This window comes from Oncorhynchus nerka, linkage group LG13 (assembly GCF_034236695.1).
Source record: "Oncorhynchus nerka isolate Pitt River linkage group LG13, Oner_Uvic_2.0, whole genome shotgun sequence".
Classification (NCBI taxonomy): domain Eukaryota; kingdom Metazoa; phylum Chordata; class Actinopteri; order Salmoniformes; family Salmonidae; genus Oncorhynchus; species Oncorhynchus nerka.
In genome coordinates this window covers 37,957,011-38,101,189 of record NC_088408.1, presented here as the reverse complement: position 1 = coordinate 38,101,189, position 144,179 = coordinate 37,957,011, and the positions used below count along the sequence as shown (strand labels likewise).

The window sequence follows — 144,179 nt, the reverse complement described above, 5'->3', positions numbered from 1 at the left end:
AAGCCACTCCTGCGTTTTGGCTGCGTGGTTAGGGTCATTGTCCTGTTGGAAGGTGAACCTTCACCCCAGCCTGAGGCCATGAACGCTCTGGAGCAGGTTTTCATCAAAGATCTCTCTGTACTTTGCTCTGTTCATCTTTGCCTCGATCTTGACTAGTCTCCCAGTCGTTTCCGCAGAAAAATATCCCTACAGCATGATGGTGCCAGGTTTCCTCCAGAAACTAAGAGTTCAATCTTGGTTTTATCAGACCAGAGATACTCAAAGCGGGCTACCATGTGCTTTTTACTGAAGAGTGGATTATTTCTGGCTAATCTACCATAAAGGCCTGATTGGTGGAGTTCTGCAGAGACGGTTGCCCTTCTGGACTTTATCAGAGTGTCACCTCCCTGACCAAGGCCCTTCTCCCCCAACTACTCAGTTTGGCCGGGCAGCCAGCTCTAGGAAGTTTCTTGGTTCCAAACTACTTTCATTTAAGAATGATGGAGGCCACTATATTCTTGGGGACTTTCAATGCCGCAGAAATGTTTTGGTACCCTTCACCAGATCTGTGCCTTAACACAATCCTGTCCCGGAGCTCTATGGCCAATTCCTTCGACCTCATGGCTTGGTTTTTGCTCTGACATGCACTGCCAGCTGTGGGACCTTATATAGACTGGTGTGTGCCTTTCCAATCAATTTAATTTACCACAGGTGGACACCAATCAAGTTGTAGAAACATCTCAAGGCAGATCAATGGAAACAGGATGCACCTGAGCTCAATTTCGAGTCTCATTGCAAAGGGTCTGAACACTGCAATATACAGTTGAAGTTCGGAAGTTTACATACACCGTAGCTAAATACATTTAAACTCAGTTTTCCACAATTATTGACAATTAATCCTAGTAAAAATTCCATGCCTTAGGTCAGTTAGGATCACCACTTTATTTTAAGAATGTGAAATATCAGTGGGTCAGAAGTTTACATACACTCAATTAGTGTTTGGTAGCATTGCCTTTAAATTGTTTAACTTGGGTAAAATGTTTTGGGTAGCCTTCCACAAGCTTCCCACAACAAGTTGGGTGAATTTTGGCTCATTCCTCCTGACATATGGGTCATTGTCCATTTGGAAGACCCATTTGCCACCAAGCTTTAACTTCCTGACTGATGTCTTGAGATGTTGCTTCAATGTATCTACATAGTTTTCCTGCCTCATGATGCATTCTATTTTGTGAAGTGCACCAGTCCCTCCTGCAGCAAAGCACCCCCACAACATCATGTTGCCACCCCCGTGCTTCACAGTTGGGATGGTGTTTTCCAAGCTGTTTAAAGGCACAAACTTAGTGTATGTAAACTTTTGACCCACTGGAATTGTGATACAGTGAATTATAAGTGAAATAATCTGTCTGCAAACAATTGTTGGAAAAATTACTTGTGTCATGCACAAAGTAGATGTCCTAACCGACTTGGCAAAACTATAGTTTGTTAACAAGAAATTTGTGGAGTGGTTGAAAAACGAGTTTTAATGACTCCACCCTAAGTGTATGTAAACTTCCGACTTCAACTGTATATATGGTATTTCTGTTTTTATTTTTAATACATTTTCTAAAAACCTGTTCTCACTTTGTCATCATGGGGTATTGTCAGTAGATTGCTGAAGTTTCTTTTTTTTTTACTTAATCCATTTTAGCTTAAGTTTATTTATTACATCCACATGCTAATCAAACAAAATATGTATTTTACCTTTATTTAACTAGGCAAGTCAGTTAAGAACAAATTCTTATTTTCAATGACAGCCTAGGAACAGTGGGTTAACTGCCTGTTCAGGGGCAGAACGACAGATACCTTGTCAGCTTGGGGGTTTGAACTTGCAACCTTCCGGTTACTAGTCCAACGCTCTAACCACTAGGCTACCCTGCATCCTTAGGGTTAGCATAATAAGTCCTGTTTGTTTCTGAGCAAGTTACATTTCAGGAATCTGGTATAGACAACGTAAAGTTCGATATTCATCATATTTCGCTATTTCAAACAAACATTACGAATCTAGCTAGTCCAAATAATGGAGGGCCCCTCACTCACACAGTCAGTTGAGTTGTTATGAAGGAACTGCATTTGTAGCATTCTTCGCATGAAAGCACAGCCACCTGCAAAGGCTGCCTGCCTGCCTCTCACTGAAGAGGACTGAATAGTATCCAGGTTACTATGGTAACACAGGGAGCAGCGAAACTGAGAGATAAAGGGACTGTGCTCAGCAGCTCAGTACTTCTCTGGGTGACAGAGAGAGAGTGATACTCTTTGTAGAAGGAATGCTAAAGGAAGCCTCATTCTGGTGGATGTATCAACCCAAAGATATCCTATGCATAATTGTTGTCTCCCAAGGCTACCTTACATGGAGATAAATTATCTCTTTCCGCAAACCCCTCCGCCCCTCAGCTCCATTTAAACTTCAACACTCAAAATGAAACTCTTCCTGGACAATTAGGAGATAAACCTGAGAACTGGTCTCAGGTGGAGAAAAAAAACCCACCTCAAGATCCTCACACACCATTAAGTCTCATAATGAACTGTCTAACTCTCTTCCCAGAGTCATTCATTTTGATGGCTAAATGTGGTATTATGAAAAAGTGACTGTGCAGCTAATTGTGGTGTTATCCTGAGCAATGAGTTTGTCATATGGACACAGACTGGCTGCTGATATTACACAGGCAGCCCAATTCTGTTAATTGTCCCACTAATTGGTGTTTTGACCAATCACATCAGATCTTTTCACATCAGATCTTTTTCAAAGCTGATCTGATTGATCAAAAGGCCAATTAGTGAAAAGAAAAGATAAGAATTGGGCTGCTTGTGTAAACGAAGCCTTTGTTATCCAGATGTGAGTCACATTACACACTCACCAGCCAGATACTAAAACCCCAACATACTATAGTATGGGAGGAATCGGATTGGACGATGAGCTGCATAGTTTAGACACCTCTGTTGGCACACACAAACAAAAACAGGGAAGTGTCAAAACAACTCACGCTGACGCTAATGAAGATCAGTTGACTGTTTTATTGTCTCTGACAATATCACAGGCTTGCTGACTGTGACAAATGACACATTATGGATACTATCTTAAATTGATATGATATGTAGTACAGTGTACTATAAAATTGCGATCATTCCAAGAAAGCATATTTACCAAAGACACTTTAAAACAACAAATATTTTGTTGAATAACTTTTGTTATTGTTAATAAGTATTGTAAAAGCATTCATTCAGACTATTTTCTAGGAGCTGTTTTTGCTTTCTTATGTATTCATGTTGGGCTTGAGAAATGGGGGAAAGTTAAAATGGCATAAACAGCATCATTACATTAACATGTCTGCAATGAACTCTGCGTGGCCACGAATCTGTCAGGTTGGACTTCACAACCATCAGCAAATCAAGGAACACGTCTGGTGTAACCTGGGATCCTGCTCTAGAGTCTGGGGGGAGGGGGGGGGGGGGCTGGGACTGGGAGTAACTGTGTGTGTATTGCGTGTGTATTAGCTATCTTGGCTCTACATCTTATTATTGAGCTTGCTGTACTCGCCCACTAAACATCAACAGGCTTAGATTAAGATATGTTCTTGTTGATCATAAACACCCCCAGCCCCTCGGCAGATATTATGAAAACATTCTTATTCACGCTCTGCTCCTGTCAATCAGCGTCTCGCTACGACAGCCGACACATGAAAGACACCTCATCGGCGATGAATGCTTGTGCACATGCAAACTAAAAAAATGGTGAAACCAATGTGCCAAGCCAAAACAAACAAGCTATGAGTGTGGCCCTTTAAAGCCGTGCTTTGTCTGTGAGAGGGTCAAACGATCCTCACATGGCCTCTGATGAGTCCCTGTAAACACGGCCCGAGGGAGACGAGCCGGCCGGCAGAGGCAGAGAGGAACCCACCACGAAGAGACGTTAAACAGGAACTCATATTCATCCCAGTGATAATAGAAGACAAATGCCTCGAATTCCAAATATTTTCAGTCTGCTGGATTAATTGGCTCCATTGACGCCGGGGGAGCCAGTCATCTCCTTCATTGGAGAGAGAGTTGTTCTATGGAGCTGCTGTCTTCAAAACTTAAAGACCCTAGCCCCCTCCCTCTCGTTTCCTCTCTCTCTTTCTTTCACTTTCCCTCTATCTCAGCCTGTAGTTGACCCACGGGGTGAATGGATGACCCCTCCACTTTTTTGGGACACAATGGCCTTTGATACCTAGATGGTGGGAAAGGGAGTGAGGGGCTCATTGCACATTCAGTTGAGTTTGAGCAGCCCGGCCAGACCTCTAACAAATCTAAATGGCTGCTGCCATTGATGGTTAAATCAATTTGGAATGGTGACAGCGTAGCTAGGCCACAGACTTTAACAATTGCAGATTACAACTGCGCTAGTTACACCCCTCCCCCCACCTGCCTGCGCCCGATCACGTCCACCCCCACCTCTCCTCGTTTTGTTTTTAGGAGGGGGGGGACTTTAGATTGTAGAGGGTGGGGAGGGTTTGGTGAAAACAATGGAAATAAATCTCCCATGAAAGAGAAGAGGGCTACTAGAGAATAGATACATTCGGCGCAGCTGACTGCACAATGCTGTTTCGCCTTTTTCTGAAAGCCTATGGGAAACATGACAGAGTGCTGAGGGAGAGCTGCCTTCTCCCTCTCTCATTCTCTCACTCTCTCTCCTCCCCTCTGCTCACGCACAAACGTCAAAAGCATGCATACGTGCACACACACACACAATACAGTTTCCTGTGTTTCTGAGGGAGATTCGAAGGGTTTAAATCACGGCTAGAGAATATTGGTGCTGAATGGGTGGTCTTGGGTTCAGAGAAGTGTTTGTGACACAGCAGGTTTGCATGGTTTTGGTGAGGACGTGAGGAAGTATCCACACGGCTGCAACAGAAAGGATCAAGTCTGCCCTCTTCAGGTGGTGCGCATGGCACCTGAAAACCAACTGCAAATTGTGCAAAGACAGAGTAGAGCCCTCAGCTACAGTAACATCTCCAACCGTATCTAGTGAAGGTGCAGAAATAAAATGGAGGTTTGTGATCTATTAAACTGACCAATTTTCCACAGCACTAGCTTTCATTGAAAACCATGTCGAGTGCAGTTCTTGGTTTGTGGGAAATCTAAGGTCTTCATAATCAAATGAAGGTTTAACTACTACAGTATACTACAAAGTGTACGGTGAATGGAGCTCCTTGCCTTCTGTTCTCTGTGGTAAGGTGGGGCAGCATGGTGGCGGTGAGCACGGGTGGGGTGGGCAGAGGGAGTAGTGGGGGAAGGCTGACAGATGCACTGGGAGCCAGAGGTGGTCCACGGTTGCCATGGCGACTGTGTGGTCTAAAGGAGCTGCGAGCATATTGAGTATGCAGAAAACTGGTCCCCTGAGATCTCTGAATGGATTTAAGATGGCTGTCAGAGAGTGGGGGAGAAAGAGAAAACTGACTGAGCTTTCATTTGCCATGACTGTTCAAAAAGACAGTATGAAGAGTCTAACCCAGAGAAGCATTGCCGGCTGAGGACATTTTGTTTTGTGCTTTCATTTTGTCTACTGAAGCTTGGATTGCACGGCACATTTTCATTCAAGCACTGAAGATAAAGCTGAACTTTATCCAAGGAAGCATAACATAATTGACTTATATTTTGGACATTTGTTTCATTTTTAGGTATTCAGCACTACTCATAACTACAGTTGAAGTCAGAAGTTTACATGCGCCAAATACATTTAAACGCAGTTTTTCACAATTCCTGACATTTAATCCTAGTAACAATTCCCTGTCTTAAGTCAGTTAGGATCACCACTTTTTAAGAATGTGAAATGTCAGAATAACAGTAGCGAGAATGATTTTTTTCACCTTTTATTTCTTTAAATCACATTCCCAGTGGATCAGAAGTTTACATACACAAAATGTAGCATTGTTTGGTAGCATTGCCTTTAAATTGTTTAACTTGGGTCAAACTTTTCAGGTATCCTTCCACAAGCTTCCCACAATAAGTTGGGTGAATTTTGACCCATTCTTCCTGACAGAGCTGGTGTAACTGAGTCAGGTTTGTAGGCCTCCGTACTCACATCTTTTTCAGTTCTTCCCACACATTTTCTCTAGGATTGAGGTCAGGGCTTTGTGGGCCACTCCAATACCTTGACTTTGTATTCTTAAGCCATTTTGCCACAACTTTTGAAGTATGCTTGGGGTAATTGTCCATTTGGAAGCCCCATTTGCGACCAAGCTTTATCTTCCTGACTGATATGTTGAGATGTGCTTCAATATATCCAGATTATGCAGCAAAGCACCCCCACAACATCATGCTGCCACCCCCGTGCTTCACGGTTGGGATTGTGTTCTTCAGCTTGCAAGCTTCCCCTTTTTCTTCCAAACATAGCGATGGTCATTATGGCCAAACAGTTCAATTTTTGTTTCATCAGACCAGAGGACACTTCTCCAAAAAGTACGATCTTTGTCCCAATGTGCAAACCGTAGTCTGGCTTTTTTATGGCGGTTTTGGAGCAGTGGCTTCTTCCTTGCTGAGCGGCCTTTCAGGTTATGTCGATATAGGACTCATTTTACTGTGACTATAGATACTTTTGTACCCGTTTCCTCCAGCATCTTCACAAAGTCCTTTGCTGTTGTTCTGGGATTAATTTGTACTTTTTGCACCAAAGCACCAAAGTTTATACTTGCGTACTATTGTTTGTACAGATGAATGTGGTACCTTCAGGCGGTTGGAAATTGCTCCCAAGGATGAACCAGACTTGTGGAGGTCTACAAAAAAAAAAGTCTGAAGTCTTGGCTGATTTCTTTTGAATTTCCCATGATGTTAAGCAAAGAGGCACTGAGTTTGAAGGTCGGCTTTGAAATACATCCACAGGTACACCTCCAATTGACTCAAGTGATGTCAATTAGCCTATCAGAAGCTTCTAAAGCCATGACATCATTTTCTGGAATTTTCCAAGCTGTTTAAAGGCATAGTCAACTTAGTGTATAGAAACTTCTGACCCACTGGAATTGTGATACAGTGAATTATAAGTGAAATAATCTGTCTGTAAACAATTGTTGGGAAAATTACTTGTGTCATGCACAAAGTAGATGTCCTAACCGACGTGCCAAAACTATAGTTTAACAAGAAATTTGTGGAGTGGTTGAGAAACAAGTTTTAATGACTCCAACCTAAGTGTATGTGAACTCACGACTTCAACTGTAGCTGTCTGCCTTGTCTTGTGCCTTGTTTCCATGACCACTGTAACTAAGTGACAAAAGCAAAGGGAGTGGATGATATCTTTTCCAGATGTCATCTTTTTCTTACAGACAGGAAATTAAAAGGAAACATTTCAAACGTGGAGATTTTGAATATAAAAAAAGGCACTGTAAGGATGAGCCAAAACTATTGACCTTTAATTTCATTTTCATCTCTTAACAAAACAATAAGTCCTATTTTGGCCCTTACCTATCTTAGATCTGGCAAACATAAGACGCTGTTCAGATACAATCTGCTTAGATGCTTATATTCATATCAGCATGTTTTACTTGGGAAGCAGACCCAGTCCAGACTTGTTTAATATAAAGGCCAATCAAAATATTTTAACAATATTTAGAGATATCAACAGTACTGAAAGTGAAATCTCACTGTCTGTTAGCACAGACTACTACTCTAAGGTATGGCCACTCCCCCTGGGTGAGAAGGAGCACAGTCTTTCAGAACCTCATTACCTATGTTACAATGATGGCCAGAGACAATTTGACGGAAGCCGAGAAGATGGGTGTGCAGTCGTTACTTACGACAGCTTCAGCTAGCCGCTGACAAGAGCTCTGCTGTCACGGAAACCCAGAGCAGGGTAGCAAATCCTGCCCCTTAAACACAACCTCTGCTCTGCCTTGGCACAGGTCAGAGAGAGAGAGAGAGAGAGAGAGAGAGAGAGAGAGAGAGAGAGAGAGAGAGACTCATCAAACAACCTGCTACCATTAACTCTGTCGGGGTAGAGTACCACTAGTGTTATGAATTAATTGACCTATTCATTCATCATAATGTGTTCCTACAACTTCACATGTACTCTAGGGATATTGCCACCAGATCAAATGTGTCTGCTTTGAGAGGGGACCAGGAACAGATGTGCTTGTGGTTTGGATATTGTATGAGCAGTACAGTTGAACACGGCAATATATGCTGGAAAGGAAAAGAAAGAAAAAAAGAAAAAAAATCCCTTTGAAAATCTGGAGTGAGTGCTCTTTGTGGAAATGAGGCCCGCTAAGCATCAGAATGTCATAAATGAAGTCCCTTGTGGCAAGAGATAAGTCTGAAAGCACAGTACTTTGAACATGAGACAGCAGTGGTATCTAGCTGAGCAGGGCTGTGACACTTCTGTGGAATGCATTCTACTGCTGTAACTGCTGTGACATAGTTATATACTGTATTTTAGGTTTTTATGTGAAACCATACGGTATAAGCAAATATGTTGTTTATATATTTTGAAATAGTAAGCTGCAACTTCTCCACAGAGAATACAGTACTTGTGTTTGATTTTCAGTCTGCGGTCTTACAGTCTGCTGAACATTTGGCATGTGAGCAGTTTCATTTCCAATTTATATTCCCGCTAAATTAATAATAAAATAAAAAAATGTAAAGCACCTGTGGTAGTAATAGCAGAGTGACCACTCAATATAATGTTGAAAGGGAAAGAGCCTGGGGACCAACACAAATGTAAATACAACACTGGTCCACACCAAGTTTGTTTTTCCATTGTGTGCCAGCCGTGACCATCTGGAACCCCCCCCCCCCCCCCCCCCCACCCAAGTTCCAGTCTGCTGCATACAAGTGGCCATTTTGAACACATATAACACCATGAAAGAACCCTTTCATCAGGAGGGGCAAGCCTTGAACATGAAAAAGTTGCATTCTCACTTCTGTCGCATTGTTAAAACAGCTGTTGGCTTAAGCTTCACGCGGAACTTCTTTTCATCATCTCAAAGGCTTCTCAGACAACAAAAAAAAAAAACTCATTGGTCTATTAGAAGAGGAAATGTGGTAGACTCGAGGTTGCCAAGGTGAATGCACTCGCGTAAACCCCTCCGGTTGAACTATTTCTGTCCCCAGATCCTTTGAGAAGTGTAAACTGTCAGCTTTGAAAAATGACGATTGAAGAAAAGCTGTCAAGGGAAATGCCTGAACTGACCACACTGACATACTGTATCTAAATACATGATCAACTCGTTAAAGACTTTTAGAATGAGGTGATGAGCGGGAGATAATTACTGCCAAGTTCTCAGACTTATTACCTGTCAATCCCATGTCTGCCAAGCAGAGGGACAGCACTATGAGAGGGATTACTCTGGCTGTTGTGGTTTTACCAATATGATACTGAGCCCCTTGCTGTTTTCACTGTACTGGTCTTCTCTTCGTCGCCGGGATCCATTACGTTTACCATCGGTATTACCCCGAGGGCAGAGCTAACATTGCCTAAGCTCTTTGAGGTGTATAGGTTTTCCAAAGCATTGTTCAAGGATCATGTGTCATGTTATGGGCGAATGTCTGTTTGGCTTTTCTGTGGAGGGTATTGTGTTACATGTCATGCCACAGTCAATATTGTTTGGAAGGACGACAGCCATCCTAAGAGAAGATCTACCAACTGGGAACACACTGGTCGAGTCAAAGTTGTGTAAAGTAATTTGTAAACATATTTTGCCATGGAATCAACGTAGAAAATACAATGGATTTGAAGTCATTAACCACTACTGTTTTCATCTTATTTCAACCAGCGTTGTAAACATTGAAATTAGATTACAATTACAACTTAAATACATTGACTTAACATGGATAACAGGTTAAGTCCAATCTAATTTCAACATGTATACATTGAAATTGCGCCGAAAATTACACATAGCAAAGTTTTAAATAAATGTCACCCGATATTCAATATACTGTACACTATACTGTATATACAAAAGTATGTGGACACCTCTTCAAATGATTGGATTCTGCAATTTCTGCCACACCTGTTGCTGACATCAAATCAAGCACCCAGCCATGCAATAGAATGGCCTTACTGAAGAGCTCAGTGACTTTCAACATGGCACCTTCATTGGATAGGACACCTTTGGGATGAATTGGAATGACGACTGTGAGCCTGGCCTAATCGCCCAACATCAGTGCCCATCATCACGAATGCACTTGTGGCTGAATGGAAGCAAGTCCCTGCAGCAATGTTCCAACATCTAGTGGAAAGCCTTCCCAGAAGAGTGGAGGCTGTTGTAGCAGCAGAGTGGGGACCAGCTCCATATTAATGTCCATAATTTTGGAATGAGATGTTCGACGAGCAGGTGTCCACATACTTTTGGTCATGTAGTGTATATTGAGTGGTTGAAATTATGAATTTCATATTTGATTAGACATACAGTATGTTATTTGACATTTTTTCCAATGTTAGTAATAAAATGGTATGTTTGAATCGACTTAATTGTTTCAACATCATGCCATCAACCAAAATCAGGGGTTTTCAAACTGTTCTTTCCCCGGGACCCCCACTCAGTTAAATCGGTGACCCAGGGACCCCCATCATATGAAAGCAAAAATATATATACACTATATAATAGATTTTTCACATTTTCACAAGGAAGTGTAAACTGTAACATAGTCTATTAACTAGAAAGGTAAGGGTAACATGTTGCTGTTGTAAAACACATTTTCTGCAATTCTTCAAATGTTTCAATTGAGCTGAGAGACAACTTTGCAGTTATAAAGCACATTTCCTGCAATGCTATGCATTTCGTCAAAGCTATGTTCATCTGCCCACAAATTATATAAAAATCAACAGGCATGTGCCCCGAATCCCCGTTTTTAAATTATTTTTACTAATATTCAATATTTTTTCTGCACACTTTCTATTTGTTTTTGGTTGTTTAAGTTAACACAGAAACTGTTTTTCTAATTCTGAAAATTACCACTTGGACCAAGGGGTCAAACTCATTCCATGGAGGGCCTAGTGTCTGCAGGTTTTAGATGTTTCCTTTCATTTAAGACCTAGACAACCAGGTGAGGGGAGTTCTTTAGTAATTAGTGACCTTAATTCATCAATCAAGTACAAGGGAGGAGCAAAGACTCGAAGACACTCGGCCCTCCGTGGAGTTTGACACTTGACTTAAACGGTCCACTTATGAATTTTCTATACAGAAAAAAAAACTCTGTAATTAGCTCCAATGACTGTAATTTCCTCCATATTAAAAGAATAGTTCGAGATTTTGGCAATGAAGCAATGTATCTACTTCCCCAGAGTCTGGCTTGTGAAACTACCTCTAACTTTCTTCATATTGGACACAGGACACAGAGACATAAAAATGGTATCCACGATGGTATTCTGTTTCAGCTAGCGATATTCATAAAATAACTCTTTCTCACATTTAAAAAATCCCGACAAATATTTGTAATAAAATTAAAATAAATAAATAATTTGCGGACACCAGTTAGAAACCCCCTGACGTAAATAAAGAGGTATATTTAAATAAAATGTGTAGCCACAGTCCAACGATTCCTGCCTGAACAGTAATTCCTACTAGTATAGACCTATAAATAGGATGCTAAATTGATGATCATAATAATACATTTTTTATTTTGGACATTGTCATTCATATATGTTATTCTTAATATACTATCCAAGCAGAAGATACATCTCCTTCAAATGTTGATATTTGGTTGCGTTCAAAATTCAATATCCAGTTTGCCTAAAAATGTATGTTGATATGTTGGATTCACATCTCCATCTCAACCAAAAAATGTAAAGATAATGAATAGCACTAAATCAAGTCAAACTTTAAATGCACTTCAAATAAAATTTGATTCAACCTTTTCTTCAACTTACATTTTTGGTTGAGATGGAGACGTGAATCCAACATATTAATAACTTGCAGATTAAATTTGAAATCAACCAACCATCCATCATATAAAAGACAATATCCAAAGGCAAAAGCGTATATAATATCAGGAATATTGCATATTGCATGACTTCTAAACGTCCAAAGATCCAATCAAGCATGGGCGAATGATAGTACACCTAGCTTCACGTTGAAATGATGTCCTTTAGTCAAATCAGATGTCAATGTAGCCTACATAAATCCAACCTCACTCTGAATTTACTGTCACATACAGCTTGTGTTAGACAAGTTAGAGGAGTTACTTTCAACTAATAAATGTTATTTAGGTAGTCTACAGGTAGTCTACAGAAATAAGGATGGAAGCTGATTAGTGTCTAAATGTGTTGACATGATAGCTCAGCTGAATCGAACACAGCGTACATAAAGCAAAGCAGCTTACATAGAGGTAGGCATCTGGCTAGTAGACTTGTTCTCACTGAAGTGCATTACCCCTCATATACCAGTAGGAGTCACTGTTCAGGCAGAAATCATTAGTCAAGTCAAGTAAATATATTTCAGTTGAAGGTTTACCCTAATTTACAACACTGGTTGAAATGAGATGAAAACAGTACTGTTTATGACTTTTATCAAAGTATTCCATGTCACAATTTGTTTTCAATTATTTTGAAACAACATTGATTCAACCAGTGGATAGTTCCATTTTGGCACCTCTTTGCTGGAGGTGTGGGGAGGGAAAGGTTAAATATTGACAAATGTCCACACTTAACTTTCAGTGTGAAAATATAAAAATGCTGCTTACCAACCTCAACAAATCATCTAATACTTCAGACGTACATTGAACTCTTTCATGGAATCAAATCAAACAAGAATATGTGGAGAATTATTTTTACCACTGACAGTTTCACAGCGGTTCACATTCTGAGCATTACCGCTGCAAAATTACCCAGAATTGAATTAACCAAATGAACAACACCCCCTCTGCAGTTGGGAACCAGTTGATAGCCCATGACCTCAACTCATTAGAGACAGAAATCTCCATGACATTGGAGATTTCTTTTTGTTGCTTTCTTAGCTCCCTGGGGCCATTTTCTTTCCCACTCTGTTCTGCTCAGCTCTCACACAATCAGCCAGTCAGTCAGGTCCTCTGGCCGCCCATTCAGCTGACCTCCAGTCACATCTCCCCAGACAAGGCTTTGTGGCCGTGAAAAAACATGACAGACATCTGCATGTCATCTCACACTTTAGTTCTGAAACACTGAGAGGCCTGAAGCCATCTGACAGGTTTAATGTTTATAGTGTTTAACATTTACAGTAGACACTCTTATCCAGAGTGACTTACAGTAGTGAGTGAGTGTATACATTTTCATAGTGGTCCCCTATAGGAATCAAACCCACAACCCTGGCGTTGCAAACCATGCTCTACCAACTGAGCCACACGGGACCAGGTGACAGGTGACAGGTGATAGGAGGTAGAGAGAAAGCAATAGAGGAGGGAAATATGGATGGACAGACAGATTGCCAGAAAGAGGATCCCCGAAGAGGATCTCTACATCACCTACAGTGGTGATGGCCAACAGGCTGTGGTCGGCTCTGCTGGATCATGAGTCCAGGCTCCTCCCTGCTTCCTGGCCCTGGGTGCCAGAGAAACACCAGGCAGCCTGGGCAGAAAGAAAGCGTTCACCCACTGTGAAATATCTGTAAGGTGTTAGTATGGCCCGGGCACAATGGCAGAGGGCCGCACACAATGCTAGGAAGTTCTGCACAGTAGTGCGGGATGACACATCCGGCCTAGGCCCGAAAGAACACATCATCCCATTGTTCACTGTCATTGTGTGGCCGGGGGTGCTCTAAGGGGAAAGGGAGGCAACGTGTCCCCTTTGTCTTTGTCTCTAACTGTCTTAATCCTTGCTCTTTTCACATGGAGGCTGTGGTTGAGCCCAAGCCCGTGCATGGAGCACTGAACAGGACCTGACAATGAGCGGAGCGGGCGAGACACGGCCGGGCCCCCGAGCCCATTCACCATCTGTACTACTGTGCCTCCTACTTTCACGACCATGGCTGTTTGAAAGAAAAACCGAACCTGGCAGCAATGCTCCAACGTCTGTTATTGGGCTTTAACTATAAGCCAACTTGATCTACTATTTCATGTTCCCTTTCTCTCGCTCTCCTGAAATATTGTATAGTGTAAGGATTTGGTCCCATATCCGGAGAGATGCAGCATATTATGCGATTGCTATTTTCCTGGCGTGCTGGGAGACATTTTGGCCCCAGGTCGACTGGAGATCCTGTTTATAACAAGCTCTGACCTGCCAGTCAAAAAGGAAATTGCCTTTTATTCTCCAAATATCACTAAACAGCAATTACTAAATAGTTTGACTATTGATTCGAAAATTACAGCCAAGAATCCGAGCATTTCACAGATGCCATTTTCTGTTAGTTGACTACTGTTGGAGGGATGGTGTTGAAAGCACAACAATGCAGGACCCCTTAAATGATGTCAGATGACAACAGTCATTAGATTCATGGGAACCTGCCCTACACAATTTCACAATCCCGCTGAGCTACTCAGCCTGTACATCAAATGTCAAATCACTTTGTCTGAGTACAAGAGAGTGGAAGGTGAAACGATGTATCATATAGTGCTGAGCGATTAGTGCTCTTTGAGGTTGGTTTCGGTTTGATCATTAAAAAAATCATCTGGGTTTTCGATTTCGGTTTCAAAAATGTTTTTATTTTGTTACATTAAATTCAGTATGTAACAACACAGAATAAAATAGTTAATAATGTCCCATGATGGTAGTGATGCCCATTGCTGCTGATCACCTATTCACCATCATTTATTCACATTATTTTACCTTCGTCAAATATTTCAGTTGTTTTATTTCATGACTTTATTATTTAATTCCAAGTCATCTCATCTCTATAGAGCTGCTGCCTAATGCTGTCTGACAAAATCACTATTCACTACTAGTTCTTCAAAGTAAACAAGGCATACTTTTATGACTGCTGAATACCGACTATCCATCACTTAGGTCATCATGTATTTTGTAAAGCAATTGCTCTCGATCCCTCATCACGCATTCTTCTGTCTCTTTTACATCGCCCATGTAAAACACTGACCGGACAAGAGGGTGAGCAATGAATTATGGTCATTGTAGTTAATTACCACGTTTTCTGTGCTAAACTATTAAGAAAATATTGGCTTGTTGGAAACTGCAACTCCCTACTACATCATGCAGTTCTAGCTTGAACTGATACATTTCTAGAGAAAATGTGCACATAAAGGTCACAGGGGAAAAATGAACAAAATGGAATTAAAATAACTGAACTGACATACAGTGGCTTCAGAAAGTATTCACACCCCTTAACTTTTCCCAAAAAAATATTGTTACAAAGTGGGATTAACATGGATTTAATTGTCATTTTTTTGGTCAACGATCTACACAAAATACTCTGAATATGAAGGTGGAAGAACAATTCGTTTTTGTATTTTATTTTTTTATTATGGAAAATAAAACACTAATACATCTTGATTAGATAAGTATTCAACCCCCCGAGTCAATACATGTTAGAATCACCGTTGCTAGCGATTTCAGCTGTGAGTCTTTCTGGGTAAGACTCTTGGAGCTTTGCACACCTGGATTGTACAATATTAACAAATTCTTCAAGCTCTCTCGAGTTGGTTGTTGGTCATTGACAGACAGTCATTTTCAAGTCTTGCCATCGATTTTCAAGACGATTTACGTCAAAACTGTAACTAGGCCACTTAGGAACATTCAATGTTAACTTAGTAAGCAACTCCAGTGTATATTCGTGTCACGCTCTGATCTGTTTCACCTGTCCCTGTGATTGTCTCCACCCCCTCCAGAGTATTTATCCCTGTGTTTTCTGTCTCTATGTGCCAGTTCGTCTTGTATGTTTAGTCAAGTCAACCAGCATGTTTTTTGCCGTACTCCTTTTGCTATTCTCCTTTCTCTAGTCCTCCCGGTTTTGACCCCTGCCTGTTTCTGGACTCTGTACCCGCCTGGCTGACCATTCTGCCTGCCTTGACCACGAGCCTGTCTGCCACTCTGTACCTCTTGGACTCTGATCTGGTTTTGACCTTTTGCCTGTCTACGACCATTCTCTTGCCGACCTCTTTGGATTATTAAACATTGTAAGACTCCAACCATCTGCCTCCTGTGTCTGCATCTGGGTCTAGCCTTGTGCCTTGATAATTTGGCTATATGTTTTAGGTACCTGCTGAAAGGTGAATCTGTCTCTCAGTGTCTGATGTCAAGCACCCTGAACCAAGTTTTCCTCTGGGATTTTGACTGTGCTTTGCTTTATTCCGTCTCTTTTTATCCTAACAAACTCCCTAGTCCTTGAAGATGACAAGCATACCCATAACATGATGCATGTTATGCATGCTTGTGTGTGCTTGTCTGCATAGGTGTGTGTGCATATTCGCGCATGTGCACTTATTATTTGTTTTTTCAAAAAAATATGCAAATGGGCTTCATCTCGAATTGCAATAGCATATGTGAGTGTGCAACATCCTCAGTGGGAATGGGACATACACAGGAAGCAAATGGTAAACTTTTCTTTCTAACACGGTACCAGCCATCGAGAAGAAAGCAACTTCCCTAATAAACATTGAAGTTGTTTGACCATCTAGAGATGGAGCAGAGAGATGGAGCAGAGTGTTGAGTGTCAGCAGGGGTGTGGAAGACCTTTAGGCAACACCATGACCATGGGGCAAACACAGAGACACAGAGAAGTAATGGCCTAACATCCCTGTTTTACAATCCTGCCCCTGCATATCTTAGTGCCGATAGATTACAGAGGTTGTTTCTGACGACGGAGATTAATGTGCCCTAGTGATTTGGAAGAAAACAGTGGGATGAGCAGGAGATATTGACCCTCCGCTTGGAATCAAGCACTGTTGGAGTTGTGTTGGAGTTGTGAATGTAATACATTCAATGAGTACGATACTGTCTGATCAAGCAGTAGCCAATCCAAAAATGCATTGAATAAAACACAAGAGTAGAGTTGATACTGCAACTGATAGCCAGTCCTCACTGCTCTAGCATAGTGACTGTATCCCGACTAAGGGCAGTCTGCTCAGACACCGGGCCTGCTGAAAGGAGACTGTCTGGTCAGTGTGGACAGCAGCACACAATGGGGGGTGTGACACCAGTACAGACAGTGGGGGGTATGACACTACCGGTTAGCAGCCATGACTAACATGGTAACAGCTAGAGGCTAGAGGAAGCTCATATTTTCCCTGTTAAAAATCAGTGGCGAAATGGGTCAACTTTTCCTCTTTCACCAAGGAGTACGTTTATCAAAGGTAAGGGTAAAAGACTAAGATGACAAAGATGTATGTTGTCGGGCATTCATGCAGGCGTACTAACTAGCACACATCCTCAAGACATTCCATAGATCACAGCATTTAGTAACATGCACTATGTATTGGCCAGGCAACACTATTCAATAATGATGATTATCAGCAGCAGCGGCATCATCAACATCATCCTCACGTCATCCCTCAACACTCCGTCACTATGCATCGACGTTGAGTTATAGTGCATTGTCTGTCAATCCGGGTTTTGCTACTGTCTTTCTCAGACAGGATGCTCCTCTCTGGTCTTTCGAGTGACATGCTACCTGCTGCCTCTGGCCATTCTCCCCGAGCGTCTCTAAAGCCACAGAAGCAATAATAACAGAATGGATATTGATCTCTCCCAGCCCATGTTTTTCCTTCCATTATGAGGATGTTGAAACTCAACGACACAGAAGAGAGAGGAGAGGGTTCAGTGCGGTGGGTAAATGTACAGGACGATCTAAACGCCATAACACTCCAACGGACTATGTCTTGTATTACAGCCTTTCCAAATACAACTCGTCCCTTAGACTGTTGACGACATTCTGGCGGAAACTGAAACTTGTTTACCGGTTGTTTTGACTTCAATTCCTAGGTAAAACACTGAATGGTTTCGGAGTGGTTAGATAATTGACCAGGCATATTTCTCTTGAGAGGAGAAAATTGTTGCCTCAGCAGGGTGTTCGATTCACTTTGGATCAAAACAGCCCAGGCACAGCCCAGAAAATAGAGCTTAATTGGTCCCTGGTGTTTATGAGGTTTCTGTTCAGAGAGCTCGGAGCACTGGGGCCTCCCCATAGAGCAGCATTTCCCAAACTCGGTCCCGGGGACACCGAGGGGTGCACGTTTAGCTTTTTGACCAAGCACTATACAGCTGATTCAAATCATAAAAAGACTAATGAAGAGTCCATTATTTGAATCAGCTGTGTACCGCTAGTGGAAAAACCAAAATGTGCACCCCTTGGTGTCCCCGGGACCGAGTTTGGGAAATGCTGCCCTAGAGAGGGGCTCCCATATAAAGCACCCCGTACTTGGCACGCTGGCTGGCGCTTGTATTCTGGGTGATAAGACCACAACAAATTTGCTATGTAGGGTATCATTTAGGAATCACACACAGTCTCCCATATAAACCCTGTACTGGGCTGGCACTGTTATTCTGCCTGATAAAGACCACTTAGCTTCTCCCATCTGACATGGTCCAAAACAAAACATCAGGTCATCGAACTACTGCATTCAATTCCATCCAACTGCTTTGTTACATATTTGAGATGGCCTAACAGAACTCTATGGACCTTGGTGTAGAACTGGGAGTGTGCATAGTAGGGTCCATGGGCATGCTGGGAAAACTTGTCACATTTTCAAGGTTTTACATCAATTGTTCCTGTCTACAGCGAAAAGAGATACAATTGGACAAAGTGAAGTGAATGTGTTGTGCATTGCATTATTCTGGCTCCAGGGTAACACATCATGTGTGTGTGCTACTCCTGCTGAAGCATTGCATCTAACCTAGGCAAAATCAACCTGTGTCTTTGGAATGTGGCGTTTATTTTGATGCATTTTGTAATTAAATATAAGGACTGCAGCTGTCCCAATTCCACAAATACCAGAGTAAAACAGAATGTTGTATATGTTCAGATGAAACCACACATCCTAGGCCCTGTCTTTATTTGGACATCACCTTTTAAAACCAACCCAAATAAAAGTTTAGAATTTTGTAACGGCCAAAATAACGGAAACACTTGAGTAAACGAGGGATATAAAGTATATTAAAAGCAGGTGCTTACACACAGGTGTGGTCCCGAGTTAATTAAGCAATTTTTTTCAATTTAATTTTATTTCACCTTTATTTAACCAGGTAGGCTAGTTGAGAACAAGTTCTCATTTGCAACTGCGACCTGGCCAAGATAAAGCATAGCAGTGTGAACAGACAACACAGAGTTACACATGGAGTAAACAATTAACAAGTCAATAACACAGTAGAAAAAAAAATGGGCAGTCTATATACAATGTGTGCAAAAGGCATGAGGAGGTAGGCGAATAATACAATTTTGCAGATTAACACTGGAGTGATAAATGATCAGATGGTCATGTACAGGTAGAGATATTGATGTGCAAAAGAGCAGAAAAGTAAATAAATAGAAATAAATTAAAAAAAATAACATCCCATCATGCTTAGTGTCATGTATAAAAATTCTGGGCCGGCAATTATTTTGGCTACTATGGCTATGCCCCCATAGGATGACAATGCCCCCATCCACAGGGAACGAGTGGTCACTGAATGGTTTAAGGACCATGAAAACAATGTAAACCACATGCCATGGCTGTTTCAGTCACCAGATCTCAAACACTTATAGGAGATTCTAGAGTGGCACCTAAGACAGCATGTTCCCCCATCATCAACGAAACACCAAATTATGGAATTTCTCGTGGAAGCATATTGGTGTCACATCCCTCCAATAGAGTTCTAGACAAATGTAGAATCTATGCCAAGGTGCATTAAAGCTGTTCTGGCTCGTGGTGGCCCAATGCCCTATTATGGCACTATGTTGGTGTTTCCGAAATTTTGGCAGTTACCTGAATGTATCCCTCAAGTGGTGGGACAGTGGTGAATATAGCCTTTCATAGTGCTGGTCTGCCTGCCTGCCATGGGTTAAGTTACAGCAGCACATTCCCAGTAATGCACAGCTGATGTGGCCAACAGACCTCAGAAACACTACTCCACCATCAGCCGGTTGCCGGGTAATTTTCTAGCGTACACATTTACACAGCAATACCACGAGACAGTAAATTGTTTATCATATTGGTTGCACGGTCAAACTATAAACTAAATGGTGGCTTTTAACAAATAAGGGACGTCATCTTAGGTAATCATAACTGCATGTTTACTGAGTTGTTGTCTGTGATTATGCAGTGTGACTCTATACCATCCTAAACTATAAACTATTCAAATGTCACAAAGTCACATTGTGTAAATGTCACGGGGTGGGAAGTGACAAGTTCTAGGTATGGGTTGAGCAGGCATAGTGAACCAGAGGCAGACAACAAAAGTCAACATGTATTTCCTTAAGGCATGGTTCTCCACATGTTAAAATCAAAGTTCATGCTCGTTCTCGGTTAAGTTCCATAAATCATTTCCGGGCCTCCGAGGTGGCACAGTGGTTTGAGGCACTGCATCGCAGTCCTAGCGATTCTGGGCTCGAGTCACAGCCGGCCGTGACTGAGAGACCGATGGGGCGGCGCAGAATTGGCCCAGCCAGCGTCGTCCGGGTTAGGGGAATCGCGCTCTAGTGACTCTTGTGGCGGGCCGGGCGCAGTACACGCTGACACAGTAGCCAGGTGTACGGTGTTTCCTCCGACACATTGGTGTGGCTGGTTTCCGGGTTAAGTTGGCATTGTGTTAAGAAGCAGTGCGGCTTGGATGGGTTGTGTTTCGGAGGATGCACGGCTCTCGGCCTTCGCCTCTCCCGATTCCATATGGAGTTGCAGCGATGAGACAAGACTGTAACTACCAATTGGAGAGAAAAAAGGCGGTGAAAAATAAAAACATATTTCCACACTTTGTTACATTTTCTTATACTTTTAGCTTTTAGCTTTAAAATACAACAGAACAAAGTAACACAAAACAAACCAAACGTGGCACAGTCCAGCAGGCAGGTAACCATTTCATCATACATTCTATTTGATCATACTAACTCCATTTTAGCCATATACTCTGACCCATTGCCGCCATTACATGCTCTTCTCAACCACACCTCCAGACCGCATCACTTCCTGTGGGCGGCCGCCAAGAAACACAAAACAGGGGGGGTTAAATACATACAGCTCAAGTCACATGACCAGGTAATTAACCAATATAAATTATTGTTAGGTAAAAAATGTGCAAAGGAGTCATATAAGCTACATGTATGTGTCGTATTCCTACTGGTAGACAAACACACTAATCGTTGTTAGTGTCAGGGCCCTGAACAGAATGCACCCATGCACAGTCGTCTCACCAGGCTGGTGGATGAAGGATGGATGAATGGATAAAGATCAGCTGGAATACACCTAAGAGCAGTGACACAGTGAAACCTGGGAAAGATTGAGGAAACTCTGAATGGACATACTGTATAGTGTTCTGGCCCGAACTTGTGAAGACTGTGAGAACAGTAAATTGACCGTAATATCATCTTGTGTGTGTTTTACTTTTTTTCTCTACCTCCAGTATGATATATCATTAAACATTTATTTTCCCTTCCTTCCCTCCCAGCTCTGGAAATATTTTCTCTGTTGGAGGAATGTGGGGACAGAGTGGGCTGACTTCCTGAGAGTGAAGCCACAGCAGTGTGGTCTGGTGTGGTACTGGTCCACCTCCAGCTCTGGCTCCAGCTCAGGCTCTACCTCCAGCTCTGGCTCTGGCTCCACCTCCAGCTCCACCTCCAGCTCCACCTCCAGCTCCACCTTTAGCTGCTGGTCAGTGTGTCGACTGAACCACCCAAGCTACAGTCACTACCCCCCTTCTATACCATCCACCCCCAACCAACACCCACTCTCCTTACATCATTAACCTTTCACTCCATCCACTTCCTTCATCCAACCCTTACCCAAACACTGTCTACGTTCCTCTCAGCGATGTGATCCCTAGGAGGGGTGCGTCACTTGAGTGGGTTGAGTAACTGATGTGATCTTCCTGTCTGGGTTGGCGCCCCCCCTTGGGTTGTGCCGTGGCAGAGATCTTTGTGGGCTATACTCGGCCTTGTCTCAGGATGGTAAGTTGGTGCTTGAAGATATCCCTCTAGTGGTGTGGGGGCTGTGCTTTGGCAAAGTGGGTGGGGTTATATCCTTCCTGTTTGGCCCTGTCCGGGGGTATCATCGGATGGGGCCACAGTGTCTCCTGACCCCTCCTGTCTCAGCCTCCAGTATTTATGCTGCAGTACTTTATGTGTCTGGGGGCTAGGGTCAGTTTGTTATATCTGGAGTACTTCTCCTGTCTTATCCGGTGTCCTGTGTGAATTTAAGTATGCTCTCTCTAATTCTCTCTTTCTCTCTTTCTTTCTCTCTCTCGGAGGACCTGAGCCCTAGGACCATGCCTCAGGACTACCTGGCATGATGACTCCTTGCTGTCCCCAGTCCACTTGGCCGTGCTGCTGCTCCAGTTTCAACTGTTCTGCCTGCGGCTATGGAATCCTGACCTGTTCACCGGATGTGCTACCTGTCCCAGACCTGCTGTTTTCAACTTTCTAGAGACAGCAGGAGTGGTAGAGATACTTTAAATGATGGGCTATGAAAATGTACTCCTGAGGTGCTGACTTGCTGCACCCTCGACAACTACTGTGATTATTATTATTTGACCATGCTGGTCATTTATGAACATTTGAACATCTTGGCCATGTTCTGTTATAATCTCCACCCGGCACAGCCAGAAGAAGACTGGCCACCCCTCATAGCCTGGCTCCTCTCTAGGTTTCTTCCTAGGTTTTGGCCTTTCTAGGGAGTTTTTCCTAGCCAACGTGCTTCAACACCTGCATTGCTTGCTGTTTGGGGTTTTAGGCTGGGTTTCTGTACAGCACTTTGAGATATCAGCTGATGTACGAAGGGCTATATAAATACATTTGATTTGATTTGATCCCACCGCCCTCCACCATCCAGACCTGAGCCCAGGGGAAATACTTGTCTCTAGCCGTGCCCCTGCTTCCTCTCATCCACCCACATTCCAGATCCCACCAGGCAATTCCCCTGTGCACCATGGGTTAAACATATCATATCAAGGGAATGACCGGATGCACTTCTCGTCCCACCCACCCCACCTGTGTGAGCTATGTTTCTGCTCTGTGGTCTATCTATGTGTTCGGTAAGCATTCCGACCTCAGCTACGGCCTCTCCCAGAGCCGCTCTCTGCTTTTTGACAGTTTGGTCACCTTCGCTCAGTGTTTACTTGACGTATCAGTTGACGTCCTGTCGATTTGCTCTATGCACACTACGGCTGCCTGATACGCAGGGGAAATTAAGTGGGGACCGTCTCTCTGTCAGTCTGCTCTGCGCCGTTCACATCTTGACAGGGGAGTAGTGAAGCTCCTGGCAGTTTTATTACACCCGGTCGATAGCTGTCTTTTGACTGTCAGCCGGTGTCATGCGTCTCATTACCAGAAGTGTCTCTTTCGGTTTCTGTTTGGAAAACCTGTCTGAGGTACACGCCTCTGGTTTTTCATCAGAGGAAGGAGAAGGAGATCCAAACAGGTGTGAGTTAGTGGTGTGTTACAACAAATAGTTCTGACACGCGTGCTGTTGTGGGGAAAAAAGACGATGTCATGCAATAACCGTCATACAAGTCCACGTTTCAGATATTCCCTCTGAATGCAGGTTGTGTGTTAACCAGGGGTCAGTCCTGCACTCAGACATCATCCTGACTTCATCCCAGGTCTAGTCTGTCACATCCGTCAAGAGAGGTCACCTCCAAGGTCACATAGGCCAGGAAGCAGATGGGCAGAGGCCTGAGATATTGCCACATGCCATGCTCTGCTATGATTGGCTGTGTGCCTGTACTGGCCTATGACTGGCCAGTGGCACAGCAGAGTGTGTTATCTGTGTGGAACGTCGACCGTAAGAGGCCCCGCTGTTCGCCTTTGGCTGTGTAGAGGCCAACCAGGAGCAGCTGGGCCATCGGACAGGGTTCCTATTATTCACGTGGGGTCTGGCATCACCCATCACCACTCCTACTACACTGCTCCAAGGGGGGTCGGCACCAACTGCCACTTACTGTATATTGTGTACTACAATACACACTGCTACAAAACACACACTGCTGAAGGACGTGGGAAGGAGGGAGGGAGGGGGGGGCGAAGCCAGATAATATGATCTCTTTCATTCTATGGGAGAAGCGCCCTACTGCCAAGAGCCCTGAAAGAGGATCATTAAAGGGGATCATCAGGCTGATACTGTATCATGCGAAAGTGATTGTGCTGTAGCATTATAGGAGCAGAAGGGTATCATTGTATAGCCTGCTATCCATCCTCTTGTGTCATACTGTGGTCTAGACACTAGATTCATAGCATTACCACCCTGCATACCACTGCTGGCTTGCTTCTGAAGCTAAGCAGGGTTGGTCCTGGTCAGTTCCTGGATGGGAGACCAGATGCTGCTGGAAGTGGTGTTGGAGGGCCAGTAGGAGGCACTCTTTCCTCTGGTCTAAGAAAAAAAAAATTCCCAATGCCCCATGGCAGTGATAGGGGACACTGCCCTGTGTAGGGTGCCGTCTTTCGGATGGGACTTTAAACGGGTGTCCTGACTCTCTGAGGTCATTAAAGATCCCATGGCACTTAATCGTAAGAGTAGGGGTGTTAACCCCGGTGTCCTGGCTAAATTCCCAATCTGGCGCTCAAACCATCACGGTCACCTAATAATCCCCAGTTTACAATTGGCTCATTCATTCCCCTCCTCTCCCTTGTAACTATTCCCCAGGTTGTTGCTGCAAATGAGAACGTGTTCTCAATCAACTTACCTGGTAAAATAACAGATAAAATTAGCATTATCTTAGTCTTAGAAAAAAAGGGTTCCTTCAGCTGTCCACCATAGGAGAACCCTTTCAATAACCCGTTTAGGTTCGAGGTAGAACCCTTTTTGGTTTCAGGTAGAATTGTTTTGGGTACCATGAGGAACCCTTTGGGAAAAGGGTTGTACATGGAACTCAATAGGGTTCTACCTCAAACCTAAACAGGTTATTGAAAGGGTTCTCCTACGGGGACAGCCGAATAACCTTTTTAGGTTCCAGACAGCACCTTTATCAGTTAGTTGTAAATGCTTCTGTTCAAGTAGTACAATAGTTAAACCTGTCTGAAGCTTATCACAGCAATGATGTCCTACAAAGGCACTACTTCCACAGTACAGCTCCACTGCCATTCTTCAGTCCATTTCATAGGGGACTGACTACTGTAGTTACTTCACTTTCCTCTCGGTGGGGCACCACTGCTTTTTGGACTCATCATTCCCTCCCTCCCTCCCTCCCTCCCTCCCTCCCTCCCTCCCTCCCTCCCTCCCTCCTCTTCTCTCTCTCTTTGTACTTTCTCTCCTTGTGGACTGATTAGAGCTGAGATGTGGACACCAGGGGCCCTAATCTAGCCTAATCACCTCCCATCTTTAATTCTCTCCTCCTCTCCCTTCCTCCATCCCTCGCTCCCTCTCTTCTCCTCCGCTCGGTAGCTCCTCCAGTGATAATAACCTAGGCCCTCCTGCCAGGAGTGATATGGGAATCCAGTTTATCTGGCTGTGGTAGTAGTTTAATCCCATTAAAAGGCCAGTGAGCCAAGGAATTAGTGGAGCAGGAGTCCTTCACACCGGCTAATCACAAGTGCAACTTGTTGGAAACTCTGTATCTGACTGCTGCTCTAATGTCATTTTCTAGTTGGGCATGGCTTTATTACATATAGCTTCAGGTAGCACTGCCGTCATTTTTGTGGGGTTAATCGTCAACGACAGCAAAAGATACTGGGTGCACAATGTCAGGTTGACGTGAGTGAAGAGAGAAGAGGGGCAGCGGTGGAATGCCCAGAATGTGAATAAACATAAATCTTTTAAAAAAAAATACATTGCAGAAATAACTTGGGGTGAATATTTGCTTAATTAATAGAATGTCCATCAGATGCATTTTAACGATGATGTTTGTCTAGAGACAGCGGTGTTATAATAACCAACAGCTGTGTTTGTTTAAGTCCTGCTGGCTGGATCTCACCTGACACAACTAGCACCATGAGCCTCTGCTCTGGTCCATTCTGCATAACATGGGTGTGTCCCAAATGGCACCCTATTCCCTATAGGCAATGGTTAAAAAAAAAAAATGTTTTTAAAGCACAGTACAGTACATAAAGAATGAGAAGCCATTTGGGATTCAAGCCTATACCCAGGCCACTCACTCCAAACACACTTTATTTACTGTCACTAACATTGGACAGGAGCACTCTTTTCATAATTTTTTAAAAGAATGCCTTGCATGGTGAAACTAGGAAGTACAGAGACATTTGAATGTGGAATGTGATGTATTGCATGGAGATATCTTATGACTAACATCCGGGCATTTCAATGTCAGTTCCCATTATAACGTATTACGTGTGACCATGTCTGGATTCTACTGTAACAGATGAGGAAGAGGTGTATGGACTTTCCGTTTGGGAGAAGAAACAGACGGTGAAAGTGTGTCCCCTCCCTCTCTCTACACAATGCAAGGAGAGTAACGGAGGCATAATTCATCCATATTGCTGTGCACTGTGAAGTGAAAAGCAAACAGAGACTGGCTGGCCAACCCAAAGCAGTAGGGTTTAGTGGAGTCTGGCCTCTTTTCAAAACACACGTAATTGAATGACGGTTTCATAAATCTCGAAGCCACATGTTTTGTGGGTATTTTGTAATCATTTCAACATTGTGTTTACTGTATTTTATGACACGTCTCTCCTTTTGAGATCAGGCTCAGCGCTCCGGGGCAAAAACAAAATGGTGTACTGACACAAAGCAGTAGAATGTTCCCGGGGAATAATAAATCAATGGTTAAAGCTCCACCGCAGCTGCCTCCGCTGCACCCAGAGAGCAACGGGCACATTGCTCCTCAGGCAACGTGCTCTCAGTTAGAGAAGTTTCATAAGGAGCGGTGGTCACTTGACAGAAAATTGAAAAAAGTAGACAAAACATTTTTTGCAGAATCAAAGTGTGTATTTTAATACACAGGTAATGACTCTCGTGTGAGATCTGTTTTTTTGGCACTAAGTTCACTCCCCTTTTGAAGTAAGGCAAAGCACACCTTCCACCAAATGACATCTCAGCCATAGACTGTACCAGCAGACAAGTCATCTCGTGGTCGTTTGGGGAGCTGCTGGTCATTTATTTCAGGCCATGCTCTAAAACCTGCATGGTAGGGCGGGAGGGGAACATCTCTTCATCAAGGGGACATGTTTTCGTTGCTTTGCAGTATGTGAGCTGTATCCTGGACATTAGCAGTGACGACCCTGAAGCTATGCGGTGGCTACTACAGTACACTTCCCCCTGCCTGTGTGTTCTTTTGGAGACATCTCATAGAACACTAAACTTCGACGAAAAGGAATTCTGCCTCACACCTCAAAAAATGAGGCGTGGAAAAGTACAGCCTGTTTGAAGTCAAAAGTGAAATTGCTGGCAGACTACGGCTTCTTATTTGAGGAACTCTGATTATTACAGGGGGATTTGGAGGATAATACGGCACCTGGCAATTATTAGAGCAAATATTGACAAGATGGCAGGCAGCGGATGTCTGCCGTTCTACTGCCCTGCCTCGGACTCCTCGCTCTGAGGCTGACTGCTAAACAGGGCTGAGGGGTTCTCGCTCTGAGGCTGACTGCTAAACAGGGCTGAGGGGTTCTCGCTCTGAGGCTGACTGCTAAACAGGGCTGAGGGGTTCTCGCTCTGAGGCTGACTGCTAAACAGGGCTGAGGGGTTCTCGCTCTGAGGCTGACTGCTAAACAGGGCTGAGGGGTTCTCGCTCTGAGGCTGACTGCTAAACAGGGCTGAGGGGTTCTCGCTCTGAGGCTGACTGCTAAACAGGGCTGAGGGGTTCTCGCAGCGTAAGCATTGCTCCTCAACGGTGTGCTTGTTTCTACAGATAAGGACATGGTTTAACTCTTTACTGTCCTCAAGCGAGCCGGTGAGCTGGCTCACATCCAGTTCAGTGCCTTGTTTTTCGAGGTACTGTCATTACATGCACATGCTATTATGCTTGTGTGCATACTCGGACATATATGTGAGCATATTGTCATAGGGCATCTACAATCATCATATCGGTGCATATAACCAGTATGGTCACTTTGTAGCCATAATCACAGGGGAGGGAGGGGTCACTCCAGGGAAGGGACTCCTCTGATTTAATCTGCTCTTGAATATTTGATGCAGGAAATAGAAGTGTATACAACACTAGATTGTTATGGGTGTGAGTGCCCGGCCGTTTCATTTGCAATTTCCCCCATTCTGCTGATGTTTTGTTCTTTTGTTGTTGAACCCTCTAAAGACGGAATATAAAAACAAACAAGACATATCTGACCAAACATGATTGATGATTCAGAATTAGAAACTCAAAAATCATTATTTCATCGACATCTCTGTGCCTGGTTGCCTTTCACCTCAACCTTGACCCTGTTTCCGAGTCTCTCCTGAGACGTTGGAAAAAAAGAGTAGACAGGAGTGACTTTGAAATATGTATTTTTCATTATGTGTCAGAAATGGGAGGCTGGGGGCTGGGGGTGTGAATCCCACGGTATAGATCTTGGAGCTGGAGGACGTGTTTGATTTACAGCTAAGGGCATGAGGAGACGGACAGCTTTGATGTGCTGTGTGGGTGTGTGCTGTTGGGGTAGAGTGGACGTTTCAACCCAATCACACGAGGATAGCACGGCTCTCCCACACCCACACCCACACCCACCCGCTTGCATCTGTCTGACATGGATAACTCCCCCATAATGCCTTGGGGACCGGAGAGATGAAGGCCGTCTGTATTTACATCTCCTTTGTTAACCTTTGACACCTGTCTGTCGTCTTTGACAATAGCATTTAAAGAGACAATCTTGTGCGTATTTTAGGGTATTTCCTTCACCTTGGCTTATTTTCCTTTTAAAATATACATTTTCACATCACAGTATAAATGCGCTTATCAAAAGCGGTGCTTTATGGCCTTCTATATCTTATCTCTCTTTTTGAGTTGCATTTATCATTGTTTGATGCAACCAAACAAATTGACTGCCACTGTGAAATGTTGCAGGTTCTATTATTTAGGCCTACGGAAGGAAAAAAAAAACACTTCCACTTCCACTCTCCAAGGCCAGGAATGAAATGGCACATGCCAGGTCTGACTGCTTGTGGCCTGTATTTTGCTCCATAGGGTTTTCACTCATTCTTCCTCTGCGTGTGTAATATTTGAGAGGAGGCTGGCAGGGGTCCCATCCTGCAGTAACTAGGAAGAGGAAGACAGCCTGTTTTTCTCTCTCTCCATGTAATAGAAGGCCTTAGGGAGATGTTGCAGTAGGTCCGGGCCTGAACCTGTGAGCGGCATTGCCCTCTAGAGTGTCTGGCAGGGTACTGCAGCCTACGGAGAAATGTGGGCCAGACATCCAGTCATCCCAGCCGGTCTGACTGACTGAGAGATGGGGCTAACAGTGCTACACTGCAGGCTTTGTTTGCTGATAATGACGAATCAGATCGTTTATCCTAGGGACTGAGTCAGATTTAGTGTGTTGTTTGACCATGCAGATGTTGATATATGCTGGCGTCTCTGTGTGTGTGTGTGTGTGTGTGTGTGTGTGTGTGTGTGTGTGTGTGTGTGTGTGTGTGTGTGTGTGTGTGTGTGTGTGTGTGTGTGTGTGTGTGTGGTGAAATCTTGCTCATGGGGAAATGGGTCTGGTTGATACACACCATGTGAACATGAGTGGGTGGGTTCAAAGATGGCTGATATGTTTGTAAAATGTCCCGTATATTTTTTTTTTGAGATGTTATTGCTAGCTAACGATGATGACAAAGTTGAAATAATTGGGACTCTGGGTTCAAGGGTTTGACATGTACACTCTTAGTTCCTCTACTTCAAAGACCATTACATCACTCACTGCTTTCACAACCAATACAGACTGTCTCACGGACACACTTATAAACAGATTGCAAAAAAATTGAAAAACTGATAGCGAGTGTGAATAGCTTGCCTTTAGCATGGACACCAGCCATCTCTTTTCATACAATTATAAGCAAAGATTTCACATTTTCATACTTAAATACTTACTTTTTTAAAATTCTCAATTTAGATTGAAACAGCTTCACGGGTGATTAGCATATGAATAGGTGTTATTCTGCAGAGTCCATTGGGAATCAATATGCAGGCTATGGTACTCAAGGTTTATTCTCCAACACAGTTGTGTTACTGGAACATTATGTGTTCTGTTCATCCAAAGCACAAGATGACAGGTCTCAGCTCAGTTCCATAAGCATATATAGACCTACTGGGTGTAAAATAGCCAGGCAACCATTATAGATAGATTCATGTCTCACTTGTACACACAGTTTGCAAAGATAAACTAACCTAGAACTCATATCACATTTTGTGAGTAACTATTGTACAAACAATGTGCATATACAGTTGAGGTCGGAGGTTTACATACACATAGGTTGGAGTCATTAAAACTTGTTTCTCAACCACTCCACAAATGTCTTGTTAACAAACCATAGTTTTGGCAAGTCAGTTAGGACATCTACTATGTGCATAACACAAGTCATTATTCTGTAACGCTCCGGGTGTCGTGGCTGTGGAGTCAGACTCAGGAAACAGAGAGTGCAATGCTGTGCTCTTTAATGCACAAACGCAACACAGGGTGCTCACAACCAAACTGCCCCAAACACGGGGGACGAAAATAGTACAACCGAAATACACGACCAGGAACAAACACGTTCCTCTACTACAGAACCGAAGGTCACAATAATTAATCCCGCACAAAGAAACAGGCGGGCCGGCTGTCTAATAAAGCCCAACTAATGATTCACGAACAGCTGCTAACAATAAACATACAGGGAGGGGGGGGAAAGACAATCAGTGGCAGCTAATAGGCCGGTGACGACGACTGCCGAGCGCCACCCGACCGGGAAGGGAAGCCACCCTCGGTCGGACTCGTGACAGTACCCCCTCCCCCTGACGCGCAGCTCCCGCAGCGCACCGACACCGGCCTCGAGGTCGCCCCGGAGGACGAGGTGCAGGGCGATCCGGATGGAGGCGATGGAAATCCCTTAACATTGATGGATCCAAGATGTCCCCCACCGGTACCCAGCACCTCTCCTCCGGACCGCACCTCACTGTCCTGCAGGGGACCTGCTACCACCGGCCTGAGGAGAGACACATGAAACGAGGGGTTAATACGATAATAGGAAGGGAGTTGTAATCGATAACACACCTCGTTTATTCTCCTCGGGACTTTAAAGGGCCCTGCACACTGCGGACCCAGCTTCCGGCAGGGCAAGCGGAGGGTCAGGTTTCGGGTCGAGAGCCAGACCCTGTCCCCCGGTACAAACACGGGGGTCTCACTGCGGTGGCGGTCAGCACTCCTCTTCTGCCGTCCACTCGCTTGTTGGAGAGATTCCTGGACGGCCCTCCAGGTCTCCTTGGAGCGCTGTACCCATTCATCCACCGCAGGAGCCTTGGTCTGGCTCGGATGCCATGGTGCCAGGACCGGCTGGTACCCCAACACACACTGAAAAGGGGACACGTTAGTAGAAGAGTGGCGTAGTGAGTTCTGGGCCATTTCAGCCCAGGGAATGTATTGTGCCCACTCCCCTGGCCGATCCTGGCAACACGACCGCAGAAACCTACCCACCTCCTGGTTCACTCTCTCCACCTGCCCATTACTCTCGGGGTGATAACCGGAGGTCAGGGTGACAGAGACCCCCAAACGTTCCATGAATGCCCTCCATACTCGGGACGTGATTGGGGGCCCCGATCAGAAACGATGTCCTCCGGCACCACGTAGTGCCGAAAGATGTGGGTGAATAATGCCTCCGCAGTCTGTAGGGCTGTAGGGATACCGGGCAACGGGAGGAGACGGCAGGACTTAGAGAACCGATCCACAATCACTAGAACCGTGGTGTTCCCCTGAGACGGCGGAAGATCGGTCAGGAAATCTACGGATAGATGTGACCATGGCCGTTGTGGAACGGGGAGGGGTTGTAACTTCCCTCTAGGAAGGTGCCTAGGAGCCTTACTCTGGGCGCACACCGAACAGGAGGAGACATAAACCTTAACGTCCTTAGCCAAGGTAGGCCACCAATACCTCCCCCGAAGGCTCCCCACTGTCGTTGTCACCCCAGAGTGACCCGAGGAGGGTAGGACATGAGCTCACCGAATCAGTTGGTCCCGAACACCAAGCGGCACGTACTTTCGCCCCGCCGGACACTGAGGAGGCGCGGGTTCCGCCTGTAACGCCCGCTCGATGTCCGAGTCCACCTCCCATACCACTGGTGCTACCAGTTTAGAGGCGGGAAGGATGGGAGTAGGTTCGGTGGACCGATCCTCCGTGTCGTAAAGGCGGGACAGTGCATCAGCCTTTACGTTCTGGGAGCCCGGTCTATAAGACAATGTAAACCGGAACCGGGTGAAGAATATGGCCCACCTTGCCTGACGTGGGTTAAGTCTCCTAGCTGCCCGAATATACTCCAGATTCTGGTGGTCGGTCCAGATGAGAAAGGGGTGCTTAGCCCCCTCAAGCCAGTGTCTCCACACCTTCAGAGCTCTGACCACCGCTAGCAACTCCCGGTCCCCCACATCATAGTTACGCTCCGCTGGGCTGAGCTTCCTTGAGAAGAAAGTGCAGGGGCGGAGTTTTGGTGGCGTACCTGAGCGCTGTGATAGCACGGCACCCACCCCAGCCTCGGACGCGTCCACATCCACTATGAATGCTAGAGAGGGGTCCGGATGCGCCAACACGGGCGCATCAGTGAACAGCGCCTTCAACTTATTGAAAGCTCCGTCCGCCTCTGCTGACCACTGTAAATGCACCGGGCCCCCATTCAGCAGTGAGGTAATGGGAGCCGCTATCTGGACAAAACCCCAGATAAACCTCCGGTAGTAATTGGCAAAACCCAAAAACCGCTGCACCTCTTTTACCGTGGTCGGAGTCGGCCAATTACGCACGGCCCTAATGCGGTCACCCTCCATCACCACCCCCGAGGTGGAAATGCGATAACTCAGGAAGGAGACGGCTCATTTAGAGAACACGCATTTCTCAGCCTTGATGTATAGGTCATGATCCAGCAGTCTACCAAGCACCTTGCGTACCAGAGACACATGCGCGGTGTGAGTGGCCGAGTAGATCAGAATGTCATCGATATAAACAACCACTCCCTGCCCGCACAGGTCCCTGAGAATCTCATCTACAAAGGATTGGAAAACGGCTGGAGCATTCTTTAACCCATACGGCATGACGAGGTACTCATAGTGGCCCGATGTGGTACTAAATGCGTTTTTCCACTCGTCTTCCTTCCGAATACGCACCAGACTATACACGCTCCTGAGATCCAGTTTTGTGAAGAACTGCGCTCAGTGTAATGATTCCACCGCTATAGCGATGAGAGGTAACTATACCCCACTGTGATGGCGTTTAGACCTCTATAATCAATACACGGACGCAAACCTCCCTCCTTTTTTTTCACAAAAAAGAAACTCGAGGAGACGGGTGAGATGGAGGGCCGAATGTACCCCTGTCCCAGCGACTCCGTGACATATGTCTCCATCGCCAACGTCTCCTCCCGGGACAACGGGTACACGTGACTCTTGGGAAGCGCAGCGTTTACCTGGAGATCTATCATACAATCCCTTCCCGGTCGTTAAGGTGGTAATTTAGTCGCTTTCACTTTACTGAAAGCGATTGCCAAATCGGCATACTCGGGGGGAATGCACATCGTGGAACCCTGGTCTGGACTTTCCACCGACGTGGCACCGATGGAAACTCCCAAACACCTTCCAGAACACTCCTCTGACCACCCCTGGAGAACCCCCTGTCTCCACGAAATTTTAGGATTGTGCCGGGCCAGCCAGGGAATCCCTAGCACCACTGGAAACGCAGGCGAATCAATAATATAAAGTATGATACGCTCCCTATGATTCCCCTGCGTCACCATGTCCAGTGGAACTGTGGTCTCCCTGACCATCCCTGACCCTAATGGCCGGCTATCTAAGGAGTGCACGGGAAAAGGAGAATCTATCGGCACCAGCGGAACCCCTAACTTAAGGGCGAGTCCGCGATCCATAAAGTTCCCAGCTGCGCCTGAATCGACTAGCGCCCTATGCTGGGAAGAGGGAAAAAAGTGAAGGAAAAAGGTTAAGACAAACATGTGGCCAACAGGGGGTTCTGGGTGAGTTTGATGCTGACTCACCTGGGGTGATTGAGAAGCGTTCCGCCTGCCATCTCTACTCCCAGACGGACCTCCCCAGCACCAATCGGCCGTGTGTCCTCTCCGACCACAGTTGGTGCAGAGGGAGCCTCCTCCTCCGGTACCCCTCAGCACGGCCCCTCCCAACTCCATCGGAACAGGAGCGAACGCCCGCGGGCAGCCAGCAGATTGTCCAGTCGGATGGACATGTCAATCAGCTCATCCAGGGAAAGAGCCGTGTCCCGACACGCTAGCTCCATGCGGACGTCCTCCCGGAGACTACACCTGTGGTCAATAAGGGCTCTGTCGTTCCACCCAGATCCTGCTGCCAAGGTCCGGAACTCCAGCGCGTAATCCTGGACTCTCCATCCTCTCCTGCCTGAGATGAAATAGTCGTTCTCCCACCGCTCGGCCTTCTGGAGGGTGATCAAACACGGCACGGAAGCGGCGGGAAAACTCTGGGTAGTGCTCCCGCGCTGAGTCTGGGCCATTCCAGACTGCGTTCGCCCACTCCAGAGCACGACCCGTGAGGCATGAGATGAGGACACACTCTCTCCGCTCCCGAGGGAGTGGGTCTGACGGTGGACAGGTATAGCTCCAGTTGGAGTAAAAACCCCTGGCAACCCGCCGCTGCTCCATCATAAGCCCCCGGGAGCATCAGACTGAGGGTGCTGGAGGCGGGAGATGGGGAGTCCGGAGCCAGGGGTGCCGAAGGTGGAGAGAGGAGACCACTCCTCTCCCAACGGTCCATTCTCTCCATCACTTGATCCATCGCCGATCCGATGAAGGACGGTGGTGTGGTGGAGAACCCGTTCCTCCATCGATGGGAGAGGGTTGGCTGCTCTTGCTGACTGGTGTCGTGGCTGTGGAGTCAGGCGCAGGAAACAGAGAGTGCAATGCTGTGCTCTTTAATGCACAAACGCAACACAGGGTGCTCACAACCAAACTGCCACAAACACGGGGGACGAAAATAGTACAACCGAAATACACGACCAGGAACAAACACGTTCCTCTACTACAGAACCGAAGGTCACAATAATTAATCCCGCACAAAGAAACAGGTGGGCCGGCTGTCTAATAAAGCCCAACTAATCATTCACGAACAGGTGCTAACAATAAACATACAAGGAGGGGGAGGAAAGACAATCAGTGGCAGCTAATAGGCCGGTGACGACGACCGCCGAGCGCCACCCGACCGGGAAGGGAAGCCACCCTCGGTCGGACTTGTGACATATTCCAACAATTGTTTACAAACAGATTATTTCACTTATAATTCACTGTATCACAATTCCTGTGGGTGAGAAGTTTACATACGCTAAGTTGACTGGGCCTTTAAACAGCTTGGAAAATTCCAGAAAATGATTTCATGGCTTTAGAAGTTTCTGATAGGCTAATTGACATCATTTGATTAAATTGGAGGTGTACCTGTGTATGTATTTCAAGGCCTACCTTCAAACTCAGTGCCTCTTTGCTTGACATCATGGGATAATCAAAACAAATCAGCCAAGACATCAGAGAAAAAATGGTAGACCTCTACAAGTCTGGTTCATCCTTGGGAGCAATTTCCAAACGCCTGAAGGTACCACGTTCATCTGTACAAACAATAGTACACAAGTATAAACACAATGGGACAACGCAGCCATCCTACTGCTTAGGAAGGAGACGCGTTCTGTCAAAAAGTGCAAATCAATCCCAGAACAACAGCAAAGGACCTTGTGAAGATGCTGGAGGAAACAGCTACAAAAGTATCTATATCCTCAGTAAAACGAGTCCTATATCGACATAACCTGAAAGGCCGCTCAGCAAGGTAGAAGCTACTGCTCAAAAACCGCAATAAAACAGCTAGACTACGGTTTGCAACTGCACATGGGGCCGAAGATCATACTTTTTGGAGAAATGCCCTCTGGTCTGATGAAACAAAAATAGAACTGTTTGGCCATAATTACCATTGTTATGTTTGGAGGAAAAAGGGGGAGGCTTGCAAGCCAAAGAACACCATCCCAACCGTGAAGCATGGGGGTGGCAGCATCATGTTGTGGGGGTGCTTTGCTTCAGGAGGGACTGGTGCACTTCACGAAATAGATAGCATCACGAGGAGGAAAATTATGTGGATATATTGAAGCAACATCTCAAGACATCAGTCAGGAAGTTAAAGCTTGGTCGCAAATGGGTCTTCCAAATGGACAATGACCCCAAGCATACTTCAAAAGTTGTGGCAAAATGGCTTAAGGACAACAAAGTCAAGGTCTTGGAAGCCCTGACCTCAATCCTATAGAACATTTGTGGGCAGAACTGAAAATGTGTGTGTGAGCAAGGAGTTCTACAAACCTGACTCAGTTACACCAGCTCTGTCAGGAGGAATGGGACAAAATTCACCCAACTTATTGTGGGAAGCTTGTGGAAGGCTACCCGAAAAGATTGACCCAAGTTAAAGAATTTAAAGGCAAAGCTACCAAATACTAATTGAGTATATGTAAACTTCTCACCTACTGGGAATGTGATGAAAGAAATAAAAGCTGAAATAAATCATTCTCTCTACTATTACTCTGGCATTTCACATTCTTAAAATAAAGTGGTGATCCTAACTGACCTGTACATTTCTTGATCGTCTTTCAAGTATCGTCAAACATTACTGAAACATACTCTCTGCTCATGTAGAGCCCAAAAAGACAGGGGACAGCTCAACAGGCCTAACAATAGCTGTACTGGGTGGGAATTCTTTTTTTTTAAACTACTCAGAGCGGAGAAGGTTTTAATCTAATGAATGAATGAAACATAATGAAGTTATTAAAATGCCAGTGACTCCCCTCTAGGTATTTTCATTAGTCTGACAGACCATCACAGCACAATTATTGTCTGCCTGGCCTCTGAAGAAAGAAAAAGTAATTTACTGTCTCCCTGAATGCAGGCTGAGCTGGGCTGCCTATGGAAGGCTGGGCACTGACAGTTCCGGGGAGTGGGCTGCTTTGATCAAGCCAGCTCACCAATAAGATGAAGAGCATTTGTCACACACACACACACACCGCTCCACTGGTCCTCCCGCAAACAAAATAATCACTTTGAAGTGAGGAGCAATGAACCTCAGCGCAGCGGTAGCTGTGTTCCAAAAGTAAATCAATGTAATTTGTCATCTTTCCGTGCCGTGGTGTTCGCTGGTGGAGGTGATGGATAGGGTTTATTGTCTCTGTGGGAAAGTGCTCTGTCAGGTACCATAGGATTACACCTCCTCCACAGACCTGCTCTCCGCAGCACCTGCACCTCACTAGAAGGGAAGGGAACAGATTAATATCCCCTGGAGACTTTGATAGTCCCTCAGAAGATTGCTGCTTTTTTATTTTTCATGGTAGTTGGGGCCCGGCAGAGGAAGAAGGATTTTCAGTGTTTATTGAAATGACCACTACGTGTGGCAGTGTGAAATGTTTCTGCTTTTGAAAATATTGTGGGGAGTTTATATTACTAGATCTTAGAAGCCCTCAACCATGGATGTATTCATTCTGTATTCAAATATATGTTTATATAGTGTGAAGATGCTTTTTGTCAAAAACATGCTCCTCTCTGAATGAAGATGAGGATGGTGAGTCCAAAGTGGGGACTGCTCAGGACATTCTACTGGGGGAAATAAACTGTAGTTTTGTGTATCAACACCAGGGGGCACTCATATAACTAAAATACAATTCCAGGTTTCCCAAAAGCATCTTAATGGCTAAATTCATCTTAGAACCATAGGATCCTATGGTTCTAAAGATGAACTTAGACTGAAGATTTTTCTAAAGATGAACTTAGACTTAAGAGGCTTTTGGGAAACCGGGCCCAGCACAGTTGAGTAGCTTAACTTCATGATTCCTTACATTGGGTGATACATACTTTTGAATACGATCAAACAAGGTTCATTCAAAGATTATCAAGCCTAAAACAAGATACAGTAGAAATTAGGCAGCGTTTTACTCAGACGTTTATCTAATTTACATCATGCAACAATTTTGGGGGGACTGCTTACTCCCACTAAGGATTTTAGGATGGACTAACAGTATTCAAAGGAACTTGGTTTGGAACCAGGAGTGTGAGACCATGATAGGGTGACAGGAACTGGACAGGATATGACACGTGTCCTTGTCAGTTGCTGCTCCAACCGGGCCAGTGTCTCTGATAACAGGAGGACATGGTGTGTGAACACAGAGCAGGACAGGAGGGAGTCCCGAGTGTCACTGCTAGTATCCAGATTGGTTGCTATCCGGCCTTTCACACTGAGATAGTGGAGGAACGCATATCCAGAAGACTAACACTTCCTGTGTGTGTGCTACTCCTGTTGAGTGTTGGGGAAGCACTGTACCCTGTTCAGGGCCCTGACACTAACAACAATTAGTAGGTTTGAATTTCAACCATGAGGGATATGATACTTAGCATACAGACAAGGTCACTAAGTGACATTTTGAATAGTTTATGGCAACATTCTGCTGTCATTTAGGATGGTATAAAGTCACACTGCATAATCACAGACAACAACTCAGTAAACATGCAGTTATGTTCATAGGAGATGATGATTTCTCCTTATCTGTTTAAAGCCACCATTTCACAGTGGTGTAAAGTACTTATGTAAAAATACTTGAAAGTACTACTATTTACTATTTATATTTTTGACAACTTTTACTTTTACTTGACTACGTTCATTAAAAAAATGATGTTTTTTTTACCCCATACATTTTCCCTGACAGCCAGAAGTATTCGTTACATTTTGAATGCTTAGCAGGACGGGAAAATGGTCCAATTCACGCACTTCCAGACGAGCTTCAATGCCATACAACTCTCCTTCCGTGGCCTCCAACGGCTCTTAAATGCAAGTAAAACTAAATGCATGCTCTTCAACCGATCGCTGCCCGCACCTGCCCGCCCGTCCAGCATCACTACTCTGGACGGTTCTGACGTAGAATATGTGGGCAATTACAAATACCTAGGTGTCTGGTTAGACTGTAAACTCTCCTTCCAGACTCACATTAAGCATCTCCAATCCAAAATTAAATCTAGAATCGGCTTCCTATTTCACAACAAAGCATTCTTCACTCATGCTATAAAACATACCCTCGTAAAACTGACCATCCTACTGATCCTTGACATCGGCAATGTCATTTACAAATTAGCCTCCAACACTCTACTCAGCAAATTGGATGCAGTCTATCACAGTGCCATCCGTTTTGTCACCAAAGCCCCATATACTACCCACCACTGTGACATGTATGCTCTCGTTGGCTGGCCCTCGCTTCATATTCGTCGCCAAACCCACTGGCTCCAGGTCATCTATAAGTATTTGCTAGGTAAAGCCCTGCCTGATCTCAGCTCACTGGTCACCATAGCAGCACCCACCCGTAGCACGCGCTCCAGCAGGTCACCCTCAAAGCCTATTCCTCCTTTGGCCACCTTTCCTTCCAGTTCTCTGCTGCCAATAACTGGAACGAATTGCAAAAATCACTGAAGCTGGAGACTTATATCTCCCTCGTTAACTTTAAACATCAGCTGTCAGAGCAGCTCACAGATCATTGCACCTTCAAATAGCCCATCCAACTACCTCATCCCCCATATTGTTATTTATTTATTTGCTCCTTTGCACCCCAGTATCTCTACTTGCACATTCATCTTCTGCACATCTATCACTCCAGTGTTTCATTTCTAAATTGTAATTTTTTCACCACTACGGCCTATTTATTGCCCTACCTCCCTAATCTGACTTAATTTGCACACACTGTATATAGATTTTTTTCTATTGTGTTATTGACTGTATGTTTGTTTAACCCATGTGTTGCTGTTTGTGTCGCACTGCTTTGCTTTATCTTTTCCAGGTCACAGTTGTAAATGAGAACTTGATCTGAACTAGCCTACCTGGTAAAATAAAGGTGAAATAAAACGCTGTTTTTTTTTAAATCAAGAGAACAACCCTGGTCATCCATACTGCCTCTGATCTGGCTGACTCACTAAGCACAAATGCTTGGTTTGTAAATGATGTCTGAGTGTTGGAGTGTCCCCCTGGCTGTCCATAAATAAACAAATAAAAAATAGTGCCGCCTAGTTTGCTTTACGTTTACTTTTGAGACTTAAGTATATTTGAGCAATTACATTTACTTTTGATACATAAGTATATTTCAAACCAAACACTTTTAGACTTTCACTCCACTGCCATTTCATGTATAGTATGATCGTGCAGCCACTCTTCCTGTAGTACAATTTGAGAAACAAATGTACTCTCTCGTGGTATTGCTGTGTAAATGTGTACGCTAGAAAATGACCCAGCAACTGACTAATGGTGGAGTAGTGTTTCTGAGGTCTGTTGGCCACAGCAGCTGTGCATGGCTGGGACTGTGCTGAACTAACCACGCCCATGGGAGGCAGGCAGGCCAGCGCTATGTAAGGATATATTCACCACTGCCCCACCAGCTGAGGCGGTCATACATAACTATACACTTTTATTTGGGTTCGTTTTAAAAAGAGATTTCCAATTAAAGACAGGGCCTAGGATATGTGGTTTCATCTGACCTGATACAAGATGCCTTCTGTTTTCCTTTGCAGTTCTTCTACACTGAACAAAAATATAAATGCAACATGCAACAATTTCTACAGTTCATGTAAGGGAATCAGAGGATCAATGCCGTCGTGCATATCGATCCAGAGCATCCCAAACATGCTCAACGGGTGACATGGGAAAACTGGAACATTTTCACCTTCCAGGAATTGTGTACATATCCTTGAGAAGTGGGGCCATTATCATGTTGAAACATGAGGTGATGGCGGCGGATGAATGGCACGACAACAGGCCTCAGGATTTCGTCACGGTATCTCTGTGCATTAAAATTGCCATCGATAAAATGCAATTGTGTTCGTTGATTGCATCCATTTTTGCTGTAGACAGGAACAATTTATGTAAAAGTAGTCTTGAATGTGTTACACATTTTCCCACCAAGTCAGACCTCTCTACACAATGAAATCCCTCTCCCACTCACCGCTTCTCCTCTCCACCCCCACCCCTCTCTCAAACACCCCCTCTCCTCTCTGCATCTGTTTCTAATCAACGCTAACCGCCAGTGGCCCAGGGATCCAATTCTCTCCTATTCCCCATGGTAGCCTTTTCACAAACTGAGAAACTGCATGACAGACTAGAAACCAGACAATAAATAGCATTCATTTCCTTGGCTCACATTATACAGACTTTACTGTCAACAGATCGGCTAGAGATATAATTCAAATGGTAAAATAATAATAATACATTTTATTTGAGACTTTCAAAATACCGAAGGACAGAGAAAGAAGTATATTGTTATAGTATTGAGATGACTCATGAAAACCATACACTCATAATACACGTACTGAATTTATCTAAAGGAATGTTTACATATATACCAGACAAGTTCAAAAACATGTAATTACACAGGAAAAATATTTATTTCCATGCTGAACATATGTTTAGACCAGGTGGGAATGAATTGCATTCTATCGCAACTCTTGAAACCGGTGATATAAACAAATATGTTTCCTGTTCTTTGATTGGATCCTCGTCATCATCTGGTGGTGATAAGCATGACCCGGAAGTGATGCATACTTTACATCCTCTCCCATGTTGCCTCAGTGGTTGCATCCCAAATGTCACCTTATATTCCCTGTAGAGTGCACCACCTTTCAGGGGCGTAATGCACTCCAAAAATCTGAGGGGGCACAAAACACATGAAGATGGCTGGGGGTGGGGGCTGGGGCGGGTGGTGGGGGTAAATCTGGGGCGGGGCTAAGCCCCCAGTCTGGATGTTGGAGAATGTTGCATTTTCCAAACACCTGAATCAGCCTTTTCCTGCAATCTAGAGCCATAATCATTATTCAGAATTCTATGTAAAAAAATATGTTTCATTTTCTGCTTATCTAAGGATACAGAATTGGTCATCAAATTTGATCTTCATCTAAGTCACAACAATAGACACACATAGTGTGCTTAAACTAATAACGCACATGATTGTATTTTTCTTGTCTATATTGAATACCTCATTTAAACATTCACAGTGTAGGTTGGGGAAAGTATGTGAACCTCGAGGCTAATGACTTCTCCAAAAGCTCATTGGAATCAGGAGTCAGCTAACCTGGGGTCCAATCAATGAGATGAGATTGGAGATGTTGGTTAGAGCTATAAAAAAACACTCACAAAATGTGAGTTTGCTATTCACAAGGAGCAATGCCTGTAGTGAACCATGCCTTAAACAAAATAGATCTCAGAAGACCTAAGATTAAGAATTGTTGACTTGCATAAATCTGGAAAGGGTTACAAAAGTATCTCTAAAAGCCTTGATGTTCATCAGTCCATGGTAAGACATATTTTCTATAAATGGAGAAAGTTCAGCACTGTTGCTACTCTCCCTAGGAGTGGCCGTCCTGCAAAGATGACTGCAAGAGCACAGTGCAGAATGCTCAATGAGGTTTAGAAGAATCAGCTAAAGTGTCAGCTAAGACTTACAGAACTCTCTGGAATATTCTAACATCTCTGTTGATGAGTCTACAATACGTAACACACTAAACAAGAATGGTGTCCATGGGAGGACACCACGGGAGAAGCCACTGCTATCCAAAAAAAACATTGCTGCACGTCTGAAGTTTGCAAAAGTGCACCTGGATATTCTGTGGACAGATGAAACTACAGTTGAGTTGTTTGGAAGGAACACACAACACTATGTGTAGAGAGAAAAAAAGGCACAGCACACCAACATCAAAAGTGTGGTGGAGGAAGCATCATGGTTTGGGGCTGCTTTGCTTCCTCAGGGCCTGGACAGCTTGCCATTATCGACGTTTATGAAGACATTTTGCAGGAGAATGTAAGCCTATCTGTCCGCCAATTGAAGCTCAACAGAAGTTGGGTAATGCAACAGGAAAACGACCCAAAACACAGAAGTAAAAAAAACAAGTTATTAAAAACATACTTTTCCCACTCTGCACTGTGAACGTTTACACGGCGTGCTCAATAAAGACATGAAAACCTATACTTTTTTTTGTGTGCTATCAGTTTAACCAGACAGTTGTCTATTGTTGTGACCTAGATGAAGACCAGATCAAATTGTATGACCAGTTTATGCAGAAATCCAGGTATTTCCAAAGGGTTCACATACTTGTTCCTGCCATTGTACCTCTTGAGCTGTCTGTTTTCTCCAGATTGGTGGATTCCTTTTATTATTATCTCAATATCAATCCTTTCTGGGTAACAATTAAGTACCTTACTGTGATTGTTTTCAATTAAAATGGTAACAAAACAAAAAAAAAAGAGCTTCTTAGCAAACAGCAGTTTCTCAAGCAAGACATTTGCCAGGACTGTCTGGGAGTGAGGAGAGAAACTAAAACTGATTTCATGAGGATTTCCAAATACATGGATAATTCATTTCCTGCAACTTCCTTGTCTATGGTCAACTAAGCAGGCAGCGTCCTCGAGCTCATTTTGAAAACCGTTTGGGTGCTAGACCTAACCCCAAGTCATTTTGCCTGTGAAATGTATGCCTCATTTCACCGTGATAGGGTTAGGCTGAGCAGGGTCACATAAAGTAGGGGGTAATGGGAGGGGCGCAGACTGGCTTTACGGTCTCTCCTGGAGTGCGAGGGAGATCAGAGAGTCCAAAAGCGCCCTGACAAGTCAACCCTCACTGCCCCGCACGCACCCCTGTTTGTCTCCCTCCTTGCCCCTTAAAGCCGTGTGGCTGAGCCTAGGAGATCCTCTTTCACTCTCTGCCACATGGTAAGCCCAGGCAGCCAGGGAAAAGATATATCGTAACAAACGCATCTTTACTTTAAATCAACCACACACTCATGTGCAGCAGTAAAGACTACCTTCTCCATACAGTACCATGTCATTCTCAGCCCATACTGAAGGTTAGACAGGCCAACATGTTAGATAAATGGGAGATTGGGGTTAGATAGCATCTGTCTCTGTCAAAACACCTAAATAATGTGCTAGTAGTAGCCTCTAATTCAAATCAAATCAAATGTATAGCCCTTCGTACATCAGCTGATATCTCAAAGGGCTGTACAGAAACCCAGCCTAAAACCCCAAACAGCAAGCAATGCAGGTGTAGAAGCATGGTGGCTAGGAAAAGCGCCCTAGAAAGGCCAAAACCTAGGAAGAAACTTAGAGAGGAACCAGGCTATGAGGGGTGGCCAGTCCTCTTCTGGCTGTGCCGGGTGGAGATTATAACAGAACATGGCCAAGATGTTCAAATGTTTATAAATGACCAATCACAGGCAGAACAGTTGAAACTGGAGCAGCAGCACGGCCAGGTGGACTGGGGACAGCAAGGAGTCATCATGCCAGGTAGTCCTGAGGCATGGTCCTAGGGCTCAGGTCCTCAGAGAAAGAGAGAAAGAGAGAATTAGAGAGAGCATACTTAAATTCACACAGGACACCGGATAAGACAGGAGAAGTACTCCAGATATAACAAACTGACCCTAGCCCCCCGACACATAAACTACTGCAGCATAAATACTGGAGGCTGAGACAGGAGGGGTCAGGAGACACTGTGGCCCCATCCGATGATACCCCCGGACAGGGCCAAACAGGAAGGATATAACCCCACCCACTTTGCCAAAGCACAGCCCCCATACCACTAGAGGGATATATTCAACCACCAACTTACCATCCTGAGACAAGGCTGAGTATAGCCCACAAAGATCTCCACCACGGCACAACCCAAGGGGGAGCGTCAACCCAGACAGGAAGATCACATCAGTGACTCAACCCACTCAAGTGACACACCCCTCCTAGGGACAGCATGAAAGAGCACCAGTAAGCCAGTGACTCAGCCCCTGTAATAGGGTTAGAGGCAGAGAATCGCAGTGGAAAGAGGGGAACCGGCCAGGCAGAGACAGCAAGGGCGGTTCGTTGCTCCAGAGCCTTTCCGTTCACCTTCACACTCCTGGGCCAGACTACACTCAATCATATGACCCACTGAAGAGATGAGTCTTCAGTAAAGACTTAAAGGTTGAGACCGAGTTTGCGTCTCTCACATGGGTAGGCAGACCATTCCATAAAAATGGAGCTCTATAAGAGAAAGCCCTGCCTCCAGCTGTTTGCTTAGAAATTCTAGGGACAATAAGGAGGCATGCGTCTTGTGACCATAGCGTACGTGTAGGTATGTACGGCAGGACCAAATCAGAGAAATAGGTAGGAGCAAGCCCATGTAATGCTTTGTAGGTTAGAAGTAAAACCTTGAAATCAGCCCTTGCCTTGACAGGAAGCCAGTGTAGGGAGGCTAGCACTGGAGTAATATTATCAAAATTTGTGGTTCTAGTCAGGATTCTGGCAGCCGTATTTAGCACTAACTGAAGTTTATTTAGGGCTTTACCCGGGCAGCCGGAAAGTAGAGCATTGAAGTAGTCTAACCTAATTCATCTCCTTATTATTCAGGACAGTGAAAGGATCCTGAAAGCAGTAGAGCACACAGAACAACATCACTAAACACCAATGAACAATGCAGAACTGAGTGTCTCAGGTGGCGGCAGCCCCACGCATCAGATCTCTTTCAGTCTTTTGATCAGAGGGCAGCAGCGTCATGACTGTTGACGTATTCAGTGGGCGAGGAGGGGCAGGGAGCCTCAATCCAAGCTTTTCATCAGATTGATGGCCTTGCTGTGACTCCTGGGCTCAGTGGGCTGAATGGGGCAGTGTAGACCACCACAGACTGATTTACCCATGAAGGAGGTAACCTCTGTGAAGCCCACAGATCATTGCAGAAGGCCCTGTGAGTGATCTCCCCCTGTGTCTAGACCCTCTGCTGTGCAATAGGGCAAACGGGGGAGGGACTCCCGGGGACCAAGAGGAGACTCACAGTATCCTCAACAGCCTCTTCAACATGCAGCCAGAGAAGTTTGTTTACATAGTGCTCACTAAGTTAAGACAAACCTTGCTGAGAGCTTGCGGGTTTCAGAATGCTGAATTGCTGCTTTTGGTTATAATAACATATTATGAGCTCTCAGCCTCTCCCAAACTTTACATAAGGCAGTGTGTGTGCTGTGTCTGTGTGTGAGAGAGAGAAACCCTATGCATGTTATAAAGGTTGGTCTCCTTTGATGTGTCTCATTCAAGTGGAAGCGGTTAACTGCCATGTCGTTGTGGGGTTGTTTTGTTCGTGCGGGGAAGGAACATCCCTAACATGCATCAATGGAATTTGACAACCTGTTTATTGGTCATCTGAGACATATGACTTCCACATGGTCCAGTCAGGACCAATGGCACAACTCAGCCGCATTTGAAACGGCTTACAACACGCTCTTTGTAGGCAGAGACATGAAGCGAGAACAAAATCACCCTGTGACAATCTAGTGTCCAGCATGACATGTTACTTTATAGTCTTGAGTTTCTGCATTGAAAATGCCATACACATAAAAACAGATACAGAGAACAATACTTCCTTTGTGACTGAAAGTAGCAGTCAGTCAGTCAGTCAGTTACCGGCCTCTTCCTGGTGTGTGGAAGCATCCTGACCCTTACACATTTTTCATAAATGAATCACATTCTTTGACGGTCTGACCTGGGTAAACAAACATAGAGGCGGTGCCGGCAAGGGAGAGGAGTGGAGGAGGTGGGGTGGGAGGACAGCTGGTTTTCCTTCAGCCTGTACTACAGACAGAGTGCTGAGGCTTATTCCGGCTGCCCTCTCTTCCTGGACGAGTGGAGCAGAGGGGGAAGGGATAGGGGTCTGAGGGGGTTGTGTCTGCTACTCAGTCCCCCAAGGTGAAAGGGTGCCACACACGGACCCTGCAAACGGAGGCGACTGCTGCCAGACAACACTCAATGTGACTCTGACAGTCAGCGGTAGATATGTCGTCTGGATGTCTACACTACACTGTCTGTCTGTCTGCTGGACATACACACTAGTCTAGTGAACTCTCTATTGCTCTCTCTCCATCTCTCTCTCTCTCTCTCTCTCCCCCCCTCTCAATTCAACTATCTCCTATCCCACTCTCGCCCCCCCCCGTCTCTCCCACTCTCTCCAGACTTCCCATATGTATGTGATTTAAGCTCAGGCTCTGGGGAGAGGCAGGTCCACTGGGGGAGGCGTAGGGGGGAGTCGAGAGGAGAGAGGGAGGAGGGAGAGGAGGAAGTACACACAGTTTACAGGACTTGGGGCTGGGCTGGCGCAGGCACCGCATCTGGAGGTCGGACCAGTGGAAAAGTGAAACCAACGGGTGCAGTGGAGCGAGAGAGAGAGCTGCCTGTGTCCCAGAGAGACTTCCCGACAGACGGGACAGGGAGAGACAGAGAGGGAGCAGTGCTCCACTGGACTTACACACAGACATGTCTGCTACTAGAGCTCTGCCATGCCTCTGCCTTCTTTTCTCCATCATCCTCTCAGGGATCGTCTGCCCAGCGGCTCCCAACGGTTTAGATTTGGAACAGCGTTCGGTGGTAAAAGTAAGACCAGACTTTTAGTTTTTTCCTCTGCTTGGCTGGTACAGGATGCATAGCAGGCTTCCAGTGCCTTATCGCAGCTAAATTTAGAGGGCCTGTTGTTGTTGCAAACTTTTCCACGACTGTGGAAAGAGTACTGTCCTTTGGACTGTGTCATGTCAAAGACTTGTGCTGAATGCCTCTGTAGCTAAACCCTGGCGGGTTTAGATTTGAGGACCACTGTAAGACAGACAGGTTTGTGAGTTAGTCATTGTGCTTCGTAGACATTTGTGAAGTGCTGGGGTGGTTTGGGTGTGAGAGTATCTTGCTGTGTGGATCTATATCTCTATGGCCGCACTCTGGCCACTCGGTGCTGCCTCTCAACCCTCTCATTTTTCTGCCTGGGGTCGGGCTGTTAGCGGAGGAGCTCCAGCCGAGATCTCGATGAGGGCCGTGCCATTCTCCACTGGCACCCGCTGGCCCCCCGATAGGGCCCTAATGGAAACCAGCTGCCAAGTGTTGAGCAACACACATAGAGGGAACACAGCGGGTAGAAAGAGCATGAGAAACAATACGTGACATGCTGCTGATGTATTTATAGTGGGTAGACTGGATACAGGCTGGTATTTCCTGTTTGTGGGGCCAAATGGGACCCCTATAATGGGCATCTAGCTTAAAGATGCTTTCTTCTATCTCAGGGGGACACAGGCAAAACAATGTGTCCAGAGCTAGACTAATGTAAGAACAATGAGTTGAATAGCTAGATTTGTGTGGGGGAGGGGCAGGGAGCAGACCCCCCATAGTGTTCCAATTGAGAATTGACGATCTTCCGCCTCTTGTGAAATGTGAAGATTGTTTACTTGTTCTGTGAGCATTCGAATACCATTGTCCCATGAGGAGAATGAGGCCTCTCCACTGCAGACATTATGATGAAATTCACATGACCTAACCAGGCCCTTTTCCCCCCAGTGTCTTCCGAGGAGTTTACCACTAAGCTAGGGACCGAAGCCTTCACCAGGGCCAAAGTCAATAAGCTATCTGCCCCTTATTGGTGGGGAGTGGAATAAGGGAGGCATATGGTTTGTTGTTCCCATTGCAAAGAGAGCGAGATTTCACAGCCACACAGTCCCACAGCCTCAGACCTGAAGAGATGTAGATTTTGGACTGTATTCCTGTTTGAAGCCAATTCTTGTTTTTTTTGTTGTTGCCTGAGCTAAAAACCCACCGTATTTATTCAGCGCTGTCCCAGAGGCAGAGATAGAGGCAGAATCATGGTCAATCTTGTGAATCTAATAACATAGGCCTACTACAGCACTTCTGAACACATGATATGAACAGCTAGTGATAAACACATACCATTTAACAGTGTTCAGTCCTGTTAGAAGTGGAGCCCAGTGGCATAGTCTTTGGAACATGCTGCCGCATATGAAACACAGAGAGGCTATACCGCGTGGTGAATGTCATCTTTGTTCTCTACGGTAGTGGGCACACAGAGGAGAAGTTCCGAAATTGCTCACATACCGAGGACATTCATAGTGGACCAGAGGGCTACAGATGTCCATTATTTCAATGTTCATGCCATTTAGGAGCGGATTAGAGCATTCACCATGCTGTGAATTCTTACTGAGGGGTTCATTTTCAGTATCTCAGGATTACTCCCTATGCCCAGGGGAAATATCACCCAAAGTTTGGGCTTGGTTTTTGAATGATAGGGGATTGGAAACTAAATGACATCTTAATGAAAGCATTAATACGAACAGGAAATAATGTAATTAGATATGACGTGGTGTAAAGGCTACTGGGTTGTATACACACTTGAGTCCTAAATGGCACACTATTCCCTACATATTGCACTACTTTTGACCAGAACCCTACTGTATTGGCCTTGATGGTCAAAAGTAGTACACTATGTAGGAAATCGGTTGCCATTTGGACACAGCCTATCCCACACTAAACCATCTGCTGATTCTGCTCCATCTTTCCCAGGAACCTCTTGTCCCACGGGTCTGGTTGTGTATGCATCGTCCAGCTGTTTGACCCGTCACAGGATGTCACACAGCTAATCATTCTAAATCCAGTCATTAGCAACGAAGGGTCATTCTTCAGCACTGTCAGCCACCACTAAAACCGGTGGACTAACATTCTGTGGTGGACTTAGAACCCTTGTCCAATGGCCTCATCTGTGATATGGATCTCTAGACTGCTTATCGTCCCAGTGCACAGTCAGATCATTTTACATCACGTCTGGTCTAGGTTCTTCTTCTCTGATAATTATTCAATCAAAAGTTCAATTTAAAAAAAAGTATGGCATCAATTGTAATGCAAACATACTGTATGTGTGCGGTGCATAAGGTCAGTAGAATTGATTGAACTGTAACCAGGACATCCTATAACATCGTAACAATATGATGTATAAGTCTGTTCTTATTTAGTTTGTGTACTATCGGTCAGGAAAGCCACTGGAAGGAAGGGGCTACAGGGAAAAATCTGCCCCGGTCATGAAAGCAATGCTGTTCACAGGATGTTCCACATTAGTTCACTGGAGAGGCATTTCTCTGTCTCACGGCCTGCTCATGAATAAATCAAGGGAAAAATATGCATCATAACTGGGAGCATACAGTATCTCTGCAATGTATGATGTATTTGGCCCAGCCACTCTGGATGAAGCAAGGGGGGAGGCAAACTTGGCATTCTTTACAGTAGGCCAATATGAACAGAGTGGTATTGTATGATCACTGTGCTCTTTGAATGGGGTGACTGAAGATCAAAGTGATGTGTGTGTGTGTGTGTGTGTGTGGGGAGAGGGGTTACTGAACTCTGACATCACACTGCAGCAGGAAACCACCTCGAAGTGGATTTACATGTACCAGACGTGGGATGACTAAAAGTACTGTCTCGTAAATTCCGTGTCGGCCGTGCGAGGGAGAAACTCTAGATGTGTCGGAGCTGGGACTGTCGTTCCCACATCCCTGCACTTTAGTCCACAGCACTACCAGTGGCAGAAAAAGTGGCAGAGTGAATTTGGCACAAATGTTTTGGTGTAACTGACATTCTGTAAATATATTACAGAGCAGTATCGAGTATGTCATACTTTTCCCCCCCTGGTCATGTACTGTGCTTAACATCCACATCTTACAGTAGCTGAATAAGAGAGCATCTTCTCCCACGAAGGAATGTGAGTGTGTTTGATGAGAGATGTTGTGGAAAACAGTGGAGCGTTTGTATCCCATTGACGACAGACCAACCTAAGCCAGGCTGGCCAAAACGATTCCAGGTGCTCTACTTTCTGAAATTGCTGTTGAATGATAGAGTGCCTCGTTAGCAACTTGGCATTAACGTCAGGAACCCAGCTGCTCTCTGGTCAATGTGTTTCTAATTCTGCAGCCATTAAACTGGTTCATTTCAGACAGATCAGGTAGAGGGGCAAATTTGTACTTGTGGGAAACTGGGGTTGTACTCTGTTTACCAACATCTCCCTCATGTTCCCTCTCTTAGGTGTGTGCGAAAGGATATTTCCTCAGTAACCAGAACAAATGCCTACCATGTAACTGCAAAGGCCATTCAGAGACCTGTGAGGAGATCACTGGTATTTGTATAGTAAGTATTTTCCCATGTATTACCTCCTCTTGATTAATCATAATACTATTATATCAGTAATATATTTATATATATATATATATATATATATATATATATTCAATATCACTCCATCAAGGGAAATATAGTATTCTTTCTCACAAAGATATCTACATATATTTTAGGTTGATGTGTATCCCTGGAAAGAATCAGAATTCATGTAAACATTGCAGTTTTGAAAATGTAGCTTGTCCAAAAAAAAGTGGTCTCTTGGCACAATTTACTCCGGGTATGGGGTTAGTTGAGCCGAGGGATAGGGTAACTTAAACCGCCTACAACTTCCTGTACTGAAATAAATATTACCCCTACCTTTTAAAAACCATGTTTATCTTTATTTCCCAAACACATTTCAACACAATCACAATAATTTTGGTATTTTAATCATTTTAAGCATCTTTTTACACCGGCTTAGCAGCAAACAAACACTTTGTACTTTTTTAAACACTTTTAACATAGGCCAGGCTCTGTTACCTCATATCCCAGCGATAATGCCTTGCATTACACCTGGGAAGAAAACACTTCCATTTGCTCAACCATTGGCTCAACTTACCCCAAGGCAAACATTTAGACTATATTAGCTCACACAGCCACAAGGATGCACTTTCATGCTAGGTTTAGGACCTTAAATGAAGCTTATGGAGACCCCAACTGATGTATAGAACAATCTTAAAATGATCTACTTTGGTTTAGATACAAGCGTCATGAAACCTCTAACACAAATACATTTCTTTGACTTGGTGAAAATATTTTTCTTTTGGGGGACCTAACTTACTTACCACTTTTATATGTGTTTTTTTCCCCTTCACAGGCTCCATGAAAGGATAGGCTCTTCCTAAATATTTGGTCAAATTATGAATTTTGTGTATGGTTTCCTAGAAACAAGGGTAGCTCAACTTAACCCTTTGGCTCAACTTTACCCCACTCTCCCCTACCATACAGTCATGTCAGGACCACACCACTGGGGATTTCTGTGAGATCTGTGAAGACGGATACATGCCTGACGTCAACACATACGGACGTCACTCCTGCCGGCCGTGCGCCTGTCCCCTCTCGATCCCCTCCAACAAGTAAGCCACAGCGCATGTACCTCCAGACCCTACTGTTGTGTCGGCCCTGCAGGGAGAAGCCTCCCACTGGGCAACTGGTTGAATCAACGTTGTTTCCACGTCGTAAAAAAAAAATATATACACAAATCTGATGACGTTGAATCAGCGTGAAAAAAAACGGATTGAATTTGCCAAAAGTCATCAACGTAAAGGAATGTCGTCTTCCTCTCACCCAAGTTGTCATCTAAATCCAATGACATGGTGCCATGTTGTGTTGATTTCATGTTTAATTCACGTTAGTTGACGTCTCAACCAAATGTAAATCAGAACTAGATGTCAAAATGACATCTGTGCCCAGTGGGCTGTGTGTTGGCGGGCAGAGCTCACTGACTGACATTCTTTTCCCTGTGTGTCTGGCCAGCTTTGCACAGCACTGTGACAGAAGCAGTAACATCCTACGGTGCAAGTGCCAAGAGGGCTATGCTGGACATTACTGTGAGAGGTCAGTGCTGACAGGGACTTGGCTTGGCCACAACCATGAGTTACTGCAACTCTACCATGGGAGCAATTACACTCATAACATTAAATCAGCTCAAATAGCCACAAATGAAACTCTTGCATTTTCACCTATTTTTACATGTTGAATATGGGCCAATTTTTCTGAACCTGAAAGGAAAATATTTGGAAATACTTACAAATAATGATGTTTCAGTATAAGTGATAAGACATCCTAAGTCAAACAATTATTGGCAATCACCTTGCGTCTTCCTCACCCAGATGTGCTCCAGGTTTCTCTGGCAACCCCATGATGATTGGTGACTCCTGTAAGAGGTGCGACTGTAACGGTAACTCGGACCCCAACCACATCTTCAATGAGTGCCACAACGTGACCGGCTTCTGTCAGAACTGCTGGGGGGACACGTCTGGAGCCAACTGTGAACGGTGTGCCCCGGGTTTCTACGGTGATGCCATCAGTGCCAAGAACTGCAGAGGTGCGTGCCAACTTGCCAAGAGTACTATTAAACATGACATACCCTAAGGCCCTTGCTCCACTAATACAGGTCAGCCCTACTGTCAATGAAGACTATCCATGGAAAAACATAGAGAACAAAACAGATATTTGTACGTCTGAAGATGATACCCACTTGTCTGGAGGGTGAAGGTGTGTTCATGAGTAGTAAAATGCTTTAACGTTGCACTTGAACCCTGCTCTTACCTTGCTCTTTTGTCTTAAAAGGCTTGCTATGGCGTTGTCTTCAGGTAGAGCTCTGACAATTCCCCCCTGTGTTGCTCCTAATGGGTGTTGTAGACATACGCCGATTACAAAGCTCTATGTGAAACAAAGTCCATTTTGTGTGTTTACATAGTTTGGCGGGCTGGTCCTGCCGTGCTCTAATGCCTCCATGCCTCAGAGACAGTGCAGTGCAACAAAGATCACCTTGTGGCATGTGCACATCGGTGGAAGAAAAGCATCCTTGGAAAGTCAAGCTCTTAGTTAACTCTATGAGACAACAGAGTCGATCTTCTGGTCACTTGTAGAAAACGTCATAGAATACTAATGGGCGTGGGGAACTCCTTGTCAAGCTGTTGCAGGATTAGCATTTGTATTGTCCTCCGCAAGGGCAAAAATAACCTTTTCCATTGTGACCATGTCACGCTTCTGTGACCCGCGCTGTATTACCTATGTGTGTGTGTCCTGTGTTACAGCGTGTGAGTGCAGCAAGTGCGGGACAGGATCGTGTGACGACAGGACCGGGACGTGTCACTGTAAGCCTGGCGTCACCGGCCGACTCTGTGACCGATGTGAGGTGAGTCACTCAGGGGCCTTTTCAATGTGAGCCGTACGACCATGTGGACACACATTCACACTGTTGGACAGTCTTCCCTGATAACTAAAGCAAAGCAGGTGGAGAAGAGAGCAGACAAAATCATTTAGGCTACTGTGAATACACCTGTATATAGTTAACAGCATGAACAACAACAGCAAGCAAAACTAACTAGAAGGCTTGTGTCTATAATGTGCTTTAGGAGGGTCACACGGGTTTCAACGGTTGCCAGGGCTGCCGGAGGTGTGACTGTGGGGCTGCCGGTATCCGGCCTACTTGTCATCCTCTGACCCACAGCTGCCAGTGCCAACCAGGGGCCGGAGGCCGATACTGCGAGCGCTGCCTCCCAGACCACTGGAACTACGGCCCCTCAGGGTGCCAGAGTAAGTCATGTGACCCTACTCCCATCTCAATCACCCACATGCAGGAAATCCTGGAATCAAAAGCTAGTGTCTGTCATAGATGTAAAAAAATAAATAAAAAAAAATCACTCTCTGTGTTTCACACACTCAAGAACATAAACCACCCAGACCAGTTTGGTCAAACATTCGGAACCGAAATTGTTTTCCCCAGAGTTTTTACTGTTACTGCAGCTAGCTAGTCAGTCCACTGTTCTCACACCCACTCAAACATGATGTCAGGCAGGCATCTGCTGCAATCTGCAACCCCGGGGCCAGCTGTACACATTTGTACACGATCACAAGGACAAACTGCAGCTAGCATCCAACTTTCCTCTGACATCACCGCCCAGCCCCAATTAATCTGGCCAGCTGCCAAAATCATCCCACAGCCACAGTATAGAGAACCAGGGAATTAAATTCAAGTTTTATTTGTCACGTGCGCAAGTACAGTGAAATGCTTAAAGCTGCTATGTAACTTTTGGGCAACCCAACCAAATTCACATAGAAATGTGAGTTGTAGAACTGTCATTCTCATTGAAAGCAAGTCTAAGAAGCGGTAGATCTATTGCGCTATTTCTATGCTGCCCATTCTTTACTTTCGGTTTTGTACACCAGCTTCAAACAGCTTGGGTTCAATCATATTTTTGGTACCCAGACTGACTCTCACGTGTCCGGCTGATAAAGCATTCGACTTGATGAAGGGAACTCCACATTGTAATCAACTGTAGCTATATATGAGGTGCATGTGTGTGTCTGTTTCTTCCATCCAGAATGTGACTGCGCTAGCGGGCACTGTGACATGCACACTGGGGAGTGTTTGCCAGAAGCAGCCATGGTCAACCCCTGCAACATCAGTAAGAGGGCCTGGTTAGAAATAAAAAAGACATTTCAGTTCATCGTTAAACAACTATTTATTTGTGTTGGACTGATGTGATGTTGGGGAAATGACATAGAAAATCATTTTGTCGTCATTTGGCTCCTCCCTCCTATCAGGTTGTGATGAGTGTATCTGGCACCTGACTGGTGACCTGAGGCTGTCCAATAAGACGCTGGACCAGGTGAAGGTCAGTGTGTTGAACATCTCCACGGGGGCTGCAGCCAATGACAGGCTCAAGTACTACAACTACACCGCCCACCGTCTGCAGGTAGAGTACAGCCTCTCTTTCTGCTCACGCTGATATAGTCGGGACTCAATCATGTTGATACACACCTATATTATCAGTTCCTTCTGATTTAAACAAGAGAAATGAGCAACTTCAGGAGTTTAACTATTACAAAGCCGCTGGATATTGGCAAATCTCACACACTAAACACCCAACCAACTAAATAACCAACCAATACACCAAACATTGTACAGTGCACATCACACAATTCTCTTCTCACAACCCTAACACGCATAGACTGTATTGTAATAGTATTGTGTAAGTGTATCTAACTTCTCCCGTTTTGTTTTCAGACTCAGTTTATGAACTGGAGAAATAAGTCATCTATGATGAGGACACAGACAGGGCAGCTGGAGGAGGCTAGTGCTGCTCTACTCTCAGACATGAACAATCTGGCAGAGACGGTAAGAGGACACCTTCATCGCTCATCTAACTCACTCGCACTCCTCTTCCTCCCTCTTCCACTGTTTACATTACGCTGGAGGGTGAAATAAAGTCCACCTGCAGAAAAACGTTTCTATTCATCCCCGAAACACAACCAAAACAAACTGCAAATGCATCCAACAAGTTTGTAGAGTTGCAAGCTTGATGTAGTCATTGCATGCTGGGAATATGGAGCAGATTACTAAACTTTTGACTAATTTTAATACACTAATAAGTGAATTTGCCCAAAAATGTATGACATCCTCAAATGGGGGGGGGGACTAGATACATGAAGTGCTTTCATTTCTAAACGGTAAAACAGATATGTATGAAAATACCCTCAAATATAAGGTGACATTCTGTACTGTCGCCTGAGAAAAAACATTTGACCTCAAATACAAAATCCTGGAGTATAGAGCCAGTAAGAATATTTTAGCTTCACTCTCCAAATAAATACGTAGGGGAGTGTAGATCAGTTAGCTTATCTCTCAGAGCAATCACATCTATTTTATTGAGCTGTAGTGGTAGTGTCCGGACTGTGTGATTGATTTGTGAGTTCTTGTGGTGTTTGTCTTGACTATGTCATTGATCTGTCTGGTGTTTGTGGTGGGCCAGGAGAGTGTAGTGAAGTCCACGGGGGACCGAGTGGACGAAGACACACTACAAAGCGTCACTCTGGCTAACGAGCTGACCACTAACCTCACCACCCTCAACGTACTCCTTGAAGGTAATTTTAGGTCAGCTAAAGCTACACTGCTATGCCTCTTTGAGTACTGTCCACCTTCCTTGCGATTATTATAGGCTTTTAGGTATGTTCTAAATGTTGATATGTGATTTCCAATTACTTTTGAATGGCGCCTTGGCTGAAGATTGAAATCCAAATCCCCGTTGCTGTATTTCCTACAGTCATCCATTTATCAGCGTTTGAGTTTTCGAGGGGCGCTTCTGGTAACGCGGCCTCAGTCATATCCCAGCCTTCCTTCACCCTGTGCTCCCTGTTATGTTTGTGTCTCACAGAAATGATCAGTGACTGGGAGCTCTACAGTGTCCATCAGGACCTGGACCCAGAGGTCATCAGAAAGAAGACGGCCATGGCCGAGGGCATGGTGACATTGATGAAGAAACTGGACCTGTCCCCACGAGAGCCCACCGCCACCGATGAGTCCACGGAGGCCCACGACCGTGAGGAAAACACGTGCTTGCGCATACACACACACATTTTTTGATGGTTTGTTACAAAAGGCTGCGTTTGGGGTCCCATTTGTGTGTCGTTCAGTCCTTAGAAACGTGCGTCAGCTGGAGAAGAAGCTGATCAGTACGGAAGGCCGCATGGCCCCGGTACGGGAGGTGCTCTCCCGCTTCACCAAAAAGCTCTCTGAGGCCCAGGAGATCCTCCAGAAGGCTGCCAACACTGTGCAGGAGACGGAGGACATGAACAAAGCCAACACCGTCAAATTCCAGAGGAGTGAGGTAACTTCCCACAACCCCTGGGGTCCGCTTGGCCCAAACCGTGCCGCCGGGAGCCGCTCTCGTCCTGGCTCCCCAAATGTCTCGAGCTGACTCCCTGACTCCCAGCCTCCCTGACCCTCTGACTCTCTGACTGACTTCCTGACTGGCCGGCTGACTGACTGACTGCCTGCTGGCCTGACTCCCTGGCTCTCTGGTTTCCAGCTCTCTGTGTTCGTCCGCTTGGGTTTATTACTACAGTTCACTGTGAGAACGCCCTGCTAAAGGGCAGTGCTAAAGTGTAATGTTGTTGAGTTCTGCCTCAATGCAGTCTACCTCTATCTCTTCTCTGAATGTTGTAGGAGTTCAGCTTGGCTTTATAACTGGAAAGCCACACTGTCCTGCTCCTGCCAAGGAATAGACCAGATATTTCTCTCCATCTGTATGGGGATTGTTGTTGTTCCCAAAGTCTGCCAGAGAACTCAATTACCCGTGGTATTTAGTAGTAGAGAACAGTAACACAGAAACAGCTGTTGGATTGGATTGTTAAGAGGCACAAACTGGGGGAGATACATTACTGCACCACACAATCATATCCCCATATAAAGAGGCTATGCCCCTTAGAGTTAAATACAGCTGCTTGACATTGAATTGGGTATCATGTGTACAGTCATTTTGTAAAGCTCCTTAACATTTCTTTAAGTCTGGGGCGTGTCTGTTCTGTTTATAGATCCGAAATACAATACAACAGGCCTGTTGGTCCTATTCATTACGGTGTGAAAACCTGAGGGATTGGGATTCTTTGTAGCACACAGACTGGCCTGTTGTCATGCCCAAGTTGACATTATGGGCCCAGTGTGGTTCAGGGCCTCTGCTGTAAACCAATGACATGAATGGTGCACTGTCCAAACAGGAGGCCTCCCATAATCTGGGGCTCTTCCTTCCCTAAGCAGATTGGTCAACACGAGTCGTAGCAACAGGAACAAAGCCAGGGTTACTCTGGGGGTAGGATAATGTTACTGTGCTATACTTATATCTTTGTCAACAAATATCTCTATCTTGCCTCTTTGGGGAAAAAACACATTTTTCATCCTTTTCATTTCACGTTTAATATTATTGTTCCTATGATTTATGTGCTTTTGTGATAAGAGTGTTCATATGGGAGACATGCATAACCTGTACTCACTACACATAATGTATAACCTGTCCATCGTATATCTCCTCCCACCAGCCTCCTCTGCTCTGTACTAAAACAAAGGTATGACTGAACATCTCTCTCCCAGGCCAAGCAGCAGATACTGGTGGAGAACTACGAAGCTGTGAATGACACCTTGCAGACAGCTGAAGACCTCGTCAAGGACACTGAGAATACTGTTGCTGAGATGGTTCTCCTGGTGCAGGTAAGGCCTGTTGTCTTTCTGTACAAGCCGCAGTCACCATTAACCTATGCCTGAAAGCTTTGTATTTTGGACCCACTGAATGAGGTCACCTGCATTATACATGTAATTACAATGGATTGGGTTGCTTCAGTGCATGTTTTGGATAGAGTACCTTCAGAAAGTATTCAAACCCCTTTACTTGTTCCACATTTTGTTGTGTTACAGCCTGAATTCAAAATGGATTAAATAGATGTTTTTTCCCTCACCCATCTATCCCATTATGACAAAGTGAAGACATGTTTAAAAAAGAATTGTGCAAATCCTGCAGAAATATCTCATTTTGGGGGCCTCCCGAGTGGCGCAGCGGTCTAAGGCACTACAGACCCGGGTTCGATCCCAGGCTGTGTCGCAGCCGGCTGTGACCCGGGAGACCCATGAGGCAGCAAACAATTGGCGCAGCGTCGTCCAGGTTAGGGGAGGGTTTGGCCAGCCGGTATGTCCTTGTCCCATTGTGCTCTAGCGTCTCCTTATGGAGGGTCGGGCGCATGCAAGCTGACTTCGGTCGCCAGCTGTACGGTGTTTCCTCCAACACGTTGGTGCGGCTGGCTTCCGGGTTAAGCGAGCAGTGTGTCAAGAAGCAGTGTGGCTTGGCGGGGCTGTGTTTCGGAGGATGCACGGCTCTCGACCTTCGCCTCTCCCGAGTCCGTACGGAAGTTGCAGTGATGGGACAAGACTGTAACTACCAATTGGATATCACGAAATTGGGGAGAAAAAGGGGGTAAAAAAAAAATGTTATAAAAATATTTCTCATTTACATAAGTATTCAAACCCCTTTGTCAATACATGTTAGAATCACCTTTGGCAGCAATTACAGCTGTGAGTCTTTCTGCATAAGTCTCTAAGAGCTTTGCACACATGGATTGTACAATATTAGCAAATTATTATTCAAATAATTATTTAAGCTCTTTCAAGTTAGTTGTTAATCATTGCTAGACAGCCATTTTCAAGTCTTGCCAAAGATTTTCAAGTCAAAACTGTAACTAGGCTACTCAGGAACATTCAATGTCGTCTTGGTAAACAACTCCAGTGTATATTTGGCCTTGTGTTTTAGGTTATTGTCCTGCTGAAAGTTGAAAGGACTCCCAGTTTCTGTTGGAAAGCAGACTGAATAAGGTTTTCCTGTAGGATTGCCTGTGCTGTGCTTAACTCTATTCCATTTATTTTTATCCAAAAGAAAACTCCCTAGTCCTTGCCGATGACAAGCATACCCATAATATGATGCAGCTACCACCATGTTTGAAAATACGAAGAGTGGTACTCAGTAATGTGTCGTGTTGGTTTTGCCCCAAACACAACACTTTGTATTCAGAACATAAAGCTAATTTTGTTGCCAAATCTTTTACAGTTTTACTTTAGTGCCTGATTCAGGATGCATATTTTAGAAAATGTGTATTCTGTACAGGCTTCCTTCTTTTCACACTGTCATTTAGGTTAGTATTGTGGAGTAACTACAATGTTGTTGACCCATCTTCAGTTTTCTCCCATCACAGCCAGTAAACTCTGTAACGGTTTTAAAGTCAGCATTGCCCTCATGGTGAAACCCCTGAGTGGTTTTCTTCCTCTCCGGCAACTGAGTTTGGAAGGACGCCTGTATCTTTGTAGTGACTGGGTGTATCGATACACCATCCAAAGTGTAATTAATCACTGCTGAAAAGGATATTCAATGTCTTTTTTACCCATCTACAATTAGGTGCGAGGCATTGGAAAACCTCCCTGGTCTTTGTGGTTGAATCTGTGTTTGAAATTCACTACTCGGGTGGGGGATCTTACAGATAATTGTATTTGTGGGTTACAGAGATGAGGTATTCAGAAACCATGTTAAACACTATTATTGCACACAGAGTGAGTCCATGCAACTTATTAGTTTAGTTTAGTTTAGTTTTAAAAACAAAAGCACACATAAAACTTAAAAACAAAAGCACACATAAAACTAAAAGTCATACATGCACATGAATAAAATAACACACAGTAAAGTCTGGGACTTATTTCCATTGTGGTCCTCTTGTATGTGACTTATGCACATTTTTACTCCTGAACATATTTAGACTTGCCATAACAAAAGGGTTGAATACTTATTGACTAAAGATATTTCAACTTTTCATTTTCTATTCATTTGTCAAAATGTCTCAAAACGGAATTCCACTTTGACATTATGGGGTATCGTGTGTAGGCCAGTGACACAACATCTAAATGGAATCCCTTTTGAATTCAGGCTTTAACACAACGAAATGTGGAAAAAGTCAAGGGGTGTGAATACTTTCTAAAGGCACTGTATGGCATGACAGGGAGAGTACCACGTATTGTCAATGCACTTTGTATGAATCCATGACAAATCTAACAGACACCCAAAATTATATTAGGGCATTTTTTGAGGTAGCATGAGATCAAAAACGCTGCTGCAAACTCTGACGCCCTCTGATGGCATTTTCTAAACGATTCATAATATTGTATACTACCCTCATGAAGTACATTTCGGTTTCAAAACTATAAGTACTACAAACACATGCTTAGTACTGTTAGAAAGGTAAGAACTTCATTCTTATAACCCACCAACATTTGCCAGACCCTGTACAGGACAGAAAACAATCGCTCAGAGTTTAACAGGTTATACAATTCCCCTTTTGAGGGGATACTTCAGGATTTTCGAAATGAAGCCCTTTGTAATTCTTCCCCAGAGTCAGATGAACTTGTGGATACCATTGGTATGTCTCTGCGTGAAGAATGTTGCTAACTACCATTAGCGCAATTGCTAACTAGCATTAGCATAATGGCTGGGCATTAATGGTAAGCATAGGGCTTCATTGCCAAAATCCCTTTAAATCAATTGGCTCTCTATTGGTTAAGTCAGTGGTGAAATAGAATCATTCAGACGTAACTTTGTTAGTTAAGTCCTGGAATGGGGTCTGTATCTGTGTAGAACGTGACTGAGTACCACGCTGCGATCGATGGCGCCAGCAAGCTGTTGCAGGAGAAGACTGAGGCGCTGTCCTTGGCAGACAGAGACCTAGTCCAGAGAGCCCAGGACCACGCAAAGGATCTACAGAGTCAAGCTACAGAGCTGGAGTAGTGAGTAGTAGTGCTGTCATATAGTAATGATCTCCTAATGGCATCACTCTAATGCACATCACATTGTAGAACCAAACAACCAACTGCTAAACACGACTTGATTATCCACTTTATTCCATTATAATGCACACCACATTCAAGAACAAAACCACCACTGAACATTATTCAAAACTGATCAACAATCAATCACACTTTACTTGAAGCACAAATGAGTAGTAGTAGTAGTATCACAGTTAAAAGAAGGCAAACACTACAGCTATGTTCTTTACCCTTAATGCTTTACAAAGATTCCAACTAGACCTTGACGTTGTTGTACGTTTCTTTCCACCCAGTGATCTGAAAGGCAGCGATGCCAACGGATTCGTGCAGAAGGCTCTGGATGCTGCCAATGTGTACAACAACATAGTCCAGTACATCGAAGAGGCCAACATCACTGGACTGGCAACACTGGATTTAGCAACAAGAGCTGAGGATGTAGGTTGTCCAAAATGCGCAGCAGTTAGCTACATTAGCTACATACAGTATTTAGGCTAATATAGAGTGCTTTTCAATTGATAAGCGAAAAATGTGCTGTCTATGGCAGGCCACCAACGGGATCAACACACAGCTGGGGTTCCTGAAGACCCAGAGTGACAACATCTTCAAGGAATCTATTTCATTGCATTCTGAGCAACTTGGTATGACATTTTTTAGATTGGGCAAGGTCTGGTTATTTTTAGACTAGACTGTACGGGTTCTCCTTGATGATTCATGTGTGAATTGTGTCAACAGAGGTTGAAACTGAGGTTCTGGACAATATTAAATATATTGAGGAGACCAAGGAGACCATGGATGACAACACCAAAAAACTAGAGGAAGTACTGAAAGACATCAAGGAAATTGAGCCAGGTAAAACACATTCTTGTTCTGGACCATAGCCTATCTAGGGTCTCTGACATGCACATCATTGTATTCACTGCCATTCACTGCTCTCCTCATCTCGGTACTGAATTTGTTGTTCTGAATTCCACTTTGATCTTCCAGGCAGAACCACCAAGCGTCTGGAGCTCACCAGGGAGGTGGCTGAAGGCACCCTGAACCGCTCTGTGGAGGTCCTGCAGACCATCACCCCCATCCACGAGAAGGTGGAGGAGTGGGCCACCAACATGAAGAACCAAGATTACTCTGCTGCAGCCTTTGACCGCGCTGTAGTCTCTGCTGGAAAAGCAGGTACAGTATACTCATCAACACTTCTACAGTATTTCAATCCTCGACAGAGTAGACTAAATTACTAAGCATTACCCTCAAACTAGTAAATGGTAATCCTCTCCATCCATGGTGGGGTTTTCAGTTGAGAACCTGTCTGAGCTGGTTCCTGAGCTGCTGGACAAGCTGCGTGTCATTGAGAAGAAGCCAGTGAACAACGTGACCACCAACATCATGAGGATCAGAGAGCTCATCGCCCAGGCCAGGAGTGTGGCCAAGAAGGTCAATATTATCACCTATCACCACCAATGAAAAACCCTGTACAGTCTTGTGTTACTATAATCCCAAGTCTTGTTCATAATCGAGTCCTGTATGACACAGATACAGTGCCTTCGGAAAGTATTCAGAGCCCTTGACTTTATCCACATTTTGTTAAGTTACAGCCTTATTCTAATATTGATAAAATAGTTGTTTTCCTCATCAATATACACACAATACCCCATAATGACATTTCTTTAATCCATTTTAAAATAAGGCTGTAACGTAACAAAATGTGGAAAAAGTCAAGGAGTCTGAATACTTTCCGAAGGCACTGTATATCATGTTTTGTTACACCATACTGTAGGTCCAAGTGTCCATGAAGTTCAACGGTCAGTCGTCGGTTGAAGTGCAGCCCCACATCAACGTGGCGGACCTTAAGACAGTGACCACCATCAGTCTGTTCATCAGGGTGGACCCAGATAAGGACCCTATTGAGGACCGCTTCATCTTCTATCTGGGAGACAGAAACGTGAGGAGGCTGGGGGGAGGGGGGTTAGGAAATAGGGAGCTGGGCTGGTGCTGGGTTCAGATCTACTTGTCCTGTATAGCCGACTCCTTTTGTTGTCATGCCACAACCATGGAAGTTGGCCATACAGCATAAACACATCTGGGATCAGGCTAGCATAGACCAGCATATAGCGCAACAGCCCCTGTGATAATGCTGACGTGTTTTTCTATTGTGTGCAAGAAGTGGGTGGGTTGGAGAAGGGGGTTGCAGAATGGCCCAGATCTGCCAATGAAAGTTCCCAGACTTGGACCCTGAGGATGGCTTGAGATAAAAGGGCGAGAGCAGCTTGTGTGCAGATGAATGGTTTGTTGTGATCATGTGAGCAGAAGAGGCCTTTGAGACAGTTGCCTTTTTCAAAAGGTTTCCGGGAGACGCCTGTTGTGTGCGCCACTGCCGCCAAAGTCGGGGCTCATTTACATAAATGCCGTTACCCCCCCACCCACAGGAGCTCTCCTCTCTGGGCCTCTCTGTTCTCTTTAATGATGCTGCTTACCCTGGTGATTCTGCCACTGCTGTAAATTATGCAGTGGTGTTTGTGTAAGTCTGCTTGATGCTTAGAAATGGCGCTCTGTGACCCTTCGTTGGTTTTATAAAGCAAAGATTAGGAGATTTTCCTGAATAAGATCGCAGGCAGGGATTCAATATTACAATACAGGCACTGTGCTGTATAAAACCTGTCACCTTGGTTTCTCTCCTACATATCATATAGGGTAAGAAGGACTACATGGGTCTGGCCATCAAGAATGACAACCTGGTGTACATCTACAACCTGGGAGGGGAAGATGTTGAAATCCCGCTGGGTTCAAAGCCCGTCAGCCAATGGCCTCCAGTCTTCAACCTCATCAAAGTGGAGAGGTACAGTAGTGTGTTACCTAAGCAACAGATCCAGTCGCACAGATAGACTGGCATAGCCTGGTAGCAGATCAACTGATGCTTATTAGACAAGACATCTGTCGTGTCTGTCGTCATGCCATACATGTTTCATGAAGGACAAGCGATGACAAAGAACTTGGCTAAAGCACATACAGTACAGATTTGCAACCTTGCTAAAGACCGTCCGTCCATTCACACAGACAGGACATCTGTCTCGTCTAACCACTCATAGGGATTCATGAGGCTGTTCTGCCCATGCAGTATGTAACGGTGTTGATGGGACTGATTATTCACACTTCTTTGTGTCTTTGTTTTGACAGGCTGGGCAGACATGGAAAAGTGTTCCTGACTGTGCCCAGTCAGACGTCCACTGACGAGCAGAAGTTCATCCAAAAGGGCGAAGCCTTTGGCACCGACTCCCTGTTCAACCTGGACCCTGAAGACACTGTCTTCTTCGTGGGTGGCGTCCCCGCTGACGTCAGGGTACGGTATCACTTTCTAACAGGATATGACATCGACCTCTGATCAGAGTTCTGTGGCATTGGCTAATGCGTAGCAGACCATTTCCATCGTACAATATTGATCTAAACTGTACTTCACTCATGAACCACTGACACAGCAGAATTGAATCAGTATTGCGATGACTCTCTATTTACTTTTTCCTTCCAAGATAAGATTCTGAATGTTTTGTTTTTCCTTGTAGCTTCCACCTGCACTCAGCCTAGCTCCTTTTGTGGGCTGCATCGAGTTGGCCTCTTTAAATAATGATGTCATCAGTCTGTACAATTTCAAACAGACGCACAAGATGGATGTAGTTGCTTCAACACCTTGTCCCAGGTATGACGTACTGTATCTTGTCTATATACGTTTTCTGTTGGGAACATTAGATATTACCTCTGCCCTTAAAGAGTCCACGTCTCCATCTGAGGCTCCTTCAGGCAAGTCGCTTCATTTCGACTTAACTCTAGCATTGTTTTCTTTGGCGTATCAGGTATAAGCTGGCATTCTCGCAGAGCCGTATCGCCAGCTACCTGTTTGACGGAACTGGATATGCCCTCATCAACAACATGGAGAGGAGGGGTAAATTTGGCATCGTCACCCGGTTTGACATTGCTGTTCGGACAGTAGCAAACAACGGCATCCTGTTACTCATGGTCACCGGGGTAAATATAGTAGCGAAAATGTCCCCTTTATTTTTGAACAAGCAACATAGTGTCAGTCAGTGATGCAATGCTATGCCTTGCAATTCTTCAGAGAGCATAGAGAGATTTACCAATACTTTTTCTGCGTCATGTTACTTGGGGGAAAATGACTCTAGAAAAAAACTGTTCAATAATTCATTCCAGGACAAGTTCTTCCTGTTAGAGTTGAAGAATGGCTTCCTACGTCTCATGTACGATTTTGGCTTCAGCGGAGGCCCGATCGTCATGGAGAGTAACTTACCTAAACTACAGATCAATGACGCAAGATACCATGAGGTAAATCTAAATCAGCCCATTGTCTTTCTGTCGGGAGGGGTGTGCCTATTGAGATGTGAATGCAATCCATTTCCTTTCAACAGTAGGCCCAATCCAATCTAAGCTGTGCTGTTCTTTTTATAGGTGTCAGTCATCTATCATTACTCCAAGAAGATCATTCTATTGGTGGACAAGAGTCACGTGAAGTCCATGGAGAATGAAAAAAAAACGTTGCCCTTCTCCGATATCTACATAGGAGGGGCCCCCTCGCGCATTCTCCTCTCCAGGTGAGTCAGTTATCTAATCACACATGTGCACTTCCTCACACCAATCCAAGGACCTTAAGAGGTCTTCCTTTGTAAGCATAGTTGACAATTGTAACACAATATCAACAGATTGTTACATTAGCATTACACTGAGTACAGTTGGACGGCAGGCCCTATGTGACTATGAGCATATTCCCTCTCCCCCAGGCCTGAGCTATCCTCCCTGATGGGGCTGAAGGGCTGTGTGAAGGGCTTCCAGTTCCAGAAGAAAGACTTTAACCTCCTGGAGGAACCAGGCACTATTGGCATCAGCAGCGGTTGTCCTGAGGAGTCCTTTGTATGTACTGTAGTCCATAGCAAATGCTACTAGACAAAGCATTGGTGGTGTATACAGAATCAACTGAACTACAATAGTTGACAATGTCCCTGTTGTGTCTTGGATTCTAACAGATGTCCCGTAAAGCCTACTTCACTGGAGAGAGCTACCTGGGGTCTGCAGCAAAGATATCTCCCTTCGACGCCTTCGAGGGTGGCCTGAACTTCAGGACACTGCAGCCTACTGGTCTACTGTTCTACCACATCGAAGGGGTATATTGATTCTTGCCTGAATTGTATTTATTTGTTTCATAAACTCAACAACAAAAGAAACGTCCTCTCACTGTCAACTGCGTTTATTTTCAGCAAACGTAACATGTGTAAATATTTGTATGAACATAAGATTCAACAACTGAGACATAAACGGAACAAGTTCCACAGACATGTGGTTATCAGAAATTGAATAATGTGTCCCTGAACAAAGGGGGGGGTCAAAATCAAAAGTAACAGTCAGTATCTGGTGTGGCCACCAGCTGCATTAAGTACTGCAGTGCATCTCCTCCTCATGGACTGCACCAGATTTGCCAGTTCTTGCTGGGAGATGTCACCCCACTCTTCCACCAAGGTACCTGCAAGTTCCCAGACATTTCTGGGGGGAATGGCCTTAGCCCTCACTCTCCGATCCAAAAGGTGCCAGACGTGCTCAATGGGATTGAGATCCGGGCTCTTCACTGGCTATGGCAGAACACTGCCATTCCGGTCTTGCAGGAAATCACACACAGAACGAGCAGTATGGCTGGTGGCATTGTCATGCTGGAGGGTCATGTCAGGATGAGCCTGCAGGAAGGGTACCACATGAGGGAGGAGGATGTCTTCCCTGTAACACACAGTGTTGAGATTGCCTGCAATGACAACAAGTTCTATCCGATAATGCTGTGACACCACGCCCCAGACCATGACGGACCCTCCACCTCCAAATCGATCCCGCTCCAGAGTACAGGCCTCGATGTTAGGTTCATTCCTTCTACGATAAACGCAAATCCGACCATTTTTGCCAGTCCTGTCTGGTCCAGCGACGGTGGGTTTGTGCCCATAGGCGACGTTGTTGCCGGTGATGACCTGCCTTACAACAGGCCTACAAACCCTCAGTCCAGCCTCTCTCAGCCTATTGCGGACAGTCTGAGCACTGATGGAGGGATTGTGCGTTCCTGGTGTAACTCGGGCAGTTGTTGTTGCCATCCTGTACCTGTTCCGCAGGTGTGATGTTAGGATGTACCGATCCTGTGCAGGTGTTGTTGCACGTGGTTTGCCACTGCGAGGACGATCAGCTGTCTATCCTGTCTCCCTGTAGCGCTGTCTTAGGCGACTCACAGTACGGACATTGCAATTTATTGCCCTGGCCACATCTGCAGTCCTCATGCCTCCTTGCAGCATGCCTAAGGCATGTTCACGCAGATGAGCAGGGACCCTGGCCATCTTTCTTTTGGTGTTTTTCAGAGTCAGTAGAAAGGCCTCTTTAGTGTCCTAAGTTTTCATAACTGTGATCTTAATTGCCTACCGTCTGTAAACTGTTAGTGTCTTAATGACCATTCCCCAGGTGCATGTTCATTAATTGTTTATTGTTCATTGAACAAGCATGGGAAACAGGATTTAAACCCTTTACAATAAAGATCTGTGAAGTTATTCAGATTTTTACAAATTATCTTTGAAAGACAGGGTCCTGAAAAGGGGATGTTTCTTTTTTTGCTGAGTTTGTGAGTTCCAAAGGAACTGCAAAGGAAATACAACTGTTGTTCAACTCCAAACTCTATTCCTCCTTCAGTCTGATGAGTTTACCATCGCTCTGGAGAACGGAGCAGTGGTATTGAACTCCAGGGGCACCAGAGTCAAATCACACAAGAAGCAGTACAATGATGGAATGACCCATTTCCTGGTAGCTTCAGCGAATAATGACAAGTAAGAATCCAACGTATCGTAAAAAACATCTCCCTTTATCTGGCAATTATTTTTTACGGATTGCCTCGCTGTCAAGCCACATAGATATTTTTTCATATTTAAAAGTGTGATTTACTAGCAAAATGTATTATAATTGTTCACTGTAACAATTGACCGATAACTATCTATCGCCATCAGATATGAGCTGGTGGTGGATGACAAAGACAAGCATGAGAAGAAACGTCCGTCCTCCCCCGCCTCAGCCTCCACAGTGAGGAGCTTCTACTTAGGAGGCTCTCCCAGTAGCAGCATCAAGAACTTCACTGGCTGCATCAGCTACGCCTACATCAGCAGGTGACCTGGCCCCCCTCTCACTGCGACAGCACTCAGATCACATTAAAAGCCTAATGCGTTTGACGTCATGGAGTGTAATGGATTGCATCTAATATTAGCAAGTGAACGAGTCCAAGGTTGTACACACCTCTTCTCTCCAGAGAACGTTGTTATGATAGCAAGCTCATTGGACATCTGGCTCAGGTCGGTTGGTGAAAACCTTGCTGCCTAGCTGTATCTATGAGAGGAAGAAAGCCAGGCAGAGTTGCTGTTGAGAGCCGAGTGGGAGGACATGGAGTGTGTTTCCATGGAGACAGAGTTGTGTGTGTGTGTGTGTGAGTATCTCTATGGCTCTTATGTCTTTGGCACTGAGTTGCTAGTCTCTCTCTCTCTCTCTCTCGCTCTCTCTCTCCAGACAAGACAGGGACATTGAGCCTGAGGACTTTCAGAAGTACACTGAGAATGTCCAGACCTCCCTGCAGGACTGCCCTGTGGAGCGACCGCCCGCTGCCCTGCTCTCAAAGCACAGCAAAAACTCTGCCAAATCCAACCAGGGCCATACTAGGAAGGTAAAGAAATGAAGATCATTTAAATACATGTCATTGAACCCGAGTTTGGCTTCTAAGAGCTTATGCCTGCCGGATACAAAAAAGTCATCAGTATTCATTCATAAAAAATGCCTGTCTTTTCAAGTCTTAAAAGAGTCTATAAACACTTAAAGATGGAATCCTTAATTGGTGATACTGCCACATCCGTTTGGGATAATACATTAACAAAGAAGTCACCCCAAACAACAAACACCTCGGACATCATTGCACGTGTAATTGAACAGCAGAATATGAACTGCAATGTTTTTTCCCCGTGCTGCCGGAGGAGCCATTCCCCACAATAACAAAGGCGCTGGGGCAAACAGTAGCGCTGCTTCCCCCAATTTTGATCGTTAAAGATGATACTGTATACCGAACAATAGGCATGCATTGACCCACTACTAACAGTCAAATAACTTCCATTCTCTCAATAAGGTGGGCAGAGACAAGATCAACCAGCCACAAGGCCTGTTGGGACTGAACAGTGATGACCAGGAGCCAGGAGAGACAGAAGAGACACCATGCTACCTGTCCGCCAGGCCCCATGCCACCCGCCACGCCCACCACTACGGGGGTATAGCCAACAGCAGGCAGGAGTACACTGACATCCCAGAGTCCCTCGCTGAGAGGTAAGGCCAGGAAAGGGAAGAACACCTGGCTTGCATCCCAAATAGCACCCTATTCCCTATATAGTGTACTACTTTTGACCAGGGCCCATAGATGTGGTAAAGAGGTCAATGGAACTCAACCAAAACAATGGAAATGCCATGGAAACGCCTGGGTTAAAGATGCTGTCTGGGAAAGATCCCCAATCTCCTCATTGCCCCCCAGCAAAATGATCCTACATGTAGGCTAGTGTTTATATGTGTATTTCACACTATGTTGAGGTACAAATCAGAGTATAATGCTTTTATGGATGTCAACCCCAACACATGTTCATGTCATCGTCACCAATCAACTGCAGTACAGTTAAAAATGACTTTGACTACCACCACCGATGTATGCTAGCTACTCTATGCTACCAGCTTATATGAACGGGAGTTAGCATTTAGCAGACACATCTCAACCTGAAAAGAGACAACTTCTAAATGTTATGCAAAAACAACCAAATATATCCATATCAGACTTTATTAGCCACATTGTGGGCCTGTTCCAATAAATCAACCATGACGGATTTGACAAATATCCACTTTGTTAGATCAATCCTGCATCCTTCCTCTATCCCCCCATGGTCTGCATTCCAATGACCTCTTCACCGCATCTATAGGGCTCTGTATAAAGGTAGTACATTGTGAAGGGAATAGGGTGACATTTGGGACACAACCTGGGGGTACAACATAGGTGATTGGTCAAGCAGAGGTCGACCAGAGGTCAACCAGAGGTCAACCATGAACCCACTCTACACATGAACTCCACTCTGTTTTCTTGGTCTAAGTACTAGTCACATGCACTTTACTCTGGGTCTCTGAGTAATGGTCTGAGTATAGTATAATTAAGCAATAAGGCACAAGGTAGTGTGATATATGGCCACTATACCACGGCTAAGGGCTGTTCTTAAGCACGAAGCAATGCGAAGTCATCCGTGGTATATTGGCCATATACCATAAACTCCCAAGGTGCGTTATTGCTACCAACGTAATGACAACAGTAAAGCGTTTTTTGTGTCACACTCGTGGGTATAGGTCTGTCATAAAACAGGTTGTTTGGATCCTGGATGCTGATTGGTTGATATGCGGGAGTTGTGGGACAACCATGACGTGTTAATGTCATAATCCCCTCTGGGAAAAAAGCCTCTACAGCTTTATTTTCCCATGCTGCTATTTGGTTTGCAACAGTTGGATGTTGCCTTCCACTGCGCCGATGTCCAGGCACGGCGTCCTGTTGTCATGCCCTGACCATAGAGAGCCTTTTTATTCTCCATTTTGGTTAGGTCAGTGTGTGACTAGGATGGGTGATCTAATGCATTTATTTCTGTTGGCCTGGTATGGTTCCTAATCAGAGGCAGCTGTTTATCGTTGTCTCTGATTGGGAATCATATTCAGGCAGCAATTTCTCCACTGGTTTTTGTGGGATCTTGTTTGTGTGTAGTTGCCTGTGAGCACTCCATGACTTCACATTTAGTTTGCTGTTTTTGTGAGTTTCCTTTATTAAAACATGTGGAACCCAAATCACGTTGCACGTTGGTCTGAGTATATTTCCAGTTCGTACGACGATCGTGACACCTGTATGCCTCTACTACCTGTGCAACAATGTTTCATTTTACAAATGCGGTCTCTCCCGTGCCTGTAAGCTAGCTAGCTAGCCCATAAATGAACGCAAAACTAATAATTCACCATGGAAACCGTAAACACTCTGAATCCCATTAATTCATTAACCAGAGCAGTGCGGCCTATGTAGCCATATTGGATATTTATTAAATAAATATTTATTGAAGTTATTGTCTCATCATCATTGATTATCTGCTAGCTACAAGCCAATGGCTTGTTTAGCATAGCAACGTAGAATGAAACTAATTAACGACTGGGTCAAAACATTAGAAAATAACTAACGACCAGCACGCTTGGGTAGCAACTTCAGAATGCAAAAACGAATGTACCCATGTTTTACTGAGAAAGTTATTCATATTTTTCTAAACCGTATTACGGTAACCATTTTATAAAAGCAATAAGGCCCTCAAACCCTTCTTAAGCCTTATTACTTAAATATACCACAGCTTTCTGCCAATCAGCATTCATGGCTCGAACCACCCAGTTTATAATGCACCTTTTACCTCCCAGGTCTCACTTCTCCCTGTCCCTGAAGACCCAGTCCCCGTTCGGCCTCATCTTTTATGCATCAGACGAGGCAGAGGACAACTACATGGCTCTGTTTCTTTCCCATGGGAAGCTGATGTACACCTTCAACCTGGGTCAAGAACAGGTCAAGGTCAAGAGCCCGGAGAAGTACAATGACGGAACATGGCACAATGTAAGTAAATATACACAAAAGTTTTAGAACACCTACTCATTCAAGGGTTTTTTCTAAATTGTTACTATTTTCTACATTGTAGAATAATAGTGAAGACATCAAAACTATAAATAACACATGGAATCATGTAGTAACCAAAAAATTGTTAAACAAATCAAAATATATTTTATATTTAAGATTCTTCAAATAGCCACACTTTGCCTTGATGACAGCTATGCACACTCTTGGCATTCTCTCAACCTGCCTCATGAGGTAGTCACCTGGAATACATTTCAATTAACAGGTGTGCCTTCTTAAAAGTTCACTTGTGGAATTTCTTTCCTTCTTAATGCGTTTGAGCCAATCAGTTGGGTTGTGAAAAGGTAGGGGGGTATACAGAAGATAGCCCTATTTGGTAAAACACCAAGTCCATATTATGGCAAGAACAGCTCAAATAAGCAAAAGAGAAACGACAGTCCATCATTACTTTAAGACATGAAGGTCAATCGATATGGAACATTTCAAGAACTTTGTGCAGCTTCAAAAACCATCAAGTGCTATGATGAAACTGGCTCTCATGAGGACCGCCACAGGAATGAAAGACTGCAGAGGATAGGTTCATTAGAGTTACCAGCCTCAGAAATTGCAACCCAAATAAATGATTCACAGAGTTTAAGTAACAGACACATCTCAACATCAACTGTTCAGAGGCGACTGTGTGAATCAGGCCTTCATGGTCGAATTGCTGCAAAGAAACCACCACTAAAGGACACCAATAAGAAGAAGAGACTTTCTTGGGCCAAGAAACATGAGCAATGGACATTGGACAAATTTCCACCAGTCTTTTGGTTTGGAGTCCAAACTGGTTCCAACCGCCGTGTCTTTGTGAGACGCAGTGTGGGTGAACGGAGGATCTCCGCATGTGTATTTCCCACCGTAAAGCATGGAGGAGGAGGTGTCGTGGTATGGGGTGCTTTGCTGGTGACACTGTCTGTGATTTATTTAGAATTCAAGGCACACTTAACCAGCATGGCTACCACAGCATTCTGCAGCGATACCATCATTTATTTTTCAACAGGACAATGACCCAACACACCTCCAGGCTGTGTAAGGGATATTTTACCAAGAAGGAGAGTGATGGAGTGCTGCATCAGATGACCTGGCCCCCACAGTCCCCCGACCTCAACCAAATCGAGATGGTTTGGGATGAGTCAGACTGGAGAGTGAAGGAAAAGCAGCCACAAGTGCTCAGCATATGTGGGAACTCCTTCAAGACTGTTGGAAAAATATTCCAAGTGAAGCTGGTTGAGAGAATGCCAAGCGTGTGCAAAGCTGTCATCAAGGCAAAGGGTGGCTATTTGAAGAATCTCAAATATAAAATATTTTTAAATTTGTTTAAAACTTTTTTGGTTACTACATGATTCCATGTGTTATTTCATAGTTTTGATGTCTTCAATATTATTATACAATGTATAAAATAGTAAAAAATAAAGAAACCTTTGAATGAGTAGGTGTTCTAAAACTTTTGACCGGTAGTGTACTTATTCCCCATTAACCATATACTAAAACACATAACTTTTACCTCTGACATCTGTCACACATAAATAGATTGTTCTATGGGATAAGCCACTCATTTTCAGCAGTGACATAGTTCTACCCGACAGTGTAACAGCCCTGTCTTGTCTCTCCTCCTGCAGGTTATTTTTATTCGTGATGGGAATCTGGGCCGATTAATCATTGATGGGCTGACACTGCTGGAGGATAGAGCTCAGGGCTCCAACATCTCCTGGCACGTCAGCAGTACCCTCTATGTGGGAGGGGTGCCACCAGGGAGGGCCCAGCAGAACATACTGGTAAGATACACCCCTTAGTGCCCAGGGCTGCACCCCAAATGGTACCCTATTCCCTATGTAGTGTACTACTTTTCACAAGGGTCAAAAAGTTGTGCACTATATAGGGAATGAGGTGTAATTTGGGACACAGAGCAGGACCTTATAGCCTACTGAAGGAAAATGGAGCAGAATGTTTTTACAGTGGAAACATATCAAAACCCTGGCCAAGAATGTATAAGAAGAACTAAAAAGTCAAGATCCTGACCTTTCGATAAAGAACATTATAAGAGATGTCTGGAATGATTTATGGTCCTCTAGTCTTTTCTGGCATATGTTCACACTGGGAGCCATCCAAGTATTTTCACTTCAGACTGCTGTACTCAGACGAAACGTTTCCCACAGAAAACAATAAACCATCAATGTGACCCCTCTCTGGGGTCTGTTAGTGGAACATATTACCTACAGATATCTGTACTACCACCCATTTACACTTTCCTGTGCTGTATTTGTCTCCAATAGAGAAACTCTGCGTACAGCTTCACTGGCTGTGTGAAGAACTTCCAGTTGAATGGCCAATGGCTGTCCTCCGTGTCCCAGGCCTTCGGGGTGACACCGTGCTTCGAGGGACTCTCTGAGCCGGGGACATACTTCTCTGAAGAGGGAGGATATGTCGTCTTGGGTAAGACACAAACACACTTTGCCAAGCCTCTCCATTTAGCTAGGAATTAAAAAAGTAATGGCATATGATTATCCTCAAGGCCCTTCTGGCTTTATACTGTGGCTGAACCCTACCAGATTCATTTGAAGTATGATACCAAAGGAAAAGCTTGTGAAACATTGATTTTCCTGCAATCTTCAGCACATACTCCACCCTATCATTGTACACGGTTCACTTTGGCAGGGCCTGGAGCTGTTTGGAAACAATGTGTCAGTTATATCACACGCCATGTCAGATTATCTCTGGAAAGCAGACAAAACCCCTGGGTCGCTCACGAATCACCACAGAGACGGGGAAGCAGAGAGGCTCTAGTCAGGATATCGGAATTTGATATGCCCAGTGCAGCTGTGGTGAAAATTTGGCCTGGTGGAAAAGTTGAGGGCGTGGAGGAGAGCTGCAATCTCCAAGGTCTTGGAAGCCAAGCTGCAGCTGTTTGAACGAGTGCAGAGCAATTTCACACCCTACTGTGGCTGGCTAAGTTTCACACGTGCACACGACCCCATTGGGCCGAAGTGCAGTGAAACATTCCAGGTTACAGGCGTTAAAGATGAGGTTCCGAACGGACAGAGGGGCTGGTAGAGCAGACTTTACTTGAATTACTCTTTCTGTCCGTCTCCCTCAAGATGACACGTTCAACCTGGGGCGGAAGTTTGAGCTGGTGGTAGAGGTGCGCCCCCGTGTGGCGTCAGGGGTACTACTGCATGTCTACACAGCAGCAGAGGAGTACTTAACGATGTATATTCATCGAGGAGCGGTAAGCGACTAATACAAAGCAATCAGTCATAATTTGCTATTAGTAGATCTTCAATGCAAGTATTGTTCTATGCTCACAGGTGGTGGTGCTGGTGAACAATGGGGTCCGTGAGTTCTTCACTCAGGTCACTCCTAGACTGGGTCTGTGTGATGGGAGCTGGCACAGGATCACAGGTAAGAGATCTCTTTTATTGCATTGACTGCCCCTGATTTAAACAGTATTGGACCACGGTTCATTTCCAATGATTGGCCCATGTTATGTGCAGTGGCTGACAACAATGTGTTCTGTTGTCCTTTCTGCCTCTGGTTCAGTGATCCGAGATGCCAATGTAATCCAGCTGGATGTGGACTCAGATGTCAACCATGTGGTGGGACCTCTCTACCACAGTACCCAGAATGCCAGGGCCCCTGTGTTCATTGGTGGAGCTCCAGGTCAGTGGCAAAGCCATGCATTTCAAGATGATTGAACTTCACACAAAATAGTTTTTTGCTAGACACTATCTGACATTCCAACTAACAAAACACATCCAAACTGTGAGTCCTTTGGTTACAGGGTGAGGCAGCACTATCAACCTTGAGTTTGCAAAATAAAAGGAAATGTGTTTATAATGTTGTTTATTATATATCTTCCTAGAATCTCTTCTCCCAGAGGGCATTGCCACTAGGAGGGCCTACACAGGCTGTATGAGGAACCTGATGGTGAACGAGAGCCAAGTGGCCTTCAGCAAAGCTGCCCTGGTCAGCGGGGCCGTCAGTGTGGGCTCCTGTCCAGCTGCCTAAAGGCCCTGTCATAACGAATACAGCCCAGCTCTCCAGCAACACGACTGACCAAATTCTGCTTCCTAACAAGTTTCCACACTGTCAATAAAGAATGAAAAGTCATTTTCATTGTGTTTTAAATTGTCTATTCTTGTTTGATGTTAACTAGAACAATGTTTGTTTTCATTTGGAAAAGAAAATGACCCGGCAACGTAACCAACCCTCCCATATGAATTAGTTTCACATTAGAAAATATCCCCCCAAAAGAGTTGGACTGCAACATGATGTGATTAAGGACCACTGCTCATATTATAGCCAACTTAAGAAGGCTTGTAACTGTATCACCCTATGAAAAGGTATCTTCATTTTCTGAAAGGCCCAGTACAGTCAAAATGCATTGTTTATATAATATTGTACAACAGCTGATGAAAATAACACTGTAAAAGTGTGAGAACATTTTTTATCAGTGTTATTTCCTGATAGTTGCTGGTTGAAAATACAATCTACACAAGACCTTCTAATCAGCAGGTTTGCATGGGCGGGATTTTCATTTTTTCATGGTGACATCACCATGCAGTACAGTGATTAATAGACCAATAACAAAGAGAATTCCAAACCTCTCTGCCAATAACAGCTAGTTTCTAGTTTTCCACTCCCAGACAGTACTAGCAAAATTCTTGTTTTTGCTAAAAAAGCTATTTTTGCCCATTTTAATGGAAATCTATTACAGTAATGTAGTTCATTGTTACCCAGAAATGATTTGATATATATATAAAAGGGCTGCATTGGGCCTTTAATCTACATTGGCAGAACTCATAAATCCACACTCCCACTCCAAAGGGATTGGTTTGGGTTTGGTTGATAGGAGCCTAAAGCATAGTTTATATTTTTGTCAGAGAGCTATGATGTACTGTAGGAGTGCAGCCAAGTCCAGTTCCAGACAATGCTTCCACCACCCTATGTTATCATCTCAATGCTGCCACATCTGTATGTAACAAAATCGTCTTCATTGCTTTGTCACAGTGCAGTTTTTCTACTTTTTTTCAGATTAATAAAATGTATATTCTAAAATCCTTGCTGTTATTGGTTTATACCCCTCACACACACAGAAAGAGAGAGGTCGGAAAGGAGAAAACGATGGCACGATTAGGTGTAGATCTTGGAACTAATGGCGGTGAAAGCGAGGAGGATTGGACTATGGTCCAAAAGAATGGGAAACGGGGAGAATTGAGAAGGGGCATATCGAGTTGCCAAACCTGAGGAATACATTTGAGATATTCAATCTGGTGGGAAGAGTGATGGGTAAAGTAAATGCTGGGAGGATTATGAGAAAAGGACAGTTTTTATTTGGTGTACTTCTGAGGATAAGAAAGAGTTTATGTTGTATGGGATTATAATCATGACAGAACTATGTGAATTTTGTATTTTACATTTTGTGGTCGCAAATAGAGTTTTGTGGTTGCAAGTACCATTCGCAAAATGTGTCATTTAATTTTGCACGCTTGGTATCAGGACGTGTGAAATGTTTAGCAACGGTCAAGAAAACTTTTAACTCTACATTTGAATACATTCAATAAGATTTGAAAGCATAATTTATATTCAAAATTACTGCACGTCCATTTACGACTATGAATATTCTGCTGTGAATAAAAAATACACTTGAAGATTTTGAATCTGCGCTCGCTCAGAGTTCTGTCACTGTTGTCACGTTGAAGGAAGTTTTGTCAATTTGTAGGATGAAATTTGCCAGTAAAATAATGATAGAATTAGTTCCACACATGGTGTAACTTTGGAAGCTCATTCAGTAACACAGACTTGGGTGATTTCTGTCCCAGGGGACTAAACTGTGCAAGTTTTTGTTCAATTAAGACCACAATTAGTTGAATGAGGTGTTAGTGAAGTACTGGAACAAAAACCTATACACAATTTCCCTTTGTTAGTCTATGCAGGTTCGTCATATGATTTCTAGGCACGTGGTGGAGATGATTACAACAATACTCCAAGGCAGGCCCCAGTATTCAGTGGTTGTGGCAGCATGCTGCTTTCTAGTGATCTTACTCCCTCTCCACCTAAAATGCAATAACAAAAACATGAATAACAATATGCCTATAAGTCAGTAACTTCGCAAAACTAAACAGTCACACGGAACCTAAACCGGCTGAGCACGTGCACCATCGCGCACAAATGTATTTTGTCCCCCCCACGCCAAACGCGATCACGACACGCAGGTTAAAATATCAAAACAATTATAATATCTGAACCAATTATATTAATTTGGGGACAGGTCGAAAAGCCTTAAACATTTATGGCAATTTAGCTAGTTAGCTTGCACTTGCGAGCTAATTTGTCCTATTTAGCTAGCTTGCTGTTGCTAGCTAATTTGTCTTGGGATATAAACATTGAGTTGTTATTTTACCTGAAATGCAAAGTCCTCTACTCTACCAATTAATCCACACATAAAACGGTCAACTGAATCATTTCTAGTCATCTCTCTTCTTTACAGTCTTTTTATTCTCTTGACGTTATATTGCAATTGGAAATTTTCATAAATTTGATGCATTACCGCCACTGACCTCGTTTGTCTTTCAGTCATCCACGTGGGTATAACCAGTGAGGAGATTGCATGTGGGTACCTGCTTCTATAAATCCATGAGGAGATAGGAGAGGCAGGACTTGCAGCGCGATCTGCGTCAGAAATAGAACTGATTTCTATTTTAGCCCTTGGCAACGCAGACGCTCATTGGCGTGCGCGAGCAGTGTGGGTGCAATAATTGAATAACATAGACTTCTAAATTAATTTTGCAAAGCTCGCGCACGCGACGCCAGCGGTGTGGTCAGCCTGTCATGTAAATGTCCACATCAGCCAAATGATACCCAACCAATACAGCCTATTAGTCTATTTGCAGTGAAATTTGGAGGAACATTTTTCTTTGCAACTTTTTCAGTCACCAATTAATAAATAAACAGGCAGTGGAATTAAGTACTTTGACAAAAAGGGTCTTTAAAATATAGCTATAGTCTTTAAAATATAGCTATAGTTTTTATTTTCTAGAAAACTAGCTAACATTAGCTACACTGCAGTGATTAAGGCGAGAGTTAGCTAGGTACCTTTCCCCCAGCAGTTTCAATTTAGCTAGCTAACGTCATTTTGCATTGATAGCAGGACAGGAAAATTGTCAAATTCACACGCTTATCAAGAGAACATCCCTGGTTATCCCTATTGCCTCTGATCTTGCGGACTCACAAACACAAATAATTCTGTCTATCCGTAAATAAAATTTAAAAAACATTGTGCCATCTGGTTTGGTTATTATAACGAATTTGAAATGGTTTATACTTTTGATACTTAAGTACAGTTGAAGTCGGAAGTTTACATACACCCTAGCCAAATACATTTAAACTCAGTTTTTCACAATTCCTGACATTTAATCCCTTAAAAAAACTGTTTTAGGTCAGTTAGGATCATCACTTTATTTTAAGAAAGTAAAATGTCAGAATAATAGTAGAGAGAATTATTTATTTATTTCGTCATATTCCTAGTGGGTCAGAAGTTTACATACACTCAATTAATATTTGGTAGCATTGCCTTTAAATTGTTTAACTTGGGTTAAATGTTTCGGGTAGCCTTCCACAAGCTTCCCACAATAAGTTGCATGAATTTTGGCCCATTCCTCCTGACAGAGCTGGTATAACTGAGTCAGGATTGTAGGCCTCCTTGCTTGCACACATTTTTTCAGTTCTGCCCACAAATTTTCTTTGGGATTGAGGTTAGGGCTTTGTGATGGCCACTCCAATACCTTGACTTTGTTGTCCTTAAAAGCCAGCTTGCAAACAAGCTTTAACTTCCTGACTGAAGTCTTGAGATGTTGTTTCAATATATCCACATCATGTTCCTCCCTCATGATGCCATCTATTTTCTGAAGTGCACCAGTCCCTCCTGCAGCAAAGCAACCACACAACATGATGCTGCCACCCACGTGCTTCACGGTCGGGATGGTGTTCTTCGGCTTGCAAGCCTCCCCCTTTTTCCTCCCAAAATAACGATGGTTATTATGGCCAGACACTTCTATTTTTGTTTCATCAGACCAGAGGACATTTCTCCAAAAAGTACAATCTTTGTCCTTATGTGCAGTTGTAAAACGTAGTCTGGCTTTTTTATGGCGGTTTTGGAACAGTAGCTTCTTCCTTGCTGAGTGGCGTTTCAGGTTATGTCGATATAGGACTCATTTTACTGTGGATACTGTGGATATAGATACTTTTGTACCTGTTTCCTCCAGCATCTTCACAAGGTCCTTTGCTGTTGATTGATTTATACTTTTCGCACCAAAGTACGTTTATCTCTCGGAGACCGAACGCATCTCCTTCCTAAGCAGTATGACGGCTGCGTGGTCCCATGGTGTTTATACTTGCGTACTATTGTTTGTACAGATGAACGTGGAACCTTCAGGCGTTTGGAAATTGCTCCCAAGGATGATCCAGACTTGTGGAGGTTTACACATTTTTTTCTGCGGTCTTGGTTGATTTCTTTTGATTTTCCCATGATGTCAAGCAACGAGGCACTGAGTTTGAAGGTAGGTCTTGAAATACGTCCACAGGTACACCTCCAATTGACTCAAATTATGTCAATTAGCCTATCAGAAGCTTCTAAAGCCATGACATTTTCTGGAATTGTCCAAGCTCTTTAAAGGCACAGTCAACTTATTGTATGTAAACTTCTGACCCACTGGAATTGTGATACAGTGAATTATAAGTGAAATAATCTGTCTGTAAACAATTGTTGGAAAATGTACTTGTGTCATGCACGAAGTAGATGTTGTTTGTTAACAAGACATTTGTGGAGTGGTTGAAAACGAGTTTTAATGACTCCAACCTAAGTGTACGTAAACTTCCTACTTCAACTGTATATTTAAAACCAAATACTTTTAGACTTTTACTCAAGTAGTATTTTACTGGCTGACTTTCACTTTTACTTGAGTCATTTTCTATTAACGTATCTTTACTTTTACTCAAGTAAGACTCAACTGGGTACTTTTTCCACCACTGACCAGAACATACTGTATCATATGCAGTGGCTGTCAAGAGAGCTGGGGAGTGAATGGTCCTGAACGGCCCGTGGTGATGGGTAGGCCTTCACTGCAGGCGGAAGGGGTTGCCTCTTATCAGTAGGACCCAGATATTCTACATGTTAAGACGGTGGGCTTTGTAGTCTATGTGGCTATCGTGATCACTGCTGAAGTGGAGAAAAACTCCAGAAAAACGGACATAATTGTGGAGCAGTTTCTGGGATTGGAGTACTTCTCTATGAATGAGTTACATGAAAGGTTGTCACGAGCCGTACTAACCACTCAGGCCCAAGAGACTGAGTGGGGAAATATGGAACTTTGAGAAAGGAAGAGGTGTGAGTTTGTTTTAGTTTTGTCGATGTACTATTTTAGTTGTGCGGAGTAAGTTGGTTTTGACCATCAAGTATGGTTTTATTTTAAACTTTGAATCAGGAAGGCGGCCTTAAACCCCAAATGCTGTATGGAAAGTATATTGCTTTCCATACAATTTGTTATGGAAAGTATATATAATGCAATAAATAAGGTCTTACCTTGTTTATTATTCTAGGAGGGAGAGGTATGAATTTCAACCACAGTGTACTGCCATCTAGCGTATGATGACAGTGGAAAATGGAAGTTGATGGAACATTTCTCTGTGCTGATTCATCGCGTTCTTCTTCGATTGCTTCAACATTCATCGCCATTGCATCTCGGCCATACAGATTCAAGCCGATGTCAAACTGAAGGGGGAAATATGATGAAAGAAACAAGTTGCATTGGTCCACGGTTTATGTTTCCATGACAAATATACGCCATCAACATGCGACAAACGTGCGCGGCGGATATAAAAGTGTCTTGTTACAGTCGTGTACATTTTCCCTGAAAGTTGATATGATGTTCTGTAAACGAGAACGTTGCACAAAGTCGTAGAAGACCGCTATTATTTCCAGTGATGACACAATCAGTTGTTGTACAGGGTGAGTTTGTTTGATACTGTCTATCTGACTTCTACGATTTTTGAGCAGTGACCAAGATGATCTATTTTGAGCTCATTGTTTACCGTGGTCGCGTAAACAAAGCAGCGCCATGTTGGCGAAAGTTGTGTTACCCAGATGGCTGATGAGTGAGGCATATCAATGGGAATATCATTACTTGAAACTGGAAGAGCTAGTTAATGTATACATGGGTCAGCTGGTTTCACAATTTTCTATGACAGACTATCCCCTTAGCTTTCATGGTCTGTGTTCTGCAGTTGGGCAGTGTGGTAACCAGGTGGGCTGCAGGTTTTGGGATCTTGCTTTGCGGGAACATTCCCATGTCAATAAAGTAAGTAATACTTTTTAAAGAAAATAAATAAAGATGAAATATTTGATTTTATGTGGAAAAAGTCTAGGCTGGTAACCTAAATATACTTGCCTCCTGTTGTCTTCTCACTTGTGTGAAATGGGACAGGAAGTTAGTCTACTGGTATGTTTCCATTGGACAACAGGCATATGCTATTCATTACCCAAGCTGAATTATCTCTAGCATGTCCTTCCTATTTATTTACTTTAGAAAGGAATCTACGATGAGGCGCTGAGCAGCTTCTTTCGGAACGTTGACTCAAGGTAAATCCATCCTGCCAATCTCTTGCTGTGATCAATTCAACCCTAGCTACCACATGGCTGTGAAATGTGCATGTTCATTCAGACAAACAAATGGAGTGCCTTCTCAAATGACCGCTGTGGTTCCCTGCTATGTGTGTATTTCCAGGAGAAGCGTCGGGGGATCTTGTGACATCACTGGTGGGAGGATCCAATCCCTGAAGGCCAGGGTAAATTCCAGTGACAGTTATTGCGTCACTTTGACGTGTTTGTTTGTGTGTCGGCTTCACACACTCTGACAAGACTAATGTCTTCACTACAGGCGGTGCTGGTGGACATGGAGGAGGGTGTGGTGAATGAGATCCTACAGGGCCCGCTGAGAGAATTGTTTGATAGCACTCAGCTCATCACTGATGTGTCCGGCTCAGGCAACAACTGGTTAGCGACTGTGCCTGCCTGCCTCGCGGGGTGCCATCTCGCATTCCTTCAAAATACTGCTTATGAAACTCTTTATTTTTTTTCTGTATAGGCTATACATGGTCATTTCCCAGGCTGGTCCCAGATCTGTTGGTGCTCTTGCCAACTCCATTTCTTATGGCATAACTATGAGTGACAAGGACTTGGCATGATAGCACCAGACTGGCACTCAGTAGTAATTTCCATCAGTACAATTGCAGCTACATTTTATGTTTGATAACATGAATTTGTAAAACAACTGTGCCACCTGTTTATTCCTCTCCAGGGCAGTGGGCCACTGGACGTATGGCTCAGCCTATAGGGAACAGATTGTGGACCAGCTGAGGAGGGCAGCAGAGCATTGTGACTGCCTGCAGTGCTTCTTTCTCATTCACTCCATGGGTGGAGGTGAGGACTCGAGTGTACAAATGTATACATAGTCTCATAACTACTGAAACACATTATTACTACATGAACAACGTTGGCGTGTTCTGCTTTTTCAGTGTAACGTTTTGGATAACCATGATGTGTTGTGTCCTATGCTGTGATGGTCAGGAACTGGATCAGGCCTGGGCACCTGTGTGTTGAAACTTCTGGAGGAGGAGTTCCCCGAGGTATGTCGTATCGTCACCTCAGTCTACCCCTCAGCAGAGGACGATGTCGTCACTTCCCCCTACAACAGTGTCTTGGCCATGCGGGAGCTCACCGAGCATGCCGACTGTGTCCTCCCTGTGGAGAATCAGGTGTGTTTGCGTGCGTGTAAGGTATTTCCGTATTATGCATACGATGCATGACCATGTTTTACAATCTGTTACTGACTGTTGTAAATAACAATTCCCTTCCATTTGTCCATTCTTATGATTCCTTTTCCAGTCACTGGTAGACATAGTGAACAAGATCAAGCACATGTCCCACAGTGGGAAGCCAGGTTGTGTGATCAAGAAGGACAGTGCCATCATCTCAGGCCAGGGAGGGGTCAGTAGAGCTGAGAAGCCTTTTGATGCCATGAACAACATCGTAGCCAACCTGCTGCTCAATATCACCAGGTAGACTACTGGAGACGAACTGGCTGCTGTCTGTGGCACTAGGCCTTTTATTTACCTTGACAGACTCTCTTCATTAAGCCTCCCAGGTGTTTGGAGTCTGGTTTCCAGTGCATTTTACTGCCACTGTAAAAATCAAAAGAGAAAAATCGGAATTTCATTAGAATTTCAAAAAATCCATCTCGCCAGCAACAATGTCATTGCATACTGCAGTCATTGAACTGTTAAAGGGGTTATTTATGTCAATAAAGAAGACCACTTGTTTGTTTTAGGCGATAGCATCCGTCTGCTTGATTGTGTAATGTCTGATGTGTGATATCAATTAACTGTTTGTTTCTCTTTTATTGCAGTTCAGCTCGCTTTGAGGGATCACTCAACATGGACCTGAATGAGATAGCCATGAACCTAGTGCCCTTCCCTCGACTGCACTACCTGGTGCCCAGCCTCACCCCTCTTTACACCCTGGCTGATGTCAACATCCCCACCCGAAGGTCTGCTCTGCTTTCCCTATTGCTAATTTTACTCCTCTTTTGTTTAGACTTTTCTGTAACTCAGAATATTATATTTGGAACAGGATTCCCATGCAGTCAAGAAACAAGAACGATGCTGCTTTCAACTTTGCTTCTTCATATCAATCCACATGTTTTATATTGTACTATTAGTTTCTTCATCTCTGCCAACTGCTAGTAAGTTAGTCTTAGCAAGCTCCACATAATTATTTTGCATTAGCTGCTAATGCTAATCGCTAGGTAAATGCATTGAGCTAGCACGTAATATGAAGCTTGGGCATATCTGGCTAGCAAACGGTAGCTCTAATACAGGCAGTGTTGCCAACTAATTTTCAGGGGAAGTTGCTTGAGGCAGGTCGATTTGTTGCTAAAAGTTGCTAAATGACGTTGTTATATCATTGCGTAATAACGTAAAACTGCGTCATTACGTAGAATACACAATAACGTTACTCAAATTGACTGGCCATCTCGGCGAAAAATATGATTTGACATTTGTTAGTTTAGATTTTTTTGTTTATCACATATTTTTGTTTGTAAAAGTAATATAAACGCAACACATTTTATATGATCAGATATTTTTATTTTTAAACATAACACTTAATTATTGAACAATTACATTATTGAATAATTACATTTGACTTATTTTCTTTTAATCTAGTAAACCTACACATTCTGAACAATTATAGTTTTAAGCAGTGTATTGGTAGTTAGTTATCATGCTTGGCTGCAAAGTGCATTGTGAGTGACGTTCGCAGCAGACGCTCAGCTCGTGCACAGGCAGCTGCAGTCAGCCAACAATGATTTGCAATTTGCCCGAAATTGCTGCTGGCTGTGCACGAGCTGAGCGCCTGCTACTGACATCACTCACAATGCACTTTTTGCAGCCAGGCACGTGTGTTGTGACCGAGTGTGTGACAGAGAAAATCGTTTTTGTGTCATTTAGTGGGAAAATGCGTGCATTTTAGCGTTTGAGTCACTTTTCAAAAGTTGCTAAAAGTTCCAAATGTATTTTTAAAAGTAGCTAAATTTGTTGCTAGGTGCTGTTTAAAAAAAAAAGAAAGTTGCCAGGTGTTAGGGTTGAATAACACATACATACATCCACACAAGACAAACATTAAATAATATTCAATCACATATATGGTAAGGGGCTATAGTGCATAACACAGAATCCTCATACAGGGTAGTCTGAAAAGTTGCTAAATCTTGGCATCACTGAATTGCCAGTGGTGGTGGCAGCATGTTGCTTGAACAAAGTCATGTTCTGGATCAGAGAGAATTAGGTGAAGCTTGATAACATCTAATATCTTGATAAGATTTCTATTCAAATGGTTGGGTCCCCTGGGAAGCACTGACTTCACAACTCCTACTATACTGTCTTTTTCATTCACTTTCATGACAACACCAACCACAGAATTAGAATAGCCTACTCATTTTTAATTATATGATTCCAACAATTCACATAATAAATATCAATATTATACATAATATATGCCATTTATTTATACAGTACCAGTCAAAAGTTTGGACACACCTACTCATTCAAGGGTTTTTCTTTATTTCTACTATTTTCTACATTGTAGAATAATAGTAAAGATATCAAACATATGAAATAACACATTTTTATTTTATTTTATTTCACCTTTATTTAACCAGGTAGGCTAGTTGAGAACAGGTTCTCATTTGCAACTGTGACCTGGCCAAGATAAAGCATAGCAGTGTGAACAGACAACACAGAGTTACACATGGAGTAAACAATTAACAAGTCAATAACACAGTAGAGAAAAAAGGAGAGTCTATATACAATGTGTGCAAAAGGCATGAGGAGGTAGGCGAATAATTACAATATTGCAGATTAACACTGGAGTGATAAATGATCAGATGATCATGTACAGGTAGAGATATTGGTGTGCAAAAGAGCAGAAAAGTAAATAAATAAAAACTGTGGGGATGAGGTAGGTGAAAATGGGTGGGCTATTTACCAATAGATTATGTACAGCTGCAGCGATCGGTTAGCTGCTCAGATAGCTGATGTTTGAAGTTGGTGAGGGAGATAAAAGTCTCCAACTTCAGCGATTTTTGCAATTCGTTCCAGTCACAGGCAGCAGAGTACTGGAACGAAAGGCGGCGAATGAGGTGTTGGCTTTAGGGATGATCAATGAGATACACCTGCTGGAGCGCGTGCTACGGATGGGTGTTGCCATCGTGACCAGTGAGCTGAGATAAGGCGGAGCTTTGCCTAGCATGGCCTTGTAGATGACCTGGAGCCAGTGGATCTGGCGACGAATATGTAAAGAGGGCCAGCCGACTAGAGCATACAAGTCGCAGTGGTGGGTAGTATAAGGTGCTTTAGTGACAAAACGGATGGCACTGTGATAAACTGCATCCAGTTTGCTGAGAAGAGTGTTGGAAGCAATTTTGTAGATGACATCGCCGAAGTCGAGGATCGGTAGGATAGTCAGTTTTACTAGGGTAAGCTTGGCAGCGTGAGTGAAGGAGGCTTTGTTGCGGAATAGAAAGCCGACTCTTGATTTGATTTTCGATTGGAGATGTTTGATATGGGTCTGGAAGGAGAGTTTGCAGTCTAGCCAGACACCTAGGTACTTATAGATGTCCACATATTCAAGGTCGGAACCATCCAGGGTGGTGATGCTAGTCGGGCAAGCGGGTGCAGGCAGCGATCGGTTGAAAAGCATGCATTTGGTTTTACTAGCGTTTAAGAGCAGTTGGAGGCCACGGAAGGAGTGTTGTATGGCATTGAAGCTCGATTGGAGGTTAGATAGCACAGTGTCCAATGACGGGCCGAAGGTGTATAGAATGGTGTCGTCTGCGTAGAGGTGGATCAGGGAATCGCCCGCAGCAAGAGCAACATCATTGATATACACAGAGAAAAGAGTCGGCCCGAGAATTGAACCCTGTGGCACCCCCATAGAGACTGCCAGAGGACCGGACAACATGCCCTCCGATTTGACACACTGAACTCTGTCTGCAAAGTAATTGGTGAACCAGGCAAGGCAGTCATCCGAAAAACCGAGGCTACTGAGTCTGCCGATAAGAATATGGTGATTGACAGAGTCGAAAGCCTTGGCAAGGTCGATGAAGACGGCTACACAGTACTGTCTTTTATCGATGGCGGTTATGATGTCGTTTAGTACCTTGAGTGTGGCTGAGGTGCACCCGTGACCAGCTCGGAAACCAGATTGCATAGCGGAGAAGGTACGGTGGGATTCGAGATGGTCAGTGACCTGTTTGTTGACTTGGCTTTCGAAGACCTTAGATAGGCAGGGCAGAATGGATATAGGTCTGTAACAGTTTGGGTCCAGGGTGTCTCCCCCTTTGAAGAGGGGGATGACTGCGGCAGCTTTCCAATCCTTGGGGATCTCAGACGATATGAAAGAGAGGTTGAACAGGCTGGTAATAGGGGTTGCGACAATGGCGGCGGATAGTTTCAGAAATATGGAATCATGTAGTAACCAAAAAAGTGTGAAACAAATCCCAAATATATTTACTGCATAAATGTTTTGGTACCCAGCTGGGCAGGCAACAAAATAGTAGCTAGCTACCAGCCCCCACTCTTGTCTCGTGAGCCCAAAACGAGGCCATTGGTATGGAAACTCATGCAGCAGTGTGCAGTTAACGGAATAAGTTATTTCTGATTTCTGTGCGTTAAATTGAGCGGAGGTGATTTTCATCGGGACAGGAAAGTTGTGGGGTAATAGAACTGTTGTGCGATTGGGACAGTATGGGCAAAAAATGTACAGGACAAGACTGAACAGGAACTCACTTTCACTCGAGTGGTTCTCTTTTCTGGATGAACGTGGGAAATATATTAGCAGCACATATTGCCAATGATCATGTCCAAGCCTGTATAATGTTAAGTGTACTGCAAAAGAGCTAGTGTGGTATTTCACATTTCTTAGTTGAATGCACTTTTTTTGTTAGTTTGGCACCATGGATAATAGTGTCTACTGAATGAGTCAAATGTAAATGGCATGTATCCCTTCTGTATAGTTGTTCCTTAGCTGTGTACCCTGTCTACCTCAGGCTTGATCAGATGTTCACTGATGCCTTCAGTAAAGACCACCAGCTGATCCGGGCTGACCCCAAACACAGCCTGTACCTGGCCTGTGCCCTCATGGTCCGTGGCAACGTGCAAGTGTCTGACCTCCGCAGGAACATAGAGAGGTGAGACCCAGAGAGAGCTACTACGATTGTTCCACCTCAAAAAGCACACGCACCGTCTCAGATTTTCCTGAAATTGTTTCTGTAGTTAGAAACAAGTAAGAGTCGCATTCCTGAAACATTTTTATTCGTTGAAGTTGTATTTGATCTCGGAGAAAATAAGCTAATTGATTGCACGCACATAATATTCAATAAATACAGTACCAGTCAAAAGTTTGGACACACCTACTCATTCCAGGGTTTTTCTTTCTTTTTAATATTTTCTATGTTGTAGAGTAATGGTGAAAGCATCAAAACTATGAAATAACACACGGAATCATGTAGAAACCTAAGACGTGTTAAAACAAATCCAAATATATATATTTGAGATTCTTCAAAGTTGCCACCCTTTGCCTTGATGACAGCTTTGTACACTCTTGGCATTCTCTCAACCAGCTTCAAGAGGAATGCTTTTCCAACAGTCTTGAAGGAGTTCCCACATATGCTGAGCACTTGTTGGCTTCTTTTCCTTCACTCTGCCGTCCAACTCATCCCAAACCATCTCAATTGGGTTGAGGTCGGTTGATTGTGGAGGCCAGGTCATCTGATGCAGCACTCCATCGCTCTCCTTAGTCAAATAGCCCTTGCACAGCCTGTAGGTGTGTTTTGGGTCATTGTCCTGTTGAAAAACAAATGATAGTCCCACTAAGCGCAAACCAGATGGGATTGCTCATCGCTGCAGAATGCTATGGTAGCCATCCTGGTTAAGTGTGCCTTGAATTCAGTGAAGAGGCGACTACGGGATGCTGGCCTTCTCGGCAGAGTTGCAAAGAAAAAGCCACATCAGACTGGCCAATAAAAATAAAAGATTAAGATGGGCAAAAGGACACAGACACTGGACAGAGGAACTCTGCCTAGAAGGCCAGCATCCCGGAGTCGCCGCTTCACTGTTGACGTTGAGACTGGTGTTTTGCGTGTGCTATTTAATGAAGCTGCCAGTTGAGGACTTGTGAGGCGTCTGTTTCTCAAACTAGACACTCTAATGTACTTGTCCTCTTGCTCAGTTGTGCACCGGGGCCTCCCACTCCTCTTTCTATTATGATTAGATCTCGTTTTAGCTGTTCTGTAAGTAGTACACAGCATTGTACAAGATCTTCAGTTTCTTGGCAATTTCTCGCATGGAATCGCCTTTATTTCTCAGAACAAGAATAGACTGAGTTTCAGAAGAAAATGATTTGTTTCTGACCATTTTGAACAAAAAAATGCTGATGCTCCAGATACACAACTAGTCTAAAGAAGGCCAGTTTTATTGCTTCTTTAATCAGAACAACAGTTTTCAGCTGTGCTAACATAATTGCAGAAGGGTTTTCTAATGATCAATTATCCTTTTTAAAATGATACTGGGATTAGCTAACACAACGTGACATTGGAACACAGGCGTGATAGTTGCTGATAATAGGCCGCTGTACGCCGTTGTAGATATTCCGTAAAAAAAATCTGCCGTTTCCAGCTACAATAGTCATTTACAACATTAACAATGTCTACACTGTATTTCTGATCAATTTGATGTTATTTTAATGGACACAAATAACTTTTCTTTCAAAAACAAGGGTGTGTGTGTGTGGAGACAACTGGGTTACAGGGTACAGACGATAATGGAGAGGTTGTCTCAGTCTGTCACAACTGAGTGAGGACAATGGGTACCAAAGTGACAGGAAGTCACTCCAGACATACTTCCTCTAACAGTAGCTCAACGGTTCCCCCAAGTTGGGCAAGCAAGCGCCTTTGACTGTCGTCCCAGATGATGTATGGTCCTACTGGTCTCACACACACACACACACACACACACACACACACACAAAGCATGAAACTTTGGCCCAGAAACAGGCTCCAAACAGAACAACAGCTCTGTCACCGATGTGCAGGATTTAACCTTCACTCTGTCTCCAGTTAAGCTAGGAGGAACCAGTTAGTTTCTGTCTTGGCTGAGCACCCAGACATCATGGGATCGTTCTACACACACAGGCCCCTATTAATGCAAAACATACTTTTCTATCTTATATGAGTTAGTTTATTTAACAAACTCAAGCCCAATGCCTATGCTTAAAGAAGGATATTTTAGTGCACAAGCATTGGTAAGGTTTAACAGAAAATGCCCTCATACTGGTACTGTATATATATACTGAACAAAAATAAAAACGCAACAATTTTGCTGAGTTACAGTTCATATAAGGAAATCAGTCAATTTAAATAAATGTATTAGGCCCTAATCTATGGATTTCACATGATTGGGCAGGGGCATAGGCCCTCCCACCCACAGCCAATCAGAATAGTTTTTTCTCCACAAAAGGGCTTTATTAGAGACAGAAATACTCCTCAGCACCATGCCCTCCCCCTATGACGATCCCGCAGGTGAAGAAGCCAGATGTGGAGGTCCTGGGCTGGTGTGGTTACTTGTGGTTGTGAGGCCTGTTGGACGTACTGCCAAATTCTTGGAGGCGGCTCATTCAATTCTCTGGATACAGCTCTGATGGACATTCCTGCAGTCTGCATGCCAATTGCACGCACCCTCAACTTGTAACATCTGCGGCATAGTGTTGCGTGATAAAACTGCACATTTTGAAGTGTCCTTTTATTGTCCCCATGATCATTACTTGTGTCATGTTCATGCTGTTTAATCAGCTTCTTGGTAGTCCATCCACATGGCAGGTGTGGCATATCTTGACAAAGGATCAAATGCTCACTAACAGGGATGTAAACTAATTTGTCCACAAAATTTGAGAGAAATAAGGTTTTTGTACGTATGGAACATTTCTGGGATTGTTTTTCAGCTTATGACCAGAACATTTACATGTTGCATTAATATTTTTGTTCAATGTCGTACCAAACATCTGAGTTGGACCAAACTTCAGAACAATCTGAGATGGTGGGTGTCGTGGCTTGCTGAAATGACATGGAACAATCCATTCTTCACTGATCCCCCACGGGGGAAATGACTTTGAGCACTATCCTCCCCCCCCATCTCAAATAAAAAGGGCTGCCAGTTCACCCAGCATCATAACTACTCATAAAGACCCAGAGATGACCTTCCCCGACTGCTCACTCTCAAATAGTGTTCCCATTCATCGCCGTGTGTTTGTGCTCCAGTACAGACGCCCCTGATTCATGACTGGCTCATTCAGCTCCCACCTTCTTCCCTCCCTGCAGATACCTTTTTCACGTGGCATGTTGTCAAGAGCAACAGAAACAGGAGCTTCTATGAGAGCACATACTTGCGTGTGTGTGTGACCACCATCTAAATCAGGAGGGGAAATCTCCTAGAGCACAGAGACCTCTTGGCACGTTTAGTGGCTTTCGATAGCGACCGTATTATTCACCTTGGTTGTTGAATTAGCCTGCACATAAAGATACCGTTTTTAAAGTCAACCCTGGATATGTGGGTTGTGTCAGTGTCTGGGACCTGTAATCTCCTGTAATATGAATCTGTATGCAGACGATATGGTTATGTACGTCATTTGCACCAACTGTTGACCAAGCTATGTTAGAGCTGCAATCTGATTTTGTTACAGTACATTACAGAAAGCTCTTGTTGACTTAATTCGGGCAAATCTAAAAATATGTTCTCTAATTCATGCAAAAAATGTCTCGGATGGACTACTTACAGTATTTACTCATTGGCTGATTCTCTCATTGTGTGTGTTCCTGCCAATAAATGTCTGGCCGTTTTGGATTATTAAAGATCTCATGTTAAAAAAAGCATGATGAGCTAGTTTAAAAAGCTAAGGTTTAAAGTGGGCTTCTTTTTTTAGAAATATATCTCGCCTCTCTCTAAACAGCAGGAAACAGGTTTTAAAATAAACTTTCCTGACAGTTTTGGACTATGGTGACACCATTCATCAAATTGCAGCAGACGCCACTTTAAAACCTTTGGATGCAGTCAACCATAGAGCACTTCGCTTTATCACAGGTGACTGGTTTAGTACTCTTCACTGCATCCCGTGTCAGAAGGTCGGCTGGTGCTCACTAAAGTCCCATAGAGCACTTCATTAGTTCCTTTTTGTTTACAAAGCTCTGCTGAAAAAGCTTGCAACCTACTTAACTTCACAGGGGAGAGAGAAAAAGTGAGACACCAAACTCATTCATAGGGGTGGTGAACTCGAGATTCCACTAGTCCGACTCCTTACCGCTCTAGGTAGATACGCGTTCCGTTTTAATGGTCCCCATTCTTGAAACTCTTTGCATCTTGAGTCCCCGGTGCCGCCATGGAAGTTTTTTACTCTAGTATTAAATGTGTTGAATGAGAGTTGTATTTTATTTTTTGTAAATGTTGTAGTTTTTTTTCGTTGTCTTTGTTAGAGTGATCATTTTGTTGTATTGCTGTGTTCAGGGCACCTTTTTGAAAAGGAGACCCCGGTCTTAATGGGTTTCTTGTGACTAAGTTAAAAAATAAAATAAAAACACCCTGTGGGCTGATTTTCCCAGAGCCTAAAATGCAATTTTAATTAATATTCTCTATGGAGAAGGACAAGCGGATCCGTCTTCATAGAAAAGCAGCATTTATTCTCCTTTCCTTCTTCCTCTCAGACTGAAGCCCATGCTGCCCTTTGTGTCATGGAATCAGGAGGGATGGAAGACAGGCCTGTGTTCTGTGCCCCCTGTGGGTCACTCCCACTCACTACTAGCCCTGGCCAACAACACCTGTGTCAAATCCACCTTCATGGAGCTCCGAGACCGCTTCACCAAGCTCTACAGGAAGAAGGTACATCCTAATCTTCAATCGCAACAATCCAAAACTCTGTTGCAAAATAAGTGTTTACGGTCCAGAAGATTGAGGGTTAAAAGACAGCAAAAAGACCCATTTCTATTTCACAGTGGACAATAGCAGAGTTATACTAAGGAAAGACCAACAGTTAATGTTCTCTAAGTAGGGTTGTAAGGCCCCTGTGTTTTCCCAATCACTTTTTTTCCTTCCTTTCGCAATCCGTGTGGAGTTTTCTTGTCTGACACGATGGATTGTTTTGACAGGCTCACATGCATCACTACCTGCATGTGGATGGGATGGAGCAGGGCTGCTTCACGGAGGCGATCTCCTCCCTCTCTTCTCTGATAGAAGAGTACAGTCAGCTGGATGCCACCAAGGACAGACTTATGCCTGACGCTGCCAGGCTCAACATCGCCACATGAAGGTCCTCTGTGTGTTCGCACTAGCAGACTACACATAGTGGAGCGTGTTTGTGTGTGTATGCAAAGCACTTTTGTGTTTTATTAGCAGAAAATAGTACTGTAATTTGATAACTTGGTTTATTTATTTGTATAAGTTACAAAGCATTTCTTACCTGTCTAAATGATATTCCTTATTAATTGTAATTTATTTTTAATGGATAACTGAGTTATGAATATGTATGCCTTGAAAAGGTTCAACAACACAGGGGAAAATACAAAAAAAATAACAATTAATTTTATTGATTGTGAATCTAAATTTCTAGTGAATCAGAGTGGACATGAGATTGTATGAGGTATTGTGGTGCAAACTATGTTGAGAATTAACTGGTAGGAAGATGTATTGTGATCCAGCTGGTACACTGTTGATAAGGGGTATAATCAGTGGGTCGCTACAAAGATGAATTAAGATCGAGCAAATATGTTTGCTCTATCTATCCCTGTTGCCACTAATGGCCTCACTCACAGCCTTATTGTTTAATGAGGTACTGTAAAAACCATAGAATTGAGGTCTAACCCCACATTGTCATCACGTACATTACATTTCCTTTTATGTTCATTGTCAAGCAATATACCCAGAACAAGTTGTTTCTCTCCCGTCTTCATGAGTTGAGGTTCTACGTTTAAACTTTCCATACCAGCCCACTGGCATATCGCCAGAGAACACAGGCACTGTTTAGTAGCACTTCATGGCCAGGCCGAACCCTGACCAGCTCAGCCCTGTACACACAAATACCATACCGACTCGGGCAGCACAGAGCCAGAGGCAGATAGGCCAGGCCTGTGTTAGTCTATGGGCATGGACATGGCTCTGAGGTTGATTTATAGATGCTGGAGAAGGTGCTAGAGGAAGCGTAGCTCTGCGAACATGTCCCCAGGGTCATTACACTTCCTCTGGCACACGCAGGACGTTATCCACTGCATCTTCCAGTGCACGTTGGAGCCGCCCTTGCACTTGAAGTTGACGGTCACCATTTTGGATTTGTTGGGGACGCAACAGCGCTTGTCAGTGCAGATGCCGCAGTAAGTGGGTTTGAAACTTTTGGTGCTGGTGCACCCAGACAGGGTCAGCTTCTCTGCTTTCTTAGCCTGGAACTTGGGCTTGCACGTCTTTCCTCTCAGCATCTAGAGGGAAAAGGGACATAGTTAAATCTTCTCTTGTCATATGATAGATTGATAGGGTTTCTATCATACTTCTGCTATCCTTTTGTGAACATAGTGCCTTCAGAAAGAATTCACACTCCTTGACTTTTCACATTTTGTTGTGCTACAAAGTGAAATAAAAATTTGTTAAATTTGTTAAAAGATTTGTTAAAGATCTACACAAAATACTATGTCAAAATGGATATAAACTCATTGTAAAGGGTTTAAACACGGTTTCCCATGCTTGTTCAATGAACCATAAAAAATGAATGAACATGCACCTGTGGAATGGTCATTAAGATACTAACAGCTTACAGACGGTAGGCAATTAAGGTCACAGTTATGAAAACTTAGGACACTAAAGAGGCCTTTCTACGGCCTCTGAAAAACACAGAAAGAAAGATGCCCAAGGTCCCTGCTAAACTGCGTGAACGTGCCTTAGGCATGCTGCAAGGAGGCATGAGGACTGCAGATGTGGCCAGGGCAATATGTTGCAATGTCCATACTGTGAGACGCCTAAGACAGGACGGACAGCTGATTGTCCTCGCAGTGGTAGACCACGTGTAACAACACCTGCACAGGATAGGTACATCCGAACATCACACCTGCGGGACAGGTACAGGATGGCAACAACAACTGCCCGAGTTACACCAGGAACGCACAATCCCTCCATCAGTGCTCAGACTGTCCGCAATAGACTGAGATTGGCTGGACTGATGGCTTGTAGGCCTGTTGTAAGGCAGGTCCTCACCAGACATCACCGACAACAACGTTGCCTATGGGCACAAACCCACCGTCGCTGTACCAGACAGGACTGACAAAAAAGTGCTCTTCACTGACGAGTCAGGGTTTTGCCTCACCAGGGGTAATGGTCGGATTTACGTTTATCGTCGAAGGAATGAGCATTACACAGGCCTGTGCTCTGGAGCAGGATCGATTTGGAGGTGGTTGGTCCGTTATGGTCTGGGGCGGTGTGTCACAGCATCATCGGACTGAGCTTGTTGTCATTGCAGGCAATCTCAATGCTGTGCATAACAGGGAAGGAATCCTCATGTTGTACCCTTCCTGCAGGCTCATCCTGACATGACCCTCCAGCATGATTTCCTGCAAGACATGGCCAGCGAAGAGCCCGGATCTCAATCCCATTGAGCACGTCGGGGTCCTGTTGGATCGGAGGATGAGGGCTAGGGCCATTCCCCCCAGAAATGTCAGGGAACTTGCAGGTACCTTGGTGGAAGAGTGGGGTGACATCTCACAGAAAGAACTGGCAAATCTGGTGCAGTCCATGAGGAGGAGATGCACTGCAGTACTTAATGCAGCTGGTGGCCACACCAGATACTGACTGTTACTTTTGATTTTGACCCCCCCTTTGTTCAGGGACACATTATTCCATTTCTGTTAATCACATGTCTGTGGAACTTGTTCCGTTTATATCTCAGTTGTTGAATCTTATGTTCATACAAATATTTACACATGTTACGTTTGCTGAAAATAAACGCAGTTGACAGTGAGAGGACGTTTCTTTTTTTGCTGAGTTTATATACAGTACCAGTCAAATGTTTGGACACAAATGAACTTTTAACAAGGCACACCTGTTAATTGAAATGCATTCAAGGTGATTACCTCATGAAGCTAGTTGAGAGAATGCCAAGCGTGTGCAAAGCTGTCATCAAGGCAAAGAGTGGCTACTTTGAAGGATTTCAAATATAAATATAAAATTATATATTTTGAACAAAGTTCCATATGTGTTATTTCATAGGTTTGATGTCTTCACTATTATTCTACAATGTAGAATAGTAAAAATAAAGAAAACCCATTGAATGAGTAGGTGTGTCTAAACATTTGACTGGTAATATATATATATATATATATCTTGATTAGATATGTATTCAACCCCCTGAGTCAATACATGTTAGAATCACCTTTGGCAGTGATTACAGCTCTGAGTCTCTAAGAGATTTATACATACCTGGATTGTACAATATTTGCAGATGATCTTTTAAAATTTCTTCAAATTCTGTCAAGTTGGTTGTTGATCATTGCTAGACAGCCATTTTAAAGTCTTGCCATAGATTTTCAAGACAATTTAAGTCAAACTGTATCTAGGCCACTCCATGTCATCTTGATAAGCAACTCCAGTGTATATTTGCCCCCCCCCCCCCTCCCTATTCTTTGCCGATGACAAACTTACCCATAACAACAGCCACCACCATTCTTGAAAATATGAAGAGTGGTACTCTGTGATGTGTTGTGTTGGATTTGCACCAAACATAACGCTTTGTATTACGGACATAAAGTTTGTTTCTTTGTCACATTTTTTTCTGTATTACTTTCATGCCGTATTACAAACAGGATGAATGTTTTGGAATGTTTTTTTATTCTGTACAGGCTTCCTTCTTTTCACTCTGTCATTTAGAGAGTAGCTACAATGTTGTTGATCCATCCTCAGTTTTCTCCTATCACAGCCATTAAACTCTTAACTGTTTTAAAGTCACCGTTGGCCTCATGATGAAATCCCTGAGCGGTTTTCTTTCTCTCCGGCAACTGAGTTAGGAAGGACATCTGTATATTCTTAGTGAACATATTGATACACCATCCAACGTGTAATTTATAAGTTCACCATGCTCAAAGGGATATTCAATGTCTGCTATTTTACCTATCTACCAATATGTGCCCTTCTTTGCGAGGCATTGGAAAACCTGGTTGAATCTATGTCTAAAAGCCACTGCTCGACTGAGGGACCCTACAGATGATTGTATGTGTGGGGTACAGAGATGAGGTAGTCATTTAAAAATCATGTTAAGTACAATTATTGCACAGAGTGAGTCCATGCAACTTATTATGTGACTTGTTTAAGCACATTTTACTCCTGAACTTATTTAGGCTTGCCATAAAATGGTTGAATACTTATTGACTCAAGACATTGCAACTTTTCATTTGTAAACATTTATAAAAGCATAATACCACTTTGATATTGTGGGGAATTGTGTGTAGGCCAGTGACAACGTCATCTCAATCTAACCCATTTTAAATGCAGGCTGTAACACAACAAAATGTTGAAAAAGTCAAAAGGTGTGAATTCTTTCTGAAGGCACTGTATACAGTAGTTCCCAGACCATTGTCATATTTTCAGAATTAGAAATATCACTGGGTGTTGTGGGCGTACAAGTCAGTTATTTAACATTTCACCGATCACCATCAGAACACATCATCTCTCAGAGAAGAGCCTGGCTGATCAGTGGTCAGTCACCTGGACGGACTTCATGATGCTCTTCTCACACGGCCGCAGCAGGCAGAGGCGGCGGTCCTTCCTCATCTCACACTTGCCGTTGTCATTGTTGACCCGGACTGAGATACCCAGGCCACAGGTCTTGGAGCAGGGGCTCCACGGAGTGGTCTGGATCAGGCAATTCTTCTTCCAGGCTAAAGGAGGATCCCTGTAAGCTTTCGGTTTTACAGTATTAAAAGGGCATCGCTAGAGGAAGGAACCCGGCCTGTACGCCGCCATGCTGCTATAGAGCACATGCTGTTCAGAGTGAATCAAGAGCCCTCGGTCCTCAGTCATTCTGCCTGCTAAAGATGATTGGATAGCCCAGCTGGAGAGAAATTATCTTTAGGCGGGCCATGATGTCAAGATGGTTTCAATTGCCTCTTTGTAAGGTTTGAAGTCAGTGATTGCAAACATATTTGATTTGTGTGTTGGCAATATCAAAAACATCAACACCTAGTGACGGCTAACCTTTCAGATTCACTAGAAAGCAGGACGTTTGTGTTTATCAAGCCAAGCAAAGCAAACATTTACTCAAATATATCAAAAGAAGCATACTTAAAAGAGGCATTGGTGCTTTTGATGGAAAGTGAACTAGAGCTCTCTCTATGGACGTTTGTGCATGACTGGAACCATCCACCCTACTCCCTCTGTGTGACTAACCACAGTCAGTTAGCCACACTCCATCCACCCTCTGCACTTCCCAGCCAAAGTAAACAAAAACGCCTCCCTCTTTCCATCCAGCTTTTACAGCAATTAGCATTCCGGGGCAGACAAGCTGGCGGTTCTAGCCCTGGTTTTCCCTGCAAACACACACCTGGCATGGCGGCCATGTTTGGTGTGTCCTGCTGGTGTTTTCTGGAGGCACCAGGGGCGCTCTGCAGGCCAGCTGGCAGGGGTGCGTTGCTCCTCAGAGGGGCAGGACCCAGGAGACCAGCGGGCTTCTGGATGAAGGCCGGGGTGCAGCCGATGGCTCCCGCGATGCACGTGCATTTATACAGCGGGCTGGGCTGGAAGGCCTCGCCGTTCTCATAGTGGGCCCCATTCAGGTCACAACCAACTGCCATCAAGTCTACAGAGAAGGAGATGGGGAAACTGAACACGACTCGGTTGACTGGCCTGTGCACTGCTTGCAGCAGTCTTCTGGTCTTAGTGTGTTTCTATTAGTGTGGTTGGCCTTGGGGTGTTTGCCTGATTGATATATGTGTGCGACCTACTGGGTTCTTTTCATGATCAAAGAGACTAAAGGTAAATGACTCTACCAATCCCATGGAACTACAGGTTTATGCAAATCTACAATCCTGAGTGAGTAGCATGGGATTAAAGTATTTAGCTGTAGTACAGTTTCTAGCCAGGTCTTTGAAGTAGCTGGGTCCTATTACACAATCCAGCTCCTGCCCCCTCTGAAAAAAAGTGATTGACCTTGAGACATTCAGTCATACATTGACTTTTAACTCTTATGAATAGCCCGAAGGGGTAACATATGAAACGAAAAGTTCACTCACAAGCGCAGACTCCGACCTCATATCGCGGCTGGTCATTAGAGAAGTCGCAGTACATGCCCTTGTGGGGGTCGCAGATGTCCCTCTCGTTGCAGGCCTCTCCTATCTGCCGGGCGCAGCTCTTACAGCAGCCACAGCCGTCCAGCACTGAGCTGACCCCCGGGGCACACTGGGGCTTGGCCTTGCACTTACACGGCCACTGGCACAACTGTTTCCTCTCCAACACGGCCTTGCCTCCTCGCGGACCAGACAGCTGCCCACCATGGTTCTGAGCCCTGCATAGAGACTGGAGGGAAGGTAGGAAGGACAGGGTTCTTGTAGGGTTTTTAATATGTAACCTTTGTTTAACTAGGCAAGTCAGTTAAGAACAAAGTCTTATTTACAATGACGGCCTACACCGGCCAAACCAGGACGACGCCGGGCCAATTGTGCCCCGCCCTATGGGACTACCAATCACGCTCGGTTGTGATACAGCCTGGAATTGAACCAGGGTGTCTGTAGTGACGCCTCAAGCACCGAGATGCAGTGTCTTAGACCTCTGCGCCACTCAGGATCTCCATGTGGTGCAGTGGTAAAAGACCACTGCTTGGGAGGTGGAATTAACAGGCTAACAATTTACTTTGATTACATAGCCATAATGCATTCATTACACGTCTATAAGCATTTCATTAACTTGCTCTAACAGGTCCTAACCACATTGTTAAATGTTAATTAATAATGAACTATATCCATCGCATATTAGTATACATTGTGTGTATAAGGTAGTTGTTGTGAATTTGATTGATTAGATTACTTGTTAGATTTTAATGCATAGTCGAAACTAGAAGCACAAGCATTTCGCTACACTCGCATTAACATCTGCTAACCATGTGTATGTGACCAATTGAATTTGATTTGATCTATAGTGCATTCATGTCATGCTATGCAAGAGCTCATATTTAGGTATCTTAATAGATGCATAATTGCAATGACACTGTGGTGTGCTTTTGCCATACCAGTGTTAGTGAATATGCCTAAAGGCCAAGCTAGGGCTGTGACGGTCATGTAATTTTGTCAGCCGGTTATTGTCATGCAAAAGACTTGCCGGTCTCACACCATACACGTGGCCTGCGGTTATGAGGCCAGTTGGAAGTACTGCCCCCCCCTTTCGACACACACACACACGTTTTGCTCTCAGAACAGACACAATTCATTGGGGCATGTGTCGAAAGCGTTCCACAGGAATGCTGGCATATGTTGACTCCAATGCTTCTCACAGTTGTGTCAAGTTGGCTGAATGTCCTTTGGGTGGTGTATCATTCTTGATACACACAGGAAACCTAGCAGCGTTGCAGTTCTTGACACGAAGTGGGGCGCCTGGCACCTGCTACCATACCCCGTTAAAAAGCACTTACATTTGTTGTCTTGCCCATTCATCCTCTGAACGGCGCACATACACAATCCATGTCTCAAGGCTTAAAAATCAATTTTTAACTTGTCTCCTCCCCTTCATCTACACTGATTGAAGTGGATTTAAAAACTGACATCAATAAGGGATCATAGCTTTCACCTGGATTCACCTGGTCTCTCCCTACGTCCTATTTTGTATACTCAGTGCCTTTGTAAAGTATTCAGACCCTTGACTTTTACCACATTTTGTTAGGTTTCAGACTTATTCTAAAATCAATTAACTACCATATAATGACAAAGCGATAACAGGGTTTTAGATTTTTTTTGCAATTTTTTAAATTAAAAAAACAGAACAGAAATACCTTATTTACATAAGTATTCAGACCTTTGCAATCAGACTCAAAATAAATTGAGCTCAGGTGCATCCTGTTTCCATTGATTATCCTTGAGATGTTTCGACAACTTGATTGGAGTCCACCTGTGGTAAATTAATTTGATTGGACATGATTTGGAAAGGCACACGCCTGTCTATATAAGGTCCCACAGTTGGAAGTGCATGTCAGAGTAAAAACCAAGCCATGATTTTGAAGGAAATTCCCTTAGAGCTCCGAGACAGGATTGTGTCAAGGCACAGATCTGGGGAAGGGTACCAAAACATTTCTGCAGCATTGAAGGTCCTCAAGAACACAGTGACCTTCATCATTCTTAAATGGAAGATGTTTGAAACCAGCAAGACTCTTCCTAGAGCTGGCCGCCCGGCCAAACTGAGCAATCTGGGGAGAAGGGCCTTGGTCAGGGAGGTGACCAAGAACCCGATGGTCACTCTGACAGAGCTCCAGAGTTCCTCTGTGGAGAACCTTCCAGAAGGACAACCATCTCTGCAGCACTCCACCAATAAGGCCTTTATGGTAGAGTGGCCAGACGAAAGCCACTCTTCAGTAAAAGGAACATGACAGCCCGCTTGGAGTTTGCCAAAAGACACCAAAAGGACTCTCAGACCATGAGAAACAAGATTCTCTGGTCTGATGAAACAAAGATTGAACTCTTCGGCCTAAATGCCAAGCGTCACGTCTGGAGGAAACCTGGCACCATCCCTATGGTGAAGCATGGTGGTGGCAGCATCATGCTGTGGGGATGTTTTTCAGCAGCAGGGCCGGAGGAAAGTACAGAGAGATCTTTAATGAAAACCTGCTCCAGAGCACTCAGGCCCTCAGATTGGGGCGATGGTTCACCTTCCAACAGTACAAGTACCCTAAGCACACAGCCAAGATAACACAGGAGTGGCTTCGGGACAAGTCTCTGAATGTCGTTGGGTGTCCCAGCCAGAGCCCAGACTTGAACCCGATCTAACATCTCTGGAGAGACCTGAAAATAGCTGTGCAGCGACACTCCCCATTCAACCTGACAGAGCTTGAGAGGATCTGCATAGAAGAATGGGAGAAACTCCCCAAATATAGGTGTGCCAAGCTTGTAGTGTCATACCAAAGAAGACTTGAGGCTGTAATAGCTGCCAAAGTTGTTTCAACAAAGTACTGAGTAAAGGTTCTGAATACTTATGTAAAATGTCAGTTTTAAAAAAATGTATACATTTGCAAACATTTCGAAAAAAAAACGTTTTGTTCCCCTATGATTATGGGGTATTGTGTGTAGATTGAGGGGAAACAATTGAATCTCTTTTAGAATAAGGCTGTAACGTAACAAAATGTGGAAAAAGTCACTTTCTGAATGCACTGTAGGCTGTCACCTGGAAGTGATGTCACTGACCTCTCAGCTCTCCTCTTCTTTGCAGTCAAAACAAAAGCAACAGCTTTCTGTCTCTTAATTTGTCATATTTTAAAATGTTTTATGTTCCAAAGTACACTGTAAATAGTAACATAAAATGTTACTAAATGTTTCAGGAGTTTAATGATGATTAACGTGTTTACATTGTGCCAGGGGCTTAGCTAGCTACATTAGTAGCTAAGTAGCCAGGTCTAAGTATTTTTTAGAAGTATTTTTAGTGGCTGAGTATTTTTTCTAAGTAAGGCATGTTTATAAATGCTTTAGAAATCGGAAAATAGCAATAACAGTACAATGACTGCATAGAATTCATAGACCGTATAATGTTGGTGTTATAGATGGCAATATGGCAAACTGCACAGGTATGCAGGCTTCACATGCTTGTGAGAAATAGGAAACTGGGAGGTGGTAAGTCAGACATGATTGTGTTCAAGTGCTTTTGAAGTCGGACATTTTAGCTAGCTTGATAAAGTTGCTAACATTGCTAATAATAAAGTTAGCTAGCTTGCTTAACAATGTGGTCAGACTAGCAACATTATCCATATTGATACGGTTGTATTGTCAAACTTATTTGTCATTTTCTTTGGTTGAAAAGGTGAAAAAATGTCAGCAAATCGGGTGACAACATTTTCTCCGTTTCCCACTTTTACTTTTAATTCCGACTTGGAGGGTCATTCAAGTGAAAGTTCCCACTGGGAACTAGGAGCTTTCGCTAACTCGGATAGCACGTGAACGCAGCATTAATTACCATGAAGTGCTTAGCTATCAATGCATTATGAATGGGAAAATAGATTTAACTTTACTTTGACGGAATAGAATTCATACATAGACCCTTCATGCGTGCGTTATAAACCAGTATGGCCAATTTAGGTCTAATTATGATGTGAAGCAGGGCTGTTACAGTTCTTTTTCACGTTGGTGCAATTTTCACAAGTACTTGGTACATTTTCACAACTCTAAGCAAAAATCTAAACATCAAAATGGTTTCAAAACTAAGCACATTTTTATTTGCTGAGTACAGCAAACAAATCCACAAAGTCACTTGTTCACTGCACCAAATCACTCTTTCAATTTGGATACATATTCAATTAAAATATCTACTTTTCAAAATTAACTTTACTTTTGATATGATTTTCTTGTAATTTGTTAACAATATAATCCACTATCACTTAATCAAACTACTCAAAACGAATAACTACTGAACCAAATGATGTAGTGTCTAGTTAAAGTATATAGTTTATTAACTGCTGAACACTGTACAATTCTATCAATGTATAAGTTGGACATTAAGTTATGTTGGAATGTAGAACCAAATCATATATGGATGTGGCTGTAAATACTACTTCATCATTCTCCATTGCTTCAATAGGACAAAGTGGACAGAGTCACTATGTGCTGCCCTTTGGAATTATAGTGTAGTGTACAATGCACTGCTGAAATCCTTGGGTTGTATATAACAATATATTCCATTCATTATATACATTTATTTGATACACTGTAGGCTGACAGGCAATACTGTACTGTATCAGTTGCATAGAAAGATGATCTTGTACAATGTTGCACGGGGCAGAAATGTCATACAAAACGAATATTTCTGATGATTTGTCCTACTGTAAAAGGATAATGAAACTGTAAAACATACATATTTCTCAACATGCTCACAACCTGCCATTGCATACAATTTTTTTTTTTTAAATGTCAAGTAATCGTAAAATATTATATGGAAAATGATACCATCTACTATTGTTTATATTCAGTACTTTTGAAATGTGTATCATGTATTATTTGCTATTGGATTCAATTGGTAGTTAAAATGACTTAAATGGTGAGCCTTTCATTATTTGATGTATTGGTGACAAAACTAAATGTGCTCATGGTATTTCACGGAAAATGTAGATTTTTCATGAATGACTCATGGGTGAATGCACAATCGAAGGCTCTGAACATAAGATTGGGGGCATTACAAGTCTTATCGGTTTTGTACTTAAGAGTTTTTAAAATATACCACTTACATCTGAAAAATTTGCCAAGTGATTGTCAATAATTCTAATGAGTTATATTTTGACCCTCAACTACAGGAATTGGTGAGAAGGTAAGTTACGGGCCTATAGGTGGGTTAGTTGTTTAGCAACAAAACCGATATGTGCGCCACTTTTGGGCAAAACAGACAGAGTTGGCTTGTTGTTGACAACTTGTAAACTATATTTAGTCTCCAAATGTGTATTGAAAACATAAATACATTTGCACGAAGAGCACTTGTCTCTCAAATACGTCGTTACAGTTGTTTGTTCGCTAGCTAGCGAATTTTAGCCATATTAGCATTGTCATGAAATCAGCCAAAACACCTCAAAGCAAGACGTATCACGAACTACATCAAACTAGCTGAAACAAGCCACCTACGATTCCCCACATGGCAGCTTCTTATCATTGTTGCTAGCTATCTGACGGTTCAGAATCATAGCAACGCACGGCGTCCGGCAACATTTTCGTGATGTTGTCAGCCAACCCGTGTATACCTTTTGGCGTATTGACTAACATTGGTATACAGAAGCACTCTTTTATAGAAAAATAAAAACAACTGCCATAATGATGACACTACACTTTCAATGTAATGTTGCATCTACTGTATTAAGATACCTAAATATTAGCTATTGCATAGCATGACACGAATCTGCTATAGATATACTATGGATGTACTTTAATAACATGTAATAATGCGGTTGGGACCTGTTATAAAATGGTAATGAAATGCTTATAGACGTGTAATACTGTAAATGTGTTATGGATATGTAGTCTAAATTAATCGTTACCCAATAGGTAACAAAGCCTGCGATTGTGTTGCCTTATGTGACTTCATATAGTTTTGCCTTTGGTAAATTCTTGGTAAAGTTTAAAGTTCACCAAGAAGTCACCAAAGGTAGAACATTCAGAACATTCACAACAGTCAAGAGGCTACGAACAAGGATAAAAAGATTAGAACACCAAAACAATACAGGACTAGTAACATGGTGTTCTTACAAAAGTATCAACAAATTCCATTAGTGAATTATAAAAATCGATCTTAGGCCAAAAATTATAGAAATTATATCAGTATTAATAGTGATAGAATTCAGATTGGCATTTTGATACACACAACATATCATACATACCTTGATGTGTAAATTGCTTTACAATCTTTGTCTTTTTCATTCCATAATCAGCAGTGACCTGTTATTAATCTAGAAATTGCCATGTTTAAATCAACATGGAGCCCTCGAAAAACCTCTTCAGCCCTCAGACGTAAACAAGTAGCTCCTTTGTACATTAGCAGTAAGTCGCAGTATTTAGGTCAGTTTAACTGGGAGCAATTCATTTATGTTCCAACATATAGAAATTCTATAGCACAGATTTAAAATGTATTATATAAAAAAGGTACAACTCTATGGAATGTCCATTGATTATGATTAGGGCTGCAAATGGATGGTATATTATTGGAAACTTTGGTAACTTTCAAGGAATGTATGGAATTTTATCAGATGACATCTATTGGCCTTTTTGGGTACTTCAGATAATCATTATCAACTGACTTAATGTTAAGTCTAGGGCTGATTTCAAGGTTTTACTGTTAACCTACAAAGCATTGCATGGACTTGCTCCTACTATCTCTCTGATTTGGTCCTGCCATACATATCTACACATATGCCATGGTCACAAGACGCAGGCCTCCTTATTGTCCCAGAATTTCTAGGCAAACAGGTGGAGGTGGGGATTTCTCCTATAGAGCTCCATTTTTATGGAATGGTCTGCCGATCCATGTGAGAGACGCAGACTCGGTCTCTCAACCTTTAAGTCCTTACTGAAGACTCAACTCTTCAGTAGGTCCTATGATTGAGTGTAGTCTGGCCCAGGAGTGTGAAAGTGAATGGCAAGGCACTGGAGTGACGAACCACCCTTGCTGTTTTTTCCTAGCTGGCTCTCCCCTCGCCACATGGATTTTCTGCCTCTGACCCTATTACGGGGGCCTCCCATGCCATCCCTAGGGCGCATCACGACATGCTAGGCTTTTTTTGCTATACTCGACTTGAGCCACTGACTTGATCTTTCTGTCCGGTTTTGTACCCCCCTCGGGCTCGTATGGTTAAGGAAATCTTTGTGGGCTTTACTCTGCCTTGTCTCAGGGTAGTACGTTAGTGGTCTGTTGATTTCCCTTTGGTGGTGTGGGGACTGTGCTTTGGCGAAGTGAGTGTGGGGGGCAAGGGTCTTGTCTGTCCTATCTGGTGCACTGTGTGATCTCAAAACTTTCTTGTCCTTTCTGGTGTCCCGTGTGATCTTAGACATGCACTTTATGACAATAAAAACAGAGATATTGACAAGGGCAAAGTACCCTATTTTTGCAATCGTGGAAAACTGTTGTAAACCAAAAATATTTTCCCAACCCCTGATTACAATCTCAACTCTTTTCTCTACTAAATGGCCGTACTCTTATAGTTTTACCCGGCACAGCCAGAAGAGGACTGGACACCCCTCGGAGGCTGGTTCCTCTCTAGGTTTCTTCCTAGGTTCCAGCATTTTTGGGGAGTTTTTCGTAGCCACTGTGCTACATCTGCATTGCTTGCTCTTTGGTGTTTTAGGCTGGGTATCTGTATAGCAATTTGTGACAACTGTTGTTGTAAAACGGGCTTTATAAAATACATTTGATTGATTGGTTATGCCAAATATTGGAATCCTTTCTACCAGGTTGACAGAATGCGCTTATTTGAAAAGCACAGCGAACCTCATACCTCTTGCCCTCTTTTGCCAGGAACGTCTTTTAAAAAGTGACGTAAAGGGAACCCCTTTGACTGCGACTTTACTGTGACGTTACCTCACTCAGCAAGCCACAATAGTAATTTCCTGCCACTGTAGAATTAGCCACTCATTCAAAACAAAACCTTGAATCAAGTTGTATATATAAAATAAGGCCACGAAAACACTTTAACCTAGAAAGTAACGTAAGTACCCGAAATTGTAAAGTGTGAATAACATCTGTTCAACTGATGCCTTACTTTTGAGATCAACCCTACCACCTTTCTCTATGGTTTGTTGTCAACACCTTTTCCTGGTTCTCCCTGAGTATCACATCAAGCCTGGTCCTATCAGAGACCGCGGAGACACAACCCATCATTATTGTTAAGAGAAAAGGAAAGTCGCAGCTCTTACCTGTTGAGCTAGAATGACCAGGAGCAAAGAGCAGAGCAGAGATAGCATCTTTTAAGTACCCAGGTTTGAGTGAACTCTGGGAGCTTGAGAACGAAGGAGTGGGAAGGAGGGATAGCGACCGAGAGAGGAGGGGGAATGGGAAAGAGAGATCGAGGGAGCTGACCTGGTGGAGAGGCACAAAGCACCCCTCTGTCTCCTTCAAGCACACCTTTCTGTGGCTTACTGATCCGAAGGAGAAATATTTAACTTCATAACTTCTGGTATGCTCTTAGACCTCCAAGTCCGACCCACTTGTTTATCCCCCAGTCTGTAGATCTATTGGCTAACACAAGCACATTCATATTGGATTCATCTGTGCTTCATTCTCAAACCTTGTAGCTTTCAGTTAAAAACGTATTTGAACCCACACTATACGGACACATTTTAGATGAACATGTTTACACTACACACATACTCTAAAGATAGACAGTATATGTGAATGAATGTATATAGAAGTGATATTCTCAAGCAGGAGTGTACAGGGTTTTTCGTCTTCGTGTGGTGCTGGGCATGTCCTTGTTTTGGTGGACCTGGATATATTTAAGGCAACATTCCTTAATTATTTACACTGTGTAAAGAGGTCCCTCTCACAGCCAGTAACCTACCTCAAACCCCTAACACAACAATCGACTACTTACAGTTACAGAAAAGAACAGGTCATTGATCTTTTTTTTGCTTCAATTTACTGTGGTATGAGCATATTATTTTGAATTTTTGAAATCACTTTTTGAATGAAAATAATCCAATCAAAAATGATTATAAAACCGTAATCATTCGTTTAAATGTAGTGCTCATCTGAGATACTGTAGAGCAGGTTATGATCATTCTCTCTGTAAAAACACCAGGAAGTCATTTAAATTTTGGACATCTTTTCCCAGGTATTCCCACGCATAATAGAGAGACACTTGATCATATACAAATCCGACTGTATACATTGTTATGTTTTAGTCAAATATTATATCTGTTTGGGATTCTGAAAATGTCCCAGTTCTTCCATAGCCTGCATACTCACCAAACATGTCACCCACTGACCATGCTTGGGATGCTCTGGGTCGACATGTGTGACAGTGTTTTCCAGTTCCCGGCAATATCCAGCAACTTCACACAGACATTGGTTTTCTGATCCGCGTCCCTATGTTTTTTAAAGGTACAATGCTGTGAAAAAGTATTTGCCCCCTTCCTGATTTCTTGTTTTTTTGCACATTTGTCACACTTATATGTTTCAGATCATCAAACAAATGTTTATATTACACAAAGATAACCCAAGTAAACACAAAATGCAGTTTTTAAGTAATAATTGTATTTATTAAGGGAAAAAAGCTATCTGAACCTTCATGGCCCTATGTGACAAAGTAATTTCCCCCCCTTGTTAAATCATGAATTTACTATGGTTAATCACATTTTTTGGAAAGCTGAGTTCAATTTCACTAGCCACACCCATGCCGGATTACTGCCAGACCTGTTGAATCAAGAAATCACTTAAATAGAACCTGTCTGACAAAGTGAAGTAGGCCAAAAGATCTCAAAAAGCTAAACATCATGCCGCGATCCAAAGAAATTCAGGAACAGATGAGAAACAAAGTAATTGACATCTATCAGTCTGGAAAGGGTTACAAAGCCATTTCTAAAGCTTTGGTACTCCAGCGAACCATGGTGAGAGCCATTATCCACAAATTGAGAAAATTTGGAACAGTGGTGAACCTTCCCAGGAGTGGCCGGCCTACCGAAATTACCCCAAGTGCGCAGCTACGACTCATCCAAGAGGTCACAAAAGAACTCACAACAACATCTAAAGAACTGCAGGCCTGACTTGCCATAAGAAAGAGACTGGGCAAAAATGGCATCCATGGCAGTTCCAAGGCGAAAACCACTGCTGACCAAAACCATCATCTCACTTTTGGCAACAAAAAAAAACATCTTGATGATCCCCAAGACTTTTGGGAAAATATTCTGTGGACTGACGAGACAAAAGTTGAACTTTTTGGAAGGTGTGCGTCCCGTTACATCTGGCATAAAAGTAACACAGCATTTCAGAAAAAGAACATCATACCAACAGTCAAATATGGTGCTGGTAGTGTGATGGTCTGGGGCTGCTTTGCTGCTTCAGGACCTGGACAACTTGCTATGATTGATGGAACCATGAATTCTGCTCTCTACCAAAAAATCCTGAAGGAGAATGTACGGCCATCAGTTCCTGACCTCAAGCTGAAGCGCATTTGGGTTCTGCAGCAGGACAATGATGCAAAACACACCAACATGTCACCTCTGAATGCTTAAAAAAAAAAAAGGTTTTGGAGTGGCCTAGTCAAAGTCCGGATTTGAATCCGATTGAGATGCTATGGCGTGACCTTGAAAAGGCTGTTCATGCTCGAAAACCCTCCAATGTGGCTGAATTAAAATAATTCTGCAAAGAAGAGTGGGCCAAAATTCCTCCCCAGCTATGTGAAAGACTCATTGGCAGTTATCACAAACGCTTGATTGCAGTTGTTGCTGCTGAGGGTGGCACGACCAGTTATTAGGTTTAGGGGGCAATAACCTTTTCACATAGGGCCATGAAGGTTCGGATAGTTTTTGTTTTTCCTTAATAAATACAATTAGCACTTAAACTGCATTTTGTGTTTACTTGGGTTATCTTTGTGTAATATTTACATTTGTTTGATGATCTGAAATATTTAAGTGTGAAAAATTTGCAAAGAAATCAGGAAGGGGGCAAATACTTTTTCACAGCACTGTATCTGTGACCAACAGATGCATATCTGTATTCCCAGTCATGTGAAATCCATAGATTAGGGCCTAATCAATTTATTAAAATTGACTGATTTCCTTATATGAACTGTAACTAAGTAAAATCTTTGAAGTTATTGCATGTTGCGTTTATATTTTTGTTCAGTATAGTATGCCCTAATGTTCCCTTCTGACTGGTGTTGGGTAGTAGTAGTAGTGGTAGTAGTAATAGTAGTTTCCACAAAGGGTTGGTCAAAACAAGCATTGTGATTGGTTAAATTGTTGTAAGCGGTACACATTTATTTTTCATTTGTTGTTAAAAATACAAAATCAACTATTTGCATTGTTACATCATACAAAACAGAACACGGGTATTAACGAGAAAATACTAAAACATGTACAAAATATCAAGTAATCAAAAAGTAAACAATTCTAGTGCAATTGTAATCACTCTGAAAATAATTTTGGTATTGAATTTTTGTTTGTGTATAAAGTATTTGGCCACAAGAATAAGAAAATGCACAATCATTTCAATGGTCTTATTATCATTGCAATAGTAACATATATCTTTCATGTCAAAAACATAGGCATTGTTCATAATGGTAAATAAGTATTTTGCAAGGTTTTCCCAAAATTCTGACACAAATTTACATTCAAAGAACAAGTGAGACAGATTCTCACCTTCTTTTTCACAGAAAACACAGATATCATCAATAGCCACAAATTTGGATATCATAGAATTACATCTTATGTAAAATTTTGAAGTGCACTTCCATAACTTTGTTTGGTATACAGTATTTGTAAGGCCTTAACCATGCATTTTTCCAGACAATGTCAGGAATAAGCGTGTTCCAGATTTTTTTTCCTCTCGTGTAAATTGGTTTTGTGAATGAAGAATTTGTCTTATATATTTATTACAACATGATTTCTCAAGTAAGCCCACGCCTTCCAATCTGAGTTCTGGATAAACTTTGTGATCATTACCAAAGCTAAGATGAGTTTTCATTAGTGTAGTTAGACCACTGGGAACGGCTTTGATCACAGAAATAAACTCTCTGAAAGGTATTGGAAACTCTTTCAATGTTATAAATTGTTCATATGTGAGATTATTACCCTTGTTGTCGAAAACATCAAGAACAAAGTCAATATTCCTCTCATGCCAACTGGGGTAGAACAATGACTTATTCCTTACAGTTATGTCTGAATTATTCCACAAAAGAGCTTTATGTGGGGAAAAATTGTGCATGAAACATATTTTCCAGGCCATTAAAGCTTGTTGGTGAAACCTAGCCAATTTGGCGGGTAATCTTTCAAGAATATAATTACATTTCAGTAAAAATTGAAGGCCTCCCAACTTGTTAAACACATTATTTGGAATTAAATACCATATTGAATCAGTATTGATCAAACATCTTTTGATCAATACTTGGGGCGGCAGGGTAGCCTAGTTGTTAGAGTGTAGGGACTAGTAACCGAAAGGTTGCAAGTTCAAATCCCTGAGCTGACAAGGTACAAATCTGTTGTTCTGCCCCTGAACAGGCAGTTAACCCACTGTTCCTAGGTCGTCGTTGAAAATAAGAATTTGTTCTTAACTGACTTGCCTAGTTAAATAAAGGTTTAAAAAAAAATATATATATATATATATTCAACTAGTTCATTTTTGTTCATTTTGGTTGTGGAACTATCTCTAGATATTCTGAATAATGCAAATGTATATGGCTTAACCATTTTCAACAAAGAAAATTTCCCAACTGGCTGATGATACTACTCTTTTCTTAAGAGACAAAGACCAGGTCGCCCATGCCCTTAATGCTTGCCTTTTCTATTGCATCAGGATTAAAGCTGAATATTTCTAAATGTGAAATCTTATGTTTATTTGACTCTGATGATAAAGAAATAGAAAATATTCCTGTAAAGGACTGTGTTAAATATTTAGGAATACATCTGTCAAAAAAAACACTTAGTCAGACAACATATGAATTTCTCTCCTAAAATTAAAAGAAATATATATATATATATTTAATAATTGACTACAAAAAGATCTTTCTATTCTTGGGAGAGTACTTCTGTCCAAGGCAGAGGGACTCTCGTTTTGTGTACCCCTCATTATCTTTATGTGTAAATCCTGCTACTTGTAAAGAGATCAATAAAACCATTCTTGACTTCATCTGGAAAAACAAGTCTCACAAACTAAAAAAAGTCAGTCCTTTCTAATAAAAGAGCTGAAGGCGGTCTGGAAGTGTTGGATTTTGTTGAGCGGGGCACATTTTTTGGTTGACAACGGGTTGGCCTATGACGCATAAATAGGCTACTTGTTTACTGCTCTATCTGAGAAATCACTGTGGATTCACTGACTCGTCTTCCCAGCCAGGCAATCCATAAACTCGATCTCCATTGTAAAAAAGCATCTAAACATTATTTCCCCTTGCTTGTATACTAGCATTTGGTTTGCAACAGCAGAGATTTAAACAGACCTTTGCAACATTTTGAAATGCGATTTCCACCAGCCCAAAGAGAATCCACATGTCTTGACAAGACAGACAGCTTTTCTAAGACATGCAAAATCATGTATACTTCATCTCAATAGAATAACAGTTCAAACGAAACAAAATGCAGCTGGTTTGCTGTCTCTCCAGCATCAGTTTGAAGGGATCGTGTTAGCTGTGTAGTTTGCTAGCTAGCAAGGGAGAAGAGCCTGCAAAGCAACAATCTTTGTTTGGCATAGCAACGTGCCAATAGAACAAGCCTCAATGGAACAAACGACCAGTAGGCTTGGCTGGCAACGGTGCCAATCGAACAAACAAACGACCGGCTTGATCGACAGACAGACAGACAGAGACAGGCCCTAGTGGATGTGGGGGCACAAGCTGCTGATGTGTCCCCCTTCGTCTTGTGCCGTACGTAAGGATGGGGTCTGTGGACAGGATACTGGGCTTGGGACGGAGGTGCTGAGGCTGGCGTCACATGCACAAACACATACAGTGGGGCAAAAAAGTATTTAGTCAGCCACCAATTGTGCAAGTTCTCCCACTTAAAAAGGTGAGAGAGGCCTGGGGCCAAATTACAGGCCTCTCCCATCTTTTTAAGTGTGAGAACTTGCACAATTGGTGGCTGACTAAATACTTTTTTGCCCCACTGTACATGTATTAGTTTCTTAATGAAGTGGTGGAAGGGCCTGTGGCATCCTGACACACTAACAGACAGTTTCTCTCTCTTTCCACACACACTGATATGGAATGCAGCCACTCTTTAGGCAAGACTCCCTTCTATGAATGATCTCTCCAAGAGTGTCATGTATTGATTATAAGATAAAGTAATAACCAAAGTCATTTTTCATAATATCCATACATAATGGTTATTTTTACTTTTCATCCAAAATATTCATATCATATGGCATGGGGTTATGAAAGTGTTTCTCTTATGGCCAGTGCATGACAGCAAAACGTCCGGAAGGTTTTTGAAACAGTAACCCTGCCGACAGTTTTGTAGCTGCCTGTTGCATGAAATATACTTATCCTGTTTGTGATATAGAATTCCCTCTGGTTGTTCTGTGTGCCCCCTTGTGGTAGGAAAAAACTATTTAACAAAAATGTAGGTGAGACCTCACTGAGTACTTTATAAAACATCAAAACAGAGGGCCACCTCCTCTTCCTCCCAGGAGCCATCTCTGACAGGTCTCCTAGACAGGGGGGCCCTGGGGGACATTCCTGTCCAAAGCTGTGCTGTTCTCAGCGCAGCCACTCATAAATTACACACACACACCTTTCACAGGATCTCACAATAAACCGGAGTAGAGTAGTGGTTTCCGTTATAGAAACCATCTGTGTTCAACAATATGTTGGACTGAAGAACTAACAGCATGATGCTTCAACACAAGTGTAATGCATCCTCACATAATGAGGCTTATGAAAGGTTGTAAGATTAGTTGTTTATCTGATTCGCTTAGATTTGAGGGATTATGCAAATAACTTGTAAACGTCAAGGAATGTTCACGTGTCAATCTTGCTATAGTGGAAACAAAGACTGCTCTCAAGGCAGGTCTGCCGGTTTCGACTACCGGTTTTTGATGGTTTGTAAACAAATGTATTATTTTATGGATATGACATACACTTACATCAGGGATGGGCAACGTTGATGGGGGTGGGGACCACAAAAAATCTGAACTCATCATGGAGGGCCATAGTGTCTCACGGGTCTGTGTACCCACATCTACACCCACACCCACACATGTAGTAGAGAGTAATGGTTGCAGTTTTTAATATGATATCTGTGGGAGAGGGGCGGACCCCGGTCGTTAATTCAACCATGATTACTATAAGTTTAGATAGCTGGCCGCTACACTAATTTACCTATCTAAAAAAGGTTAGCTGACATGGGCTAATTTAGTGACTGTCAGTGACTGACATCACAAGAGAAAAAATGCCAATGCAGAAGCAAAGTTTGATATTGCACCTTGTGCATTCTACTATTCTAACCCTCAAAAACATATATATATTTTTTCTTTGGAAATTGATCCGCGGGCTATTCCTGATTTACATTATTATTTGTTATCCTTGAAACACACCATTCAAAGAATCTGCATTAAACCTAATATCAGACTACAGCAGATTACAGCCCACTGCCTAGTGCCCACCACGTCAAGTCTGTGACAGCCATTTGCCATTCCCTGGCCCGCCTGTTTTCCACTTTACTAAGGTTTTTATTCCTGTCCGGTGATATCATGCCGTTGCCTGCATTATCCAGCCCACTCTAAGATGTAGTTTCCATTATGAAATCCCCACTTTAGCCTTGAACAACTGGCAGAATGTTCCGCTCCTCTCCATGATAGATGCAGGAGGGAGGCCGCTTACTTCTATCCACCCGCTTCCAGAGCCAGTTTTTTATCCAACCAGAGACTGGGCTGACTGAAGCTCGGAGGTGGCAAGGGACACGCGCACCGACGAGATGCCGCACCCGACGGAGTAAGAAGAAACTACTACCAAAGGCAGAGGGACCCACGGGACTGAGTGTCTTCAATTTATCAAGCAAGATATTGAGCCCTGCCCATGTCTCCTTGCTTAGTAAAGGATTACATTTTGTGCCTACAACTCAGTGCAACGATTTCGATGTTAAGGTAGACATGTTTAAGTGTGTTTAAGTTTTTAATAAAACATTTTAATAAAACAACACGTTTAAGGGGAATACGTTAGCTCCCCTAATCGTGATATTTCCACTGAACATGTAGGTTCCGGACGTCACCTGCACATACCCCGACTCCTTTTAGAAGTATGAGTTATTTTGCATCTTCATTACAATCGCAATCACTCTATTGAGACATTTTGCAGACTCGTTGAATAATATGTTGTTCATCTCCTTAAGAACAAACAGGAGTACATATCTTTCCATAATTTACCTAAGGATGAAAAACAAGTTTTGCTTGATTTACAATCCGATGCGTCAGTCCTTAACTGCCCTGTTGGTAAGGGTGGGTCGGTTGTACTCTTGGATAGGACTGTTTATGTAAATGAGTGTCATAGACAACTGCTTGACAACACCTTTTACAAGAAACTCAGAAGGGACCCTGCTGCCAAATTTCAGAACACTATCTTTACTGTCCTAGATGGGTATTTAAGTTCTGGTCAAATATCCCAAAAATAATATGACTTTTTGGCTATTCAACACCCTAAAATTGCTACTTTCTATACTTTGCCGAAATTACACAAGAATGTTACAAAACTTCCAGGGCGCCCTATTGTAGCGGGCATTGATGCAGTAACGGCCCCTCTATCGACTTTTTTTATTAGACCACTCGTAGAACACCTCCCTGCATTTGTAAAGGACACCAGCATTATGATCTCTTTTGATCCTCTCCCTGATAATACTTTGTTAGTTACTTTTGACGTTGAGTTGTTATACATAAATATTCCACACGAGGGCGGTATTGAAGCTATTGAACATTTTCTTCTGCAACGTGACCCTAATGAACTATCTTCCAGTGCATGCATTATAACATTGGCTGAAATAGTATTCACACACACAACCACTTAATGTTTCTAAATTATTTCTTTATTCAGATGAAGGGTACTGCCATGGGATCCCCCATGTCTCCTAACTATGCTAATTTGTATGTGGGTTACATGGAAAAACAGTCCATTTTCAACCCTCTCAAAAACGTTTTCTTGCCTGACATCATTATTTGGAAACGGTATATTGATGATATTTTTGTTCTATGGAGGGGTGATGCAAAACAGCTCCAGGCATTCCATGCTTTTCTTAACCTGTTCTGAGCATCTGAGATTTACTATGCAATCTGACACACATCAAATCAGTTTCCTTGAACTTCTGATCTTGTGTGAGGATAACGTTCTATACACTGATCTTTACAGGAAGTCTACTGATCGTTTGTTGAGGGCTGATAGTTGTCACCCGCTTCCCTTCAAAAAACAGTTTGCCCTACAGCCAATTCTGTCGAATCAAAAGAATTTGCACAAAACAATCCGATCTCGACAGAAATATGGCTGAGACGCAAAGAAAATTCAAGGAGAGGGGGTACAAAAATGGTCAGATTAATACTGCCATTGAGAACATTCAAAACAAACCGAGACAGGATCTTTTTCAAGGTCAGTCTCGCAAAAAGACTACCCTCTATTCAAAGTCCTCTGAACAAATTAAGGGAATCGTTCACAAACATTGGCACATTCTAAGATCCGATGACAGTATCGGTAATGTGTTTTCTGACCCTCCCTTGATCATATTCTCGCAGGGCAGAAACCTCAGATATCAACTGGTAAACTCTGATTTACCACCCCAAGATATCCCTGCACAACGTGTATTTGTGCCCCAACTGGATGGAAACTACAAGTGTAATAGCTGTGCTCAATGTAATGGCACTTATAAATGTAGATCCTTCAAACAGGGAAACAGATCCCAATCAAAGGTGTTATCACGTGCTCCACGAAGACAGTTATTTATCTTATAACTTGTCCTTGTGGTAAAAATGAATCTCGGACCATCGTAGCACCATTAGGTGCAAAAACTCAACTTACCCAATTGCGGCCCACTTTTTGGAAGCAAACTATTCGATCTCATCCCTATGTTATATCGGCATCAAACTAGGAGAGAGGGTGACCTCGACAATTTATTGTTAAAACGAGGTGTTGCCTGGATCTTTAATTTAAAGACTCTTGCTCCCTTCGGTCTCAACGTAGCCATTCTTGTGATTTTGCTATTGTAAATGTTTGTTGGCTTACGTAGCCAAATTGTATCTATGATAGTATGCTATATAAACACCATATTAACCGGCTCCCCTTTCATTTTTCAAGTGTTCTACTCCGCTAGCTATCATTCTAAAGAAAGCATTTGCCCTTTATGGAACTACACATTAATTTGGATCATTATCAGGGAGAAACAATTGACAAACTAATTGTTTCTCATTGGCTTCCTGTTCTCCCAACACTGCCATTCACAGGATCTATTGCATAGACGCTGTCTTCATGTCACTCCAGAAACACAGGAAATCTTCACATGCTAGTTTCACATGTGAGTCTGAGGAATACGATCATGTTAGTCAGTGGCAGTCATTTCAACATCCAGACATGATTGAGTTCCTCCCTAGTTGAGAGCGATGGGCTGTGGCTCATTGGGAGAAAAGAGCGCTCACCATGTTCAAACATGTGACACCACAACAGGGGAAAAGATGAAATGATAAGAGCCAGGGAAAATGGGTAGTCATGGAGTTGCCAGAGTACACGCCTTTCATTTGTGTCATGTACAAGTCCCCTGCCATGGTATTTATCTGCTGCTTTTGTATGGCCAGCTTAGCCCCAGCCACCTCTCCCCTGTTGGCATCCCCATGCCAGATGAATGATTGGGTGCCAGAGAGAATTTGCATTTCTTTAGAACTGGGGGCATTTGGTGGTGTTTTGCAACTGTGGTGTCTCAGGGGACAGGCAAGTGGATTTACAGCTTAGCAATATTCCCACGTCATTGTTGGGAATCTGATTGTTGTAAACGTAATGTAAAGCAAAAATACATGTACACACACACACTTTCTAAGGAGTTGTTTGCACGATAACTTTTGGCTTGCGTTGACTTTTATTGTACTTCCCTCTTGAAATTTGAGTCCCTCTGATACATTTGACAATTAGCCTTCACTTTATGTCTGTATGTTGTGTTATGGGCTTCTATATGACTTATTACCACTGTTTCCATAATATAAGATTCTCACCATGCAAATAAACAGAGCGAGAGGGAGAGCGAGCGAATGCAGTCACTCAGCTATCACAAAGAGCAACTCCTCCTTCTGAGCTTGGACTCCACCCCATGATCTAGTTCCCTCTCCCCCTGCAGATGACAGTTATATTTACCCTGCTAGTGAAGGGCTGCGGGTTCACAACACCGCAGACGACAGCAACAGCCTGCCTACTTCTTGTATCCGTGGTGATACGTTAGGGTAAGGTCTGCATTGGAATAGCAGCCATGGAAAGAAGCATGAATTTTGATGAGATTCTTTCTCATATTGGGGGCTTTGGCAAGTTCCAGAAGAGCCTGTATGTGTGGATTTGCCTCCCGCAGATCCTGCTGGCGTTCCACATGCTGATATCCATATTCACAGGGGCCGTCCCCCCTCATCTCTGTCGCTCCACCAACACCACCTGGCCCTTGACCGCCAGCTCAGACCCTCCCAATTTCAACTTCAGCCTGGTGACCGGCCCAGAAGGTGACCCAGGCCGGTCCTGCTCTGCCCCTGGGGGGATCCCTGGCACCCCGCTGGCCCAGCTGAATCACAGCACTGCCCTGGCCCTTAGTGACAGCCACGCCACTGAGGGTTGCCAAGGGGGATGGGAATTCAGCAAGGAGACCTTCCACAGCACCGTGGCAACCGAGGTGAGTAAGAGACACGGCAGGAAAATGGACGTGGCAGACTCTCTCTCCTTCTGGGGGGTTCAAATGTGATGAACACCTTCTGGTCACACATTCTCACATGAATTGAAGCCATTCTGCAGTTGGTTATGTGGAACTCATTTTTACAGCTATGTAACTGTGTAGTGGTGGTGATATCTGAACCTGATCTAGACTCCTGTGGTGCAGGCATCCTCTCTCTCTCTCTTTTTTTTTCTCTCTCTCTCTCTCTCTCTCTCTCTCTCTCTCTCTAAAGCCTGGCCAGTGAAGTTCATTCCCTCCATAACCCATTAGTAAACAGTATGTGGATCAGGGTTGGATGTGGGGATACTTGAATTATCTGATTGGGTCTAGTGCATCTTGAGGGACTTTCACACAGTGACACTAAACGTAGTGGAATGGTCCCAGCCCGCAGAACATGTTGAAGGTTTTTGATTTACAAACACTGACCTAGGATTGCCTGTTCTTAATGTCTTAGTTTATTGTACTTAATTTTTTTGCTAGATATTGCTGCATTGTTGGGACGAGAAACATGAGCATGTCTAAACAATAGGATGTATGTCAACTCATGACCCGTTCGTTTACATTCCATGGGGTGTGGTTCCACCTCAAAAAGATTGACACCCACCATCTCAGATTCTTCTCAAATTGTAGTATAGAATTGAGATTCTATGAGGTTCTCTGAGATTCTTGGATTATTGCTTCCCTGTGTATCTTGTGATGTTTTGTTCACCTGTTCAGAGAAATTACCAATTGAAGTCACTTACATTATTTACGATAAATGAGTGTGAAAGTACCAGGTTTTGCCCACTATATCAAATCAAATGTTATTAGTCACATGCGCCGAATACAACAGGTGTAGACCTTACAGGGAAATGCTTACTTATGAGCCCCTAACCGACAGTGCAGTTTCCAAAAAATATGGAGTGCTGGTACACAGTCAATGTGCGGGGGGCACCGGTTAGTTGAGTTAGTATGTACATACAGGTAGAGTTAATTAAAGTGACTATGCATAGATGAAAACAGAGAGCGGTAGTGGTGTGGAGAGGGGAGGGGAGGGGGGGGGGGGTGATGTGATGTGAATAGTCTGGGTAGCCATTTGATTAGATGTTCAGGAGTCTTATGGCTTGGGGGTAGTAGCTGTTTATAAGCCTCCGGTAACGCGCTCCGGTAACGCTTGCCATGTGGTAGCAGATAGAACAGTCTATGACTAGGGTGGCTGGAGTCTTTGACAATTTTCAGGGCCTTCCTCTGACACCGCCTGGTATAGAGGTCCTGGATGGCAGGAAGCTTGGCCCCAGTGATGTACTGGGCAGTTCGCACTACCCTCTATAGTGCCTTGCGGTCGTAGGCCGAGCAGTTGCCATACCAGGCAGTGATGCAACCAGTCAGGATGCTCTCGATGGTGCAGCTGTAGAACCTTTTGACGATCTGAGGACCCATGCCAAATCTTTTCAGTCTCCTGAGGGGGATAGGTTTTGTTGTGCCCCCTTCACGACTGTCACGGTGTGCTTGGACCATGTTAGTTTGTTGGTGACGTGGACACCAAGGAACTTGAAGCTCTCAACTTGTTCCACTGCAGCCCCGTCAATGAGAATGGGGGCGTGCTTGGTCCTCTTTTTCCTTTAGTCCACAATAATCTCCTTTTTCTTGATCACATTGAGGGAGAGGTTGTTGTCCTGGCACCACACGGCCAGGTCTCTGACCTCCTCCCTATAGGCTTTCTCGTTGTTGTCGGTGATCAGGCCTACCACTGTTGTGTCATTGACAAATGCAATGATGGTGTTGGAGTCGTGCCTGGCCATGCAGTCATGAGTAAACAGGGAGTAGAGGAGGGGGCTGAGCACACATCGCTGAGGGGCCCATGTGATGAAGATCAGCTTGGCGGATGTGTTGTTACCTACCCTTACCACCTGGGAGGTGTTTAGTCCCAGGGTGAGCCATGACCAGCCTGGGACATGGCTACAGACATGAGTGCTATGGGTCGGTAGTCATTTAGGCAGGTTACCTTAGTGTTCTTGGGCACAGGCACTATGGTGGTCTGCTTAAAACATGTTGGTATTACAGACTCGGACAGGGAGAGGTTGAAAATGTCAGTGAAGACACTTGCTAGTTGGTCAGCGCATGCTCGCAGTACACATCCTGGTAATCCGTCTGGCCCTGCGGCCTTGTGAATGTTGACCTGTCTAAAGGTCTTACTCACATCGGCTGCGGAGGGCATGATCACACAGTCTTCCGGTACAGCTGGTGCTCTCATGCATGTTTCAGTGTTATTTGCCACGAAGCGAGCATAGAAGTAGTTTAGCTCGTCTGGTAGGCTCGTGTCACTGGGCAGCTCCCAGCTGTGCTTCCCTTTGTAGTCTGTAATGGTTTGCAGGCCCTGCCACATCCAACGAGCGTCGGAGCCGGTGTAGTACGACTCGATCTTAGTCCTGTATTGACGCTTTGCCTGTTTGATGGTTTGTCGGAAGGTATAGCGGGATTTATTATAAGCTTCTGGGTTAGAGTCCTGCTCCTTGAAAACGGCAGCTCTAGGCTTTAGCTCAGTGCGGATGCTGCCTGTAATCCATGGTTTCTGGTTGGGGTATATATGTACGGTCACTGTGGGGATGACGTCATCGATACACTTATTGATGAAGCCAATGACAGATGTGGTGTACTCCTCAATGCCATTGGAGATGCCACTGTCCCTGCTACTGCCATACCATTTTATCCAGCTGGTCTTGTGTTTAAATGGATTACAACATTTTCTTTGGAACTGTGGGTAGAAAACCTCATGATGAAAATAAAATGTGTGGTCATCCTCACAATTCAAGCCAGTCCTCCATGAAAGCAATTCAGTTTGTCCTTCTCTAAGGCTTAATCTGTGTCCAGGAAATGGCTGCTCTGTGTGTGGTTTATTCCCTTCACAAAATTTCTGGATTAGTTAAACCATTCTTGGTGAACAAGCAAACCATTAAACTACAGCAGTTCTAATGGTTTTAATGGTCTGGATATAGTCCCAAACACACACCCAGCAAGCACATAACGTTCTGAGAACCATATGTTTCTTAGAGCTTGGTGAGAGTGTGGTTGTCCTATGGTTATTTTGCATATAACCTTCCCACAACATTCTGGGAATTTTGCAGCATAGTTGCTTGGCTTTGGAACATTCTCAGCACATATTGAGGAACTATCCTCTATCTTGTTAAGTGTGTTGGCCACTAATTGGCCACACCTGATCTTAGTGAGTGCTAGTTTCCTTTGAAATGGGGTCTGTTTGAGTTGACCAAAATGAACAACTTTGTATGAATAAAAAAAAAACATGACATTTTAGCTTCATACTGGTCGGTGCAGTGAACTAATTCCATGGGTAGAGAACATAAGATAGTAGGTTCGAATTTCCCTGATGCCGTGCCACAAAAAAAAAGAAATGTGTTTGTTTGATTAATGCATAAGAAAATTAATTTATATGTGTCCTGTGCTTGGTGTTCTTAGCAGTTAACCTGTTTGGGCTAGGGGGCAGCATTTTCACTTTTGGATGAAAAGCGTGCCCAGAGTAAACTGCCTCCTACTCAGTCCCAGATGCTAATATATGCATATTATTAGTAGTATTGGATAGACACTCTGAAGTTTCTAAAACTGTTTGAATGATGTCTGTGAGTATAACAGAACTCATATGGCAGGCAAAAACCTGAGAAAAAATCCAAACAGGAAGTGGAAAATCTGAGGTTTGTCATTTTTTAAACTCAGCCCCTATTGAATATACAGTGGGATATTGGTTATGTTGCACTTCCTAAGGCTTCCACTAGATGTCAACCGTCTTTAGAACATTGCTTCTTGATGCTTCTACTATGAAGGGGGGCTGAATGAGAGGGGAATGAGTCAGAGGTCTGCCAGCAGTCACGAGCTCAGTCACGTGCATTCACATGAGAGGTAGCTCCCGTTCCATTGCTTTTCTACAGACAACGGAATTCTCCGGTTGGAACATTATTGAACATTTATGGTAAAAACATCCTAAAGATTGATTCTATACATAGTTTGATATGTTTCTACGACCAGTAATATAACTTTTTGGAATTTTCGTCCGACCTTTCCGCTGGAAGTTGCACGCGCGTTTCGATTTGTTTACCAAACGCCCTAACAAAAGGAGGTATATGGACATAAATTATGAACTTTATCGAACAAATCAAACATTTATTGTGGAACTGGGATTCCTGGGAGTGCATTCTGATGAAGATCAGTGAATAAATGAATATTTATAATGCTATTTCTGACTAATGTTGACTGCGCAACATGGCGGATATTTCTTTTGGCTGGTTTGGGCTCTGAGCTCCGTACTCAGATTATTGGATGGTATGCTTTTTCCGTAAAGTTTTTTGGAAATCTGACACAGAGGTTGCATTTGGGAGAAGTTTATCTAAAGTTCCATGCATAACACTTGAATTTTCGTCAACATTTATAATGAGTATTTCTGTGAATTGATGTGGCTCTGCAAAATCACCGCATGTTTTCGAACTACTGAACATAACACGCCAATGTAAAATTAGATTTTTGGATATAAATATGCACTTTATCAAACAAAACATACATGTATTGTGTAACATGAAGTCCTATGAGTGTCATCTGATGAAGATCATCAAAAGTGAGTGATTAATTTTATCTCTATTTGTGCTTTTTGTGACTCCTCTCTTTGGCTGGAAAAATTGATGGGTTTTTCTGTGACTTGGTGGTGACCTAACATAATCGTTTGTGGAGCTTTCTCTGTAAAACATTTTTGAAATCAGACACTGTGGCTGCATTAACGATAATTGTATATTTTTTTATTTTTTTTATTTAAAGTTTTATTAAGTTTTCTTGTTTTTCAATCAACCAACAAAACACATTCCACATTCACAGATGTGACAGGCTTTAAAAAAATAAAAAGTCAAAAAATAATAATACATTTGAAAAAATAAAAATACAATTAAAATGAATGATAAAGTCAAATAAAAGCATTTATTTTTCTTAATCTATATATTTTCCTTGGTACATATATATATACATACATACATACATACGTACATACATACACACATATACATACACACACACACATACGCACACGTACTCAAAAACTAAATTAAAATAAAAACACACAAAAAAAACATATAACACTTGCAGCAGCACTATCAAGGTTCTTATCAGCTATTTCAAGCATTCGCTGAGACGACGGGCCAATAATTTGTTTTTAGGTTTTACAGTACCTTACACAACATGTATCTGCGCATTTCCCTAGTCACCCCGTTCACTCTGTCCAGTTTGAAATATAGTTGAATAGTGGAGACCAGAGTCTATCAAACTTGGGCTGTCTCTTGTGGAGGTCATAAGTGAGCTTTTCAAGAGGAAGAAAGTCCACAATCTGGTCAATCCACATTTTAAATGTAGGAGGGGTATTAGAGGCCCACAATAGAAGAATACATTTCTTAGCAAAGTATGTAATAGTCATAAGCAAATTTTCTCTGTCAGGATCAAGAACAAAGTCCTGCTGGGCATTAAGAAGATAGATACACGGGATCATATCAAACTGTACCTCTAGTATTTTCTGTGCAGCAGTATGTACAGATTGCCAGAAATCTCCCTACAGCTCCAAAATACATGCATATAGGTTCCACTTTCAGAGGTACATCTTTTACAGTTAGGAGACATATCTGTTTTCATTCTATGGAGTCTCAAAGGAGTATAATAAAATTTGTACAAAAATTTGTAATTAGATTCTTTCATTTTTACACTGGTAGAGGAGCAGTATACCCTGTCGCAAACCTCCGCCCATAAATCATCACTGATAGTCAGACCAAGGTCCTTTTCCCAGATTATTTTCAAAGGAGTAAAGGAGGAGCTTCCTTTCTCAGAAAGGAGTCTATAGATGTAAGATATTTTGCCTTTAATGGATTGTGCTGTGACAAGAAGGGTTTCAACTTCATTCAACTGAGTTCTAAACCTCCTCTTGGAGGTAAATGAGGAAATTATTACTAATTTGAAGATATTTTTTTTTTAAAATGGGATCTTGGCACATCGAATTCACTGCAGAGCTCTTGAAAGGAATTCAGTGTAGTGGTTTTCTGATGAAATAGGTCTGAAAAGGTCCTGATTCCTAGAGTATGCCAAAGATTAAAGTTGGCATCCCTCAGGGCTTTTGGCAAGTCTGGGTTGCCTACTATAGGCGAGTGAGAACATATTTGGGAGGAAATGCCCAGGTATTTCTTACAGTCCCTCCACGCTAGTAGGGTGCTGTAAATCACAAAGGTTTTGGCTATGTTGCCCAATTCACTAAAGTTATTAATGAATATAATTGAGCTTAAGGGCAATGAACCACAGGATTGGGCTTCTATCTGAATCCACGTTGACTCTTGTCTGTTTGTGATCCATGTTAGCATGTTGCGGATTTGGGCAGACCAGTAGTACAATTGAAGGGAGGGAAGGGCAAGACCACCTTTAGATTCAGGTTTTGATAAAGTGGAAAACTTGATCCAAGGTTTTTTATTGCCCCATATAAATTTGGTGATGCTTTGGTTAGTTGTTTTGAAGAAGGAAACTGGGAGATAGCATGGGAGCATCTGAAATAAGTAGTTCAGTCTAGGGAGGACGTTCATACGGATTACATTAATTCTTCCTACTAAGCTAATTGGGAGGGAGATCCAGGAGTGGAAGATAATTTTCCTTAAAAAGGCTATTCAGATCTGGTGTTATGAAGATCCCGAGGTATTGAAACCCCTGTGTTTTCCATTGGAAAGGACGTGTCTTCATAGAGCTGGTGAGTGTAATATTGAGAGGGCAGACAGTGGATTTGTTCAAATTGATCTTATAACCTGAAAACTTGCCATACTGAGCAATTGTGTCTAAAATGAGAGGGAGGGATTTCTCAGGGTTGGATATGTAGAGCAAGACATCATCCGCGTAAAGCGAAATCTTGTGCTGCAGGCCACCTGCAGAAACACCCATAATACTTGGGATTGCTCCTTATCAGCTCTGCCAGAGGCTCCGCCCCCAACAAGTAGAGCAGCGGGGATAGCGAGCACCATTGTCTTGTGCCCCGTTCCAGAGGGAATCTGTCAGAGTTCAGTCCATTAGTAGTCACCATGGCATTTGGATGAGAGTATAGTGATTTGATCCATTTAATAAAATTTGGGCCCATATTGAACTTTTCTAAGACTGAAAACAGAAAGCTCCACTCCATCCTGTCAAACGCCTTCTCAGCATCCAGTGAAGCCAGCAGGACAGGGGTCTTCTGTGCGTTTACTTGATCAATAATATCAAAAAGACGGCAAATGTTATCAGAAGAGTATCTGTCTCTAATAAATCCAGTTTGGTCCGCTTTTATTATTTTGGGAAGAAGAGTGTTTAGTCTTTTGGCGAGCAATTTGGTAATTATTTTATAGTTGAAATCCAACAAGCTTATGGGCCAGAAGGACGAGCAGGATAGGGGGTCCTTGTCCTTTTTTAGCAACACTGTAATGCGAGCTGTGTGCATTGAGTCTGGGAAAACTCAGTTTTTGCAAAAATCCTCCAGCATTGGCATGAAGATAGGGCTGAGCTGGGGCCAAAAAGCTTTGTAGAACTCTCTGGGGAATCCATCTGGGCCTGGGGACTTATTAGGTGGCATGGAGGTAATTGCCTCCAGGATCTCCTCAGGAGTGAAGGGGGAGTTGAGATCTTCCTGGTCGGTCTCTGATAGTTTAGGTAGCGAGATTCCCTCTAGGAAAGAGTGGAGTTCTGCCTCCGTGTGTTTTCTCTCAGAGGTATATAGTTTGCAGTAAAAATCATGAAAAGTTCAATTGATCTTTTTTGGGTCATTTGATCGTCCTCTGCTGTTCGGATAGCCATGATTGTACGCTCTGACTGCTCCTTTTTTAATTGGTAAGCAAGCAATCTACTGGGCCTATTGCTATACTCATGGTATTTCTGTTTAGTAAAGAAAACTTTTTTTTTATCTCCCGAGTGTAGTCCAAATTCAGTTTGGCTTTGGCTGCTTTAAGATGACTCCAGGAGGTGCTGTCTAGGGATTGTTTATGTATTTTTTCACAGCATTCCAGCTCCCTCTCAAGGTCTAGCCTGTGTGCTTCCATTGTTTTTTTCTTAGAGGAAGCATATGCAATTAGATGACCTCTTAGTGTGGCTTTAGCAGCGTCCCACATTGTGGCCGGAGAAACAGGAGAATCTTTATTGTCTTGTGTGTAGTTGTCTATCCAGGTAGTTACCAATGTATGGAACTCGTCATTTGATAGCATGGAGGTGTTGAATTTCCAGCTCTTTGACCTCTGGGATGTTTTTGCAGAGGTCAAAGCGGAGGTGGACAAAGGCGTGATCTGAAAGTGCTATGGGTCCGATTGTACAAGTGGCTGAATTTATGAAACTCTTTGGGATAAAAATGTAATCTATACGGGAGTAGGTGTTATGGACATTAGAGTAGTATGTATAGTCCATAGATGAGCTATTATTCTCTCTCCAGATATCTATCAGTCCCATCTCTTTAGTAAGAGAGTTCAACATCTTTTCAGATCTAGGATTTGTGGTGGGGACTTGAGATGATTTGTCTAGGGTTGGGTTAAGGGTACAATTAAAATCTCCGGCCACCACGCCAAAGGAGACACAATGCTCATTGAACAGGGTTATAATTTTTGACATGAAGGCAGGCGTATCTGTGTTAGGGGCGTATATGTTTAATATAGTAATTGGTTGACCATATAGTGACCCAGTTATCAAAATAAATCTCCCCTCCGGATCAGATATGATTTTGTCAATTATGAATGGAACATTGTTATGGATAAGTATGGCTGTGCCTCTACTGTTTGATTTGAAAGATGAGAAATACACCTGTCCCACCCAAGCTCTGCGGAGTTTGGCATGTTCAGCATCACAGAGGTGTGTCTCTTGTAATAGAGCGATGTCTGCTTTTTCCTTTTTTAGAGCACATAGTATCTTTTTTCGTTTTATTGCATGCCCTAGACCATGGCAGTTCCATGTCAATAGATTTAAGGTACTAGTCATCGTCATCAGGCAGTAATCGAACTTTAGTGCAAGTCATTGCTGGGTAAAAGTGGATAGTAATTACAGCTGCGTTCACATAAAAGGAAAATAAATGGTTTACATAAAATAATAATCTCTGAACACCCCAGCCGAGTTCCCAAACAACTCGACACATCCCGTTGGATCTATTACCCCCCCGCTCAGTCTCAATTCTGTGTTCCGAATAAAACAAAAACCGGGAACAGTTAGCAACGCACAACGTCTCCCTCTCCCCACCAAAGAAATGCCTCATCCTCTCCACCCCGCATTGAGTAAATAACACAGTTGCCCTCGTCCAGACCACAGTAAAAGAGGGGAGAAAAATAAAATCAATAGCCCAGCCTACATATACCTCCCCCAAGGGACATAGGGAACCCCAGGTAATAATAGCAAAAAAAAAAAATGGGAAATAAAAGTAGGCTGAAACATTAGTAGGCCTAGGTTAGGCTATACAGCCCATCCCTCTCAGTTAAAGGAAAATAAATATAAATTGGATGGCTATAATGACATTTAGGGGGTGGGTCTCTGGATATCGGCTATATGTCGTCATACCTCCTTTAGTAATGGCATTAATCGCATTTAGTCATTGGTCTGTTTCTCATTGGCCAGGATTGTCTTTCAAAAAACGTTTTGCCTCTTCGGGAGTTTTGAAGTGTCGCAAGGCTCATTGGTGAAGAATCCTGAGCTCGTTTGGGTATTTGAATCCCCTGAAGATGCCTCGGTCAATGGAGTATTTCTTCACTTCGTCAAATTCTCGGCGCTTTCGGCGTATTCCAGCTGACAGGTCCTGGTGTAAAGCGAGTTTGGCGTTTCCCACTGTGATGGTGTTGCTTTTCGCCGCCTGTAGGACTCGTTCCTTGTCGGTGAATCTCAGGAAACGTATGGTGATTGGGCGCGGTGGTTGTCTGGCTGCAGGTGGGGGCCTCAGTGCTCGGTGAGCTCTCTCGAGTTCTATGGGCCTGTCGGTGGACATGTGGAGCCACTCGGGAAGTCTGTCTTGTAGGTAGCGGATCAGTGGCATGTTTCCCTCTTCTTTTTCGCCCAGATTGAATAGAACACAATTATTCCTTCGCCCCCTGTTTTCCAGGTCCTCTGTTTTCTCTTCCAGATGCTCGATTTTCTTTTTAGCATATGCTATTGTTTCCATGGCATCTGTCAATAAGTTTACCATGGATAGGATTCGCCCCTCTGCCTCCTCCAGGCGCCCCGCGTTTATGGTTATCTTGTTGTTGATGTCAGGCAAAGCGTTTTCCAGGATTGTCACCTTGCCCCTTATCGCACTGAGCTGAGAGTTAATGGCATCTAATTTGGTGTTTAGTTCTGTACGTTGGGATCTCAACTCAGAAAGGATGTCTTCGACAGAGTGCGAGGTTGGCATTCGTTGTGCCTCGTGGGGGAGCGGGTTCTCTTGCTCCTGGCTAATAGCGCTAGTTTTTTCTGAAGCTAGCTTCTTCTTGGAGGCCTTTTCCGTCGCTAATACTCGAGTCCGGGTAAAAAATGTCACCTGTAGTGTCGCCTTTTGTAGCCGCCATGACTTTTTCTTACTAAAGCTAAATGAGTTTGAACTTGGAGTGGAGGTAGGAATTGGAAACTACTTGTGCGGAGCTCTTAGTTCATGCGGCCATCTCGTTCAAGGGTCACGTGATCCCATAATTTTATCTTTAAAATGGTGCCTAATACTTGTATGTTGAGAAATTTGATTTATGAGATTTCTAAGAAACCTTAAAAATAACCTATCATTTCTGTTCTCAGAACGTTAATAAAACCTCACAGGAAGCCTGCAGGCTGACTTCGGTCGTCAGTTGAATGGTGTTTCCTCCGACACTTTGGTGCGGCTGGCTTCCGGGTTAAGTGAGCTGGTGTTAAGAAGCGTGGTTTGGCGAGTCATGTTTCGGAGGACGCATGACTCGACCTTTGCCTCTGCCGAGCCTGTTGGGGAGTTGAAGCGAAGAGACAAGGAAGCATTCAGACTGACTTTGGTTGTCAGTTGAACAGTGTTTCCTCCGGCACATTGGTGCGGCTGGCTTCTGAGCCCGTTGGGGAGTTGCAGCAATGAGACAAGATCGTAATCAGGAAATTGGGGAGAAAAAGGCAATATTTGTTGTTTATTTTTTAAAATCCTCACATGAAAACTTTTAAGGAACTATAGTAAAACATTCTCAGAACCTCCCTGCAACTAAAAATGTACCTTTCCAAAAGCGGCAAAATGTTATCTTCCCTTCTCGGAACGTTTAAAAAAACGTTCAGTTGTGCCGGTCAGGAAACTTGGCTTCGTTCCCAGAACCAATGGGAAACCAAAAACGTATGTTCCCACAACTTCCAAGGGTTGGCTTTAATGTTAAATGTCACCAATCACATTACATATACACTACCGTTCAAAAGTTTGGGGTCACTTAGAAATGTCATTGTTTTTGAAAGAAAAGCACATTTTTTTGTACATTAAAATAATATCAAATTGATCAGAAATACAGTGTAGACCAATCAATCAAACAATCAAATTGATTTATAAAGCTCTTCTTGCATCAGCTGATGTCACAAAGTGCTGTTCAGAAACCCAGCCTAAAACCTCAAACAGCAAGCATTGCAGGTGTAGAATCACGGTGGCTAGGAAAAACTCCCTAGAAAGGCCAGAACCTAGGAAGAAACCTAGAGAGGAACCAGGCTATGAGGGGTGGCCAGTCCGCTTCTGGCTGTGCCGGGTGGAGATTTTAACACAACATGGCCAAGATGTTCAAATGTTCATAGATGACCAGCAGGGTCAAATAATAATCACAGTGGTTGTTGAGGGTGCAAAAGCGCTAGTTGACTTTTCATAGCGGATCATTCAGAGTATCTCTACCGCTCCTGCTGTCTCTAGAGAGTTGAAAACAGCAGGTCTGAGACTGGTGGCACGTCCGGTGAACAGGTCAGGGTTCCATAGCCGCAGGCAAAACAGTTGAAACTGGAGCAGCAGCACAGCCAGGTGGCCTGGGGACAGCAAGGAGTCATCAGGCCAGGTAGTCCTGAGGCATGGTCCTAGACATTGTTAATGTTGTAAATGACTATTGTAGCTGGAAACGGCAGAGTTTTTATGGAATATCTACATAGGCGTACAGAGGCCCATTATCCGCAACCATCACTCCTGTGTTCCAATGGTATGTTGCGTTAGCTAATCCAAGTTTATCATTTTAAAAGGCTAATTGATCATTAGAAAACCCTTTTGCAGTTATGGTAGCACAGCTGAACACTGTACTGATTAAAGAAGTAATAAAACTGGACTTCTTTAGACTAGTTGAGTATCTGGAGCATCAGCATTTGTATGTTCGCCTCACAAGTCCTCAACTGGTAGCTTCATTAACTAGTACCTGCAAAACACCAGTCTCAACGTCAACAGTGAAAAGGCGACTCCGGGATGCTGGCCTTCTAGGCCTCCCACTCCTCTTTCTATTCTGGTTAGATCCAGTTTGCTCTGTTCTGTGAAGGGAGTAGTACACAGCATTGTATGAGATCTTCAGTTTCTTGGCAATTTCTCGCATGGAATAGCCTTCATTTCTCAGAACAAGAATAGACTGACGAGTTTCAGAAGAAAGTTCTTTGTTTCTGGCCATTTTGAGCCTGTAATCGAACCCACAAATGCTGATGCTCAAGATACTCAACTAGTCTAAAGAAGGACAGTTTTATTGCTTCTTTAATCAGTACAACAGTTTCACGCTGTGCTAACATGATTGCAATAGGGTACCTTGTACTTTCACACACATTTTTGGTAAAGAAATGCAAACTAGGGACTCCAATGGCTAACTTCTCTGAACAAGTGGTGAAAAACATCAGATTCACAGGGAATACATTACTTAGGATGAAGAAGCAATACTCCAAGCTGCAGCTCCCTACTACTTGTCAGACATAGAGAACTGATACTGTACACTGGTTGTAGGGGTGAGATTGGTGGTGGGTGCGTCAGTGGCTTTTGACCCTTTTATTTGATTTTCAACTAAATAATGTTGCCGGAACGCTAATCTTATCGATTTGTAAATACAGACAAGATTTCAGAACAATCTGAGATGGTGGGTGTAATGGCATGCTGATATTACATGGAACGACTCATCTGTTATTATTGATGTGAGAGCCATGACGGACACTTAGATGTAATCTGTTGAGAAGCATGTGCTCATAGGCTTCTATAGCTCATGGGCAAAATATTTGGACACCACAGTCAAAATACAGTTACAGGGCTGTGCAATTGGTGCTTGCCAATATGACGTAGCTTTTCAACTAATTTGAACCCTCTGTCCTTGACAGTGGGATCTGGTGTGTGACCACGCCAATCTAAACAATGTTGGTTCCTCAATCTACATGTTTGGTCTTCTGGTTGGCGCTGTGCTGTTTGGTTTCTTAGCTGATAAGTACGTATAAAACAACTGTGCATTTTCCACCATGTGTTTAAAAAAACTCTCATTTAGCCTGATGATCTATGAGACATGTATTCTAGGTAGGTCACAAACTTAATGCAGGGTCATGCTAAACGAAACTCACACAAACTCAGTCCCACTTTAGGTGAAGTAAAACATAAATTGAGCTCAATGAACGCTTTGCAGCTTGTATTGATATTTACATTTGCTGGCACATTTTATTTGTGTAACTCGGAATATTTATAGAAAGTACACAGAGAAATGTCTGCACAGACTATTTTCAGTAGTAGCAGTCATATTCAGAGCTCTTGTAGGCCAGCCAAGTCAAAAGCATTTGACGCATTTTAACACGGGATATTAAAGAGTGCATCTAATTTGCAGCACTTTCCCCACTCCCTATCAGTCCAATTCATTCTCAACACACCCGTACAGTACCGTGAGTGAGTACACCTCAAGTGAAACAGTTTATAGTCATTTAAACAGGTATAATCCCCCTCTTTCTTGTTTCAGGTATGGACGCAGGAACATAATCCTGGTTGGTTTGACTATCCAGTCAACCTGTGGGGTCGGAGCTGCGTTTGCCCCAAATTTCTACGTGTATGTTTTCCTGCGCTTTGTTGTTGGAACCACTATTTCTGCTGTCATCATGAACGCATTTGTTTTAGGTCAGTCTCCTTCTCTCTCTCTCTCTCTCTCTCTCTCTCTCTCTCTCTCTCTCTCTCTCTCTCCTCTCTCTCTCTCTCTCTCTCTCTCTCTCTCTCTCTCTTACACACTCACAAACACGCACATACAGTAAATATTCATAAAGTTATTGACTTGTGATCTTAGCAAGATGAAGATGAAGTTTTCTACTCTCTATATTGATTTGTTTGTGGCCCAAAGGCACAGAGTGGACAGGATCAAAGCACCGCATGCTAGCTGGGATCATCACCGACTACTTCTTTGGGTTTGGCTACATCATCCTGGCAGGCCTGGCCTACCTCATCCGAGACTGGCGTAAACTCCAGCTGGCCATCTCAGCACCAGGCTTCCTCTTCATCTTCTACATTTGGTGAGTCACTGGCCAGCTGCAGTATGCCTATAGCCTGGACTACAAACTGAATATCATCCACTTTCATTATCTTCAGTAAAATGAAAGGATCATTCAGTTTGGATTCCAGGCTAGCACGCCAACCCACTAAAGGAGAATTTCAAGGGAATGAAGAGGAACCCTTTTGTCTTCAATAATCCAAGCCAGATGGGTCATTACATGCCATTTGGGAATATCTAAGTATATCTAAATTGCACGATTGTGTGCATATTTTCCTTGATATTCTAGGACAAGTATTGGCCTACTTCCTACCTCATGGCTAAATGTAACTTCATGTTTATCTCTTGTTCCCATGGGGTCAAACTAATGCCCGTTGTCATATGTAATTGATTATGTGTGTGGCTCAAATGAACACCTCTCCTCTACCTTCTTAGGGTCCTACCAAAGTCGGCTCGGTGGCTGATGGCCAACCAGAGGTACGAGGAGGCCATGGATCTGGTCAGGAAAGCAGCTCTGATGAACGGCAAACCCCTGCGGGAGGACATAGAGATATGTCAGGTGTGATTTGTTGGTTATGTTGTTTTGTCCACAGGCTAATTGCTATAGAGGGAGATTCCAACAGCCTTGATAAAAAGCACTTGCAAAACAACACTTCTATACACAAGCAATGTTAAGAGCAATAGCGCTAAAGCCTGAGCATGTTAAATTGCTTTGCATGTTGTCCCTACACTGTAAGGCATACCGTGGGGGCATGAACATTATATAAATTTCATTGGTGTGCTTATCGCTTTGATGAGCTCATTCCTTTACTTATAACCATCACTGTGAAATGCTCATGGCTAATCTGCTCTTGTTATTTTCCAGGGGTACAAAGACATGGTGAAGATAGAGGAGAGGACAAAGCACACAGTCATTGACCTGGTCCGAACTCCAAAAATGAGGAGGAGCTCATTGATCATGTTTTACCTGTGGTGCGTGTCCTGCCATTCTTTTCACAGTTCACTAATTGCTTGTGAAGTTGACAGCGATTAAGGCTCAAATACAATCTGTCATCGAGGGAGAAACAGACATACAGTAGATCTTTGTCAGGACACATGCCTCTTGGGGGCAAACAAGAAATGTAACACATCATCAACTGTTTCAATTGGGCTTCTGCCAACCACTCACATCAGTCGAACACACTCTAATCTTCATCTCGTCTTTTCATTGTGGGTTGATCACTTGATGTGGTATGCCAATGGAGTTTGCAGAACTATTCACCGACCAAGCTTCTCAAGGCCTCCTTAGGTCACTGTGCTTGTTGAGTAAGCCATTCGAATTGCAGTGTGTCACTCACTGAGGTGACACTGGAGGATTAGTATTCGAATGTGAATACTTTACGTAGCTTACCAGGCCATGAGAAATGAGAAAAAAAAATTGCCAATAGACGTAAATGTTTCACTATTGTGAAATGTTGTGTTGTATTCCCTATCCAGTCCAAGTTAGAGGCGGCCTTCTTTGTCATTTTAGTCTTGTAGAAAAGTCCCTTGATTATGCCAGGGTTGTATTACCCTGTCTGTGGCTAGAGAGACAATGCTGCTTCCTCGACACTTTCTTCTCCTTTCCTATTCAATGCAACATTAACCTCTCATCTCTCGCCCTGTGTACTGTAGCTCCCTATTCTGCATGGTAGACTTGTTGCAAACCAGAGGAATAAGGAAGTCCTTGTTTCGCTGCTGTGACAGTAGTGTGTTATTAACCCCTTCTTTGCCTCATCAGTATTTCCCCTACCATTCCACCTCTGCCTGTCCAGGTTTGTCAACGTGCTGGTCTACTATGGCCTGTCCCTCAACATCTCTGACTTTGGGATGAGCATCTACCTGACCCAGCTGATCTTTGGCCTGGTGGAGATGCCTGCTCGCACCATCACTCTCTTCACCCTCAACCGCTCCAGGAGGGTATCCCAGATAGCCTTCCTCACTGTGGGAGGCCTAGCCTGCCTGCTCACTGTCTTCATTCCCGATGGTACGGAGCTTTCCAGAGAAAACTCTGCTGCCTTTAATGTGCCTTTTGAAGTATTGTTTATAAGCATCCTGAGGTACATGATCAGTTATAGTATCCCCCTGGCACTGAAAATACTCCAGTTGACTGAAGTTATTGACGTTGAATGATGCCGTAGTTGTGTTGTTTTATAGCCATGTTTATTAGGGTTTAGGTAGTGTCAATGGAAAGTCTTTGTGGCTTGGCACTTGGCTTCTGGTTGAAACTGAAAAAGGTATTCAAGGTATTCATCCACAATATGTATTTGTAGATACTGAGCGTAACCTCCTGGATGTAGAGTAAGAGTTGTTGAAGAACTCCCACCTGCGGCCCTCAGGGAAGTCATGCCAGTCTCACACTCGAGGCCACTTCCTTAGGTGTTTACGGTCTCCAGTTGGAATGCGGTGGATTGATCCACAGGGATGTAGACTTGAGCTGCAGGTGCTATGCATATACACAACACAGCTCTTTACCCCTTTAACGTCTAACCCCATCACTTCTCTCTCTCTCTCTCTCTCTCTCTCTCTCTCTCTCTCTCTCTCTCTCAGATCTCTCCATTATTAGAACAATCCTGGCCATGGTGGGAAAGTTTGGGATCACCGCCTCCCTGTCCATAGTCTACGTCTATTCAGCAGAGGTTTTCCCTACTGTCATAAGGTGAGCGTCTGGTCCATAGGGCTCCGGTCAAAAGTAGTGTTCTGCTGACAAATATGGACTGCTGTTGTCTGGGCGTGTTTCCAGCAGAGTCAAACAGGTGTAGATCATGAGGTCACAAAATGAGTCTAACCGCTACTCAGTCAATATCTCTGTGACCTTTCTTTTGTTGTGGAGAGGGGGCAGGGTAGCCTAGTGGTTAGAGCGTTGGACTAGTAACCGGAAGGTTGCAAGTTCAAATCCCTGAGCTGACAAGGTACAAATCTGTCATTCTGCCCCTGAACAGGCAGTTAACCCACTGTTCCTAGGCCGTCATTGAAAATAAGAATTTGTTCTTAACTGACTTGCCTAGTTAAATAAATTTAAAAAATTATTGAGCAAGATAACTGGCATCATTGTGTAACATAACTTGTTTCCCCCATTGCAATAGCCAACTTGGGCTCAGTAGATTTATGTTAGGGTCAGCGCAAGCTTCTGATAAGGTTTGAGACAACTACTCAAGGGGGTTTTGACTGTATTAACAATCTGTATTCTGTTTTCGATATGCAAAGTTATACATTTGCCTTGACGTAAACAATCACAGTAAGTACTGTAATTGCTTTGGGATGTTGGCGAGACTAATCTTGAGCCACAGTCTTTATTACAGCACTTTAAATATAACGTTGTGACGTTAGTTTGGCTGAACAAGTCTCCAATGTGATCCTCAGGCAGAGTGGGATCGGTATGGGCTCCATGTGTGCCCGGGCAGGGGGAGTCCTGGCCCCAATCATCTACCTGTTGAGGGGTGTCAGTAAGAAGGCTCCAATGGTTCTGTTTGGCCTGTGTACTCTGCTAGGGGCAGCCCTCACCCTGCTGTTGCCTGAGACAGTCCACCAGCCCCTGGCTGACAACATCCAGGATGTGGAGGGATCCAGCATCAGGTCTTTACCCTCTTTTGTCCACTGAAGGGGAAGAGAGAGGGAATATTCTATTACATAGTATTTAACACTTTCAATTCCTTAGTATTTATCTGTCAATATTATACTCTGGAGATACAGCCTTGAAACCAGGGATGAACATCTAAGCCTGGGTTAGTAGCCATTTCAACCTTTATTATTGTACTATACCTATTATTATAAACTGGGTGGTTCGAGCCCTGAATGCTGATTGGCTGACAGCTGTGGTATGTCAGACCGTATACCACGGGTATGACAAATGTTTTTTTTTACTGCTCTATTTACGTTGGTAACCAGTTTATAATAGCGATAAGGGACCTCAGCGTTTGTGGTATATGGCCAATATACCACAGTGCCTGGGCTGTGTCCAGGCACAGGTTGTGCCGGGATTAAGAACAGCCCTTAGCCGTGGTATATTGCCCATATACCACACCCCCTCGTGCCTTATTGCTTTATTACGGTGCTGAACTGGTGTTATCTTCATGTGATGTTAATAGTAATCCACGGATATCCCCTTGTCTCTTCTAGTGAGGACTCAGAGGAAGGGAACATGAAACCAGACCTCTATGAGGAATGTCCAACAAGGAACCCAGACATCATAAACGGAAGAACTTAGAGTGGGACAAGCCACCAGTCCGCACCGGATGACGTCTACGTGGAAAGACCATTAGCCCAAGGAACTCAACTGTGCATTGTAAGCTATCTGCTAAGAGCGCTTGAACATAGTTGTAGCTCGTATAGCTATTTCCTATTTCGTACATAAGACAATGATGTCACTTAACTGACATGTTTATACAGTTTTGCTTTATATTGCAAAAATGTTATTTTGTTGTGAAAAGATGTACAGTATATAGATTTTTATGGTGACTATCAGTTCATATATTGGTTGATAATGAAGTACAGTAGAAACAGTTCATTTATGCACCAAATATAATTTCTTAGCTTCTGTATACAATGAGTGTACAAAACATTAGGAACACCTGCTCTTTCCATGACAGACTGACCAAGTGAATCCAGGTGAAAGCCATATTGATGTCACCTGTTAAAACCACTTCAATCGGTGTAGATTAAGTGGAGGAGACAGGTTAAAGAAGGACTATGAAGCTTTGAGACAATTGAGACATGGATTGTGTATGTGTGTCATTCAGAGGTGAATAGGCAAGACAAAATATTTCAGTGCCTTTGAACTGGGTATGGTAGTAGGTGCCATCCAGCCACGCTTTTGACACCTTGGAGAGTCCTGGTCCTGACGAATTAAGGATGTTCTTAGGGGAAAAGGGGGAGCAAGTCAATATTAGGAATAGGATATTATAATGTTTTGAACACTCAGTGTATACTGTCATGGACACACCTTTGTGTGGTTCGAATAGCTTTGTGCTCTTTTTATCCAAATATTTTTCCTGGTGCTTCCTGAACCGGAACTCACTCCCCCGTCCCTTCCATGTCTGTTATCGAGTAGGTCTTCCTGAGTGCCTGTCCTATCAGTTTACACACCCCTACAGCACCGCTCATACCTAACAGGTTCACCTTGAGATATGAACTCAGTTCCAGCCAGCAAATGCCTCATCATGCATTGTGATTTCATATAAAGACCCAACTGTCCACACTGTGAAAGAGCAGAGAGAACCAATTATGCAAAATATCACACATATGCAAGTTGAATAGGGAACCATTTTTTCTATTTGATAATAAACTCTGTGAATTTTGTATTTGACACTCCTAACTCTGACTTTTAGACGTGAATGTGTTTGAAGTGGTTGATCCATGATCATGATGAGTCTTTCTGTGCAGTAAGTTTGACTCGTTCTCCAGCACAGCAAGGCTGCTCCCCGGAGTGTTTGTCAGATTACCATGTTGAAATACTAACCATCTGCGTGCGACCTTCTACCAGCCATGGAACCTCGAGGTCCCAGCGTCAACTCCGAGATGACCCAGTCACAGGTCTCTATATAGGGTCAGCAGATATGCTGTGGCGTCTGTGGCGAGCCCTAATACAAGACAAGGAAGCCATTGTACAAGAGAGGGATGGATGGACTGAATGAGGAACCGTCATGACAGTGCCCTCTCTTCAAACACGAAGTTTACATTTCACATTTCCATGACGTTATTAATACTTCTGCTGAAGGCTTTCATTCTGAGCGGTTACACTAAGTGTATGACGGAAAGCAGTGGAACGGCAGCACTAACAGCAGAGAAACAGATCCTAGTTTGTGATCTTCAACATTGGGTGGAGCAGGATAGAAAAAGTCATTTTAGGACTCTGTGGTTTGGGTTGGAACTTATCATTTGTTATTACAGTGAATGATTTGACAGGTCTGAATTGTTCCGTTGTCATTGTAAGGCTTAAGAGAGAAAAGCCACAAATTCTTGTTTTGGTTCTTGTTTTGGATGAAATACAGTGTTTGCCTTGCAGTCATGTAGGCTAACCCATATATGTTAAGTAACAGGAGTCAGGGCTCGTTGTGTTACTGATCACTGCCACTCTCTGGAGAAAAGTGGTACTTGCTTCTATTCTGACATCAGGTGCTGTATACAGTATAAGTACTGTAAGGAAGCACACGCATTATGATCACAGATATTATGTTACAATATGTGCATTACCTTTGTACTGTTCTGTGCAATCAGCACTTTTATACATACATACATACATACGTATGCGTTTCAGATTTACAGAACCAAAGTACGACTGGAAAATTGTATCCACGCTGTGAGGGGGGGAATTCAACTTAATTTATATAAGATAATTCTGTTTACACAATGTCCGCTATGCTGCGTGTCATTTCAAAAAGGCTTATAGCCAATGGTGAGGGGCAGCTAAGGGGTTGACTAGATGCCAGTGTTAATAGACTCCACCTCATTGTGGGGAACAACTGCAGGTTCTGTGCTCTCTGACTGACTGAGTAGCTGGCACAGGCATGTAGCATGGCTGTCAATGATTCACTGCTCATGGGGCATTAGAAAACAACTGGCATTTCAATTATTGCCATTTCAATTATAACAGAGGATTCTGAGAGGCAACAGCTGCAAGTACCCACTTGACCATCCCCCCCACGACACTGACATGCAGGGAGCTGTTCTACCCTTCTTTGTCTGTGAGAGCTTTGACTGAATATTTCATGGTTGTAGTGGCATTGTCTGTGGCAATGCATGTATGTAAAGTAGGCCTACTGTCGTTGTAAAACGTGATGTGAAAAGATCCATTGTTCGAAATTACAGAGAAGCTAGTCTGAAACGAGGGTCAAACTGTAGGCTAACCTCTCCATAGATTATCATGCCCACACTGGCATTTGCTATGGTATTATGCTGAGTCACGACTTCCGCCGGAGCTGGTCCCTCTCCTTGTTCGTTCGGCGGTCGAAGTCACCAAATTTCTAGCCATCGCTGATCCTCTTTTCATTTTCCTTTGGTCTTATCTTGTATCACACCTGGTTCCAATCCCATCAATAACATGTTGTGTATTTAACATTTACATTTACATTTAAGTCATTTAGCAGACGCTCTTATCCAGAGCGACTTACAAATTGGTGCATTCACCTTATGACATCCAGTGGAACAGTAGTGCATCTAAATCTTTTAAGGGGGGGGGGTGAGAGGGATTACTTTATCCTATCCTAGGTATTCCTTAAAGAGGTGGGGTTTCAGGTGTCTCCGGAAGGTGGTGATTGACTCCACTGTCCTGGCGTCGTGAGGGAGTTTGTTCCACCATTGGGGGGCCAGAGCAGCGAACAGTTTTGACTGGGCTGAGCGGGAACTGTACTTCCTCAGTGGTAGGGAGGTGAGCAGGCCAGAGGTGGATGAACGCAGTGCCCTTGTTTGGGTGTAGGGCCTGATCAGAGCCTGGAGGTACTGAGGTGCCGTTCCCCTCACAGCTCCGTAGGCAAGCAACATGGTCTTGTAGCGGATGCGAGCTTCAACTGGAAGCCAGTGGAGAGATTTAACCCTCTGTTCCCCCTCATGTCCTTGTCGTGATTGTTTGTTTGTAAGCTATGTGCAAGTTATGTTCTGGTGTGCGACGGGTTTTCTACCCACTTGTATTATTTTGTATATTTTGGTTTTCTGAATTTTTGAGCATTTATTAAACTGCTCTGTTTATACTAAGTTCGATCTCCTGCGCCTGACTCCCCTGCCACCAGTACGCACCCCGTTACACTGAGAATGTTTACACTAGGCCTATGCAATTACTTTCCAGACCCCTGTTTCTAGAATAAAGACATGAGATTGAAAACAGAAGTTTCACAAGTGTGACTACATTTCCATATCTGATCTCACTGATATTCGAATAATCCAGATCTAATCTCCTGAATTCTATCAAGGTATAATTAAGCGAAAAGGTATATATACTTATGTGATGAACGGGAATTTCTCTGGTTCATACTGTTGCCGTCATGACGCAAGTGGCACTATACCTCCCACGTTTCTAGTTTCACCAGCTGTTTCCAGCAACTGATACATTTTTATTTGCTTGTCATATTGGCCTTTTCTGCTAGCAACACACTATTTAGCTAGCTTCTAGCCTAGTGTTTGATATGCACTGTGATTTCCTCGTAATTAACCGTGTTGAGTGTTCTGATGAGAAGGCAAATTTGTCTATCCATGCCAGGCAAATTCAGGCATCATCACTCATTTGGATGTATCCAAATTATGTATCCAAATGTCAATAGAATACTGCTTAAACAAACTAGTTGGCTAGCTAGCAAGCAAGGGATAAAAAGGTTGCCACCGAGCATGGCAACGGAACATATAGAACAAACAACTGGGTTGTGTCCATAAACATAGAACCAATTGAACGAACGACTGGGTCGCATCTCTAGCAACCAAAAGATGAGAAAGTGTGAATTTGCTTATAAAAATGAAAATATCAACCAAATTATTATTTTCTACCGGTAAATTTGTGCTTGAGTATGTTTGTCTTTGGCAACTGTGGTATAAGCAGGATAAACACCTCCGTTCTGTACATTACCTTTGAAAAATAAACCTTGCAAAGGGAGGACGCAGAGTGTGTCATCCATTATTTCCAAGGTAATGTTTATCCCTTAAATATACCATGGCTTTCAGCCAATCTGCATACAGGACCCAAACTACCTGGTTTATAATAAGGGATAACTGGGGGGAAGTTTGAGTGATGAAAACGGGTAATTGTTGTCTTTAAACAGCAGAGGGCGCCCGAACGCAATGGTTATCAGAGCGCGTTGTCAGCGCGAGGAATAATTGACTGAATTCCAATAATCTTTGATTGAATCACACTGATGATGATGGTGGTGAGGAGGAGGAGGACATTGCATTATCCTACACTTTTCTCTTGTATTGAGCAGTTATTTTGTATCTTCTCAACTCGGAAAGTATCTAACATTTGGTATTCGGGCCTATAGGCATGTTAATTGGCAACGCACTGTCCTAATTGAACTGATGCCAGCTTTCCATTACAAAATATAAAAAAATTCATAGCCTAAATGTTAAGTAGGCATACGTTATCCCTTCATCT

The 144,179-nt window shown here is 43.4% G+C and overlaps 4 protein-coding genes across 5 annotated transcripts; 3 read left to right on the top strand and 1 right to left on the bottom strand.

Annotated features, from left to right (window-relative positions):
- Positions 1–47,206: 47,206 nt before the first annotated feature.
- Positions 47,207–77,810, top strand: lama4 (laminin, alpha 4). Its single transcript, XM_029676994.2, has 40 exons — positions 47,207–47,527; positions 50,999–51,100; positions 52,079–52,206; positions 52,607–52,687; positions 52,963–53,177; positions 53,893–53,993; positions 54,214–54,394; positions 55,183–55,266; positions 55,406–55,557; positions 55,869–55,979; positions 56,614–56,725; positions 57,016–57,180; positions 57,275–57,468; positions 58,728–58,844; positions 61,801–61,949; positions 62,282–62,423; positions 62,533–62,626; positions 62,721–62,837; positions 62,973–63,158; positions 63,280–63,416; positions 63,760–63,924; positions 64,673–64,818; positions 65,157–65,319; positions 65,540–65,673; positions 65,828–65,999; positions 66,183–66,314; positions 66,438–66,580; positions 66,767–66,896; positions 67,010–67,147; positions 68,697–68,830; positions 69,008–69,163; positions 69,558–69,711; positions 70,165–70,358; positions 72,507–72,696; positions 74,373–74,528; positions 75,027–75,186; positions 75,849–75,979; positions 76,059–76,152; positions 76,291–76,410; positions 76,613–77,810. Exons 1-40 carry the CDS (start codon positions 47,411–47,413, stop codon positions 76,756–76,758), a joined length of 5,643 nt encoding a protein of 1,880 aa, XP_029532854.2. The 5' UTR covers positions 47,207–47,410; the 3' UTR covers positions 76,759–77,810.
- Positions 77,811–82,349: 4,539 nt separating this feature from the next.
- Positions 82,350–98,385, top strand: tube1 (tubulin, epsilon 1). Of its 2 annotated transcripts, XM_029676991.2 has the most exons (12): positions 82,350–82,756; positions 83,032–83,105; positions 83,334–83,386; positions 83,532–83,592; positions 83,685–83,800; positions 84,105–84,226; positions 84,374–84,561; positions 84,692–84,864; positions 85,212–85,352; positions 89,412–89,552; positions 94,113–94,287; positions 94,554–98,385. In XM_029676991.2, the coding sequence occupies exons 1-12, from the start codon at positions 82,732–82,734 to the stop codon at positions 94,710–94,712; spliced, it is 1,428 nt and encodes a 475-aa protein (XP_029532851.1). In that variant the 5' UTR covers positions 82,350–82,731; the 3' UTR covers positions 94,713–98,385. The 2 variants fall into 2 exon arrangements, with proteins under 2 accessions (XP_029532851.1, XP_029532850.1); XM_029676990.2 differs by lacking the exon at positions 82,350–82,756 and having other exon boundaries at positions 82,765–83,105.
- Positions 94,972–109,126, bottom strand: ccn6 (cellular communication network factor 6). Its single transcript, XM_029676993.2, has 5 exons — positions 109,008–109,126; positions 100,665–100,947; positions 99,977–100,231; positions 99,142–99,335; positions 94,972–95,873 (listed from the first exon to the last, which is right to left on the bottom strand). The coding sequence occupies exons 1-5, from the start codon at positions 109,053–109,055 to the stop codon at positions 95,592–95,594; spliced, it is 1,062 nt and encodes a 353-aa protein (XP_029532853.1). The 5' UTR covers positions 109,056–109,126; the 3' UTR covers positions 94,972–95,591.
- Positions 109,127–120,128: 11,002 nt separating this feature from the next.
- On the top strand, positions 120,129–140,416 carry si:dkey-119m7.4 (uncharacterized protein LOC560629 homolog). Its single transcript, XM_029676989.2, has 10 exons — positions 120,129–120,635; positions 133,950–134,053; positions 134,570–134,724; positions 134,942–135,110; positions 135,524–135,647; positions 135,954–136,060; positions 136,882–137,093; positions 137,657–137,765; positions 138,470–138,682; positions 139,226–140,416. The coding sequence occupies exons 1-10, from the start codon at positions 120,228–120,230 to the stop codon at positions 139,311–139,313; spliced, it is 1,689 nt and encodes a 562-aa protein (XP_029532849.1). The 5' UTR covers positions 120,129–120,227; the 3' UTR covers positions 139,314–140,416.
- Positions 140,417–144,179: the final 3,763 nt, after the last annotated feature.

Excerpts from the sequence above, each read along its gene's own strand:
- tube1 (XM_029676990.2), top strand. The coding sequence starts at position 82,866 with ATGTTGGCGAAAGTTGTGTTACCCAGATGGCTGATGAGTGAGGCATAT. Across the intron at positions 83,387-83,531 it reads TTTCGGAACGTTGACTCAAG|GAGAAGCGTCGGGGGATCTT; the intron begins GTAAATCCATCC and ends GTGTATTTCCAG. Across the intron at positions 94,288-94,553 it reads CCAAGCTCTACAGGAAGAAG|GCTCACATGCATCACTACCT; the intron begins GTACATCCTAAT and ends TTGTTTTGACAG.
- si:dkey-119m7.4 (XM_029676989.2), top strand. The coding sequence starts at position 120,228 with ATGGAAAGAAGCATGAATTTTGATGAGATTCTTTCTCATATTGGGGGC. Across the intron at positions 137,766-138,469 it reads GTTTTCCCTACTGTCATAAG|GCAGAGTGGGATCGGTATGG; the intron begins GTGAGCGTCTGG and ends TGTGATCCTCAG. Across the intron at positions 138,683-139,225 it reads GTGGAGGGATCCAGCATCAG|TGAGGACTCAGAGGAAGGGA; the intron begins GTCTTTACCCTC and ends TGTCTCTTCTAG.
- ccn6 (XM_029676993.2), bottom strand. The coding sequence starts at position 109,055 with ATGCTATCTCTGCTCTGCTCTTTGCTCCTGGTCATTCTAGCTCAACAG. Across the intron at positions 99,336-99,976 it reads AAACATGGCCGCCATGCCAG|CTTACAGGGATCCTCCTTTA; the intron begins GTGTGTGTTTGC and ends TAAAACCGAAAG. Across the intron at positions 95,874-99,141 it reads GCATCATGAAGTCCGTCCAG|ATGCTGAGAGGAAAGACGTG; the intron begins GTGACTGACCAC and ends TTTTCCCTCTAG.
- lama4 (XM_029676994.2), top strand. The coding sequence starts at position 47,411 with ATGTCTGCTACTAGAGCTCTGCCATGCCTCTGCCTTCTTTTCTCCATC. Across the intron at positions 57,469-58,727 it reads TCAAATTCCAGAGGAGTGAG|GCCAAGCAGCAGATACTGGT; the intron begins GTAACTTCCCAC and ends TCTCTCTCCCAG. Across the intron at positions 69,164-69,557 it reads AGCTACGCCTACATCAGCAG|ACAAGACAGGGACATTGAGC; the intron begins GTGACCTGGCCC and ends CTCTCTCTCCAG.